Source organism: Marmota monax, unplaced genomic scaffold (genome assembly GCF_021218885.2).
Source record: "Marmota monax isolate L192 unplaced genomic scaffold, Marmota_monax_Labrador192_F-V1.1 WCK01_AAM20220418_F8-fsc00013, whole genome shotgun sequence".
Taxonomy (NCBI): domain Eukaryota; kingdom Metazoa; phylum Chordata; class Mammalia; order Rodentia; family Sciuridae; genus Marmota; species Marmota monax.
The window spans coordinates 27,267,910-27,412,088 of record NW_026692202.1 but is presented as its reverse complement, the minus strand read 5'-3'; the positions used below and the strand labels follow the sequence as shown (position 1 = coordinate 27,412,088).

Genomic DNA, 144,179 nt, shown 5'->3' with positions numbered 1-144,179 from the left:
TGGCCACAGCAATATTTTTAAAAGTTAAACCAATAATGGCAATCTCTGGTTCTTTTTATTTTTTATTTTAAGACAGGATCTCACTAAGTTGCTGAGGCTTGCCTCAAAAAATTTTGATCTTCTTGCCTTAGACTCCCAATTTGCTAGGATCACCATGTGATCAATCACCATGTCAAGCTGCAGAATATTGTATTGTTACGTTTTTGCTCGAAATTTAATCTTTTTATCTGGAAGATCTCTTAATTTTCCCCCACATGAACATGTATTATTGGTACACTGAAAGCTGAGAGTATTACTTAGATGGAGTGGCTTCTTTAAGCATAAGAAGATTTAACATTTACAAATCAAAGGATGACACATGTGATTTATCACACATCAAAATTCTGAATATACTGTGCAGTCAGGCTTGTCATTTTATTAATTTTTCCATATAGGACTTTTCAAATCTTTAAGCACTGAAGTATGTTTGCATGTACTGTGACCTTCTGCTCAAAAGAGAGAATATAATCTCATAGGCAGAAAGCACTAGAAACTCTGAAGAACCCATTTCCATTGATATCACTTTGCAACATGAGCATCAACATACTCAGGTGAACAAATGGACTAAGGACAATGGTGGCAACAGGTGTGTGGCAGTGCTCACCTCCACTGGGCCAGTTACATGCACAGCATGCCTCAGTCATTTTGTGTGAGCTAAATTAGGAGAACAGCGCCTCTTAGGGAACACAGGAGCAAAGGCAGGCCTGAACTCACCAGCAGGTAGTCCACTCCTAGGAGAGGGCAGCAGAGAATTCACTCTGATGGCAACAATATGCAACTAGGATAGAAGATACTGAATGAAGCAAAGTCCAGTTAAAACATATAGTGGGGCTTTGCTGCAGATTCAAGACCCTGGTAGGCAGAATCCCAGCTTTGACCTGGCTGCAGCACATCCAACCTTGTTGGCTTGTCCCCATTTATTAGGTAAAATGTCAGCAACAGCCTCTAAGACTGTTGCCATCACAAAAGCACATGTAGATGGAGGTTTTTCAATTATTTATGCTAATTTGTGAGAGGGATAGGGAAAATATCGAATATTTGGCCCCTACTTTGTGTTCCTTTACTTAAATATTTTCTTTGTCCTCTTCATACCCAGTTAACTTACCAGACTGTCTAGCAAATTTTAACCTTGAAGATGTCCCTAAGTGTGCCTTTCTGGGCCTCTGACTTCCTGATGCTTTCTTGCATTACAGTGTTTGCTGCAGAAATTGCAAGCATCCATGAAGTTTTCAAAAATATTGTACTAAAGGGACTTGCATATCTTTCTCTGGGGGTCTCCAGAACACTGAATTCATAATGGGACCTCTCTTCTGAACCAAAACATCTGGCTTCACCTGGAAATATTACACACACACACACACACACACATACAGCTTTTTATTGCTTCACTTGGCTTCTAGTCAATTGTGTTCTTTCTCCCTTCACCCCAGGTTCATCCCAGAAAATTAGGGTAGCTATAAATGTGATGATCATTAGGAGTGTAGGTGTACATGTGTGTGTAAATTTAGAAACATTGACACTTTCCTCCACACTTATTTATTCCTTCTTAAATCAGGAGAAGGAAAATGGCTAATTTCTTGGTTGAAATCGTTTTTGTCATCTTACTATGTACTTGACACTGCTGCAAGTAAATATGTAGGTTTTTACTCAACTGCATCAATTTTTATAGCTAAAGATTTCAGAAAGCTGCACCAAATCTCAGGCTTCTAAAGAAATTGTCAGTGAGATCAATGCTGCTATATCTGGCTCCAGCGTCATACCCCAGGAGCCTGAGTGCATTTTGAGAAAGACACAATTTAATAGAAGACAAAAAAATGTCTCCCCTTCTGCAGAGCAGGCACTCCACCAATTAACTGCATATCAAATGCTTTTTGCCAGAATTATCTTATAATTTAAAAACAGTTGCTTATCAACTGCTCTTTGTTTTTATTTTCTATTCCTATATCACACGTGGGGCAGGGTTGCAAGATGGTCTGCAACTCAGCCTCATTGTGCTACATGGACCCATTCTTTTCTATATCTCCAGAGAAAAACTAGGAAGCTTTCTGGTTCTTTCTCCATTGCCTCCAAGGTACATTTGGGCAGTGAGAGGTACTCCCAGGAGCTGTACAAGGTGGTACAGAAGGAAAGGCCATTTTTCTTTGCTGCAGTTCCAGACAGTGCCTCAAAGCCTCTGCTTCTTTGAGTCCTCTGGGAAACACCCACTGTGAGCAGCTTGATCATATCAGCAGCCTCATCTTCCCTAGAGACCTTTTAGGACATCTCCCAGATGTCCTAACAACAACCTTCTGGCCTTTATTTACCCAACCCTTCTAATGGTTGGGTAAACTTCACTTCCTCTATCAACTCTCTCTAAGGAAAAAAAAAAAGAATCTAGAAAGACTTCTGTTTTCTGATTAAATCCTGAGTGATGGAGGGGGGGGGGAGATTGTTTTCTTGTGTCTCTCTAATAAAAAAATAGGGATATTAGCTAATAACAAGGCACTTATTGAATGCACATAACTTACCACAGAATCATTGCAGTATGTTAGATATGAGAACACAGAGGAAGTCACTTCCTTCAAATAGTTCCCAATGAAGTAGAAATTTAATAATGATCATGCATACATTAAATGTATAAATAAATGCAATGACTAAAAGTGTTTGCCAAGGGAAGAATGGATCAGGGAATTTTTGGAGAAAAGAAATTCACACATTTCCTTTATTTCAAAATCTTCCTCCAGCCAAATAAATGCTCAGTAGGTGGGCATCCTGGGCATGTGCTGTTGTCCATGACTTCACCCTGAGCTGTTCTGACATGCTGTCCTGCTAGGGAAGCACCATCATGTATGCCTGGGGCACCAGAGTAGGGAGGCCTGTGAACAAAGAAATGTAGTGTTTAGCTTTCTGCTGCTTCCTGCACATTCACAGAGTACATCCAGGAAGAATTCGAGAGTGAAAATAATGGCCATGAATAGTTGCATTAAAAGGGGCCTCTGCTAGTTGGAAATTTGGGCCTCAAGACACAAAAATACTGAATCGACTGGCTTAAACTATGTGAAATGAATGCACAGTCAGAGGTTCAGTGGTGCCATCGACCCAGGGTTCTCCTGTCCTCTCCTCTGCTGTCCTCAGCATCAGTTCTATTTTGAAACCATGCTCTTTGTAGAAGTAGGATGGTTGTCACTTTCCCAAGTGAGACATCCAGAAACAAAATTAATGTTGAGTGACCAAAAGGGAGCATGACTTCTGGGTTTGATGTTTTCAGAAGTAAGGAAAAATTTCCTCTCAACCCCCTGCAACCTTCTACGCCTCTTGTATGGCCTGTTAGTCAGAAGTAGCTCTTAAGCCCATCCCTGCACATATCATTGGAAAGAATAGGACTATGCAAATCAGCCAGGATTTAACCTTGAACTTGGGATAAAACCAGTTTTTTGTCCATGGTGATATGGGACGGGTGTCTGATGCTATGTTTATGGCAATAAGAAATAAGGAGAGGATTGCTACCCCCATCCAACTCAGGCAACTGTACCAAAGTCACTTGTGTGAATTTGGGGTGACACAAAAAGACCACAGGACACCAAATACCTTTTTCTATGAGCTTCAGGACAGCTTCCCTAGCTCCCAGTCTCAGGCTCCCACAAGGAGGACAAGAGAAAGTCACAAAAGGCTGACAAGAGAGAGGTAGCACAAGTTCTGAGGTTGGCTTTTATTGGGGGATGCTGTTTCTTAGAACATTCTATCCAAAAAAGGGGGAGCAAGGGATAGGATTACAAAGGAACAGGTGAGTGTAAATCAACCCCACCAGGTAACGTCTACACCTGGAGCCACACCTCATTATCCCAGCGGAGGTAAAGCCTAAGTTATTGCAGGTGCAATAATTGTTCAGTATCTCTTGCTCAGGACTCAATGACATGTATTTCCAGAGTGGCTCTCCACAAAGATACATGTAGTTTTCTCTAAAACTGATCCAAAAGGGCAGATATTTATTGTAATAAGAAGCTGGGCCAGCGTGGTGTCATATGCCTATAATCCCAGTGGCTCAGGAGTTCAAAGCCAGCCTCAGCATAAGTGAGAGCTAAGCCTAAGCAACTCAGTGAGACCCTGTCTCTAAGTAAAATACAAAATAGGGCTGGGGATGTAGCTCAGTGGTCGAGTGTCCCTGAGTTCAATTCCTAGTAATCCCTGTACCACGCCCCCCCCCCCAAAGAAAAAAAGAATCTGAGCGGGACTCTAGGACTTGCTGGCACCATGTTGTTAATGAGAATTACAGGTCTTTGGGGAATTTCTGTAGAACTCCCCATCTTATTTTGCACTGCAGCACTCAACTATGTTTGAATTCAATTGTATTATACTATGTAAGTCAGCTTTCTGTCACTGTGACAACATGCCCCAGACAAACAACGATAAAGGCAAAAAGGTTTATTTTGGTTCATGATTTGGGGGGGGTTTAGTCCATACTCTGTAGGCTTTGTTGTTTGGGGAGCTGTGGCGAGTCAGAACATCCTGATGGGTAGCATGTGGTACAGCAAAGTCGCTTACCTCATGGTATCTGGGAAGCAAAAAGAAAGAGATTCTCTTTCAAATGCATGCCCTGACTAATCTTTCCACCAGGCCTCCCCTCCTAAAAGTTTCATCACCTTCCAATGGCCAGAGGCTCGGAGCATCTGAGCCTTTGAGAGACATTTAAGATCCAAACCATAACACTCTATGGAAATTATGTTCAACTGTTTCCAGAAATCTACTTTCAATCCTGATCTTAATGAGAGTACTACTTCTTTATACCCCAATGTTAGGATCAGAAAAATAGCTCATCACTGTACTTAGGGCACAGAAATAGAATTCCATTGTTGCACTGAGCTCCCTGGGCTTCAATATTGATGGGCAACAAGAAAGTATTCTTGCCACCAATGATATGCCTATAAACACTTTTCTATAGGATGACACAATGCCAGACCTGGGACACCTGGAGACGATCTGCCCCATTGTTTTCTAGATGTTATTAGGTTTTCTGCAAAAAATACAGTGGCTCTTCTGTTGACTATGTTAGAGAAATGCTGGATAAAACAAGTTAAACAGGCCGATTTGGTTCAGGACCTCACTGAGCTTTTTGAAATGGTGTCATAAATTGTTCAAAAAGGCACATTATATTCACAGCTACTTGAACTTATTTGATCACAGACTACAAAGTAGAATATGGCAAGATTAATGTGCATAAACCACTTCGGGTAATGCTGCCTATGTGTTTCATTTTATACCTAAATAAATTCCTCACTTTACCCCAGGATCCCTTAGGAAACAGGTGAAATTTTGAAAAAAAAATTAAAATAGAAAACAAAGTGGCTAGACGTAGTAGTGCATGCCTATAATCCCAGCTGTTTGGGAGAATGCGGTAGGAGCCTCAGCAACTTATCGAGGCCCTAAGCAAATTAATGATACTCTATCTCAAAATAAAAAAATGAAAATAAAAATGTCTAATGTCTGTCAATGAATTTTTAGACTGTAGTTTTGAATTTTCTAAGCTCTGAGAACTGTTGGGAAAAAAAAAGCTGGTAGGATTTTTAAGAGTGTTCTATCAATGGGGTGAAGTATTAAAGGTGTGTTCAAGAAATAAACTAGAGGATTACTTAAGAGTGATACAAAATTTCCCTCTGTAAAAATGGATTAAGCCACTGTTTGTGCTCATGGTGCAGAAGCAATTTCTCTCAGGGATGCTGACCCATCAAGAAGACAAAGGTCACCATCTGGGTGGGGAAGGACCACTCCAAGTTCTGTACAAGACTGTGTCCAGAAAAGTTGAGGATGAAAATAATGAGGGCGAAGAGGATAACCCTCTAAAATGGTCACAATCCTAAATTTCAATAACGATTTGCTAAAAGCATGTTACTGACCAGGGCCATATATATGAAATATAGGATTGGCCCCCAGATGGTAAGAGAAGAAGACAAAGTTCAGGAGCAGGTACTGCCAAATTAGGGCCCTCTTGCGAAAAAGGCTTAGGGCCTCAGAGACAGACTTCACCTATTTTAAGTGTTTCCCACAGTGGTCGCTGATTTTTGTCTGAATAGTTTATGTCAAAAATGGATATTTTCCTAACAATCCTCAAGAAATAAGAAAGACAAAATTCAGTCTTAAACTTTGATTATATCCTGTAATTTAAATCCCTCTGCATACATTGTGTATGTGAGTTGCTGGAGTGGAGCATTGCTTAGAGATAATCAAGCAAATCAACAAGTACTTATAAGTACCTTATACTAACAAGGATATTTATTAACAACCTCAGTTATAAGATGGAACTAAACCATGGTAACAGTTTTAAAATCTGTAATAAATTCAATTAAGGTCAATAGTCAATCAGAATCTGAATGAATAGATATATTATCAGAATATCTTGAAAAAGAATTTATATTAATTGATTGGCTGTTTTAATATTAATAAAATATATAAAATTCAGTATTGATCAGGGAGAACATGGTACAAATTTTAAAAGAAATCTGATTGAATGGTTGTTTTCTTACGCTTTTATAAAAGCATTGAGGATAATTTGTTAATCTGTTTCTCTGAGTCCTACATAATAGTTTCATTTGCCTCCAAAACTTCTAGAAGCTACTCCTAGTTACTTTAATGAGTTTTTCTCTTCCTCTATTTAAATTTGTTTTTTTCCCAACAGCAGCCACAGGGCTAAACGTAGGTGAGTTGGTTATATTAAGGGAGCTACAGTAATTAAATTATTGTACTACTGCCACCCCTCAAGCTGTAATTAGAAAGGATGAAAGCTTAATTTTTCTATCAACAAAGTCAATTTCATCCAAGCTGTTGTTCAGATTGCCACATACATTTAAAAAGTGCGTGTCTAAACTAATAGGGAACAAATGAAATTTAAACCCCTCATCACAATAACATGGGTGGATTGTAAATTTATGGCGCATATTCTCTATAGAAAAACAAGTCTATTCAAAACATATGTAGAAGTCCTCAGGCAAGCACAGCAGTGTGGATATAAGGTATCCACTGTGTGAGCTTGTGGCAGAAAGGTCTCTAATAAATTAGAGTAAACAGCAGCCGAACTGTCCTCACCTTGGTTTCTCTGTTCAACCTAGCAAGGAAAGAAAGTTAGCATTAATTGGTACGCTCAAAGGAACAGGCACTTAGAGTAATTAAGTCAGATGCAGAAAAACAGCTCTGCAATGAAAGGCTGACAGCAGGACTCAGGCACAATATTCATAATGAGTGGCTGAGGATTTTAATGGATGGAGGCTTAGAGACTAATGGACAATTAATGTAAAACAGATGACTTCCCTTGGCGATGACAGTCTTTTAAAAGTCGCTTCACCTGCTGCTCAAACAAATGTGGCTAAAGTGAAATGAAAAGAGAAATGAGGTCTTACTGAACGGGGCCACAGCTAGTATTCGTGTCTCTGCTTTTTCCTCTCATATTTTCAAAAACTAGGTCAGGAATTTAACAGTTCCCTGCAGTGGGCACCAGCCCCCTCTTTTGGCCTCCTGCCATCCAGGGTGGACTGAGATCACTGGCTGTGTCTCTTAAACCTTCTAAGGAGCTGCCCTAAGGGCTCGCCTTGTTTTATGGGGGAAAAGGAGACAGGGCACCTTATAATGCAACAGGATATCTTTGAAAATGACACCAAACCTCCCCTACATAAGAACTGCAGTAAATACATAACAGAACATCTCTTTTTAGAAATGATTTCTTCTCAAGCTGGGCTTTTCATTGTGCTTACTAAGGTAAGACAGAGTCCTCCACATTTGAGCTTTAAAACCAGAGGCAGGCTCTTCTGATAAGTGGATAGATACGAAAAATACATGCTGAAATCAAATCAGTTGTTTGAAAAGAGAAATCTATTTCCTATAAGAACAATGCTGCAGTGACATCAAATTGCCATATGATCCTGCAAAGCCTGTTGAACCCAGACTGGGACTTAATGCTGGTCAATCAGAGCCCTGAATCCTAGGCACAAGAGGTGCTGCCAATACAGGAGAGTAGAAGAGGGAGAAGAAAGTACGTACCTTTTCCTCTTAGTGGAAAGTAGGACTGGACTGAATTATAATTTTTGAGATGCAAACTAATCCTTGACAATTTTCTGTTCTCCAACATCCTTGCACAGGACCCTCAGGAAATCAGTGCCTTGATATCATTTGGTTTCTTGGTATCTCAAACCTGCCGCCACTCCCTATCACTCCAAGTGTCCCTACCTTAATAATTCTTTACTCATTCTCCTCTTGTTTCTCTTCCATTTGTTCAAAATAGTATATCTCAGCTAGAAATTAGAGGAAAGCAACTTGCACCAGCTAATTAACACCCTTGGGTGATGGCCTGAACACTCCTAGAAGTCTTTGCATATTTAAAAAACAAAATGCATATCTAACTGACAGAATTTTTGTGAGAAGAAAATCAAGTGAAAAATGTCAGATATCTCAAATGTATCTACACATAGAGGAGAAATGTACGAGAATATTAGTTATGGCAGAGAAAAGTAGAAGCCACATGAAAGTCAAGAGGAAAGTGTCTGAATAAAATATAGCATGCTCCTACTGTGTGATCTTATGCAGGAGTTACCTGTAACCATTAGAAAAATCATAGAAAGTCACCCTTTCCTCACAGCCTGGCTGGGTTCCAGCCCCAGTGTGCCCACTCAGCAGGACACTTCCAGGTCACACAGTTTATAAGCCCTGCCTACCCTCACAGAGAACAAAGAGAACACAAAGCTGTGGCAGAGGCAGAACTGGGTTTGAGTTCACAAATATAAATATAAGTGGATTGTGTGTGATAAGCCAGAAAGTTGTGTCGTAGGTATGGCATTGACTCTTAAGTTGGATAGGCAAGAAAAATCTAATTACTTTCTTCAAATTAAATCTGACTGCCATCCCTAATGCCACTGAATTGGCAAGAAATTCGATCTTAGTTATTTGTCTCCCTTCCTTATCCCTGGGCATACATAAAAATTTGGAAAGCTTAGTTGGTGCCCAGAAAGAAGCAAGCCTTTTAATGTACCGTGGGTGTGTGTATCCTTACTGTCCTAGGCTTAATCTGAGGAGGTTGGCTCACCTGATTCTGACCAAGCCGCTTCTCTTCAAGCCCACTGGAAGATTGAAGCAGGCTCAGTAAAGCCTGGAGCATTCTAAGGAAAGGGCACTGATTCTCAGCCTTTGGGTAGATGCAACTTTCTTCCATTTCAACATCTTGCCTGCTCCTTGGACAAATACATTCAGCTATCCCCTACCCACACACAGAGACACCCTCCAGCACAACCCTAGCATTGAGCTCAGATCTCAAGCTCCAGAGAGACCAGGAGGTTTCCAGGTTGCCAGGAAGATCCCTTACCTGAAAGCAGTAGTTCTCAGTGGGTGGGTCCTAGCCTGCAGTATCAGCATTCAAGGGAGACTTAGGGTTAGAAATTCCAGTTCTGGACTCCATCCCAGACTTGCTGAATCAGAAACTCTGGGGCAGGCTGTGTCTTAAGTCCTTCAGGTTCCTCAAAGAAACTTGATTTTTTTTTTCTCAGACACCTCAACATTCTACTCAGAGGGCTGGGGATGTTAGCTCAGTGTTAGGGTTCTTGCCTAGTATACACGGGGTCCTGGGTTCAATCCCCATGACCATCACCACCACTAAAAAAAAAAAATAGTGCCAGTTGGAGGCAAAGGAGCTTTTGGTCCTGCCTACCCCCTTTAAATTAGAAATTAGATAAAAACAAAACCATTCTCATTCTTTCACATTCCTCTCTGGGGTGGGGGAGGGACTAAAGAAACAATTAAATACCCTAATTAACTATCTCTTTTTTCCCCCTTTATAAGCATATGTAAAGCACAGTCTGGATTTATAAAATATAAAGAAAACCTGAGAACTTACCTGATCCACATCTCACCAGCAAATTCTCACCTCCACCTTCCAGGTTTAAGAATTCAGAAGGCTTTGTCCTGGGGAAAAAAAAAAGAGCATGCTGAGAAATAAAGGTCAAGTATTCAGACTAGGCTGTTCCACATCTCCATGGAATGAAGAAAAGTGTGAACACCCGTGGAATTTCAATTGGATCTCCTTGTGCAAGGAGTTTTATACGGAGTGAGACAGGACCAGCACGTAACTTCCTTGCACTGAAGAATTTCATAATAAGAAAATACCATCATATTACACTAGGTAAATGCCAATTTTTATCATATCATCTAATTTCAACTTTGATATAGAGGTTTCATTTATGTGAAAGTGGAGAGTCATCATTTTCATTCTTAAGCCCTATTAAATGTCACCCGTTTCCTGATGCATCCTCCTGCTGCTCCAGATACTTCTAACACATTTCAGACCTAAAATTTTCAGAGCTGCTTCTTCTTTTCTAAGTCATTTTAAGAACCTGGCATTAAAACATAATTACATGACTGAGAAATACTTTTAAAGCCTGCTCAGTATGACTTTTTTTAATAGTGAGGTTTCTGAATTGCATGCCTCAAAGGATGATTTTCTGAGCTGTGTATAACTGGAGAGCTTCTCTCTGGGCCCATTAGTCACCTTACAAAATTACATGAACTCTTTTAGGCCTCCTAGGATAGCTACAATTTAAGAATAAATGAATGGATTATGTTTCATGTGACCATATTTTAAAACAATGTATATTAACAACCAAGACTGTTGGACAGTTTTTGGCTCCTGAGATTATAGTCACAATTGCTATAAAATAGAAAATTCTCTTTTTATAGAATAAAAAAGAACATTTTAAAGCCAAATTGAGAATCAGACTCCAGTTTTACTTGAGGAAATCCAGGCCACAGATCAATCCAGACCTTGCTCAAGGTCACACAGTCTGGTTTCAGTGCAGCAGGAATTGGACTCTGTCCCCTATGCATTCCTGCAACTGCCAATTGTCGGATCAGCCAATTCTTATTTTCCAGTGGCCAAAAAGCCTGTCCATTACCTTCCATCACACGATTGCCACCTAGTGCTATCAGTGGACATTGCTGCTTATGTAATGACTGGATTCAGGCCAAAATACAAACAGAATAATAATCAATTCATCTTTAAAACTTATTGAGATTCTATTGCTATGTTAGGTCCTTTATTTATGTTGTCTTATTTAATCCTCACACTATGAACTGAACATTTTTATCCACAAAGTAATGAGGCTCAGAGAGATGAAGAAACTGGTCCAAATTCACAGAGTTTTGCCCCCAGGTGCAGTAGCTGAATCGTGTCCTTCCCTGGGGCTGAGTCCCTGTCCTGTAACTTTGGTCTACATAAGGCTGGGTTCTAGTTCTTTTTGGACCTCTCTGATCTGTGATGTTCTTCAGGCTTCAATGACTGGCTCAGGGATAGTCAATAAGACCCCCTGACACTTTTGCTAGGACAGGTGAGGAGGAGGTACTTGCTATTTCCATTCACAGAGTATGTGGTAAAAATAGTTGAGCCAGGCCCTGTGAAGTAGAGCTGAGAATCAAGTCATCAAAATACCAGAAAAGCTAAAGGATGGAAAAAACTGAACACGGTTACACGCCTTGTGCCCTCAATTCCAACTGTGTTTGAAGCCAGTTCCTGGGTGTTTCAGTTCTGAGTCAGTAAAGGCCTTTTTAAGGATTAAGCCAGTTTGAAATGGGTTTTTCGTGTCTTGAGCTGAAAAGTCCTAATACTGAGGATTTGCCCTTTCTGGGTTCCTTTTCTTTCTTTACTTTCAACTGTCAACAAATCAATATTGGTATCATGCCTATGCTTACAAAACATGAATCTGTTTTCCAGAACTTATCATTCTATTCTTATAGCTACAGTACTTAAGAAATCATTTGAAAATATGTAATTATAATTTTAACACGAAGCTATACATAAACTACAATACCAAAAAAAATACCTTGAAAATCTTTTGTTTCTCATCCTAAATATGAGCTTCTCAAGAGCAACCAGGAAGTTTACAATCTAAAGTGATTATTCTTTCATTAAGGCAAAAATTGAATAGAGCTTTGGGGCTTGTAAGAGAGTTTAGCCATCTGTCCAGGATTCATGTGTCATTATGGCTTGGAGGAGTACCATGGGTTTTGTCAAATGAGACATATTCCTTTGAGAATATCATGCATTTATTCAAGGCAAGATCAAGATATATGCATACTTGGGGAAAGGTGGCCTTGAAAATCATTTTTTTTAAGTTCATTATTTTTGGATGATGGAAGAAATTAATTTCCTTTCTTAAAATTATTCATTCCTTTTTTTTCAATATTTCAAATAAGAAACTTGTTACATGCAATTTTCTAAACCAGACTACTTCCTGGGAGTTAAATTGTTTATATTTCAATACTAACATAAATAACTCAATCCCAGAAAACAGCACCATGCTAATAATTTGTTTTTCCAATGTTAGTGACTACCAGCTTTTGGAGAGTGTTTGCTAGTTAGGTTGAAGGTTGGTGACAGCCTCAAGTGCCTATCACAAAAGTATCCAACAAAGATGATTTGGCTGCAGCAAAGGGAATTTTGTTTGTTTGTTTAGGAGGAAGAGGTTTTTCAAAGAATGTACACAGCCATGAATAGACATTGGAGTTAAGTGCTACAGTTTTTACTGATTTATTTCAGCAATTTAAAAACAACGATTTTAAAGACTATTGACCAAGGAAGCTGCAGTTTGCTGACTTGTCCCCTCTCCCCACCACTCCTGGTTTCCAAGAAGCCTCAGGAGCAGCAGGACGAAAGAGAGCTAAGTGGGCGTGACCTCACCACCCCAGCTCTTCCCATTCAACCATTGCAGCTTTGCTCTGAGCTCCTTTTTTTATTTTTAAAATTTTTTTAAATAAATAAATTGTTTTAAAATTTTTTATTCCAATTTGTTATATATAACAGTAGCTCCTTTTTCAAGTGTTGAGCTTCCTTAAAAGATTTTCTTTCACTCATTCAAGCAGCTGTTTTCCCAGCAATGTGCTAAGGCTCTGTGGCCCTCCCCTGAACAAGAAAGTCAACCACCCCCCATTTATGTTCTAGCACAGGAACAGATAATACCCAAATCAACAAAAGAATTTTTAAAAACAATACAAATAGAAATTAGTAATGATAAAGAGAATGAAGTGGTAGAGTGAGAAACAGTGACTTAAGGGGACAGGCATCAGTAGAAAAAACAGTGAGGAAATACCTCACTGAGAAAGTGGTAGCTGAGGAATGTACTGGAGTCATTTGAAAGCTGTAAACACAGGTGTAATATGATGAAAATTTAAAAAAATAATAACTTTTGTATGTTTGGTAGAAGGAGGCAAGAGAGAATGAAAGCAGATGAGCTGGGCTAGGCTCAACTGGGATCACCCCAGGGAGAAATCCTGATGGCTAGGATCAAGGTAGTAGCAGTGGAGATGGAGAGAAATGGGTACTTTGGGGCACATTTTGGAGACTGATGGAATTTTGTGATGGTGATGGTTTGATGGATGAAGTAAAAAAAGAAATTAAGAATTACTGCTAGTTTTTTTGTTGTTTGTTTTGGTTTTGAGCAGTTGGGTGAATGGTGATGTTTTTAACTAAGGTAGCAGAAATAGGAAGAGAGATATGCAGAAAGTTTGATTTTGGATAGCTTTGGTTTCAAATCCCTCCTAATTATTCAAACTGAGATGCAGAGTATTTGGTTCTGTATGGAGACAGGAACTGAGAAAAGAGATCAGGCCCTAGAGACCTAGTTATGAGAAAATCATAGATCTAAAACATCGGAGTGAAAGGGATCACCAAGAAGGAGACCCAAGACCATGTACCAGACATTCAAAAAAATTATAGTATCAGTAGAGAAAGAAAAGAAAGGATAGAATGAAAATCTGATAAAGATAATAGATTCTGCAACCAGATAATTCTCACTATCCAAAGAAGAAAAGAAATCTGCAACAATTGCCATGGATATTCCCAGAAATAAGATGCAGGCATCAAAAACTCAGTCAAAACTCTTGGTTGGTAGAAGTAGAAAATTGTGGTCAGTAATTCAAAAGTAAACTAAAAGAATTCAATGAGTTCTCCTACTCTTCAGAAGCCTGCAAAGATCCTAATAGGGAAATCTATCCCATTCCTGAAATGCTATATACTCTGGGGGAAAATTCCCTGATCTTGGATGTCGCAGCTAGGATTCATTTACCTTCACCTGGTCATCCTACAGCATGCCCCAGTACCAGTGTGACTCTATCAGGAGGTACCAGTCTCAACTACTCTCTTCAGAGTTGACTCCTCTTTCTTGTTAAACAAGGATTTTAATGTTCCAAACGTAAATTATCCTATGAAGAACTTTTCCAAATGTCCTGCCAGGCAAGTTCCATTGACATCACTAGCTATTGGTAGGCTAAATCTTAATAACGTTGAAGCACAACAAGGGAAGAATGGACTTCTGTATTTCCTTGTTTTCAACAAGCTCTTTGGACAAAGGAAACTTGCAAATATGCAAAAGTTCTCCAAATACTAGATATGCATCCAAAGGGGTTTTCAGGAATGATGGATTTTGTCAGTCCACAGAGGATTTTATTGTACTCTTTCCTTACATCAGTGGGAACCTTTCCTGATACTGTTAATGTTCATTATTCTCTGATTTTATATTTGTGAATTTTCCTACCGGACAAAATTTATTTGTAAGTCCAAAATCAGTGTCCCTAGAGCTTTCTCAGTTACTCATGGACATCCACAGTGTAGCAAAAATTGGGGGCACCTGTATTCAGTTGAGACTGAACAAGGTGATACCTTCTTGTTTTAGTTCTTTTACTACAAATGAGTGTTTTTTTTGCAGTCTATTTAGTACCATGTTTCTCATTTTTTGTGCCTTTTGTTGACAATTTTGTCCTTTAAAATGTACCCCTACCCAAGCAAGTACTTAAGTGCTGTCCAGTGTTTCTAAGCACAAGAAGGGTGTGCTGCACCTTATGAAGAAAATACGTGTGTTAGATGATAAGCTTCATTTAGGCATAAGTCATACTGCCCTTGCCCCTGAGTTCAACGTTAATGAACCAACAGTATTTATTAAATAAGTTGTATAACACAAAGGTACATACTACATGATCAGAGAATTCCAAGAACCTAATCCTATATTTCTTCTCAGAACAATGGCTTAATTTTTGCATGACTTTAGAGAACATAACTACCACAAATAACAAGAACCAACTGCAATTACATTATCAAAGGAACACCACTCAAGTGGCTTTCCTAAAGTAAGACACACATATCAAGTTGGCCTTAGTCTCCATTTAATGTAGACAGTCTTTAAAAGACAGATCCTCTTCCTTTTAAAATGACTAAAACAAAACAACAGAGAAATCAACTATTTAAAGCATTGCTTAATCAGTGTTGTACCCCCCTCAGGAAGTGGTGTGTGTGTGTGTGTGTGTGTGTGTAAAAGAAAAAACTAAACACCAATTTCACAGTAAAATTGGTATGTATGAAAGTACTTAGTGCAAATCCTAGGATATAATAAAATATTAGTATAATATGCTCAACCAAAGAAATTGCACAGAAGGGAAAGAAGAGGTACTGAGAAAGTACATCAGCCAAATTACACATGTGCATTTATAAATATAGCACATGAATTCCACTTTTATGTATAATTATAATGCACCAATTAAAAAATAAAATAGAAAGGAAACCAGTAAAAGTAGTGGGGGAGATATGAGAGGAGGAAAAGGGGAAGTACTAGGGAATTTATGTGCATGTACAAATACACCACAATGAACCCCACTATTATGTATAATTATATACGTTAATACAAACATAAAAAAGAAATTGCACCAAGAGATAGTATTTTGATGCTAAATATTAGAATTAAACATATCTCAAATATTAATATTATTATCACACTTTTACCCCATATGATTATGTAAAACATTTTCCCAGAATGAGATACATATTCTTTCTTGGAAATATCTGTAGGGGATTGTTAAATAATGGTACAAACACATGATAGATAATTACACGAGTATGACGAGTCATGTTTTAGAAGAATATTTAATATGGTAGGATGTTTGCTATACAATAAAAAACCAAAAGTCTATGCACAATAGGATGATAATTTTTAAGTTTTCTACAAACACTTCTAACATAAAATCCCACAGTATTTGAAATTGTAAACTTCAGCTATCACATTGAAAGTAATTTTTATTTTCTATGTGTTAGTATGAATTTTCTCTATTTCCTATAGGCATATTACATTATAAAGTAAAAAAAAAAAAAAAAACCCTGTCATTGTGATTTTCATAATTTACTACTTTTTATTGTTCAAGCCTAGAAAGTAGCCACACTTGTTTTCATTTTAAAAAGCTACATTTTTGTTATCACTTGACATCTCCGATAATTGGTGAAAGCTGAATGAAACATAAAAAGTCATAGTCAAGTCTGTATTCTTCTAGTAATAAATAGCAATATGAATAATCCTTTGTAGATTATACAAAAACTCTTTTTGGTTTGGAAGTGAGATGCATTTTTCATGCAGAAAACATATCTTTCCAAAGCTAAACATGAAAATGAGCCTGTCTCCCTGGAGTACCTTGCCTCTGGCAAACACAGGAAGGAGGCCACCAGGCTGCTGAGGTATAGGGGGATGCTGGGATCATTTGCAAAGTAGATAACCTTCTTAACATATGTCGTAAATCAGGATATAAATTGAAAAAATAAAAGAATAGGCAAATCTAGGGGAAATGGTCTAGAATCACATGGTATGTAGACAAATATGTGTACCAAGTATACAGTATGTAGGCAGTAAGTGTACCTGGGAGCAAAAAGTCTCATCAGCTATAAGAATGATGTAAATAGACTGAACAATGTTATTCTTAGTAAGATAGGGTGTATATTTTGGTATGTTTGAACCTAGAATTGCACCTCCTATGGAGCAATAAAAAGAATTCTTAGCGAATGATAAGCCCTCATTTTTACATTAGTTATAAATCCATTAATTTGTAAACTTTAGTATAATAATCCTTTAAGCCATATGCTTTAAAAATATTCTGTGTTCATTTTAAGCTTTTTTAAAAAAAAAAACAACAACAAGCATGAACTATTGTTCTCCTAGCTTTAATTTATAAAAAGCTCATCTAAGCACTATAAGCCATCAATTCTTAAACATTGATTTTTATTTCCCTACTATTCTTTGTTTTTATGTGTGCTCTCAGTTTTTGTTGTAGTCTTTCATAGGCACCACAAAATGTGTTTGTTTTCCCCATTTAGAGCTGATTTCGCCCAATGTACATCCCAAAGAAAATTCTGACTCAGGAGGCCTCTTCTATTCCAGCAGACTGGAGAAGATAAGAAACTGGCTACTTAGAGAGCTTTTGAACAACAGGTTTTATGTGCAACTTTGAGGTTCCACTTGGCAGTATCTTGGCGCCATCTTGACATGAGATCATAATAAGGCCAGAGAACACAAGAATAATCATACAACTTCAGACACTCATGAAACCTAACAGGGTGCTCACACTACCCTCTCTTTTTTCCACAGCTCCAGGCTTTATCTACAATGCAAGATCAGGTATAGAAGAATAGAAGAGGAGGTAGTATTGTATTTGATCAGAAATAGAGAGACATCTCCCAACTGGAAGAGTCTGTGCCAACCCTGTGGGATCTCTGGTTGGGTTGAATATTAACAATCGTCATGTGACTTGTACAGTGCTGGTAGAAGAGGAGATATACCCACTCATTTATAGCCTCAGCTCCCCCTATCTCCCAGCCCATCACCACTAACAGTCTGCAAAGAAAGTGAGGGATTTTCCTGGGGAAACTAAGAACAATAGTGCTTGATCAAAAGTTCAATCTGTCAGAAGACATCTGTTCAATAAGATATTATTTGTACTAGATTTTCAACTTTTTGGAGAAAATGCTTATAAATTTTTATAACTGTCTATTCTCACCAAAGTTTTTTTAAAACCTAGCAGATTATTTCTGAAGTATTTTTGTCTTTTTAGCTTCAAATGTTCTGTTTCATTTTTACATTGATATTTTTCTAGGAGTTTTTTTTTAATTACCCTAAAAAGAAAGACTTCAAATACTAGCACAATAATGCCACTTGCTTCATTGAGTCTAGGGTATTTTAACTTCCCAGAAAAACTGGAAAGAACCAACAGATTGGCTGCATGTGCTGTCTGTTGAGAGGATAAACAAAGCCTTTTTATATTTGAAGAATCACAGATCATGTTAGGCCTCGGAAGAGTGATAAAGAGGAAAAACATTCCTGAGTAATGGTTGAAAAGACTGCTCAAGAAAAAAAAATTAAATGTGGAGTTACTGGAAAGTTTTGCTGAATGCCATGATCTTGGAAACTGGAAAACCATTTTTTATTTCTGGGTTACACATGTTCTGGGAACAATTTAGATATTTGTTGAGAAGCTGCCGAAGTTTGATTAACTTTCATTTATCGGACAAAAGATTACCACTTAAAGCTAAATCCTCAGGAGGCTATTCTGTATTGAATGATCCAAGCAGTAATATTTATTCCATTTGAATTCCATTTGAGCATATTGATTCCTTCATCTGAGAAATAAACAATCAGGAAGAAAGAGGAGGCAAGTGTAGAGGCAGCAACCCAGGACTTCCAGCTCTTCACTCTAAAACACAGGAAGGAATGTGGTCTAAATCACTTCCACTCATACTTGCTTCCAGGCTGTTCCTTATAGGAAACATTATTTATCTTCTACTTATCTTTTCTGTTTGTTATTAAACTAAGGAGTAAGCCTAGTGGTAGCAGTAAAGAAAATTGTACTAAACAATCAGAAAACAATTATTTTCCAGAGGACTAGTTAAATGAAAGAATATTAGGTTTTGAAATCAATTAGAACTGAGAGTGATGTTCTTACTACCTGTGAGATTTGGGATGACCAGACAGACCTGGAATTCTGGCTCTTGCTAGGAACTCACAGCTGTAAGGAAGACAGCTGTGATGAATGACACCCCAGCAGCCTAAGTACATGAAACATGAAGTTCACTTGCATTTCTGTTTACAAAACGAAATATATCTAGCAATAAGTAATGCCTTCAGCCTTGATTTTTCCCCAAACTTATCCTATTCATTAATCAAACCAAACCATTATTCTAAATCCCAAGGTTTTAATATGCTAAAAGAGTTGCCAGATACAGTGAAGAAGAATTGATTTGTGATTGTGTTGGTGAAAAGGATGAGCTTTTAATTTCTTTTATTTCTTCCAAAGCTTGCTGTTTAAAACACATCTGAAATTCATAATTTAAAACATCCCATTTCTTGAAGCTAGTGGCAAATGATTGTCATTCAAATAACCGCAGAAATGTAAAAGGCCAAACAGAGAAACTGTAAAGCAAAGCTGGTGTTCCCACTTATGAAGATGCCGATACAGAAGAGGGGCTGGGAGTCCCACTGAGGAGAGAGCAAACCTATCACAAGTCATGGGGAACCCTGCATTGAAAGAACTTTTGAAACTTCAATTGCATTTTCTTGGCTAATCATACATCACTGTGCATAACAACCATGTTACATAGTTTCACATTCTATATTTTAACTTTATTATCCCTTTATCCCAGGAACTGTTCCTAATGTACAAGAAATTTATAATAATCAAATTATAATTGTTCCATCATTTTAAGATCCATTGACTTTGGCACCATGAATAACGACCCTAACATACTTTTTAATCTCTTGATCCAGTAATTTCACTTCTTGTAATCTATCCTAAGAAAATAATCAACTGCAAGGTTAAATAATTTAGTATGCATATTTGTGTGTATATCAAGATGCCTATTAAAACATTACATAAAAAAGAAAAAAGTAAAATATAATGATAGGGAATTTTCTTAATTTTCAAGTCAATATTTAAATGACATTTAAAACAATCATGATATAATGTTAAACTCACTAAAAATGATGTTTTAGATGATAATTAGAAACAGTTTTGTTTTTATTTTAACTGGAAAAATCCAGAATATAAAATAGTATGCCACAAAATTAACTTTATATTAAATGTAATGCATTTGTAATATATGTGAAAATGCTATATATTTTTAACAATCAAAGGAAAGACACTAAAATCTTAAACTTAGTTATCTGAGAGTGGTTGGAGTCTGAAGACTTAAAACTTTCTTCTTTTCACTACTTTGTAAATTTTCCTTTTTTGTTCATTAATGATCAGAAAAAGATATAAAATAAATTAAGTCAGTAAATACAGTAAGGGCTGGGGATATAGTTTAATGGTAAAGCACTTTCTTAGCTTCCAAGAAGTCTTAGGCTCAATACCAGTACCACAAAATAAATAAATACAATTATGAGATATGAATACATTTTAATTGTCACATGCAGTCTAATACTTACACAACTATACGTAATGTTATTTTGTTTTTGTGATTTTACAAAGAAGAAAACTAAACTGTTTCTTGGCTTTCAATTTCTCCAGTACAGTTTCAAGTTGCTCACTTGAGAGGGTCTTTAAGGGTAATACAGATTTGAGCAGACTATAAAAGACGCATGTAATTGGGGCTGAATTTAAAACTAAGGCACATTAAAAGTTTATTAGATCACAAATCCAATATGGTTGTATACACCTATAGTCCCAGATACTCAAGGAGGCTGGGGCAGGAGAATCATTACAATCCAGGAGTTAAAGATCAGCCTGGACAACATAGTAAGATTGTGTTTAAAAAACAAACAAAAAGAATAATTACATATCAGCAAATGAAGAATGTGATAAAACTTCTTCAACTTAATAAGGGACATCTTTCAAAAAAATCTATGTCTGATATCATAATGGTATAAAGTAGAAGCTTTCTCACTAAGATCAGGAGCAAGACAATCATGTCCTCTCTCACCACTTTTTTTTCAACATCATACAGGATATTCCAGCCAATGCAGTAAAACAAGAAAAGGAAAAAAAAGATATATGGATTGAAAAGGAATAAATGAAACTGTCTTTGTTCACAGATGATATGATTGTCTATGTAACAAAACTGAAAGAATCAACAAAAAATCATCAGAAACTAATAAGTGATTATAGCAAAGGGTTAAAAAAAGTGAATCACCTTCCTGTTTAACAGCAATGAACAAATGAAATTTGAAGATAAAAAACACAATACCATTTCTATTCACACCCCAAAACTGAAATACTTAGGTAAAAGTTAAACAAAATGCATACAAGAATTATATGAGCAAAAAGAAAAACAGCTCTGATGAAAGAAATCAAAAAACTAAATAAATGGAGAGACAGTTTGTTGTGTTTTTTGTCAAGCTATCTATTCCCATATTGATCTGTAGATTCAGCACAATCTTCAGTAAAAATCCCAGCAAGTTATTTTTTTTAATTTATTTGTTCTAATCAGTTATACATGACAGCAGAATGCTCTTTGGTCCATTGTACACAAATAGAGCGCAATTTAACTTCTCTGGTTGTATACAAAGTAGGGTCACACCATTAGTGCAATCATACCTGTACCTAGGGTAGTGATGTATGTCTCATTCCACTGTCTTTCCTCTTCCCAAATCCAGTTCCCTCTCCTTCCTCTCCTTTGCCCCATCCAAAGTTCCTCCACTCATCTCATGCCCTCACCCCATTATAGATTAGCATCCACTTATCAGAGAAAACAATCAGCCTTTGGTTATTTGGGATTGGCTTACTTCACTTAGCATAAACAAGTTATTTTGAGGCTGTAAACCAACTATTTCACTAACTATTTCAGAGTTGACAGAGAAAGGCCAAATATCCAGAATAGCCAACATATCATCAAAAGAGAAAAACAAAGTTGAAGAACTAGTACTGCATGATTTCAAGATTTATTACAAAGCAGTAATAAAGTGTGGTACTGGAAAAAGAAGAGGCAAATATATCAATGAAATGGAAAAAGAGACAAGAAATAGAACCACAAAAATATAGTAAATTGATCTCTGGCAAAGAAAGAATCAAGGACAATACAACAAAGAAGAAATAGTCTTTTCAACAAATAGGGCTGGAATAACTGGTCATTCACATGCAAAACATTGAATATAGACATAGACTTTATACCCTTCACAAAAATTAACTTATGGATCATAGATCTCAGTGTAAAACACAAAGTATAACCTCCTAGAAGATAGAGACATAGGAAAAAATCTAAATGAATTTAAATTTGGTGATGACTTTTTAGATACCAAAAAGGGGTATCTAAAATAATCTATGAAAGAAAGAAAATTGATAAGCTGGACTTCATTAAAATAAAAAACTTTTACCCTACAAGAGATAGTCAAAGGAAAGAGAAGACAAGCCACAGACTGGGAGAGGTTATTTGCAAAAATGTGTCTGATTGATTAGGAAATGTTTCCAAAATATACAAAGTACATTTAAAACTCAACAATAAAAAAAATGAATAACTTCATTTAAAAGTGGATAAAAGATCTTAAAAGACACCTCACTAAAGATGATGTACAGATGGAAAGTAAACTTATGAAAAGATGATCCACATCATATCTCATCAGGGAAATGCAAGTTAAAACAATGGCATACCATTAGATACCTATTGTAATGGCTAAATTCTTGAACACTGACAATACCAAATGCTGGCATGGATGTGGACTACCAGGTACTCTCACTTGTTTATGGTTGAAATGCAAAAGAGCATAGCCACTGTGGAGGTCAGTTTAACAGTAAGCAATACTCTAATCATAAGATCCAGCTATCATTCTTCATGGTTTTTACTTAAAGGAGTTGAAAACTTATGTCCACACAAAAAACTGAACACAGATATTTACAGCTGTTTTATTCATAAATACCAATACCTTGGAAGCAACCAAGATGACCTTCAGTTGGCCCATGGCTAAATAAACTGTGGTACATCTAGACAATGGGATATTATCCAACACTAAAAAGAAATGAACTATCAAACCATAAAAAAATGGAGAAAAGTTAAATGAATTAACTAAGTGAAATAAGCCAATCTGAAAAGACTAAACACTGCATGATTCTAACTGTATGACATTTTGTAAAAAGAGAAGTAGGAAGACATAAAAAAAATCAGTGCTTGCTAGAAGCCTAAAGAAGAAGGAATAAATAGGCAGAGCACAGAGTATTCTTAAGACAATGAGGTACTCTGTATGGTACTATATGGTGATACATGTTTTCTAGTAAACCCTAATGTAAACTATGGAATTTGGGTAATAATAATATATCAACACTGATTCCTAAGTTTTAATATTTATAGCACTCTGGTAGTGGAAGTTATGCATGTGTGGAGGCAGAAGGTAAATGGGAAATCTTTGTCATAATTCTGCTGTTGACCTAACACTGCTCTAAAAAATAAAGTCTATTTAAAAAGAAGTTATAAAATACCAAGGTAATTAATAATTTTCTGGTCCTGAGAGGCAGCTTCTAATTTGATTAAATGAAGGGAAGGAGCAAAACATGTTTACGTATTTTTAAAGAGGTCAGATCTTAGTCCTTATCTCTCACAACTCCTGTTGTCACACAACTTAAGGCAAATGCTTTCTGATAGTCACTTACATTGCCAACGATGTACTTCGTTAGGTGAAGAAACTCACATATAGATGCTTTACATTTTTTAATTACTCATATAAGATTTTTCTTGGTAACAGTTGTGCCCCACTATGAGTAATAAGATTGTGTCACATCCCATATAGAATCTATATTATTAGCAAGGTGGCATATGATGTCACATCCTGGTGGAATCTACAATAGTGGGGTATATACAAGGTGTACTTTACCACTTCATTTTGCACATTTGCCCATTATTTCTATGTTTTTGGAAAGCATTTGGACAGATAAGTCATACTGTTTTTTCATTTTCACATTTTTCCAACTTGTTGTATAATAGATTATATTCAATAATTAGGTAATTCCTGTAAAATTTTTTGTTACTTAAAAACCTTAATTTTCATCATGACTCTGAAAATATAAAACAATTTCACTTGAAACTGAACAACTATAAATATCTTTCAACACTCATAAGATAATACTAAATTGACTGTTCTTTCAGACAGGGACTATCTGTATTTTATTTGATTTGTGTATCATACAAATAAGTCCAGGTTCCTGTGCTCTGTGTGGTCTTCATAATTGCTAAGAATTCCCAGTGTTATTATTCAGCCTAAGCATCAGGCTTATGGAAGTGTGTCTCTCGTTGCAAAAAGTTTGCAAACAATGCAACCTTTAGTGTTGGTCTATGATCGTCAGAATTTCAAAATAATCTTACCACTCATAACTTTTTTCTTTCAAAATATCTGTTTCTGACTCATCTTTTCATTTATTTTGCATTCTATTTTATTCTCTGTACATATGATCAGGATCACAATTTAGAAAAAAGCTCTCATTAGTTATGGCCTTTTGTAACTGAACATAATGAAATAAAATGTGGTACTTAATACAGTCAACTTATTCACCAAAATGGAGCTGCTCTTGACCATCTGGAGTGTCTGCTGAACTTCAATTTCTCTCTTCTCATTTTCCTTTCTCTTCATTCTCTCTGTGCTCTAATTCTTGTAAAAACCCCTCTTCAGCTGGCAAATTTGGTTGCTCTTTTTGTTTTGTTTATTTTGATCCTTTTTCTTATCTTCATGACTTTGACTATGTATGGGAGATTTCAGTTTCCTGTGAAATAGAGAAATATGAAGACACTACAAGTCCTCTTTGTTCTAAAATAGATTTCCATTTTCAGTAGGATACATTTTTTCCATTTTATTTAAATTTTGACAATTCTGATAATTTAGGGGAAATATACAAAATTAATCTGGAATGAGGGTACACAAAAGTATAATTCAAATGCACTTTAAAAATTGCTCCTGCATTGCACAGTGCTACATAAATTAGCAATCAAATTACTCCTATAAAACATACATTGAATTTTTATCACAGGAGCACTTCCTCAGTTCATTTTAGTGCATTCGAGGCAAATTGTGTGTAGTTTTGCTAAATCTATTGTTTCTGCTTTATCAGTGTCAACATTGCTATTTCATCTGAAGCAACATTTAGGACAAGATGTACCAGACTGGTCAATGTATGATCCCAGGCATTGGAATGCAGAAAACATGCAACTTCACACACAGACATTCCAGATTTATTTGGTACTGCCACAATTTTGCTCCATCACCCCATGAATTTTTAGGTTCTATCCCCAAGGTATCTCATTATGAACATGCAAATATTCCAAAATTCAAAAAAATCTGAAATCTGAAACATTTTTAGATAAAGGATACACTGTTTGCATATTGTAACTATTCATAATAAATTAATATCAATAGCTCACACATATATAACACTTATTATATAGCAGGCATTTTGCCAGGGTTGTTAACCTTCAAATCAACACATGAGGTAGGTATACTATTATTGTCCTGATTTTAGAGATAAGGAAATAGAGGCACCGAGAGGACAAGTGATTTGCTCAATGTCACGCAGTCTTCAGTAGAGGATCTAAAACAATGGCATATGGATTTCTAAGACAGGCACCCTAAGTTCCAGGCAGGTAGGATAAATGGGTAAAGCCACTATGTATAGCTATACCAGGCATTCATCGTAGGACTGGGGAGAATGTGTTGAGTTGATTAGAGAACTCAAGTTCGATTTAAAGGGCACTATTCAGATCCAGTGGATCCAGACTTTCTGATTTTTCAAGAGAATATAGAAATATAGATTTTTATATTTTAAATATCCTTATTTAAAATAGTAATTTTAAAAGAAAAACAATTGATGGGCCATGCAGAAGAACAATAATTCTGGTTCTTGGCCCCTGCTCTAAGCCACAATCAATCTTTTTGCAAAATCTCAAAGCACAATTTGTAAGTCTACCCTGTTTTGCATTTCCATGCAAAGGTTTTTGTTTGTGTTTTAGTTACCAACACATTACCTAGCGTTGTGCTTGTCCCAGGAAAGGTATTTAGTAAATAATCATTATGGACTAAATTTAGGTGATGCAATTTATCTTTAAATATACATTCTTTTTTCCCTCCACTTGATCCTTCTTAGTCAAGAGTCAGATCAACCTAGGAGTAAAACATAGAGAAGGGCAAAAAAGGCTGATCAAAATTTGTGATTCACCCTTATAAACATTCCAAGCTTTCAGTAAAGCCATCCTATTTTCATCTCAGCTGTATGAAATATGTAATTACTTTCTAAAAGCAATTCAAAATCATCCCCAACCTTTCCCAATCATCTGCAGCCCAGAAATCAGCATTGTTAGCAGTAAGCCTCTGAAATGTGGCACTAGTACTCACAATAAATACAGGCAAAGTTACCCCTAGGTCCTGTAAATTTATTGATTTGAAGGTTTCCATTATCTTCATTTTATCCATTTTTGTTTTTCTTTTAATTTTTGTTTATGTATTTCTTACTTCCAATGACCAAAAGACACATACTTATGTGTCAAATGACCAAAATTGTTGTTTGCAGAAATTCCAGAAACATGGAATTACTAACATCTGCCTGTTCTGATTTTTGAGCTCACTGGGTTTGCACACATCGCTGGAGTTCATAAATACTACGCCTGAGGCCAGCCTTTCATATATAGAGGAAGGAGGGAGGCTTGTCACCTCTTCATCCCCTCTCTGCCCTCCATCCTGTGGCCTTGGACTCCGCTCCCATCTTGTGCATCTGAGCCTGTCCTATTTCTTCTGTGTAAATGTATGGTTTGGCAGTTCTGGAGCTTTGCCAGACAACTCAGGAGTTTCTGCCTCCCAGCATCTTATCCCCTAAGGCTGCAAACTCAATCTATTTAGAGAGCTGTTAATTAAGTGAACTATTTGGCCAGGTACTTATGAACAGAGAAAATAGCAATGGAAATGTTATGCATGCCCTTACAAAAAGACTGAGTAAGCTATATGTAAATTAAAAAAAAAAAGGCAGCAACTAAAAGGATCTCTCTGAAAGGGATTTGCCTCTACTCTATTCTGGTTTAGTTTTTCTCTTTAACCAAATTTGAGAGAAAGCACTTGCTCTATAGTGATATCAGGCTTATCCCAAATGTGCTTGTAAACTTGGGCAAAATGCAGAGAAGAACTGAGAGGAATGCAAATATTGTATGTTCTCTCTACAGAGCTGTTTGAGGAAATGCTGTTTACTTAGAAACCAAGTTGTAGAAAGCATGTCTACCATCTGTAGCACAGACGATGATGACTGTGGTGATGAATTAAACAGTTAGAAGTAAAATCTAATGGTTGTTTCTGTTTCCAAGGAAAAGACAACCGAAATACTCTTTCATTACTCCTAATGCACAAAACAGCTGGAATTTGTTTATGTGCCATTATTTATGACTTTGAAGATACATAAGAAAAGACAAGATGATTGCAGATTTTTGAGTGTTTGGGCACAGTTTCTGTAGCAGCTATCAGATGTGAGCCCTGTGCCAAGACACAGGGACAATGCCAGAAGTTTGAATACTACACCACCACCACCACCACCATCATCATCATCATCATCACTCTGTAAGGAGGAGTGATGCTCTAGGAGAGTGTGACCATTCCATGTGTTGCCTTCACAGGTCTGATTCTACACATACCAATCAATTCCTAATGAACTAATTACCATTCCTCACCATTCCTAAATTATGACACAACATGTATTCAGCTTGGCATGATTACTGACTAAGATGCAAAGAAAACTAAATGGGTATGATTCCTGAGCACTCTTCAAAAAAAGTAGGCAATCTAAAATGGACATATAAAAGACAGTGAAAATATTCAATACAGACTTAAGATATCTGCTAAATCAAGGCCCCATGGAAGTATTTTAATACAGTTGTTTAAAAAAGAAGGGCGAATTTGGTGTGCCACATGGGGGTAGGAGCCGTAGAGTACTAATATAGTATCATCACCTTTCACCCACAAATCAATTGATAATTTTGGTATGAAGTGGAATTTCAAAGGTTTGTGCAATTGAGAAGGTTAAGAAGGGGACATATAAGACAGAAAATAGAGTGGATAGAAAATGAATGACAGGACTCAAGCTGGACTTTGGAGGTAGTGAGGCAGAGATATGGCCTCTGCTCCCAAATACAAAACGTTCAAGGTCTAAGAAAAAGGCTCTGGTTAAAGATTTAAAGAATGCTCTGACCTTTCTGATCCCTCATCTTTTGATCAAAACAACCAGCTGCTTCAACTAAACAGCAAGGAAGGGATGGCAGTGGTCCTGCCTGAAGTGCAGGCTGGATGGGGAAGGTTTGGGTAATGGAGATGGTTGAGAGGACAACTAGTGGTGTACTGGAGCCAGCTCCTCCAGCACAAGAGAAAAATAAAAAATCGGCAAATCCTTGGGAATTTAGCAAGCCAGTGTTTAAACACAGGTGTTAAAATATGTTAAACTTACAATTAAACAAAATTATATTAAAAACAAAAGTACTTCTAATTGCTTTTTTTGGTTAGATTTTCATATTATCTATTATTGAGATAATTTTCTTACATTAAAATGGAAATACTACAAAATGGTTTACTACTGGGGCTGGGATTGTGGCTCAGTGGTAGAGCACTCACCATGTGTTGGATCCTCCCTGGGTGTTATCCTCAGCACCACATAAAAATATATAAATAAAATAGAGGTATTGTATCCAACTACAACTAAAAAATTAATATTTTTTTTAAAATGGTTTACTATTAACATCTCTTCCCTACACTTGGTGACAACATGTTGGTATCTTGAAGTCAGCCATGTCAATCAACATTCACCAGCAATAACTTGTCCTGTATCCTCCTTAAGAGTGGGCCTGTTCTTTACATCAGAGCTGATATTTAAGGCCAAATAAAATCCCATTAGAAAGAAGGTACACAAAATCTATGCAGACAGGAATGTTGTACCCAAACTAACATTTCTCTGACCTTGGTACCTGTAATTTTTCAAGAACTCTTTCAATGGATTTCATGGAACACATTATACTGTCATGCTAGGCTCTCTGGATACAATGAATATAAAGTGGAGGGCCTGCCCTCCAGGAGCCTATAGCCTAATACACCACCTAAGTGCATGGATGAGATTGGACTAGCAGGAAAGCACAAGGAACATGAAAGCACAAAGAAGGGAAAGCTGAGTGTGAGCAGAAGCAGGACTAACACCACAAGCAACACAGCATTTGGTGCCAGCTAACGTAGGAAGAAAGCATTAAAGTGCATACAGTCCTTTCACTTTTAACATATCTTAAACAAGTATGGATCATATTCTGGGAGAGGAGCCCTGTATCCCCACTGGTGGAGGGAGCTTTTTGGAAGTTGAAGGGTACCAATGTCACCTACCAATGGCATAACAGTGGGTATTAGAAGGTTAGGGAATGACCTTCCTAGTAAGAAGAGCATCTTGCTTGTTCAAGTTTGCACATTCCAGTTGGAGACCTTGCAGTGCTTTCTGCCTAGAGTTCAATGCTAGGGTGTCAGAACATCTGTTTCTTCCCATTAACCCAGACCAAGGATGTGTTTTAGTCAGTTTTGTTGTTGTTGTTGTTTGTTTGTTTTTCTGCTGTGATTAAAATTTAGAGGAAGAAACAAGAACAATTTAGAGGAAGAAAAGTTTACTTGGGGCTCATGGTTTCAGAGGTCTCAGTCCACAGACAGTCAGCTCCATTACTCAGGGCTCAAGGTATGTCAGAATATTATGGCAGAGGAGAGTGGTGGAGAGAAATGACTCACAAGATGATCATAAAGCAGAGAGAGACAGACTCCACTTTCCAGATACAAAACATATACCCTTCAGGCACCCCACCAGGGACCCACCTCCTCTAGCTTCACCACACTTGCCTACAGTTATCACCCAGTTAGTCCTGATTAGGGATTAATACACTGAATAGGTTATGGCTCTTATAACCCAATCATTTCACCTCTAAATTCTTATGCGTTGTCTCACACACTAGCTTTTTGGGGACACCTAATATCTAAACTATAACAGGGTGCTTGGGGGAGGAGTGAAGGAGTTTGAAGAAAAAGGAGGCCTAACCTGACTCTTGAAGGGAGCACAAATGGAAGAAGGAACAAGACAAAAGGTACCCCCAGGTGACAGTATCCCTGCCACCAAAGTTAATTCTCATCCAAAAAGCTATTTCTGGGATGTTTAGGAATCAACTAGGAAGGAAAGAAGACAAAGGAAATAAGAAAGTGTAGAAAAGGGATCAAAAGCACTGACACTGGTTCTGGTAAGATTTTCAGATGGCTCCTGAGATTGGGCCTGGTGCACTGAAAGGATTAAATTCTCATCGAATTCTTGGGCAAACACTTCTAGTTATCAGGCAACTGAGAAGTAAATTGAAATGACATTATTAGAAGTAAGTGACTCTGTATAATAATTTGCATTCTCACTGCCTGAAAGAAGAGAGTTCGTCATCTATATTCATTGCTTTTGAAACTGCTAAACTGAATCCTGTATTTCTTCATGTTGCATTGAAATGTATAGTTATCAAAATGCTGACAAGTTGAGTTATTGGCTATTTTCAGTGCAAAGACTTTCCCATTAATACAACTCACTGTGTACATTGATAGAAGAGAATTATTTAGATCTATAAAATGTATTATTACAATGTGTCCTGTATGCCCTGAATAAGACTTTTTTGACTTACAGAAAGGGAAAAATATTTACAGGGTGTTGACAAATGACAAAATCCCATTGCTAATAACAGAGGGGGAAAGGTAGCAATGCAATTCTGCAATGATTCAATTAAAATCTTCCTCCTCCACCCCACTATTTCTCAACAGGTGTATATTACTTACCTCACATAAAATAGAAACACTATGAAAGTAGAATTCAGATGAATACATTTGTTTTAAATGCTGGTTGATCATTTGGACTTAAAAATATGGCAAGAATGGGGCTGGGGATGTGGCTCAAGCGGTAGCGCGATCGCCTGGCGTGCATGCGGCCTGGGTTCGATCCTCAGCACCACATACAGACAAAGATGTTGTGTTCGCCAAATACTAAAAAATAAATATTAAAAAAATTCTCTCTCTCTCCCTCTTTCTCACTCTCTCTCACTCTTTCTTTAAAAAAAATATGGCAAGAAAATAATTTGACAATTTCCTTTACTTTATACTAAAATATTATAAATTATTCACTTGAGGATGCAAGTGAATAATTTCAGTCGTGCCTGAAGAAAAATGTTTTTAAATGTTCTGATTTTAAATATAAAGGCAATGGCTCAGAGGTAAATATGGGGTTACTACCATGGGGTGTGGGAAGTTTTATTTGGCAAATAAGAACCTCAAACTTCCTTTTTATTGTGTAATTGCCTACGTAAGTAGTTTTCAAAACTTTTCAATCCATGAACTACTTTAATAGGTCCCTTTTTACTTTGGATAAATCCCTTCCCATGTGATGTCATACAGATATAGCTATAATCCATACTCCCATGACACACAAACACGCATGCACAATCCAGGAATGAGTGGGCAATGATGCCACCAGACTCCACTCACCCATGCAGTTCACCCGCATTGCACAATTCCCGTGTGCCGTGTACAGTGTTAGACACTGGGTCAGTTCCTACCCTCAGAAAGGTAGTTTCTAATAGAGAAAGACATTTAAAAAGACAAACTACAATATGATAATGTAAGTAATTTTATTAAAAAAGTGTGAAGGATAATGCTGCAAAATTCCAGAATGGAGGGATTCACTCTGCCCAGCATCAGAGAAAACCTAACAGACACGCTGGTATTTTAACAGGATAGGACCGCACCAGACAAGGAAGGGAAAAAGTTTTGGTATTAATAAATTCAAAGTCATTCTAGAAAATAAACCGTATATTAACTTAATCAAAATTGTTCCTGAATCCAGTGCACAGACCACATGAAAGACCTTGTGAACCATGAGCCAAGCCAGAGTCATACTTGAAAATTTCTGCAACATATTTTCTGTTGTTCCTGATTCATTGGCAGAGACATTCTGAGTTATATTAATTCCATCATATTCCTTCAAGTTAAAGCTCTAGGAGTTTTAGACTCTTGATTTCTTGTATTTATCCTTTCAATGGGATATAGTAACATTTTCTTATAACTTTGAAAAGAAACATTTCAAATTCTGTTTCTTCTCTCTAGAGTCCTTGTAGGAACACATTTTATACTCACTATATTTTATATTTCACTCTTTTTCTTGATGTCTTTTAGGGCATATTATTTGAGAAGTAACTGAACTACCTGTTGGGTCAGGAGTTCCCATTGACCTATATTCTTTAAGTATGAAAGTAGCAAGGTATTCTTTTTTTTTTTAATTTTTTATTGTTGGCTGTTCAAAACATTACATAGTTCTTGATATATCATATTTCACAATTTGATTCAAGTGGGTTATGAGCTCCCATTTTTACCCCATATACAGATTGCAGAATCACATCAGTTACACATCCATTGATTTACATATTGCCATACTAGTGTCTGTTGTATTCTGCTGCCTTTCCTATCCTCTACTATCCCCCCTCCCCTCCCCTCCCCTCCCCTCCCCTCTTCTCTCTCTGCCCCCTCTACTGACATTCGTTTGTCCCCCTTATATTATTTTTCCCCTTCCCCTCATTTCCTCTTGTATGTACTTTTGTATAACTCTGAGGGTCTCCTTCCATTTCCATGCATTTTCCCTTCTCTCTCCCTTTCCCTCCCACCTCTCATCCCTGTTTAATGTTAATCTTCTTCTCATGCTCTTCGACCGTACTCTGTTCTTAGTTACTCTCCTTATATTCTTGTATTCTTGTCTGACATAATATTCAAGGAATTCTTTTAAGAGCTTGATGGTGAGAGTCTGAGAAGTAATGAGGCAGATTGGTACAACTCCTTCTAGGCTGGGCTGCATTTTTCACTTGGATGCAATCTCAGATTCATAACTAAGAACTTGGGAAATGGCAAAGGGCTCAAGAGCCTGCCATGTGTTCACTAAGGCACTTCCTCCTGGGCTCATTTCCCAGGCTTCTGAGGAGCGGAAGGTTTTTGAGCTGAAAGGTTGAGTCCTGCCTGGAGGAGTCTTAGTGGAGTGATGTTGGCCACAGCATCCCCCACAGCTCTCCAGCTTCCCTTTCCTTGCCATGCCCACCCTAGAGGCCACCAGATAGTGTATCTGAGTAACACTAAGTGCTACCCATGTAGATCAGTCATCATATAAATGAAAAATGAACATTTGTATTGACTGCTTTTGAGGTATTGGAGTGTTTGGTGTCTTAGCAGAGCCAATTTTATCCTTTCTGGAACAATTTTGTGAAGTTCTCTTTGGAGTCAGAGGGTCAGATCATGGTTCGTGAAGATGGGGATGGAATGTTCTCAATAGGAACAGATTCCCCTAGAATCAATCATCTTGAGAAATTATCAGGCCTGGAATAAGAAATAAGAATTATGTAAGCAACTTGGAAGAGAGAAAATTTTCCTCCTCTTTGGAGTCAGAGGTCCAAGTCAGGGAAATTCCAGGAGGATTTCTGATACTGGAATGGAGAGACAGAGAGAGCCAAAAGACACTGAACATTCTTGTGCCCATTCAACATTGTAAATATTTCTCAGTGCTTTGTTTTCCTTCCATTTTCCTCAACTCTTCAATAAAATCTGTTCCAAGCTATAGCATAGATTCAACTGTGCTGCAAGCAATTAGGGCAAGACTTACCCTTTTTTCCAACACCTGTACAGGAAAGAGCAGTGTTCCTGTCCCCAAAGTTCACTAGTAAATATCCCCCAGGCCCAGCTGAGTAATTGATTTACTGTCATAGTTTCCTGTCTGAAACATAAGAGAAACTAAGATGCTAAGCACCAGAAATAGTCTCTGTTTCTGGCTCACCTTCCTGATCTCAGCAAGTTGAAACTGCAATTTCATTTTACAATTAAAAATTTTCTACAAAGGCTACTCAATAAGACACATACGATTTTGTCTGTCTTGTTACCATGAGTTGCAGTGTCACAGTGAGGATGAGATATGTTGCAATAACAACTGGCCTGAGAATCTCAGGCTACAACAAGAGTAGGGTACAAGTAGAATGGCTTCTTTCTTATTGATACTACATGCCTAATGCAAATCTAGTGTGGTCTGTACTCAAAGTCTCTTTTTCTTGAACACAGGTTAAGGGGACAGCCACCATCTGAAATGTGGCCAGTTACTGTGGGGGAGAGAGACACACACACACACAGCAAACTATGCCTTGACTTTTAAAGCTTTCACTTCCCAGGAGACATACGTGTGACTTCCACTCACCAAAAACAAGTTCCACATCTGGGGAAAGGCAAGGCAGAGAGCACACGTGTGCGTACAGTCTGTTGCTTCCCACAAACAGCACACGTTTTCCATGAAATCCCTTGAGTCTCTTGCTGAAGAGTATGTTGTTTTAAAAGGATAAATTACCATCAAATTTAAAATTTACAAACAAGCTATTGCTTTCCTGAAAATGATACTCTTAAGGAAAGCTTGGGCAGAAGTAGGGAAATGAAGAAAGAGAGAAAAAAGAAGAATGAGTGGAGAAGAGATGAGGGGTGAATACAAGGACAGAAGAGAGAAAGAAGAGACACAGAGGAGGAGAATCCTCAGCAAGACTGGGCCATCCTTGCCGTGAACGGTGCGGAGTTTTCTACTCCTCTGATACTCCGTTGTTGATCATTTCACAAGATCTACACAGTTCATTCAATGAAGATGGACTCATAGGGAAGAGGCAGCAAAAGAGAAGCACAGAAATAAAGGGTCTAATCAGACACATGAGTCTGGGCTCTCAGAGAAGGGTGGCTGGAGAAAAAGAAAAAGGAACCTATGTTAGTCAGTTTTGCATCGTTGTGACCAAAAGACCTGACAAGAACAACATAAAAAGGGAAAGATTATTTTGGCTCTTGGTTTCAGAGGTTCAGTCCATGGTCGGCTGACTTCACAGCTCTGGGTCTGAGGGGAAACAGAACATCATGATGGAAGGGCATGGCAGAGGAAAGCAGCTCAGGACGTGGCAACAGGAAACGGAGAGCTCTGCTCACCAGGGGCAAAATAGAAACCCCAAAGGCACACCTCACCTGCCTAAGGTTACCTACCACCCAGTTAATCCATATCAGTGGCTCAATCTATTGATTAATCTATGGATTAGGTGAAAGAGCTCATAATAATCATTTCACTTCAGCATTCTTGCATTGTCTCATACATGAGATTTTGAGAGACACCTCATATCTAAACCAAAACATCACCCTTGGGAAAGTCTAAAACTGGATGACTTTGTAAACTTGGGAAGATACTGCAGCCTTGTGAAACTGATAGTTTGTTGTTCTGGCCTTTGAAATATCCATTTTTTCCCTTGCTGCACTCTGCCTGATGAGGTGTACAAAAACCACTCTTGAGATTTGCATGTATGACCCAGGAAAGAAGATTTGGGAGCTGGCTATCCCAAAAAAGACCCAGGGGCATTTACATCAAGGTGTGAGCATTGGCCTGCACTGCAGTGGGCCCAGCTGGTCAAGCCTGAGCCAGCCTCTTTCCACCCATCTTTAGACAGGCTCATTTAGCCTTCAGCTCTGGAGAAGATGGTGAGCCTTCTGGATAGAGGTAATATAACTGTTCTGGAAAAACCTTACTCTTCCCCATGAATAATTTGTTTAAAAAGAAAAAGGAAGAAAAATCTTTACAACCCCACCAGTCAGGTGCTTAAAAACATCATTTTAATCTAGCAAGAGCTGCTTTCAGTAGCACTTTGCAAGTGGAAACTAACAGGCATCTCTACTAAATGTCAGGCTGTCTTTTCACCTAAAAGCCATGAAATTGTCTAATTGAAATCCATTGTGAGAGAGATTCTGAATTTTCCACAGGGATGACGTACAGCTAGAAAAGCAGCAAGCTACTTTCCAAGTTATCATTAATACTCTGAGTCAACAGCAGCTTTGCTCACACTAAGGCGTCTAGGTCATTTGTTCATGATTCAATTGTGAAACTGTCCTAAAAATTGTATATGAAATAGAAATCATTTTCTAAGGAGAATGTAATCAATTTTACTAAGTAAGAAAACTTAAAGAGTACAACCAATGGCTTAAATACCCTCTCAGGGTCCTGTTGAGTCATAAACAAAAGTGCAGCAGTACTGCCATGGACCATGGCAGGCAGTGCTTCCTGATGTGGCTCCACTTTGCATAAATCAACCCCTTGACCAAGTCTAGCAGAAAGGGGATAACTGCAACCCAGGCACAGAAAGATCTGTTGGTTTAAGTGGTTCAAAGCCAACAATTCCCCATATCTAGCATGACCTTATGCAACTCTAGATCTCACTTTCCTCATCTATAAAATGAGAACTTTTATAGTCTCTGTTTCAATGGTTTGTTGAGCAGATTAAGTGAAACAAAAAGTGTAGATATTTAGAACAGTGCCTGGCACCTAGGGTTTAATAAATTTTAGGTCTAATTATTATTAGTTTATTATTTCCAGTGTCAGGAGGATGCTTGACATTGAATAGACATTAATAAGTGTTGCAATGGATTTAAGAGTCCCACTTTGCCCTAATCCAATAATTAACATTCTGTGAACTCAGGTAAGTCATTTTATTCTTTTTGAACCTTGGTTTTTCATTTTTAAGTGAGAATAATATTTTTGACAGGCAGTTAAAAGATAAGATGAGATATTGTGTAAGAACTAATTTCCAGAACTCTGCCAAAAGATAAAAGATTAGGAATATACATCTAAGTTTGCTTCTTTTCAAAGATGCCAAGATATATTTTAGTTTTTAATTGACAGATAAAAACTGTACATATTTATGGGATACCATGTGATATTTCAATACGTGTATAAATTGTGTAATGGTTAACTCAGGGTAAGCATATCTATCCAAATCTTATCATTTCTTTGTGGTTAAAAACATTCAGAATCAATATTTTATCTCATCCCAGTTAGAAATGCTATTATCAAAAAGATAGAAGATAAATTCTGGTGAGGATGTAGAGAAAGGGAACTCTTACACACTGTTGATGGTAATGTAAATTTGTGTAGTCATTATGGAGAACAATATGGAGATTCCTTAAAAAACAAAAACAGAACTACCATATGATACAGCTATCCCACTTCTGGGCATAAATCCAAAGGAAATGAAATCAGTTATTTCAAAGAGATAACTTCACTCCCATATTACTGCAGCACTATTCACAAAAGCCAAGAAGTGGAATGAACCCTAGGTGCTCATCAGTAGGTCAGAGGATAAAGAATTTTGGTATATATACACAGTGGGATATCATTCAGCTCTAAGAAAATGAAATCCTGTCATTTCCAGCAATATGGATGGAACTTGAGGACATTATGTTAAATGAAGTCAGCCAGATTCAGAGAAAAACTACATGTTCTCTCATACATGGAAGCTAAGGAATAATAAAAAGATGAAATGCTAATTATTCTGATTTGATCAGTACATTCTGTAACATTTGTTGAAATATCACACTGTACACCATAAACATGTATAGTTATCAAAAGTTAATAAATTTGTTTAAAAAATCTGTAGTCTAGTAGCTAAAAAAAAAAAAAAAAAGAAGTGAGAATTTAAAGACTGACATTCTTCTATTGAATGTAACAGGTACTATACATCCTAAAAATAGAGCCCTTTTCCCAACTGGAAACAACAAAACTATTTTTATTTTGATTGGAAAAGAATGTATTCTTTAAACATTTTTTATTAGCCCTAAGGCAAAAATTTTACTTTACCCTGATGAAGACTGAGCATTTTGATTGTACTCCAAGGCCAGCCTATGAAAAAAGCAATTTAAAAATTCCAAACCAAATCTTGTTATGATGTTTAAAATATTAGCCACCAATACAATTAAAGAAGCCTCACATCAAATTATTAGCATGCTAATAATTAATAATAATCAAATGCTAGCATTTGATTCTTGATACTTGGATATTTGGAGATTTTGGATTAATAACTAAAATTGAATCCAATAATCTTCGGGCCATTTCATTGTAAGTAACATGTCCTCCCACCAGAAAACAATTGCTTTTTCCAGCAAGTTTGTAAATATAATTGACATGTTCAACAGAACAAATTCAAGTTAAAGAATAGAAATGTGATACAATCTATGACAACAGGAAAGTTGAACATTGTGCTTTGATATCCTGTTTGTCTTTTAATTTAGAACATCACCATCGGTTCTCTGACACACCCTCTTCCCCTGTTAACCCAAAGATTTGCAAGGCAGGAACCAGAAGGTGGAGGGACTTGGAGAGAGCCCAGGTGTTTGACTGCAATTTTCAAGCCAGATTACACACCTGTGCAGTAGCACTTAGGTGATGTGGTTCCAAGTTTGTAGCAGACACCATTGACTTCCTTCTGGCTCTGTTTTCCTTGCTGGCTAGCTAATAGAACCTCAATTATGCTCTAATCTTAATGTGCCTAACCCCAGGGGTTGGATTGTGTTTGGTATCTGTCAACTCCCTGCTACCAGATGTGGGCAACTGACCCAGCCTGATTAATGTGATGTCAGTGTGGTTTGCTGTGAGCTCAGGGAGTTTCCTTCCAGAAAAAGGAGAAAAGGCCCATGAGCCTACCTCTTTTCCTCCTTTCCCTCTCCATCCTTGATCATTACATTATGTGAGAATGTAATGCTTGGAACTTCAGCAGACCTTTCAGTAGCCATGATGGGAAGACTAGCCAGTCAGAGTGATGGACTTGGTGGCCAGGGGATGTGGAGCTGACCCACTCCAGAAATTACCCACCTCTGCACTTCTTGTTACATATTAAATTAAATGACTTTATTGGCTAAAACACTGTTAAGTATTTTTGTTACTTGTAAGGAAAATCACCCTGACAGAAGGGTCTTCCACAAAGAACTTTATCCCCCTCTTTTCCCTGCTCCTTCCCACTCCCCATAATACCTGGCCAACTATGACGCTGCACAGTAAGCACCACAGAAAATCACTCTGCATCTTCTCCTCACAGATGATAAAGTAAGGAATTCAGGTGTGATTCCCTTGGAGGAGTGGCCCTGGCAAGGTGTGACTGCTGATGGGAAGGGGAAAAGGTGTGTCTGACTGACACAGCGTTTTGACTTTGATGGGAGGGACTCACAAGACCATTTCCTGGGAGTAGGTTTGTCTGGAACAGAGAATCCGAGGCCTTAGGAACCTGGAGTGAAAGTTTAATGCACAGAAAAATGAAGCTCCGTTTTAAGTTCGTTGAATTTTTCTCTAAGGCAAGATTTGAAGCAAATCTTTTTTTTCAGATATTTTGTGAGATGGAGGCTGGCACTTTGCTGATCGCTTTCCAGGAGTGTCTGCTTCTCTCATTGGACATTCACAATAGACATTCTCTCCAGAAGGCCTAAGTGTGCATCCTCATCCTCACCAGACCAGGGCTGCCAGTCCTGGCTCTGAGCCTCAGAGGCACTGGGCATTGATGAGAGGAAGGTCAGGAGGTCCAAATGACCTCATGGAGGAGATTCTTAAAGAAGCAAAGAGCTAAAAAGAATGATTTGGGGGGTATCAGAAGCCATTTTCATAAGCCCCAAGTACTTTTTGATCTTTTAATCCAATTCTTCCATGACTATATAGGCACAACCTGACCTCCTTTCATTTAAATTGCTGATTAGAAGATTATTTTTTAAAATTCTGACAATTTTTCCCCTCAAACTTTTTTTTTAATTATTGATGGACCTTTATTTTATTTATTTTTATGTGGCGCTAATGATCAAACCCAGTGCCTCACACATGCTAGGCAAGCGCTCTATCACTGTGCTTCGTAACCCCAGCCCTCCCCTCGAACTCTTATATCAATAAAGACTATTTTTATTGAGAGAATATATTCTTTAAACATATTTATGAGTAACACAAATAGACAGTCACAGGTATCCTCTATGTTTCATATTTCCTTGCTCTGTTTAGCAAAGTACATGGAAGTTAGATACTCAATAAATATTTGTGGAATGGATGTGTAAAGAAATTCAAGAAACTTAGAAATACAAAAGCACAGAATTTTAAAGAGACTCCCCATTCCACACATTCATTTCTATATAGTCAAATCTTCTTTTACAAATAGGTTTTCTATTTATATTTTTTTTTCTATGGAGGAGAAGCCTATTGTAGGCGCTGTTTCCCAATATTGGCTCTTTGGAACTTTTCAACTATGTTATCCTCCATTATAATGAGGGACAGAGGCACTTAGGCTCCTTACACAGTGTACACAGGCAACAGAAACAAACCTCACTGTTCAAACTACCATGAAAATTCCTCTACTCTGCTATATAGGCAGTCTAAGACATTTGGTAGAAAAAAATGAAGAACTAAGGATAGTTTGTCCTATGTTCCAATTCTCCCAGCTAGTTCTTTATTCAGAGTTAAGCACAACTAAGCATGCACTGGATGCCGAGCATTGTCTGGGTATGGAGAAGCCTGCAGACTATGAAGCAGAGCCCCTGGCCTTGTGAGTCTCAGTTTTCTGGGAAGATAAAATTAACAAATGAACAAAAAATATATGATTCTGGGTAGCAATGCTATGATAAAAAAAAATAAAGCAGGATGATGGGATGGGAGTGGTAGGTTCCAAGGGAACAGAGCATCTCTGAGCAGAGAAATGTGTGAATTGTGAGCACTGCCCTGGGGTTGTCTCAGGGAATGTGTTCCAGGCTAAAGGAATAGCAAGGATGCCTGTGTGAGGAGCAGAGTGAGCTACTCCAGTGTGGGAAATATGGTCAGGGAGACAGTGGGGAGCAAAACCATGCAGGGTTTGGATGCCCTAGGGAAGGTATTGGGCTGGTTCTAAATGCCAGGACATAACTGGAGAGTTATTGGAAGGGAGCGACACAATCTGCTTTGCCTTTTAAAAGTGTCCTTTAGGACTAGAGATGTAGCTCAGTGACAGAGCTATTGTGTAGCCTGTGTGAGGTCCTTGACTTGATTACCAACACTGGGGGGAAAAATACATGTAAAAGGATCTTCTGGCTACGCGTTAGAGACTAGACTATTTGGAAATGGGAGGTGGAGGTGGGAAGGAGGTTCAAAACAGAAATACAAAAGCCAGTTCAGGGTTATTACAAAAAGCCTCCCCAGTATGATCGGTCAGGACCAGAGATAGAATTTCTGGGTGGGCCAATATGAAAGATAACTTGGGTTGAGACTCAATAACTGAATAGTCCTATTTATTAATATGAGAAAGACTGAAGGGCTGGGAATATGGCTCAGTGGTAGAGTGCTTATCTGGCATGCACAAAGTTCAACCCCCAACACTGCCAAAAAGAGAGAGAAAAAAAAAAGAGAGAGAAAAAAAGTAAAGAATATGAGAAAGATTGAAGAAGTAGGTTGGGATAGGCAGGGGCAGACAAGAGATCAATTTCAGACATATTAAATGTGAAATCTTAGTTGGTAGAATCCCTCTTAATGGAATACCCATTTGAAAAAAGTAAGATGATTTCATATGATACAGTAAAATGTTTCTAAAAATAGTTTTGCAATTCTTCAGTCTGTAAGGGCCAGAGAAAAAAAGGTACCTGAACAGTGATTGGTCCAAAGAGCACCTGTGGATCCCATGTTGTATACCAAAAAGCCAATCCCAGCTGCCAACAGCAGATATGACCAGGAAAGATTCCAAGACAAGAAACAAAGGCTTCAAAATCGACACTATGGCACCTACCATCGCAGAACATGGAGATCTCCAACAAAGGGTGCAATTGCCCATACAGAGAGACCTGCAGCATGGCTGGAACTGAGACCAGTTTCCCAAACAAAACATCCCTCAAACAGAAGAAAGGATCTCAAGTACCCATTATCATAGCTTCAGCAGACCAGCTCTTTAATGCCATCCATACTGGGAAAAGTCTTCTATAGGGTATGTAATATGACCCTTTGGATAAAAAGTAGAATCAAAGCTGCCAGTGGCAAAATGAAACTATAATACAGAGAAAAAAAAACAAGAAGAAAGGTCCTATTTGAATAATTGCTAAAATTACAGATTTTCATCTCATGATGAAATCTGTCTAGATTCAAATGTTCAAAATGGAATGGAACAGTATTAAAACTCAGTTATCATAGTTGTCATTTGAATAGATCAGTTTTCTTATGGCTGTGAGAAACATTCATATAGCCACATATCAGAACACAAATTCCACATGAGATTCTGAATTAGTTTCTCCTTTCTTAACTTGTGTTAAGAAATATGGGTACTTCTTTATGGCTGAGTACTTTACATTGTGGATATACACCACATTTTCTTCATCCCTTTGTCTGTTGAAGGGCACCTAGGTTGGTTCCATAGCTTGGCTATTGTGAATTAAGCTGCTCTAAATGTTGATGTGGCTGCAGCACTGTAGTATGCTGATTTTAAGTCCTTTGGGTGTAAGCCAAGGAATGGGATGACTGGGTCAAAATGGTGGTTCCATCCAAATTTTCTGAGGAATTTCCATATTGCTTTCCTGAGTGGTTACCTCAATTTGCAGTCCCACCAGCAATCTGAGTGTACCTTTTCTCCCACATCCTCACCAACATTTATTGTTACTTATATTGCTTGCATTGTTGATAATTGCCATTCTGACTGGAGTGAGGTAGAATCTCAGTGTAGTTTTAATTTGTATTTCTCTGATTGCTAGAGATGTTGAATATTTTATATATATATATATATATTGACCATTTGTATTTCTTCTGTAAACTGCAAGTTCAGTTCCTTTGCCCATTTATTGATTGGGTTATTTGGTTTTAAGGTTTTTTTTTTTTTTTTTAGTTCTTTTTATATCCTGGGGATTAATGCTCTTTTTTTTCCTATTCATATCTGAGGTGCAGGTGGTAAAGATGTTTTCCCATTCTGTAGGCACTCTTTTTCCATCCTTGATTGTTTCCTTTGCTGTGAAGAAGCTTTTCGTTTGATGCCATCCATTTTATTGATTCTTCATTTTACTTCATAAAACTTGCTTTAAGAGTCTTAATGAGGAAGTCTGTTCCTGAACTGACATGATGGAAAGTTGGGCATACATTTTCTTCTAGTAGGCACAAGGTCTCTAGTTTAATTTCTAGGTCCTTGATCCACTTTGAGTTGAGTTTTGTGCAGGCTGAGAGATAGGAGTCTAATTTCACTTTGTTATATATGGATTTCCAGCTTTCCCAGCACCATTTGTTGAATAGGCTATCTTTTCTCCAAAGTATGTTTATGGGAACTTTGTCTAGTATGAGAGAACTGTATTTATGTGGATTTGTCTCTGTGACTTCTATTCTGTACCATTGGTCTTCATGTCTGTTTTGGTGCCAAAAAAAAAAAAAAAAAAAAAAAAACATGCCATTTTTTTTTCTATAGCTCTGTAGTATAATTTAAGTTCTGGTATTGTGATGCCTCCTGCATTACTTTTCTCATTAAAGATTGCTTTGGCTATTTTGAGCCTTTTATTTTTCCCAATTTCATGATTTCTTTTTCTACTTCTATGAAGCATGTCATTGGGATTTTGATAGGAATTGCATTAAATCTGTATAGAGCTTTTGGTAGTATGGCCATTTTTACAATATTAATTCTGACTATCCAAGAGCATGGGAGATCTTTCCATCTTCTAAGGTCTTCTTCAATTTCTTTCTTTAGTGTTCTGTAGTCTTCATTGTAGAGGTACTTCGCCTCTTTTGTTAGATTGATTCCCAAATGTTTTGTTTTCTTTGAGGCTATTGTGAATGGGACAGTTTTCTTAATTTCTCTTTGAGTTGATTCATCACTGAGGTATAGGAATGCAATTGGCTTATGGGTGTTAATTTTATAATTTTGTACTTTGCTGAATTCGTTTATAAGTTCAATGAGTTTTCTGGTACAGTTTCTGGGTCTCCTAAATATAGGATCATGTTGTCTGCAGTTAGGGATAATTTAAGCTCTTCTTTTCCTATTCATATCTGCTTAATTTTTAATTTTTGTCTATTATCTCTGGCTAGGGTTTCAAGTACTATGTTGAATAGGGGTAGTAAAAGAAGGCATCCTTGTCTTGTTCCAGTTTTTAGAAAGAATGCTTTAAATTTATCTCCATTTAGAATGATGTTGGACTTGGGTTTAGCATAGATAGCTTTTATAATGTTAAGGTATGTTCCTACTATCCCTAGTTTTTCTAGAGTTTTGAGCATTAATAGATGCTATATTTTGTCAAATGCTTTTTCTGCATCTATTGAGAAAATCATGTGATTCTTGTCTTCAAATCTATTGGTGTGATGAATTATGTTTATTGATTTCCATATGTTGAACCAACCTTGCATCCCTCAGATGAACAAAACATATGTTTTGTGTGTGATTTGCCAGTATTTTGTTATCATTTTTTGCATTTATGTTCATCAGAGATATTGGTCTGAAGTTTTCTTTCCTTGATGTGTCCTTGTCTGGTTTGGGTACCAAGGTGATACTAGCTTTATAAAATTAGTTTGGAAGGGTTCCCTCCTTTTTTATTTTGTGGAATAATTTGGAGAGGATTGGTGTTGATTCTCCTTTGATGGTCTGATAGAACTTGGCTGAGAACCTGTCTGGTCCTGGGCTTTTCTTTGTTGATAGGCTTTTGATGGTATCTTTAATTTCATTTTCTTAGAGTTTAAATTTTCTATGTCCTCCTATTGAAATTTGGGTAGGTCATAAGTCTGTACAAATTTGTTGACGTCTTCATGATTTTCTATTTTATTGGAACATAGACTTTCAAAGTAGTTTCTGATTATCATTTGTATTTCAATGGTGTTCATGGTGATATTTCCTTTTTCATCACAAATTTTAGTAATTTGAGTTTTTTTTCTTTATCAGCTTGGCTAAGGGTTTAATAATTTATTTATTTTAAAAAAGGAACAACTTTTTGTTTCTTCTATATATTTAACTGTTTTTTGTTTCAATTTTGTTGATTTCAGTTCTGATTTTAATTATTTTTTGTCTTCTGCTTTTAGTGTTGACTTGTTCCTCTTTTTCCAGGGCTTTGAGATGTAATGGTAGGTTATTTATTTGGTGACTTTCTGTTCTTTTAAAGATTGTGCTCAAATAGTAACAAAACCAGCATGGTATTAGCACCAAAATAGACCTGTAGACCAATGGTACAGAATAGAGGACACAGACTAAACCACATTACTACAGTTACTTTATATTAGACAAAGGCGCCAAAAGAAAAGATAGCCTCTTCAACAAATGGTGCTGGGAAACTGGAAATCCACATGTAACAAAATGAAATTAAACCCCTATCTCTCACCACACACACAACTCAAGTCAAAGTGGATCAAGTACCTAGGAATTAAACCAGAGACCTTGCACCTAATGGAAGAAAAGTAGATCCAAATCTCCATCATGTCAGGCCCCAACTTCCTTAATAAGACTTCTATATAGCACAAGAATTAAAACCAAGAATCAACAAATGGAATGGATTCAAACTAAAAAGCTTCTTCTCAGCAAAAGAAACAATCAGTGAGTTGATTACAGAACCTACAGAATAGGAGCAAATCTTTACCACAAGCACATCAGATAGAGCACTAATCTCTAGGATATATAAAGCACTCAAAAACCTTAACACCAGGGCTGGAGTTGTGGCTCAGTGGCAGAGTGCTTGCCTCGCACATGTGAGGCACTGGGTTCGATCCTCGGTACCACATCAAAAAATAAATAAACAAAATAAAGATATTGAGCCCATGTATAACTAAAAAACAATTTTAAAAAAACCTTAACACCAAAAAACCAAATAACCCTATCAATAAATAGGCCAAGGGGCTGGGTTGTAGCTCAGTGGTTGAGTGCTTGCCTCACATGCATGAGGCACTGGGTTTGATTCACAGCACCACATAAAAATAAATAAATAAAATAAAGATATCATGTCCATCTACAACTAAAAAGTAAAAATAAATGGGTCAAGGAACTGAACAGACACTTCTCAGAAGAGGATATACAATCAATCAACAAACATATGAAAAAATGTTCAATATCTCTAGCAATTAAAGAAATGCAAATCAAAACTACTCTAAAATTTCATCTCAATCCAGTCAGAATGGCAACTATCAAGAATACAAAAAACAATAAGCATTGGCGAGGATGTGGGGAAAAAGGCACACTCATGCATTGCTGGTGGGACTACAAATTAGTGCAGCCAATATGGAAAGCAGTATGGAGATTCCTTGGAAAACTTGGAATGGAACCACCATTTGACCCAGCTATCCGTCTCCTCGGTTTATACCCAAAGGACTTAAAAATAGCATACTACAGGGACACAGCCACATCAATGTTTATAGCAGCACAATTCACAATTGCTAAATTATTGAACCAACCCAGATGTCCATCAGTAGATGAATGGATAGGGAAACTTTGGTATATATACACGATGGAACATTATTCAGCATTAAAAGGGAATAGAATCATGGCATTTGCAGGTAAATGTATGGAGTTGGAGAATATAATGCTAAGTGAAGTAAGCCAATCCCAAAAAACCAAAAGCCGAATGTTTTCTCTGATATAAGGATGCTGATTCATAATGGCAATTGGGGTGGGAGGGCTGGAGCATGGGAGGAATGGAGGAACTTTAGATAGGGCAAAGGGGAGGGAGGAGAAGGGAGGGCACAAGTGGGTAGGAATGAAGGTGGAATGAGTTAGACATCATTACCCTAAGTATATGTATGAAGACACAAATGGTGTGAAAATACTTTGTGTACAATCAGTGACTTGAAAAATTGTGTTCTATATGTGTAATATGAAATGAATTGCATTCTGCCATCATGTATAACAAATTAGAATAAATAAGTAATTTAATAAAGAAAAAAAAGAATGTGCTCAATGCAATAAAATTTCCTCTTAGAGCTGTCTTCATAGTGTCCCAGAGATTTTGATAAGTTGTATCAAGATTCTCATTTACATCTAAGTATTTTTTAAATTTCTTCCCTGATTTCTTGTACTATCCATTGGTTATTCAATAGCATATTATTTAGTCTCTAGGTGTAGTAACTTTTCTTTTGTGTTTTATCATTGATTTCTAATTTCATTCCATTATGATCTGATAGAATGCAAGGTATTATCTTTATTTTTGGTATTTGCTAAGCTTTGCTTTATGGCATAGGCTGTGGTCTATTTTAGAGAAAGATCCATGTGCTGCTGAGAAAAAAAGTCCATTCAGTCTTTGGTAGATAAAATATTCTATATATGTCAGTTAAGTCTAAATTAATAATTGTATTTATTAATTCTACAGCTTCTTTATTTAGTTTTTGTCTGGAGGATCTATCTCATGATGAGAGAGGTGTGTTAAAGTCACTCAGTATTATTGTGTTGTGGTCTATTTGATACTTGAAATTGTGAAGGGTTTGTTTGATGTATGTAGGTACTCCATTATTTGAGTCATAAATATACAATTGTTATGTCTTGTTGATGTATAATTCCCTTGAGAAGTATGAAATGGATTTCTTGGTCCCTTCTGATTAATGTTGGCTTGAAGTCCCCTTTATCTAATATGAGGATAGAAACCCCTTCTTGTTGATGAGATACATGTAAATAATATGTTTTTTCTCATTCTTTTACCTTCAGTCTGTGGATGTCTTTGCTTATGAGGTGAATCTCTTGGAGACAGCATATAGTTGGGTCTTGCTTTTTAATTCAATCTGCCACTTTGTGTCCTTTGATTGATGCATTTAGGCCATTTGCACTCAATGTTATGACTGAGATTGTGATTTTTATTCCCTGTTATTTTGTTTGATTTATGGCTTTCAATTTGAATTAGTTTATCCTTTGACTGACTATTCTTCTAAGTAGTTCCTCCCTTTGCTGGTTTTCACTTTTATCTTTCATTTCTTCTTCATGAAATATTTTATTAAGTATGATTTGTAGCACAGGCTTTCTAGTTGTGAATTTTTTTAACTTTTGTTTATCATGGAAGGTTTTTATTTCATCATTGAATCTGAAGCTTAATTTTTCTGGGTGTAGTATTCTTGGTTGGCATCATTTTCTTTCAGAGCATGGTATATATTATTCCAAGACCTCCTAGCTTTGAGGGTCTGGGTTGAAAAATCAGCTGAGATCTGGATTGATTTTCCTCTACATGTTATCTGTTGCTTTCTCTGGGAGCCTTTAAAATTCTATCCTTATTCTATATGTTAGGAATTTTCATACTAATGTGCCTTGGTGTGGTCTGTTGTAATTTTGTATATTTGGGTCCTGTAAACCTTCTATATTTGGTCTTCTGTTTCATTTTTAAGGTTTGAGAAATTTTCTGATATCATTTAATTAAAAAGATGGTACATTCCTTTGGTTTGTATCTCTGAGCCTTCATCTATCCTGGTAAATTTTGGTGAAATGTTAAGAAATTAAGGATTTGTATCCATTGTGGTGGACAAAATAGTCAGTGAGTGTATGTGTTCACTGACTGGACCCACCTGGTTTTCTTTTCATTTCTTTTTGAGGTATGAACCAAGCATGGGTGTATGGGCTGTGGGTTGTCACAACTTTCCTTTTTATTGTTTTTTCCCACTGGGTTGAAAGCTGTGGTGTAAGACTTCCAAACTTCCCTTCTTGGAAGGTTAGTGTGTGGGGGTGGGCCGGGCTGCAGACTTGGAAGCAAAGTGGTGTTCTGGGGAAGCTGCATTGCAGGCAGCCATGTTCAGGGGTGCCCAGCTAGTCTACACCAGGCGAGTCAAGGCAGGGTGCTGGATCCTGCAGGCCAGTGGCAAAGTTATTTCTTTAGAAAATAAATATAGGCTATAAATAGGTGTATATTTAGAGGTCACAGGATCTCTAAGCCATCTTACTTCTGGTTTTTCATTGTTCTATAATTCCTTCTGTTGAAAATCCTGTGTTGTAAATACTAAAAATATTAGTCTCTGAAACTTACAAAACCAAGCAAAGGGATCTTGAATGAATCAAAATGTCAACCTGTATGTATATTGTACCTACTCCTGCTCTTTAATTCTAAAGGAATAATAAAAAACCCAAAACAAGTCATTAGCTATGACTCAGTTGCTCAGCCAAGTCTGTTTCCAAGATTTCTTAACTTATGATAAGTACATTGAATGAATGTGCATTCTTCTCACTGATATCTGACTATGAAATATTTCTAATTGAAGATCTCAATTAGATCTCAATTTAAAAATAGAGTAGGCTACTGGACTCTTATACTGGGAGCTAAAGTATGATTGAGATAGGGACTATATATTAACCCCTCTGCAGTATAATTTTAACTCTCTTATTTCTTCTTGTAAGTTCATGATGGCATTTAGAGCAATATGATCACATGTAAGCTCTTGTCTTAATCAGCTCGGGCTGCATGACAAAAAACTAGAGACTAAGTGGCTTAAACAATAGACATGCATTTTCCACCATTCTAGAGGCTGGAAGTCCAAGATCAAGGTGCCAGGAGATTCAGTTGCCACTGAGAGTTCTCTTCCTGGCTTGCAGATGGTTGCCTTCTCACTATATCCTTTCCTGGCAGGGAGGGGAAGGAAAGAGGAGGAGGAGGAATAGAAGGAGGAAGAAGAACAAGAGGAAGAGGAAGAGGAAAAGGAGAAAGAAAGCTTTCAGGTATCTCTTGTTGTAAGGGCAGTAACCCCATCATGGGCTCTACCCTCATGACTTCATCGAAACCTAATTACCTCCCAAAGTCCCATCTTCAAATACTATCACATTGGGAGTTAGAGTTTCAACATACGATTTTTTTAATTTGAATTACTTTATCCTTCTATTAATAGAAGACTGTTCTTCTAGTGTAGTTCCTCCCTTTGCTGGTTTTCACTTTTATTTTTCATTTCTTCTTCATGAAATATTTTATTAAGTATTCAGAAAATCTCCTACCAGTCTTTATAGACTAGGCTTTTATGAACTGAATGCCCTTTCGATTTTACAAATAATTATTGAACACTCATAAGCCAGGTATGGTACCTGGGATACAATTGAGTTTGTTGCCTTATAAAGCGATTCATTAAACATTCACATTTTTTTTATTCTATCATTGATTTACAAGGTTTTTCTACAAACATGACAAAAATCAACCTAACACCATCCTCTTGAATGAGAATACTTTGAGAAATTTCTTCCACTGTCTCTTCAACTCAATTGAATTTTACCTACATGTAAGTATATAAACTTTTTTTTTGACTAAAATTCTTAAACTTTCATTCCAAGTTATTATTCAACTTTAGGATAGTTTTTAAAGCAGACATATTAACAGAAAACCTGTTTGCAAAATGGATTACAGTTTCACAATTCTTTCTTCCAATTCTGAAGTCTAAAAAGCTGTAAACTACATATAAGAGCTATTTTCTTTTTTTAGTAGTAATATCTGACCTTAATTGACATGAAACTTGTTATAGACTTCATTCGTTGCACACAATGTGAGCAATTTTACATTTTGCTGCAGAAATACTATGACTTTGTCCCCAAGGTTAAGAAGCCCAACTACATCCAACCAAATGGAAAGCACCATAATCATGTGAACTCCTCAGTTCTACATTGAAAATATTTCTCAGGAACAAAAACAAACAAACAAACACAAAACCAAAAAGTACTGAACAGTACAGACTTTTTTCTTGTCATTATTCCCTAAACAGTACAGTATAACAACTATTTATATAGCATTTACGTTTTACTACGTATTACAAGGAATCTAGAGATGATTTACAGAATATGGGAAGATGTAAGTTATACGTGAACGTTATGCCATTTTACATGAGAGACTTGAGCATCTGCAGGTTTTGGTGTTGGCAGGGAGTTCTGGAATCAATCCCCTATGGACACCTAGGGGTAACTGCCTTTAGATCCTATTTCCAGCTGCCTTTCACCTAATTTTCCTCTTGACTCCCTCACCTTTCCAGAAGCCCCTCATCTTCTCTCCACTCCTGTGTGCATGGCCTGATGTAAGCTAGAAGCTCCTTTCACACTGCCTGTTACACAATGCTGATGCTAGCTGAGAATCTCAAAGCATGTTCAAAACACAAGACATTGCTTGCTAATCTTATTGCAGTTTTTGTAATTACATTAGTCCCTCATTATTTGTGGGAAATACTTTCCAAGACTCCAAGATTAGGTCTAGGAACCACAGACAAGGGGGGACTATTATAACTACTGTACCATGACTGCTATTTAGAGCCTGTTAGGATCTCCATTCGCCTGCAGCCTAACGTCTGAATGATCTGTGTCTAATCTCAGAGTATCCAAGTCTTAAATGTCACCCCACTCCACTGCTCTCATATATGCCCTCATTAAGGTTGAGGAGAAGAATTTAAATATCAGGGCTGAGCTCCTGAGCAATCATGCCATTTCTATTGATCATCTAATGAAAATTTATGGCCTTTAATAGAGAAGAGATGAGTTTACGTAGGGATGCCGGCTTCCACTTCGGCGTCATGCCATTTCCGGGAAAGCTTTTCTTTATATCATTCTCATTTTAAGACTCTTAATTGCAGAAAGCACTTTAGGACTGAAGACAGGTTGGGCATGTCAGTCCTGTCATTTCATTACCAACTGATAAAAATAAACTGAGACCATGGTAAGCATCATGAGAACCGCAGAGTTTAAATGTAGAGACCAAAGTAAAGGAAAAAATAAAACCTTTACTTGATCTAGTTGGGTAAATTTCACCTATCATAATTTCCTGGTGTCTTGTAGATGTGATGTTGAATAGCAACAACAACAACAAAAATCCAAATAGTGAGGATAAATATGAGCATAGAATTAGTCACAGAGTGATAAACGATTAACACCTTTTTAAAATGCAGAGAAGTGTATCACATAGCTGAAATGGGTGAAAATTGTGTCACCTACAGAATTTAATTTACAGTCATGAGAGGAAATAAAAACTGCTGAGAAGCCATGACAACTGTTCCCAGAGGGGAGACTGTGGACACAGCTCCTGGCAACTGTGACCTTGCCATAATTTAAGGAGTTTGACATCATTTGCCAAACAAGAAACTTCTGTTGAAGCTAATCATGAGGGTGGGAAGGGGAAAAGGCTTCTCCTTCACCCTCTACAATCCCCTTCTCTATTTTGCAGAGTTTTTTGAGCTCCCAACTCCACGGAGGGCCACGTAGGCATGGCACCTCCTCAGAAAGGCCCTCCCCAACTTTCTGATCTAAAGTGACATGGACTCGCATGAGCCCCCAGTCCCTCACTCTGCTGTCCCACAGAGCTAACTCCTGCCCAAGCCTCTAGGAAAGCACATAAGTGCCCTGACATGCAGCCTGCCTCTGTAACTTGCCAGCATGTGACTTTAAGCAAGGTACTTGATTTTTCTGTGCTTCAGTTTCCTTTTCTGAAAAATAGGAATGTTAACAGTGTTGAGGTAAGGATTAAATGAGTTACTTCTTGAAGGCTCTGGAGCAAATTCTGACATACAGCTATTCCGAGTGTTTGAGAAATAAAATAGATAAGTAAAATGTGTTTGCTTGTTTGTTGTCTCCACTATTGGACAGCCGGGGTTACCAGCAGATTCCTGCTCAGAGGTGCGAGCCACCTGGGAAAATAAAAAAAAAAATCTGAAATAATCAGTAAAGAATAAAAGACAAAGCCAGAAATTAGATTTCAAAGTGGGGTGCCTGATGGGTCTTCCAGTCCTGATAGGGACTGGAACTGAAAACATGAAAAAGGCCCCAATCCTTTATTTGAGGGGAAGTACATCAAAGTGCGGGATGGATCTTGAAGTAGACAGGTTGTTTGGTGCTGGATAGGTTATGACCATCTCCGGGAGGCTGTGTTTGATCCTAAGGCTGTGAGCTAAGGCAGGGCACCAGTATGATTTAGGCTTTCTTGAACAAGGGAATTTCACTCAGGAGTTCCCAGAAAAGCAGATTCCCTGCCTTAACGGCTTAAACAAACCTATAATTTATACACAGCTCTCAACCGTAAGTTCCATGAGGAAGGGGCTTGTTCTACTCTCTGGTACATCCTCAGTGCTGAGTGCAATGCCAAATACACAGTAGGACTTGATAAATATTTGCAGAAGGTATGGATGGTGGAACCAAGAACTTCCTCTCTGCCACTTTACCTCATCTCTCTGTCTTGTTTCTCTCTCTTTCTTATTCAAAGAAGGGAGACTTTCTTGGATGATACGGCTCATTTTAACAACTCACTGAAATATTTTAAGTTGACAAATCCTTTAGGAATATTATCTTGTTGAGACAGGCACTTTTTAAAATTGAGATCTTGCAATTAAGGTCTATAGATCCTCCTGACCCAAATATATGGTCCAGAAACAATACTCAGCACATATTTGAATTATAAGAGAATGAGATGCTGTTTAAAAAAGTGCTCTAGGCTCAGCCCTGGGGAATGCAGGCCAGAGGGAAGCAGGGGTAAGGGGTAAGTTTGGAAGGAGCAGAGCTGGGATCAGGAACCACTCACCCTCAGGCATGTTGTGGCAAGCATGGCCCACATTCCAAATCCCAGAATGAGAGGAGTCCAGCTGTTGGACTCTATCCAAGGGATTCTCTGTTGAACAGAAGCCACACAGAACTCTGTGGATAAGGGAAATCACTGGGGTCAGAGGGGAGTCTTGTTCCAGAGAAATGGAGGGGCAGGAGAACCCATTTGAATTGAAGCAGGTCCCTAGCAACTGAGCCACAGAGACAGGGTCCAACTCTGCAAAAGAAGGGCCCAGCCAAGAATTCACATGTTGCCCAGACCCAGATTTGTGGCCTATGCTTTAGAGCAGAGTCCAGTCCCAGCAGGAAGCTGGAAACATAACCAGGGACCAGTGCAACTCCTGGGGGCACAAAGCCCATCCTCCTGCAGCCTCTGTGAGCCCTTGGTTTTAGTATGTTCTCATTCCTTGGGCTGCTCTCTCATGTGTATCTGAAAACCAAGGATTTCAGTTCTTCAAAATGTCTTTGATGATTTCTTCAGAAATGTCCTCTTTTTCATTTTCTTCCTTCCTTTTCAGAAATCTTTACTATTTAAGTCTACCTCCTAGTTTGAGCCTCTAATTTTCTGTTTTTCTATTTGAAACCTTTAAAGTGGGTTTTGTTTGCTTGTTTTACTTCCTGGTCTATTTCTTTAAATCGATCTCTGAGCACTTCTGCTGGCCGTTTCCATTTCAGCATTCAAATATTAACTTCCAAGAGTCCCCAGCTCTTGTTTCACGGGTATAGTGTATTCTTCTGTCTCTTTCTCATGCTCTGGGGAGTTTAATTATCAGACTCCTCAGCGCAAAGGAGTATGAGCTCTGTATAGTTTCTGAATCCCTGACGTCCTTCTGGTTTTGACTTCTGTGTCTCTGCCTTTCCTTTTAGAGGCTTTCCTCCTGTCTGTCCCTCCTGGGCTTTTCTTATTCATAAACTGAGGCCCTAGAGAGATGAGTGAAGTTTTGTGCACAGGCTGGCCTTTGTTTCCTAGTTAACCTCTGGTTAACCTCACCGAGGAGTTACAGCCAGAGATGGACATTTTTTGGAGTAACCCTCAAATATTGGTGTCTGTAGCTCTGTTCTCCTGCCCAGTCTGCTCATCCTGAGGACAGTCCTCCACTCTCCTACCTGGAGTGCAGAAGGCTGTTTCCAGTGGTGTTGGGAGGGAGTTGAAGCTGGGGCTCAACAGGGGGTTCACTACCAGGTATGGGGACTGTAGCACTGAATCCCCCTGTTTCCAGTCTCATGACTCACCTTCCCCACCTCTCCCACCTAGTGATCTTAATCTGTCCTTTCTTTAGAAACTTTAGAAAATTAATTCAGTCTCTCCAGCAGATTCTAAAGTTCATAAGGAAGAACTTACTTAGTGGGATAATTTTTATTTTTAAAAGATTACAAATCAGACTTCAAGAAAATTTTTCATACAACCTTTTTTTTTTTTTAGGGAAATGATTAAAGGGGGCCAAAGCATTATAAAGAGCTTGGTTATAGAAAAGTAAGGTCATACAGGTTGGCATGTTCACAAGGCACTTTATGGTGAGAGACTGAGACGTAAAGGGGAGCCCTGGGACCTCCATGTGTGCTGTCGTTCTGGGCCCATGGAATTGGTGACTTGGGTATGTTACTTGCAGTATTAAAATTAAGCTCCACTCAAAGACATCTATTTCATTCCACTATAATAAAGCCATCTTAATCTCATCCCTGTCGAAAGCTAGGATGAGTCACATACAGACGTCATAAATTCTGCTTCAGGGTACTAAGGTGATATGACATGAGGACTATAAATCACATATAACAATAACATCTCCTAGCTGGTGTAGTTTGGGATGACAAACAAATAAACAGTGTTGTTACCTGAGCTTTGCTCTTGCAGGTATTTGAGCTTTTCTTTCAGACCTGGAAAAGATAAACAAAGGCTATGAAATGGTTTCTTTTAAGGTTTAAAATTGGAATTTCATATTTCAAAATCTGCCTTATATATTTAAGAAAGTGAGATGAGCCAGTTTGTATGGCTGGAATTAATTTGAATGTGTAATTATACACACCACTTCCAAAGGGCAGCTGCAGAAAGCATGTTGATATAGTGTGCTGGGGTCTGTGAGGCTTATTGCTGATGCTAAGTGCACACACCCACACACACGCACATACACGTTCCTGCACACGTGCGTGTATGCAAGACCTTGGTGCCTGTCCTTGCAGGTGTCTGGACACACACCTCAGCGCTGCCTTTGTATGCAGGAAATGATCATAGTAATCAGTCTCATGGGATACTGGGAAATATTTCAGCAAAAGATGAGAAAATAAATAGAATATATTATTCCTTTGACAAACTTTTGTCCTTCAACAAGCTTAAGTCCCTTCCCCCATGCTACCCTGAGATAGAAATTTCTTCACTAGAAGTGATTTTACCTGTGGCTTGTAAGGGAGCGGCTCTGCCACAGTTCCTGACACCCTAGCAGGTCTCCACACAGGGCACAAAACTGAGGCTTGACCACAGTCTGACTTGTCTTGGTGAACGCTCTGTCATCCTCTCAGGAACTTAGCAAAAGTGGTAATTCTGTGAGGTGCTGTCATAAGACTGCTCCCCTTGCACCTCCCTACATCCTGGGAGGTTGCCAGGGGCAGTTTTACATCTGTTTCCCATGTTCCAGTGAGGCAGGGACTTTCCAACTGCCCTGCTCCTTCAAGAATAGTTGTAGACCAAAAACCTGCTTAGCTAGGGCTTTGAGTCGGCTCCTCAGCAAGAGTGCCCCACTGCTCATGGAGCCCAGCAAATGACCCTTTGGGTTTGGTGTCATCTTGTGGGTCAAGGATGCAGGTAACCAACACAGTGCTGATCTTACTTATGCTGTCTGTACAAGTAATAGATTGTCTAAATCCACTGGGCACAAAGGCTCACACCTGTAATCCCAGTGACTGGGGAACCTGAGGCCGGAGGATCAGAAGTTCAAGGACAGCCTGGGCAACTTGGCAAGACCATGTCTCAAAAACAAGAATTTTAGGGAGGAGGGGAATAGAATATAAGTGGATTATACAAAGGGGAATGAAGGGAAGGGAGGGGGAATAGGAATAGGAAAAATGTAGAATGAATCTGACATGACTTTCCTATGTGCATATCTCAATATGCCATCAGTGAAATTCCACATCATGTACAACCATAAGAATGGGATCCTAATTAGAATAAGCTATACTCCATGTATGTATAATATGTCAAAATACACTCTCCTGCCATGTGTATCTAAAAAAAAAAAGTAAGAATTTTAAAAGTGCTGGGGATATAGCCTAGTGGTAGAGTGCCTCTGGACTCAGTCTTCAGTACCACAAATGATAATATAATAATAATAATGTTTATTATTATTATAATAACACATCCACTTGAGCTTGTGATCTCGTTAACGGGCGAATTTCCAGAAATGTAGTAAGACAAACCAGCAGTGATTGCCATGCTACTGCTTAGTGACTGCCTAACTGCTTCCTAGAAAATTCTAACCAACAATAGCCTAAGAAAATAGGGATTTTTCCTCTGCTTCACATAAGGAGAAATCTGGACACAGGTTCTGTTAAGTAACAATCTGATGTCAGGCTGATGCAACTATAAGCATTCTTTTTCTGCAGTGTTGGGGATGGAATCGCCCAAGGTCTTCCGCTTGTTAGGGACGCACTCAACCACAGAGCTACATCCCCAACCCTGCAAAAATTCTTTAGTTTTCTTGGTCACAAGATGGCTGTGCAGTTATAGGTATCACGTTTGGATTCAGGCAGTATGAAAAATGAAGGCAAGGCATAGTCTACCTGTTTTATTAGGAAAGTAAAATTTCTGCAATAGATTTCCCCTTGCACATCATTGAACCCTGAGCTTCAAAGGAAACCAGACAACCAATTTCTGTAAGAGAGGAACTAGATTAGCATGATTGGCTAAACTAGACCAGACTATACCTCAGAGCTATACCTCAGGGCTGGCCTCCTTGTCACTTGAAACCAAACAGTAGTTTGTTTCATTTTGATGGAACAGAACAGCAAGGTAAGTTGGGCAGACAACAAAGTGTGTCTGCCACTTGAACCAATGTGGCTGGTCCAAGCTTTGCCAGTTCAGTAGGGAAGACCAGTCAATAGCTGACTCTAATACCTCTCCTTGCTCCCGCGGTGATTGCATCTCATACTTGAACTGACCAATAAATGATGGGGTGTTGTAAAGAAAATCTCCAATTCTGTAGAAACTGCAAGACTACAAGTAAAAAACTATTAGAATTGTCACAATCTTTGGCTGGGGTTATGGCTCAGTGGTAGAGTGGTTGCCTAGCATGTGTGAAGCACTGGGTTCGATTCTCAGCACTGCATATAAATAAATGAACAAAATAAAGGTCCATCAACATCTTTTAAAAAATTAAAAAAAAAAAAAAGAGTTGTGAGCTTTCGATGTATCAGCCCCTGAACCTTTTTTTAAAAAAATTCATTTTGGAGGTAGAATAACAGACCTACCATCAAGTGGTTATGAGAGAACAGCACAAGATTGGCACTGTCATCTGAAGCCACTCAAGCTTACTCAGCTTTGCAGAATTTAGCTACAATAACTCCTCTCAGGTAGGAATATTCTTAAGTAAGAAATAGTTGACATTACTACCTGTATTTTGGTAAATTGATACGAGTAACAGTTGATCTGTCTGATGTAGAGAGGAGAGAGGTACTTGAATGCCAAGACTGAACTAATCCCTCAGGAATTGGACCATGAGGACTTAACCTACATTCCTTCTCTTCTACCTGTCAAACTCTCCTCAAAACCCTGCTGAAAAACAACTTTCTTTTATGAAATCTTCTGCAAATTTCTGAAAGAAGTCAAGCCATTTGTAATCTTAATCTCATTCTAATGTCTGTTATAACCCTTACCAATGGCACACTGAAATTATTTATTCATACAACTGTCTCTCACTCACTACATTAAGACATTTTCCAGGGGAGTTTCATAGCCAGAACACAGTAGTAAGTATTCAACACATTTTTGTTGAATAAGATTTAAAATATGAATAATTAATAATATAATATTGAGTTTTATATTTTAATTCAAGCACTTAACAATACAAGATGTATTCACAGTCCAACAAAAAAAAATAAGCAAAGTAAGAAGCAAATACAAACCAAGAAAAATATTTGACTTCCCTATCATATAAATATGGTCTATTGTCTTAATATAAAACTCCTAGAAATTGAGATGAAAAAGACCAACAAATGAAAAGATAAACAAGCAAGGACATGAACAGACAATTCACATTTTTTTTAAAAAAAAATGTTTAAATGGCCCTTAAGCCAATGAAAATATACACAACCCTGACCATGACTTTTAAAATGCCAGTTAAAACTATGCTGAGATTTCATTTTAACTTATCATGTTGGCAAAAAATTTAATAATATACTCCATTAGCAAGATTGGGAAAAGAGGCACTCTAGTGCACCTCTGGGGAAGTACAAATGGTAGTTCATAGAAGGGACCATGTGGCAGTATTTATGCAATGTTACAAATGCTTTCACCCTTCGACCCAATTATTTGTGACTGGGAATTCATCCTACAGAAATGTCCACACAGCTAAAAATGGCATGCACAAGTGATGTATTAGCATATTGTTAATAACATCCTAACATGAGAGGCAACTCATTTCCGTAAACAGAGGACTGATTAAATAAACTGTGGCACGTCCTCCCAATGGAATATGAAGTAGCTGAAAAAAGAATGACGATATCTCTCTGTTTTACTCTGAGAAGGTGTCTAGGATAGATAGTTCTATAAAAAAGCAAAGTTCAGAATAGTGAGCACAATATGAAGTCTATCGTGATAAAGGGGTGGGGATAAGAATATGCATTTGTTTGTGCAACTGCACATACATAAAGTACTAGAAGAGTGCACTACAAATAGAAGAAAGGGAGATGGGAGAACAGGGTAAATAGAGTAGAAGCAAAGTTCTTCATATACCTTTTAATTTAAAAACTGTAAATTACAAATTTTAGCCAGAGCAATTAGGTAAGATTTAAAAAAATTGACAAAGAGAAATTTAAACTATTTCTGTTTGCAGATGACATGATCTTATATATAGAAAAACCCAGACTTCATTTAAAAAGCATTAGAACACAAAAAATTGCAGTATCAGCATATAAAATTCAGTAACATTTCTATATACCAAAAATAAAATTTTCTAGCTGAAAAAGAAATCAATTGCATTTACTTAGCTACACAAAATAAAATAAAATACCTGAGAATAACTCAAACAAGGAGATAAGAACTCTTCAATTAAAACTATAAAACACTGACCGAAGATATTGAAGAGGTCATTCCATATTCCCAGATTGGAAAAATTAATATTGTTAAAACGCCCATACTACCCAAAGCAATCAACAGATTCAGTGAAATCCGTATCAAAATACCAATGGTGTTTTTTACAGAAGTAGAAACCTCTAAAACTTATATGGAGCCAAAACAGAACTTGAATAGCCAAAGTAATCCTGAGAAAAAAAGAACAAAGCTGGAGGCATTGCAGTACCTGACTTCAAAAGACACTACAAAATATAGTTACCTAAATAGTATGATACTGGCTTAAAAACAGACACATAGGTCAAAGGAAGGGAATAGAGAACCAAGAAATAAATCCACATATTTATTTATTTATTCTGCACAACAACGGACAAAACAGAATTAAGAGACAACCCAGAAAACGGGAGAAAATGTTTGCCACCTATTCATCTGACAAGGAATTAATATCCAAGATACACAGCAATTCAAAAACTAAACAGCAAAAATGAACAAATAATTTGATTAAAAATAGGCAAACACTCTGAGTAGACATTTTTCAAAAGGAGATACACAAATGGCTAACAAATCTATGCAAAAAGGTTCAATATCACTAATTAGAAAATTAGGCAACACCACAATGATATATCTTCCCACACTAGTTAGAATAATTATCCAAAAGACAAAAAATAATAAGTGCTAGAGAGGTTGTGGAGAAAGGTGAATTCTCGTACACTGTTAGTGTGGATATAAATTAGTCCAGCCATTTTAGAGATCGGTAAGGAGATTCCTCAAAGAATTATCACATGATCCACCAATTCCACATGTAGGTATACATACAAAGAAAAGGAAATCAGTATTTCAAAGACAGATCTGCACTCTCGTGTTTATTCATGGTAGAAAAGACAGAGAATCAACCAACGGGTCCACTGGTAGATGACAAGATAGAGAAAATATATATACACAAAGAAATATTGATCATCCATAAAAAAGAATAAAATCCTGTAACATGTGACAACAGAGATGAACCGGGAAAGCACTGTGTTGAGAGAAATGTCAGGCATAGATAGACAAGTACCACGTTTTTATTTATGTGGAAGTTAAAGTGTTGATCCCATAGAAGCAGAAAAGTAGAATTCTGGAAAGGGTATGGGAGGGGAGGGACTAGAGAAAGGGTCGTAATGGGTACAGGGCTACAGTTGGATAGGAGAAATAACTTCTAATATTCTATAAGAGAGCGGGGCAACTGTGGTTGTCAAAAATTAAATGTATGTTTCAAAAATAGCCAATAAAAATGATTTTGAATGTACCCATCACAAAGAAATGATAAATGTTTGAGTGATAGATATACCAACTACCTTGATCTGATCATTACACAATATATACATCTGTTGAAACATCACACTGCATCCTATAAATATGTATAATTATGTCAATTGAAAATAAAAGCTTTAAAAAAGTTATTTAAAAAAATAAAAAGTCTCTGAATCATTACTTATTTAAAAAATTAAATCCAATTTGTAAAATGTTATACATTGTTTTCAGAGCTAGATTGTGTGCCTTCGTATCTCTTTTTCACTTAAATCAGTAATTTAGGCTAATATCTGAATCTCACTGTGCCTTGAAGAAATGCAATGAGTTAATAAGTACAAGTAAGTCAAGCCTTAAACAAAAAAATTCTACATGATACTGGGCTATTGTTAATGTTGCATTTAATAATAATAATAATAATTTAAAAGAGCTCTTGGTGACCCTTTAGTGATAGAATTTCCTGAATCATTTTGGTATTCATAATCTATTTTTGTTTTTGAAGATAATACAATGAATGATAAGAGAATAAAGTGATTAAAATAGCTCTGACCAGGACCAAGTAGGAACTGACACTTGGACATTGCAGATCATTTCATGTTACACATAGGACAATGCTGTGAGATGAGGTCATTGATTTCTATTCCTTTTTTAGCAAATCAGAAAGAGTATATAATAAACTGGATTGTGAGGTATTCTGAGTGCACAAACTCTTCCAAGATGCGTAAGACAGCTGTAACACTCAGCCACTGAAAGCATCTGCTACAATCGCTGACTAAATCAATAAATGACATCCTTCTACCTGTCTTTTAGATCTCCAGAAGATAGGCGTTACCATCAGGATGCGACTATGTAGAGAAACTAAATAAATAAGGGTAGAGACTTCTACAGTAGTGCTTGAATTTATTGTCCTAAATACATCCACTCAATGATCGTTCATTTAAAAAAAAATCATTGATGCAGATATGATATAATCAGCAATGCATTGTCAGTAAATTTGCCAGCCCCTTTCAGATGGCTTTTTTCAGGGGAAAATAAATCCGTGCATGACATTCTGATATTTGGATTATCAAATAACACCCATTCAAAACAGCACAAAGAACCAGCTTAGGTGTTTTCCTTTCTAATCAAAAAGCAAAACCTAACATTGTGAAGAAATTGTGCCCCCTGCTGATTTTATTTGATATTAACTTCATCAGTGTTAAAAAAAAAAAAAAAAAAAAAAAAAGCCTCTAGTGCTGCAGGAGAGTGCAGCATCCTCAAGGTCAGTAATTTAAATGTGCTCTCAGATGTATGGCAGCCTATCGCTGCCACCGGAAATTTTTGCATGATATTGACCTTGGGGGAAAAGAGGAAGGAGGAATGCCTCCTATTTTGAGATTTGTGGAAATAATTTTTTTCTAAGAACCTTCTCCGTATTGCATGTACCTTTGGAGACACTGAATAGGAAAATGGAGCAAATACGAAAAGCCTTGAGAGATGAGCCAGTTGTTGGCAAGCACAGGTCCCTCATGATCACTCTCAACTGTACTAAGATCAAAGTATGTTAGAATTCTATTTCAACTACCAGAGGGGGGGAAAAAATCATTCCTTGATACTGAGTTTGTTCACTCTGAGAAAACTATTATGACCAATGAAGACTAATCGTGGCTGGGCATTCCAAGTGCTAGAAGTCATTTTAACTTGATGTGAACCATCTATTCAGATTCTAAATGCACTCTTAGAAAGGGCTCCAGCCCTGCACCATGTTGTTAACTAGGAGACACCACGAAGCTCCCCAGTCTCTTTCTTCTATGACTCTCATTTTTATCTTGATGTGCCCTTCTCTGCTTTGTCTTTTGCCTCTCAATCTATTTTTCATTACTAGCAAGAGGTAACTAAGGCTCCTGGAAAGGTTAACTAACAAGAACATGTGTCCTTTTCTCCTGATATTCACATCTTCAGGAAAAATTCTTAAACACCGATAGGACTTCAGTTGTGCACTTAGTCTTGGGGACGATAATGGAGTGAGTATTTTATGGTGCAGGAAGGACCATTCCTCCTGCTTTCAGACAAAACCACAGACTGCTTAATAGATTCTCAGCCAGCTGTGAAGATAAAGGCTTCTTCCAGTCTACAGGATGCAAAACTTTGATCTAGGTTCAACCAAGAGTGTGATAGTCAAGAATGCACAGCACTCCTACTTCTAATTTCATTTGAATAAGAATTCTGAACCAAAAAAAAAAAAAATGCTTTTTTGGTATTAGTAATTGTTATTTATCTGAAGCTCATATTGAATTAATATCCCGTATTTTATCTGGCAACTTATCTTTGATTTAGCTCTGTTTTCACAAACATTGTAAATCCGAGTGATGGCCCAGCCAGGTTGGGGTGGGGAGACGTGGGCACACAGGTGGCCTCCCTAGCTATGCTGTCTCAGGCACCCGTCTCCCTCTAGCGGCCGCCAGGGACATCGCGTCACCCAGCGAGAAGCCATGCGCGGCAGCGGCGGCCCCGGACCTGGAGGATGAGTCTTAGGCCACACCTGCAGGGTTTTTTGTTGTTGTTGTTTTTCCTGGACCAGGGGATAGGAATGGAGACCTGCTGAGTTCAACGCCGCCTAAACCTAGTTTTATCCCCAGAAGAAGAAAGTAACACTCTTGCTACTAGCAGAAATGAAGTGTCCCTTGTTTTCAGTTAAAAATATACTGGACAAATAAATTCTCCATAGAACAGCTTATGATGACAGTTAATGTCCTACCCTGGGATGTCCTCATCATCACTGAAAACTAGTAGATGTTGTCATCCCTTGCTGAAGAAAAATCGAAGCCCTTCTCCCCTCTGACCCCAAATGGCTTGTCAAGAAGTATTCATTCAGACAAGGAGGCAGTTCAGAAGGGTGGAGATACTTGTCTGTCGTCTATATTGTTCCTGACAACCAATAAAAAATGTTGAAATGAATTGGCACTGAAATACACTAGTGGCTTGGAATTAAAGACAAAGAGGAAACCTATTCCTACTGGCAGAGAATGACCACACCATCTGAAAAGGAGATGGTGGTGGCAGTGATGGTCCTCACCTACAGTGGGGGAACTGGTTCTTGGAATTGTACTTCCACTCTTAGCAATCTGATGGCAGGAGCCTGGTCAGCAGGGCCAGCACTGAGATTGTTTTTTACATTACACTACTATAAGCGTTGAATGACACAGGGTGTTGTCCAGACTCATGAAATGGAACTAGGACATGGGTTCTAGAGTCCAGAAGTGACTCCCAGATCATACCTGAGTTCCTTGAAGGACAATTTCCACAAGGTAGGTGTTTTGTGATTGATTGGCCAATTAATGAATGAATGAACAATGGGATTGTATCTATAACAACCATCTCCACACCAAAGGAATAATGTGTCATGGAGCACACTCATCAGGTTCAGTGGTATCAAAGCAAAGTAAAAACTTCAGAGACAGAACTCTGGTGAGAGGGGCCCCTATCACCAATGGCTGTACTCGGGGTGATTGGGAGTAAAGATGGCTTTTAGTCTCCATCAGTCTCCTTCAAGCTACAAAAGAGCACATAATTTAAGCAAAAGCAATTATTTTGCTTTGTCATTTCAAGGTAAATTCACTAGAAGTTGTCCCTTTTAAACAGACAACTTATCTTTAAGCCTTGCCTCACTGATATACCAAGTGTACACCAAGTAGGGTGGTAGGTGTTTTCACAGGGAGTTGAGACATCAGATACTCACTTTTTAGATTAACTCATAAGGAAGGAAATGATAATTACTGACCATCTAATATATAGCAGGTACTATCTCTTGCTGCCTCATGTGATCTTCACAGTAAGCCTGTGAGGTTATCATTACTGTCTACAGGTGTGGAAATGGCATGTTAAAGAAGTGAAGTAATTTGGCTAAGGACATACAGAGAGAGCCAAGATGCAAATTTATATCTGCTTCATTGTCTCTTTCCAATATTCAGTGCTGGTACTTGAGCACCTAAGGATGCCATTCATATAGTTCAAGACAGAATTAAATAATTAGGAAATGTATGCTACAAATAAAGCGCCAAGGGAAAAGTGCAGGATCAGTCAAGGGGTGGGTGAATTCTATCCTTCTCCCACCCGAGCTCTGAGCTCTGTGGCCAGGGTTTCATCAGCTTGTCCTTTATAGATCCAAGCTTCTTTAGATAGCAAAGTGGAAGACTTTGGAATTGCTTTTGCTTAAATTATGTGCTCTTTTGTAGCTTGAAGGAGACTGATGGAGACTAAAAGCCATCTTTACTCCCAATCACCCCGGAGTACTGCCATTGGTGAAAGGGGCCCTTCTCACCAGAGTTCTGTCTCTGAAGTTTTTACTTTGCTTTGATACCACTGAATATGATGAGTGTGCTCCATGACACATAATTTCATAATCTCAAAGCTTTCAAAATACACTCATTTTCAGGCCTTGCCTCCTGAAGAATTCTGAGGTCATAGTTCTAGGGAGGAGCCCTGGAATCTGCATCTGTAGCAAGCAAGTCAAGAGACTCGATATTATTTAATTAATGTTCAGTACTCTTCTAAATTCTGTAAATAAATGACTTAGGCTGTGTTCTTAAAAGAATTTCCTAGAAAATATTTTTATTCTTTTAAACAGTCATGTTCGAAAAGGAAACATTAAGGCACTCAGTGGAAATGAACCGAATATTCTTATAATGATGTATCAAAATTAAGTTGGTGTTTGTATGGCATTTCACTGGCATTTGGTAGCTTGTAACAGTCCCAATAGAGATGTAAGCTCCTTAAATCCAGTAAATCCACTTGATATTAGATTATGAAAAAGTTGTGTGGGTTAAGAACCTGAAGACCTTCCAGGGAACAGTTAATCTGGTGACTTTGGAACCAAAAATGTAATAATGGTTGTTTATGCTAGATTTCCCTTTGATCATTCAAATCCTTCATTCATTCTTTGAGCAAGCATTTTTAAATGCTTCAGACCATACCTGTAGCTTTGAATAAGAAGTTCTTGGCTTTGTTCACTTCAGTGTGTATCACACTGCCTCAAATCTTGTGGAAAAAAGAGACCTGAGAAAGCTAAAACCAGTGAGCAAAAATGTTTAAAAATTACATTAGTTACCACTATGAAAAGAATCACTATACACACGTTTGAGTCCTGTGGGTTATGAGAAGTCCAAAACACTTCTAGGGCTGTGTTCCCACCCTCAAGTTGAAGTCATATTCCAACCTCATCTTGTTGAATCAACTATTCACCTGATTAGTTGATTAATTAATTAATTAGTTAATTAATGTTCAGTACTCTTTTCTAAATTCTGTAAACAAATGGCTTAGGCTATGTCCTTAAAAGAATTTCCTAGCAAATATTTTTATTATTTTAAACAATCATGTTAGAAAAGGAAAAATTAAGGCACTCAGTGGATGAACTGAGTATAATGATTTACTGAGTATAATGATTTACCAAAATTTGGTTGGTGTTTCCTATGGCATTTCAGGTAAACAGGATTAATATCAGTACCAAAAAAGGGACAAAGACCAAGGATTCTCAGGCCACCCACTTTTCTCTCTCCTTGGCTATTTACACCAACCATTCTTCTAGATAATTACTATTTCTTTCTTTAGGCACACCCACAGACATATATTTCATTTTCTTTATCTTATCTCAATGTAAGAAACTCATCTAAATGCACTTCCCTTTGAAGATAGAACACAACATTCATAATTCGTCTCTCTTATAATTGAACAATTACCTAGAAGATGATTTTACATGTTCTTTTTTATTTCTTTCCTTATAAATTCTCTTTCTACATTGCTGACATGTCACCTGCTGAAGTATCTAAGGTTAAATCTTTACTGGTTGGGCAGGTGAGAAGTTGATATATGACTAACAGGCAATTCTCCTTTAGGAAACCTAGAATTGCGTAAGGATAGCTGATTCATACTGCTGCAACTGAAATATGTAATAACAGAGCAACAACAAAGGGCGAAGATGATGACAGCCCAGCACAGTGACTGGTTCTCTAGCTCCATGGCTGATGGAGAAATTACGACCCTGGTAAAACAAGGTGCTCCCAAAATCATTCCAGTCATTCCAAGGAGTGATGTGATTTTTCTTTACAGGCCCACAGCAAAGACACTATGTTGTTTAATTAATGCCTTTCTTCAAACAGCTCCATTGTTTCCATACTTATAAGGCCTTACAGGGTCATACATGTAAATTTCTGTTCAACATAGAATTTTGAAGCACCACCTACATGCCAAGAGCCGGGAATTCTCATCAGTTTGTCCTTGATAGACCCAAGCTTCTTTAGATAGCAAAGGAGAAGACTGTTACTCCATAATCTGGGAATTGTGGAATCCCAGTTGGGATGTCAGCCACAAAACTCCATCGTGGAGTTGAGTTTTATACTTAACAATATTAACTATTATTGCCAATTTCTGTTCAGACTTTAAATGCATTTTGTAATGAATCTTCTCTTTATGGCTGGGAATACAGCTGGGAGCTGGGAATACAGCTATAAAAATCATCAGCTGATACAGATATGACCCTCTTCTGGTGTATTCTTCTGTTCATTTAATCAAATTCACCTGTTTTAAAACATTTTGAGAATGAGTCAAAAAATAAGAGTTTGAGGCTAAAAGCATGGGTTCTGTCATACAAACTTGGGTATGAGCCTCAGTCTTGTTATAGTTCCCTGTGTAGCCAGGAACTTGCAGATACCATGGAGCCTTTTCCCACTTATAAACTAGAGGTTACATTAGTACCTCCTCCCCAGGATAATTGTGAGGATTAAATGAGGTAATAACTTCTTGCTGCAGTGGCTTGAATTTATCAAGTGCTAAAAAATGAGATCTCTTATTAGTTAATAATATTATTTTTCCCAGGCATGTATATACAGATTTGACTGGTTATGTGCCAGAAGGTGAAGGCTCTCCTTGAGCCATCACCTGGGTTAAGCTTAAGAAAAGCTTTGACAAGAGTTGAAATGATTTGTGACTCAATTCATACCATGCCTGGTGTTAAGTAGTCAACCAGGGAATGTCAAAGGTAAGATTTTCCTGACAAATGGAATGAAGAAATTAAGAACTAATTCCTTTTCTTTTCTTTTGAATGGGATTATCTTAGAGAAAACAATTCCTGAGAGAGGCTATGAAATAATGGTCTCTGGCTAAATACCATTGAAAAGAGCTATGTAATATATTTATATATTTTTATATAGGATCACAGTGTGTATTAGGTAAAAGACTAGTGAATACAAAAGAGATGGAATCAGTTTTAACTTTCTATTATTTCCCAAATTGATTTCTATGTTAAAAATATTTTAATAACACCAATTAGTATCTCCAGGAACACTCTTTGCCAGATTCTGCTAAAAGAAACTAAGAAGAACTTGCTTCACAATTGCAAAGGAGTAAAAGCATCCAAACTTGGGAACCAGGCACATTTTTTTCTGACCGCTGATCCTAACCAGTAGTATGAATTGGGGAAGTCACCTGATTTCAGCATGTATAAATATATGATAATATGCTCTCCATATATAGCCATAAAGAGAAGATTCATTACAAAATGCATTTAAAGTCAGAACAGAAATTGACAATAATAATTAATATTGTTACAGTGTAAATTCTAACTTGTACCAGAGTAAAGTCAAGGATACAGTTCTTCTGAGTAAAGCCTTTTGATATTGGATGTCTGGGAAGAGGTTGGGTGTGTTCAAGATAAAGCTATTGATTAAAGTGTAAAGTATGTGCAGGAAGGAGCAGGAATCAAGACAGGGAAGATGAAGAAATGAAGGAGGATAATCCCATGTGTGGGGCCGAGGCTACCAATAGAAATAATGAGGAAAATATGGGTAGGAGTGGCTGAGGAGTGAAACTAGACTCTTTTTTGATGTGCTGGTTTGAACAAATAACCAACCATCTGGCTGGCAACCTCATCTATCTAGAGCTTAGGAAACAGACTAGAGCTTGAGAAATTAAATGAGGAAATGTTAGCACTTTATTGTGAAATTGTTTTAGAAAAGGGCCATGACAGATTCAACTGTATATCTTCTGTGTTCAGCCTTGTGTCTGGTGCATAGAAGGAATTTCAAAAATGTTGGAAAAATAAATAAATAAATGAGTAAACTACAAATAGTCCCATTTAAAGTATATTTCAAGTCATGTAGTCAGTTCAGGATAAAATACCAACTGAATGAAGGAAATGACAGTTGAAACCATAGAACTGGGAGGATCCACCGTTAAAGATGTGTGGAGAAAAAGAAGACAACCAAAGACAAAACAGAGAGCTACCACTTATTTGGCGGCTGGCAGAAACTAGAGAAAACAGGGAGTCCAAGATACTGAAGGAAAAAAATGAATGTTTTCCAGCATGACAGGAAAGAAAGGAGAAAGTGAATAATAAATGTTATTAGATTCTGGGAGGTCCAGAGAGGTGTGACTTGTCTTCCATAAGTGTCACTTCTTTTGGCCATGCTTTGGGAAGAGCAGCATGACCGTGGTCCAAAGAGGCCTGATGTCTGGGGTGTGGGTAACGCAGGCTGAGTGGAACGAAGGTCTTCCTAACACACATACATGTTTAGAACTTGACCTTAGAATAAGCTCAATAAGAGGAGGAAAATGGAGACCAGTTTGTTGTTGTTGTTGTTGTTGTTGTTCTTAACATAGGCTGGTTCTTTTTAAACTTTTAATTATAAAAAAAAATTAACATAGGCAAAGGTCAAGAGCAGAGGAAGTATGGAGACATGTTCAGACCCTGATAAATTTCTCTAAAGAAGAAATGTCAATGGCTGACAAAGATATGAAGAAGAAAACAAACAAACAAACAAGCAAACAAACTCAGCACCCGTATCACAGTGAGAGTCCGTCCTAACCCAGTTAGAATGGTTATTATATTTTTTTTTATTTTTTTTATTGGTTGTTCAAAACATTACAAAGCTCTTGACATATCATATTTCATACATTAGATTCAAGTTGGTTATGAACTCCCAATTTTACCCCAAATACAGATTGCAGAATCACATCGGTTACACATCCACATTTTTACATAATGCCATATTAGTAACTGTTGTATTCTGCTACCTTTCCTATCATCTACTATCCCCCCTCCCCTCCCCTCCCATATTCTCTCTCTACCCCATCTACTGTAATTCATTTCTCTCCTTGTTTATTTTCCCATTCCCCTCTTATATGTAAGTTTGTATAACAATGAGGGTCTCCCTCCATTACCATGCAATTTCCCTTTTCTCTCCCTTTCCCTCCCACCTCATGTATCTGTTTAATGTTAATCTTTTCTTCCTGCTCTTCCTCCCAGAATGGTTATTATAAAAAAGAAAAGATAACAAGTGCTGGTGAGGTTGTGGAGGAAAGGGACATTTACATACTGTTGGTGGCCTCACATTCATTCTGGAGAACAGTTGGAACTCCTTATAAAACTTGTAAAATATTTGTAAAACTTACAAATATGTTTTATCTGTACTAGGTTACATGTTCTGTCTCTTTCCACTCTGACCTATATTCAGACTACTTTTCTTGAAGACTAGTGATGCAGAAGTTGACATCATTTGGAGAATCTGGCTAAGGAGAAGTTGGGTTACAGTGTGGTCATTGCCAGCCCTGCTTAGCAGGAATGCCTCTTCCAGAAATGCTATACTGCCGCTGGGGTTCTCTGCTATCATGACTGATGCTGTAGAGCAGAAGGTTATATCCAGCTTTGAAATATTTCTTACAGTGCCTGGCACCAAATACATGTGATACCAGTGATAGAGAAATTTTAAGCTAAGGATTTGATTCTCATTAACTACAAGTTAAAATTAAAGTTTACTTCTATTAAGAATATGCTGGAGGCTGGGGGTGTGGCTCAGCGGTAGAGCGATTGCCTTGCTTGTGTGAGGCACTGGGTTCGATCCTCAGTACCACGTATATTGCGTCCATCTACAACTAAAAAAAAAAAGTTTAAAAGAAGAATATGCTGATGAAGAGGGAACACCATATATTATTTCCTTTTTTGATGGAATTCATGATATAAATTTAACAGGATTCTTGTGATTTTAAGGCCTAATCATACAGTGAGTATGGCTGTGTATGGAGTTGCATGTAGTATACATCCCAACTGTCAGTAATAAAAAGCAAATCTGAATCAACAATGTTAGAGAAAAGACTGAATTATCCTTATAGTGGAGATGACACAGGACTATAGAGGCATAAAGAGCTAACTCAATTTCCCCCTTGTGAAAAAACAAAGTGTATCAGATTTAAATGATTGAGACTCCAGAATATTCCACTTACACCATAAGACTCAAGAGTTTAAAGATAGGCAATGAATAAAACAGAAATTCATGTTAGTGGGCTTCTTCCTACCATGAACAGATGAATACAACAAAGTTTTTTTTTATAAAGAAATGCTTTTGACACATGTGCTTATGACAATAATTTTACATATTTCTAGAATTCCCTGTGGTGATCTGATACATGCATATAATGTGCCACGATCAAATCTTGGTAATTAGCATACCTGTTTCTTTAAACATTTATCGTTACTTTGTGATGTAAAACTGCCAACTCTTTTATTATAGTTCTTTATAAAGTGTATAATAAATAATCATGGACTGTAGTCACTCAACTATGCTGTAGAATGATAGAACTTACCCCTCTTAGGTAACTGTATTTTGTTCCCATTATTCAACCTCCTTTTATCCTACTTCACGCTTACCCTTTCTAACTTCTAGTGATCATTATTCTACTCTCTACCTCTATGAAGTCAACTTTTTTAGTTTCTACATATAAGTGAAAACATACAGTATTTGTCTTTCTATGCTTAGTTTATTTAATTTAACATAAGGTCCCCCAGTTCTATTGCTGTTATTGCCAGTGGCAGGATTTCCTTCCTTTTATGGCCAGATAGTATTCCATTGGGTATATACACCAGATTTTCTTTTCTTTTTTCTTTTTTGGAGGAGGGCGGTATTTGTTCTTTTTAGTTATACATGATAGTAGAATGTATTTTGATATACCATACATACATTCATTTTTGTGGTTGTACATGATGTGGTGTTACACTAATTGTGTATTCATATATGAACATAGGAAATTTATGTTACTGTCTTTTCTGTTCTCATTCTCCCTCCCTTCCAACCGTCCCCCCCCCCTGTCCAATCCAGTGAACCTCACCCCCTACCCAGCCACCCCTGCCTATTGAGAGTCAGCATCCACTTATCATAGAGAACATTTGGCCTTTTTTTTGGGGGGGTGGGGGTTGGCTTATTTCACTCAGCATAATAGCCTTCAGTTCCATTGATTTACTGGCAAATGCCACAATTTCATTCTTCTTTATGGCTGAGTAATATTACAAATTGTTTTATGAACCACATTTTCTTTATCCATTCATTAGTTAAAGGGCACCTAGGTTGGTTCCATAGCTTAGCTACTGTGAATTGAGCTGCTCTAAATATTGATGTCTCCTCCTCAGTATTTTATGCTGATTTTCAGTCTTTTGGGTAGATACCCGAGAAGTATGATAATTGGGTCAATGGTGGTTCCATTCCAAGTTTTCTAAGGAATCTCCATACTGCTTTCCTGAGTGGCTGCACCAATTTGCAGTCCCACCAAAAATGTATGAGTGTACCTTTTCCCCCACATCCTCACCAACATTTATTGTTATTTGTATTCTTGATAATTGTTACTCTGGAGTAAGATGAAGTCTCAGCGTAGTTTTAATTTGCATTTCTCTAATTTTAGTTTGATACCATCCCATTTATTGATTCTTGATTTTACTTCTTGTGCTTTAGGAGTCTTGTTGAGAAGCACCTAAGCAATTCACCCTGAGAAGCCTGGCCAATTGAGGCCCAAGGAAACAGCCAAGTGGCCCCACTTACCCTCTTAGAACCCCAGGAAACAGATGGGTGGCCATGCCTACCCACTCTTAGCCCAGAAAAGCAACTTCTCAGGGTAGGCTGCCCTCTTGAGAGCCTATAAAAGCATTATACAGCCTGAAGACACTGAGAGGTACCCTTCCTAGGTCCACCAGTATGGCCTGGCCCCCACGCAGCTCTCAGACGGCACCCTGGCTCCATTATCAAACACACTACACTGACCCTACCAGAATGGTCCTATTTCTGCAGAGCCCTTGCAAACCAATGGATGACCTCTTTATTATTTATTTATTTATTTATTTATTTATTTATTTATTTATTTATTTATTGGTACCAGGGATTGAACCCAGAAGCACTTAACCACTGAGCCACATCCCCAACCCTTTTTAAAATTTTATTTAGAGGCAGAGTCTCACTGAGTTGCTTAGGGCCTCACTAAGTTGATGAGGCTGGCTTTAACTCACAATCCTCCTACCTCAGCCTTCTGAGCCACTGGGCTTCTTTCCTCTTTTGATTCGCATCCTCAGTAGCAATTCTGCACTCCCCAGTAGATACCTGATCCTCTAAATCATGTCTGGATCTTTCTAGAAATCTTGAGAGATAATCATGGAATGATGACAAGGGAAATGATATCAGAGAAATGGCCAAATCTCTGTCAACTACATTAAAATCCTCAGGTCACAGGGGTGACTCTAACAACTATCACTGAAAGTGCAGCTTGCTGACTAGCAGCACTAACCACCACCAGGAAACTTGTCAAAAATGCAAATTTATAGGCTCCACCCAGTCTTTCTGACTCAGAATTTCTGAGGGTGGGGCCCATCATCTGTGTTTAATGTTCTCTCTGGGTGATTCTCATACATGCTAAAGTTTGAGAGCCATTCTCTAATCTGTTTCCCCTTTGCAATCAGCTTTCATGATACCTCACCAGTTTTGTTTTGCATTAACTGGGCTAATGGTCTCTTTAGATAAGCTGTAGGAATGGGGAGTTTGGAAGTTACGAAACCAGGCACAGGGAATGGGAAAGGTAGAAGTCAGAAAAGAAGGATGAAGTTTACACAAGTGTGATTCCACAGTCCTTCTGTGGGATAACATTTCATATTTTCTGCCTCATATGGACTGAGGAGCTAAGCAAGTCTTTTAAACAAAATTTAAATCTAGCATTGGACTGGGAAATCAAGCAAAGGACAGAATCCCAGGTGATTATCTTTGTTTGGTCTAGTCTCCCAGCTCTTTTTCTACTCTGGCACCCAAAGATTACTACCACCAACAACACTCTATAAGTTATGGCTTACATATTCATTCCATAGAGCTACAGTTTTCTTGCTTTAGATACCTAACCCTGAGTAAGAGAGAAGTCGTCCATTACACTGGGTATCCTTTATCTGTGTTCTGTAGAGCGCTATGGCAACTGCATAAACCTATGTTCTCAGAAATTATGCATAGTCATCTCTCAGTATCCATGAAGGATTAGTTCCAGGATGCCTTGTGGATTCCAGAATTTGTGTATGCTCAAGTTCTTTGTACAAAATTGCAATAGTTCTTGCATGTAATCTATACACATCCTCCTATATACTTGAAATAACTAATATAATGCAAATACTATGTAAATAGTTGTTATACTGTATCATCTAGGAAATAATGACAAGGAAAATAGTCTGCATAAAGTCAGTACAGATGAAATCCACCCCCGCCCCCCCACAAATTAAGGCATTTCCGATCTGTAGTTTGTTGACTCCGCAGATGCAGAACACGCAGCATGGAGGGCTGATTGTACTACTGAAATTTCTCTGTGTGTCTGCCATATCACTGCCTAGTAAAATTCCCATATTATGATGCACAGATCTCTCTCTCTCTTTTTTTTTTAATTTTGGAGAGATGAGTCATTCAGCACAGATAGCATAGGTTTCCACACTTCCTTTCAAATGGGTTATGCCCATCCTTTCATGAATGAAGACAAGTGGCTACTAATCTGTGACACGATTCAAGTAGGATTCCTGATGTTTCTTTGAGGAGGAAACACACTTTAGGAAATTTGGCAGTGTGGAGGTGCTATAATAATTTTGCTGGAGGCTTCACATAATTGTTCCAATCAAGTTACTAGAATTTCATTCGCTTTTTGGGTAGAGTCCAACAGAAACAAGCTAAGAACTTTTATGCCAACCAGAAAACACTGTGAGTGATTTCAGCAATGTTATAAACACTTCCAAGGAAGGATGAGATTTTAGGGTTGACCTGGAGAAGATATACAAAACTGTGTTCCCTTAAAAATCATTGCTCATGGCTGAGTGTGGTGGTGCACGCCTGTAATCCCAGTGGCTCGGGGAGGTTAGGCAGGAAGATAGCGAGTTCAAAGCCAGTCTCAGCAACAGCAAGATGCTAAGCAACTCAGTGAGACCTGTCTCTAAATAAAATACAAAATAGGGCTGGGGATGTGGCTCAGTGGTTGAGTGCCCCTGAGTTCAATCCTCATTAACAAAAAGAAAAACAAATTAAAAGTCATTGCTCACAATATAGATGTGAATGTTGTTTATTTTTTATACCATTTCTTTGTGTGCTATGAGATATGCCTATGGAACCAAATTTTTGTTCTCTTCTTCTCAGCATTCAACTTTTATTTCTCATGTAAGACTAATGTCAACAAACTTCCTATTATGCTATTAGATCATAAGTTGTACAATATAAAAGCTAATAATTAGGTCAATGAGTCAGACATAGAAATGAGAAATCGGGTGGAGCAGAGCAAAATTTTCATTTCATAAGAATGGAAAAAACAAGAGAAGCTATTTTATTTAAAAGGAGGTGGACAGATGCTTTTATTTAGGTTCTAAAGTAAGTTGTTATTCTATAGTAGCCATATCACTTTAATGTGAATATTTTTCCCAAAGATACTTATTTGTAAACATCAGTGACTAATTCTTACATCATAGTTTTCCTGTTTTCATCTTTGTTTCTTTGTTAAGCTACTATCTATATACCACAGGCAAAACCAACTAGAATTGAAAAACCTGGTCGTTGACTCGTGAGAGGTAGCCACACCTCACCTTGGGAGCCCAGAAATGCCAGTTTTGCTACTCTCAATCCAAACTATCCACACCTTAGACAAAGATCACCCGAATTTTCTCTTCCTCTCCCTGAGCACTTATTATTTTCCTCTCTCACAAAAGACATGAATTATTTTCCTCTTTCTTCTAGAAGAACCTGTCCTGATTCTACCCTAAGTGTGATGTTCTAGAGATCCCAATTCAAGTGAGGAGTAACCTGGTCTCAGCCCAAGCCCCTAAAGCCTATGTCCAACCCCATTTCTGCCATCCCTTGTCTGAGCTTAGGTGAGAGGGGCAGGCTCCCTGTCCTCACTCTCACCAGGATGAGAGGACTGGCCCAGATTGTGGATCTTTAGGGATTGTGGATCTATGACACTGATTCTTTAGGATTCCCTTCTTTTCTGTCTCCAGGTGAGTTCCTCAATGTGTGCCTTACAGTTTACAAATTCTTTCATACCTTCATGATCAAAAAGAGCCTTTTCACACTCCTGTTCTTGTTCATTCTTTGTATTAGCTCTGAGGAATAGTAAGGTAGATTTTATTATCTTCATTTTAGGGGTGAAGAAACATAAGCTAATAGAATTTATGATTATGATTTATGCTCATTGGCTCACAGATTCCAAAGCGTGAAGCAGGAACCGACAGCCATGCTTTTACTAAGTGTCTCCTCCTCCCTGCTGCTACCAGGTCTTCTAGGACATAACAGATACTCTTCATTTCCAGTGTTTGAAAACACAAACTCTAATCAATTCATTTTTATTTCTAACACTCCTCCCTCATTCTGAAGCATCAGAGCCTTGAATTCTAATTCAAGGGACAGATTCAGAAAATGACAACTGTATATGTGTTTAATAGGATTGTTTTAATCACTGGAAATAAAAGGGCCAAGAATAGGGTGAAGGGAGTAAGATCTTTGCCTCAGGCATAAAATCTAAGCAGACACCAAATAAATAAATAGTAATCAAGATGAATTTGCAATGCAATATTTTAAAATGAAAATTTACATAAAAAATACATTTTAGAAAAAATGAAAATTTTAAATAAAAATAGGATCAATAGATGGGAAAGGGATAAAATTATTTGAAGAATTACATGAATGACATTTTCAACCTGCTAAACATGGCTACTGTGCCGAATCTCTACTCTCTGCTTCCTCACTTCTGATTATGTAGGGGAAATAAATAAACCATTCATTTAAACAACCATTAATTTTTTTCTGTTACTTGCCACCAAATATTCTTTTACCTAAAACAATAATTTTGAATCTCACTGGCTGAACATGGCCCCTAGACTGCATCATATACCAAGGACGTATACAATAAATATTTACTGATCTAAAATAAATTTTCCATGAACTGAAGACACTTAGAAAATAAAATACCTAGAAGTTGTGCAGAAAATTCAAAACTACTTGGATAGAGAGTACAGAGAGTCAGTACTGAGAGGGCCATAACAAGTGTTGGTCAACAGACATGATGATAGTGGTTCGTGCTTTCCAACTATTCATTATGTTTTGGAATGTCGACTTTATTCCTAAGATCTGAAGCTTTTTCAAACGTAGCACATAAATTTGTTTTAGTTCATGGATAGAGTCCAAGCTATCAATTTACTTGTAGGATGAATTATATATTAATGACATTAGCTGCTACTGTGCCATTTACAGCAGCCATTTAAAAACTGTTTTTGCCAAACTCCAAGCCCTCAAACATCAGTCTGAAGACAAATTCGACACTGTATCAGCCTTCAAAGAACTTACCATGTGATGGGAGATCCCAGCAGGGAGTCTATCTCCCCTTGGCCTGTTTCCTCCCAACCTTGCCATCCCTAGTCCTACTTGGTAGACTTCAGGCAGTCAGAGCTGCCAGCAATGGAGATATATATATATATATATATATATATATATATATATATATATATATACTACTCCATCAGTAGTAAATTTCCCTAATACTACTCCCATCATGGTAGGGGCGCCAGCAATGGAACTAACACTGCAACTTAGAACACTGACAGCTTTTTCTTGAAAAAATCTGTTGATTCTACTTGATGGTTAGGTTGCACAGGCCCAGTTGGAAGACCAGAGTTTTAATCTCAATGTCTGACATTGTTTCCTCTGAACGCCAAACAGATGATCAACAAATTTGTGGAACACAATCCAACAATAACTGGGAGACTACCTACATAGATATTAGTTGCATTGTGTAATATCACAATATGGCTGAGGAACATTCCCATAGTACCAATTTAAACTAGTAGCAATGAATCCAAACTTGCTTAGCAGGGCAAAGTCTGTCATCATTCTTTGTGGAGAGCAAACATGTATCTAGTTAGTGGTTATTACATAAATTAATAATTACAACATATCTTGACTTGACTTGGTCTCAATTAGCTCTTATTTTTAATATATTTAAAATTTTCCCTAATGTTCACAGGCATTTGTTACATTCCTCTAGTGACATGTTGGGCATTTGACCATTATATCACAACTACTTTAGTGTGCACTAAAAATTTACTGCATTCTCCAGCACTGTGTCAGCAATTTTACATCTGCAAAATTAACTAAAAACTTGCAACTAATAGTAAAATTCATTGTACTTATTTTAAATGGTTTTTTAAAATTGTGCTATATTCTTATATGAAGTCATAACCTCATTTCAGGTAGGTATGAAACAAGCTGACAAATTACATACTTCTTTGAGCTTATTATTCTGTCTCTTTACAGATGCAATTGGTTTCTAACAGTTAAAGGACACAATACAGATTAAGAACAAGGAAACCTGGGATCTAGAGCAGACTCACTGGCTATAAAAATTTGGCAAAATTATTCCTAGCTTGGGCCCCAATCATTTTTTATATAAATACTCAAAATAAGGTGATTTTTAGCTAAATATATTCCCAGATTTTTTTCACAAACACACATTAATTCTTCAGTCTGTTCACAGAGAAGTAGTATGTTCCATTAACATTACATTAAGTTTCTAATACATGTCATATCTGAGATTGGGTTAAAGATTATAAATATTAAATGTAAATCTAGGCTTGTTTTGGCAGAAAAATATGTATGTCTATTACTGTGAATATATAATGTATTATTTTAATATAATATGAATTAATATATAATTTGTTATAAGTACATCGTCATACAAGACAAATGCAAGGTTTTATGAAGCGTTTTTAAATTCTCTCTCACCTTTTGTCTAGATCTTGATTTTAGTACCTTTTGTAATATAATTATTAGTTTCTTTGCCAATCTTCCCTACGATGCCTTCTTCAAAGGTTTGGGATTGTATATCATTGTCTTCCTGAAGCTAGCACCATAATTGGTACAAGCAAAGAATGCATTAAATATTTGCCAAATGAATATGTTCAACAGTAATCTGAGGATATTAAGTATAATTACCAGAAAAATGATTGGCAAAGCTTCTTTTTTTACATTATTTAGATTCTGGCATAAGTGCACTGCTTCCTGATGAAGAGATGTCTTGTTTCCAAAATTACACTACTGCCCTTAAATGTTTATATAAATTGCAGTTACAATTAGAAAACCTCTGATGTAAAAATCTAAATATGAAAGGATGCATATTGCATAAAGTGTTGTAATTTTAATCACCAGTAAAACTGTTAAAAAATGAATCTTTGAAAAGTGGTTCATTTCAGATGGTAGTGCAATTCTGTAGCCAAGTCTAGGTATTCTAAAAAGCATAATTATGTACATAATGAACTTTTTCAGACCATGATTAAAGCAATATATTAATTTGTATTAAACATTTTTTAGATCTATGATAAAAAGTTTTAAATAATCTGCACATCTGCCTGATTTTTTTTAACTTCTCTTCATGCCACCATGTGTGTTTCCTCTTACTAGAGAACAGTTAATATTCCACACCCACAATAAGGATTCTCATTAGATCAGCATGACCCACTTTCTATAATTCCATGAATAGGAAATTCAGACCTTTGTTCCAGTAGTGCATGATATGTTCATTAATTGTCCCTAAGGCTCCTGCCTAAAACAGGGTCCCAGTCCAGTGAATAATGAACTGAATGGAACTGGCTCTGTCATACTGTGAATGCAAAAGCAGTTAAGTAGTTTCCCATGACTATTGACTAAATGAAAATGGAACAAGTTACCAGTCAAAATAATTACTACACAGTGTTACAATTATGTGACAATAATACTGAGTATTATTATGTGGTTAATAATATTATTAAAACCCTGTGATAATGTTTACTATTTATTGAATAGGCCGTGGGCTAACTGCTTTTCAAGCACTATCTCTTGGAATCTTCATGATGTCCTCAGAACTGAGGCCCAGGTAAGTGACATTGCCCCAGTTTGCATTGCCCATAGGTGTCAGAGCCAGGATTTACACCTCAGTCAGCTGATCAGCTGATCCCAGCACCACACTCCTTAATCACTTAGCACAGATAACAGGGAGGTGTTCATTAAATACTGACACCTGCTATGAGGACCCTACAGCTGTACTGTTAGTAACTCAGCAGTCAATCTGTGAAAATGTTCAAGTAGTTTCTGTTTACTGTTGACTTATGCCTCTTCTTCCAACCAAGAGAACACTTGATCACAGACAGCAGGTGCCAGTCACTGAGTGGGTGGAACGGGAAAGGGTGGCATATTCCAACATGGCCACCATTGTCTGGGAATGTTCCACACTGGATCACTATTTCTCCTTAACAAACCAAACATCTTCACATGATCAGTCCTCTTGCAAATACCAATCACGGAGGTGAGAAGAAACAAAATGCAAACTTCACTTATACAAGAGCAAATCCAAGTGCCATCAGCTACATGTGTGGGCTCTGTATGGCCTGGGTACTAAAGGCTATACTCATTATTGACATCATTTCCATTAAATTTTGAATATAATTTTATTCAAGTTGATTGGCAGTGGTTGCTTTGTACACTTCAATCATTGCACGTTAATCTGTATCTTCATGAGAAAGAAATTTTACAATCTTTGCCAAAAAGACACTCCAGCATGTAAGACCCTTTGCTTTCTTTAATCAGATGTGAATCCTCATGTTGTCTTCTACAGGATTCTTATTTTTACCTAAATAATTGAGAAGGTTGTCAGCTCTGTTATTCAAAAACATGTTATAACACTGGTCATTGAGTTTAAGGAAGTGCATGTTTTCATTTTTACTCTGTGTGTACACTTCATCTCTGTTATCTCCAATGTTACTTGACTTTTGCAACTTTTTATTAGTCAGAATAAGCCAACTCTTATTAATAATCAATCTCAACTTTTAGCAAATATCACAATAAAAGCTTATTTCTTGCTCTAATCAGTTTAGTTCAGAAAAGCAGGCAGCTTTGTTCCAAAAGATGATGACAGAGTCCATCCCTGTAAACATGCCAAACTCTTTTTTTTTTTTTTTTTTGGAGGAGGAGGGCTTCTGGAGTTTGAACCCAGTAGCTACATCCCCAATCTTTTCATTTTTTGAGACATGGTCTCACCAAGTTACCATGATGGCCTCAAAATAGTGATCCTTCTGCCTCAGCCTCCCAAATAACTGGGATTACAGGTATGTGCCACTGTGCTTGGCTAACTTGCCAATATCTGTAACATGTTTATCTAGAAGGGAAATAAAGTAGAGATTCATATAGAAGATTTTCATGAATCAAGTTGTTTCATGAACCAAGGTCTGTTGCTTCAATTACACTAAAGAGCAGCCCTCAGTCTCTGTAAGGGAGCTGGGAAACATGTGGCCAATAAAAAGAAGGGGAAATGGATATTGGTTAACATTAGCAAGCTTTGCCATGTTGGCCTCGAGTAGATAAGGATTTTCTTAGTGCAGGGCTCTGCTATTTCATAATTAAATATTTTAAAGTAAAAACTAAAGAAGGTGCTAGTTAAAATATTTTGCCATGTATAATGAACTATTCCACATCTAGTAAAAGCTAGTTAGATGAATACTCATAAAACGATAACTTTGACCTCTCAGCACTCAATTATCTTAGAGAAGTGAGCGAACTGATGTGAATTTCAAACACACACACACACACACACACACACACAATGAAACACATGAGATAAGCTACCTCAATTTCTCATTAAAAAAAAAAAAATACCTCCTTCTTTTGCCCCTGCCCAGTCTACAACATACTCATAACATAAAAGATACTGATTAATTCAACAATGTATAAATGAAAAAAGTAAGAAACATAAGGAAAAGAATAAGATCATGGCATTTGCAGGGAAATGGATGGCACTAGAGAAGATTATGTTAAGTGAAGTTAGCCAATCCCCCAAAAAAACAAATGCCAAATGTCTTCTCTAATATAAGGGGGGTGACTCAAAGTGGGGTTGGGAGGGACAGCAAGGGAGGAAGATTACCTCTAGATAGGAAATAGGGGTGGGAGGGAAAGGGAGGAAGAAGGGGAATACAATGAATGGTGAAAGGAGACCCTCATCATTATACAAAATACATGTATGAAGATGTGAATTTGGTGTCAACATACCTTATATACAATCAGAGATATGATAAATTGTGGTATAAAGATGTATTAAGAATTGTAATGCAAAAAATAAATTAAAAAAGAAACATAAGTGACTAATTCTAAATGTCTCTGATTATTTAAAAAGCTATTGTCTTAAAAACAGTACAACATTGCTATGACTTAATATATTTATAAGATGACAATTAACCTTTTACAAACAAGAACGCTATAATTTTAGAATATATTTTGTCAATCAAAAAACACCAGGGGGCTGGAGTTGTGGCTCAGTGGTAGAGCACTCGCCTAGCATGTGCGAGGTCCTGGGTTCGATCCTCAGCACCACGTAAAAACAAATAAATAAAATAAAGGTTGGTGTCCAACTACAACTAAAAAATAAATATTAAAAAAAAAAAACACCAGGGGCTGGGGCTGGGGCTGGGGCTCAGCAGTAGTGCACTTGCCTGGCATGTGTGAGGCACTGGGTTCATTTTTCAGCACCATATATAAATAAATAAAATAAAGATCTATCTACAACCCCCCAAAATAAATGAATAAATAAACCCAAATAATGCAATTAATAAATGGACAAAGGAACTCAACAAGTACTTTACAGAAGAAGAAATATAAATGATCAAAAAATATATGAAAAAAAATGTTCAATATCTCTAGCAATTAGAGGAAAGCAAATTAAAACAACACCGAGATTCCATCTCACTCCAGTCAAAATGGCAAATATCAAGAAAGCAAGCACCAATAAATGCTGGCAAAGATGTGGGGGTAAAGTACATACATTGCTGATGGGACTGCAAATTGGTACAACCACTCTGAAAAGCACTATGGAGATTCCCCAGAAAACTTGGAATGGAACCACCATTTGACCCAGTTATCTCACTCTTTGGTTTATATCCAAAGGACTTAAAATGAGCATACTACAGTGACACAGCCACATCAATGTTTATAGCAACTCAATTCACAATAGCCAAGCTATGGAACCAATCTAGGTACCTTTCAACAGATGAATGGAAAAGAAAATGTGGTATATATCCACAATGAAATATAATTCAGTCATAAAAAAGAATGATTTTATGACTTTTACCAGTAAATTGATGGATCTGGAAACTATCATGCTAAGTGAAATAAGCCAATCCCAAAAAACCAGAGATCTAATATTCCCTCTGATACCCAGATGTTAACATACAACAAGAGAGGGAGGAGGGAAAGAACATAAGTTCAGTGGATTAGAGAAGGGGAATGAAGGAAAGAGAGGAGGATGGGAATAGGAAAAACAATGGAATGAACTGGACATAACTTTCCTATGTTTATATATGAATACACCACCTGTGTAACTCCACATCATATATAACCACAAGAATGGAATTCTAATTGGAATAAGTTATAGTCAATGTATGTATAACATGTCAAAATACACTCTGTTGTCATTTATATTTAAAAAGAACAAATTTTTTAAAAGATATATTTGATTCAGTTTGTGTATTCTAAAGAAAGATTAAATAATTAATAATATGACTTATCAAGAGAATGAGAAAACAAGTCAAACTGGGAGGAAACATTTGTAAAAGATATGCCTGATTAAGCCCTATTATCCAAAATTCATAAAGAACTCTTAAAATTCAACAATAAGAAAAATGAACAACACAACTGAAAAATGGGCAAAATACCCAAGTGCATACATCACTAGAGAAGAGATGCAGATGGCGCATAAGCAAAAGAAAAGATGCTTCACAACATATGTCATCAGGAAAATGCAAATTAAAACAAAAATGAAATAACACTATATGCCTATTAAACTGACAAATAAAACACTTACAACATTAAATGATGCTAAGAATTCAGAGCGACAGGGACTCTCCTTCATTACTGGTAGAAATGCAAAATGGTATATTCACCATGGAAGTTGGTTTGGCGGTTTCTTACAAATCTAAATAATACTCTTACCAACAGTGGTACTTCCTGATACTTACACAAAGGAGTCGAAAATTTATGTCCATGCAAAAACCTCAACACAGATGTTTACAGCATCTTAATTCATAATGATCAATACTTGGAATCAAGGAAAAAGTCTTTGAGTAGGTGAATGACTTGGTACATCTAAACAATGGAATATTATTCAGTGATAAAGAGGAATGAGTTATCAAGCCATGAAAAGATATGGAAGAATCATAATTGCATATTACTAGGTGAAAGAATCTAATCTGAAAAGGCTACACACTGTATGATTCCAACTATATGATACTCTGGAAAAGGTGTAACTATGAAAGTAGCAAAAAGATCAGTGGTGGCCAGAGTTTGAGGGGTGAGAGAGATGAAGAGGCAGACCACAAAGGATATTTAGAGCAGTGAAAACCATTCTGTAGGATACAATAATGGCAGATACATGTCATTATAAATTTATCAAAATCTATGGCATATATACCACGCCAAGAGTGAATGATAATGCAAACCCTGAGTTTTGAGTGATTATTGATTTATTAAAATCAGTGGAAGTGGAGTGAGAATATGAAAACCTCTATATTTTCTGTTCATTTTGATGTGAAACTAAATTGCTCTAAAAATAGTCTATTTTAAAAAAATATGATTTATAGTGAAATTTTAAAATGTGACTTCAAAGACAGTACATCAGCAACAGCAACAATAACACAATGATTTTTAACTTTGCTTAAATGATTGATAAATATTTTTTGAGGCAGGGTTTCACTGTGTTGCCCAAGTTGGCCTGAACTCCTGGGCTCAAGTGATCCTCCTGCCTCAGCCTCCTGAGTAGCAAGGACTATAGGTCTGTGCCGCCATGTCCAGCAAATACATATTTTTAAGCATTTGTATTCAAATTGTAGGAGATTTGGAGATGGTATTAGTAAATGTTACTTAAGCCAGGGATCCATGGCAGGCCCCTCTGGATTTAAAGTCATTAATTTCTATTATTGTCACAATGCCTGACCAAGAGCCCTTAATCTGATTCTCTCTCCTGCTAGTCTAACCAAACCTATTCCACCTCTGTCTTTTATCAAGTACAAACTAACTCCTAATATAAAGCTAATCATAAGAGTTAATAGAGTTTTAAAACTTTTAAAAATTTGTTTTGCTATTAAACTTTGGAGTACTTTAGAAGTTGATTAAGAAATCGTGTTGTTTTCCCCAGCTGTTTTCTTTGCCTGAATTCAAATTATCATCTATTAATCCACAATCAACAATATCAGGACAGCAAAGATACAATTAATGTCCTAATTATTTCCTAATTGAAAAGTTCCACTTTGCAGAAAAGACTTTATTATTTGCATCTCATTGTGAATGTTTTCCAAAGGGGCTCCAAATTCATAACATCACTGTAACGAATTGGTGATGTTATAATATGCTAGCTATGCTACATGAATAACAATACATGGAATCTTTTACAAAGTACATAATATGAACAATGTATTATGTTTCCTTAAAAATGCTCAGTACAATCAATTCACAAGAAAGGTTGTACAATAAGATAGCAAAGCTCTTAGAATTATCCTTTAAGCTATGAATAGAAAACAAGAAAAATTATGATACGGACTTAAGTAATGAATAATTTGTTTCTTGCTGGGTGAGAGGATGTAACCCCCAGGTTGTGGGTCTCTTATAATCATAAGTAATCAAAAATAGCCTAGAGCAGTAATTTTCTTTCTTTTCATGATTGTGGAAAGAATATTCACTCAGCAAACTAGCTAAAACTCTCTATTGCTGCCACATTTTTACCAGATCTGAGGATAAGTAGACTTTTAAGAAGCTGCCAAGAAAAATTCAAGCAATTCACATTTGCTAAACAATTCTTTGAGTTAGACTGTACAAAACTGTGAGCAATGAAGGTAAGTGTAAGAATGACAGCTGTACTAAAGGTCTAGTGAATAACACACTTTTCATACTCAAGATGGAAAATATCTAGAAATGAAGAGATTTCATAGGTTTTATACTATATACAGGACATTAGAAAATAAAAAAAATTAGAGAAAACAAGCAATCCAAAACTCTAAAACAACAAAAATTAAGCAAGGATAAAAATGTGTAATCATGGTAGCGTACTTTGCTCTAAAGATTACAGAATTTGCACAGTCTAAATAATAAAAATGCCTTTTACTAATTTTTAAACTTTTAGAATAATCTTGATACAAAACATGGAAGTTATATTAATAGTGTTGATTATAATAGCAAAATAGAATGTAAATATCATATTGATGATGTAAAATTAAAAAAGGAGCTGGAGTTGTAGCTCAGTGGAAGAGCACTTGCATGTGTGAGGCATGGGGTTCAATTCTCAGCACCACATATAAACAAATAAAACAAGGCCCATCAACAACTAAAAAAAAATATTTTTAAAAAATAAAATCATAGCATAGAAATTGGAAGGGGGAAGAAAAAGTAAAGAAAACATACAACCATTTATATTTACATCTTACAGAGTATGAGACCAAAAGATATGTCTATAGCTCGTGGGGGTGGGAAACACAGGTTTAAATATGTCATTTATACCTAAGGAAGGTAGGTGAGCATAACTGATCTTAATCCTTATCCATATTGATGACAGGATCTCTTATATTGACTCAAGTTGGCTAATCATGGAATAACATGGAACACACATTTATCATTTAGAAATATAAATAATAGACTACCAAGGAATTAAGTATATTTGGAATATAAATTAGAGACAATCATAAGAAGTACAAGTGGAAACAGAAATGGTTGCTTCTGAGAAATAACTGAGGATGGAGAGGAATGGAGTGACAGACTGTTGGTGTCTATCACAAGATTCTGTAACCCTTTTTTTGTGTGTATGTGTGTACATTTGTATCCTGGAAGTCTTTAAGGTACTGAATCCTATAAGTCTATTCCTGGTGACAAAGAAGTCAAGTCTTCTAAAAATTTTCTAAGTCATCTGCTATAATACCACCTGGATGACTCCTAAGAAACTGTACAACATGAATTTTGTGTATAGAGAATATTCTAAACAACTGTCTATACTAGAGATTACCCTACAAACCAGAGAGTAAGAGTAATCTTTTTAAAAAATGAGAAATGGGGGGAATGTTCTTAAGAGTCAAATCAGGTGTAGAAGAAGTGTGAGGCATGGGGTTCAGAACCACATGCCCTCGGCCTCTTATTTCAGTACCATGATGGATAGCTACGCCACCAATGACAACGTCTCATCTGAAGGTAATTTTAGCTACTTCTCTGTGTTTGCTGCCTCGCATCTGCTTAGACTGAGAATTGGAACATTCATTTCAAAAGCCAGAGCCCTAGGGTAGGTGATGAAATACAGAAGCCTGTAATCTATGCCCAGCCTCTCATACTCCAGATACAAGATTCTAAAAGGATTCCTTTGTTTTTGTTTTTGGTACTGGGGATTGAACTCAGGGCCTTGTGCATGCGAGTAAGCACTCTACCAACTAAGCTATAACCCAGCCCCTCTAAAAGGATTTCTTTATGGCCCCTCCAAGAATCCCTAGTAGATTTGTATTTGAGTAGTTCCTGCTGGTAACCAACCTAAAAGATTCCCCTTCATTAGCTTTCCCTCTTTCCCTATTTATTTTCTTCATAAATTTACTACAGATTGCTAGAATCAACAAACTATCTGCATCCAAAACCTTGTCTTAGGCTCTTATAGAAATGCCCAAATAACGCATTAGAGGTCTAGGAATCAGGGCTAATGCTAAGACACGCGGGTGCCTGAGTAAGACCCATTATTTGACACTCCTTCAACTACTGAGAAACATTTCTCGTCAGCATTTTAGAAAAATTCTGGGGCACTGAGAGGGGAAAATTTATAACAAAAGTAAGAATGTCCATTTTAGAATCCTAGAGCCATGCAATATTTCATTGTGATTACATTCTTAGAATGGCATGTTTTATATTATAATGTACTTAATTTAAGTGCCTATGAGGTTTTTATTATTCTTATGAAATATTCAGAATTCAGTGCAGGAAAGAAGGAAACTAATGTTTTCAATCAGAGAGGGTTTAGTAGAGGAAATTGTGTGCTTACATAATACTGTTAAGTTGGAAGAAGAGAAGTCAAGGGACTGCCACTACATGTTGGAATCCATGGTACCACTATTTTGACTGAAGCCAGAGTCAAGAAACTGTTGTTACCATCACTACCACCACCAATGATATACTAGCTGCTCCATGTTAATGAGGATGATGATAAATGATAGGCATGGGATCCAGGTACTATCAATGTTAAGTCTGAGCTGTTTTGGCTCTTTTCCCTCTGAAAAACTCACTCAAGTGCATTTCACTGGTAGAAGACCCAGAAGTACTGAAGATCCAGGACTCTATCCTCAAGAAAGCCAGAAATTGTGGTTTTTAGCACACTAACTCTTGCAATAGATCATATGAAGGAAGAAGGTATAAGCAATGGAAATGGATGCCAGGTGCAATAGATAATATTGAACACAGTCTGATGAGCAGCTACCCAGCATCCATAATCTGTTGCCCATGTTTAAGTGCCAAAAAAAAAAAAAAAAAAAACCCAAAAATCCCAGCCAGGCATGTTGTGGCACATGACAGTAATCCCAGTAACTCAGGAGGCTGAGGCAGGAGGATCATGAGTTCAAAGCCAGACTCAGATGATTAGCAAAGCAGTTAGCAACTTAGGGAGACCCTGTCTCTAAATAAAAGAAAAGGTTGGGGATGTGGTTCAATAGTTCAATCCCAGTACCTCCATTCAACCTCACATAATACAATAGGTTCTCACATAAATAAAAACAAGCTTTCTCTCTCCTTAAAAAAAAAAAAAGTATACTCAGAGGTTCAAAGTCTGTTTATTGTATCATCTAGTGATACTCATTTCACTTCTAATTGAGTTAAATCCTACATTAATATTTTATACTAAAGACTACATTACAGATTTTACTATCATTAATATGCCTTTTATCAAATGAGAAAAGAGAGAAGGAGGTAACAACTTGTGGCTGACATATATAAATATGAATATAAAACAGGGGAAATATGCAAAACTATCCCAGACCCTATCACAGTAGTTATCCTAACATGAGTAATACACATGAAGACAACTAAATGCAATAGGTCTGAGCCTATTGCATTATTTCTTCTATTATAAAATAATTTTTGGTATATGAAACAATGTTCTGTGAAATACTATCACTAACCAAACCATTCAGTGAGTTCACAAATGGATGATGTTGCCAAAAAATCCATTCCAGAATGAGCATTCTAGTAAGAATGAATCTGATGCACTCTCCTATGCTGGAAGCCACCAAGTGGCTGTTATTTCAAGTGTGGGTCTTATATCACAAGGTCAGCACTTGACTCTGCAGCGGGCAGGAGAGGTGCTAGTCAGATCAGCCTTGCTAAGAAATCCATTCTGTTTGAGACCATATATAGCTTCCCTCCTTGTATATATTGTTTTTCTGTGGCTGCTGTAAAAAATCACTACAAACCTGGTGACTTAAAACAAGAAAAATTTGTTCTCTCACAGTCCTGGAGTCCGTAAGTCTGAAATAAGAAGTATTGGTCTGGATGCTTTCTGGATGCTCTAGCAGAGAACTCCTTCGTCCCTCCTCTCCCAGCTTCTGATGGCTGCCAACATTCCTGAGCTGCACCACTGCATTGCTGCCTGTCTTTTCACCACCTCCTCCTCCTCTCAGCATGTGTAGCATCTTGCTTTTATAAAAACACTTGGAATGGTATGCAGGGCTAGTCCAGACAATTCAGAGTTGTCACATTTCAGGACCCTTCACTTAATACATCTGTAAGACCCTCCTTTCAAATAGGGTGATGTTCACAGGTTTTAGAAATAAGGCCCTGATCTCTTTGGAGCCACCATCCAGTCCACTGCACTGTACCTTGCCTTTTTTTTTTAATGAACCATTAATCAATCATGGTACATTCAGGGAAAGAGACTAATTTCCATAGAATGGATCATCCTGGTCTTTTCAGCAGGGGTGTCTTTGGTGGGAATTTACATAAACACAACAAATGTCACTCAGAACTTTTCAGAATTCTTTGTCGCCACTCTTTAATATTATTCCAAGTCTTTGATCATTTGGCCAAATCATTTCCAAATCCATAACTTTGTCAGTTTTCCTTCTAGGAAAAGTCAGCCATCAGATGTACTGCCTAAAGTCCTCTCATAGGGACTATTTTCTTTCCACACATCTTTTGGGGCCACTCTTAAGTGAAGCTGTAATGCTGCCCCAGTAACTTCCAGCTGGTGTCTGCATATTATATGGAAAAAGTTATAAACCAAGTTAAATTGTTTCCTTTTTCAATTTCTCATGAGAGGCCCAGCATACATTAGAAGTTGTCCAAAACTTTAAAGACGCTTTGATGGAGGGACTGAAAACAAAGTGCAGACAGTGATCAATACAAACAAGGGGTGGTGAAGAAACTGGCAAGAGTATGCTGCTGTCATCATCCTTAGGGTCAAGGAACCAGGAAAGAAAACTCTTTGTGAGCTCAATGACAATTAGAACCATGAAGTGGCTTCCCAGCTGAGGCTGTGGTTGTTGAGGGAGCGAGCTAGATTTGGCAACGCAACACCAAGGTTGGGAAAGAGCATGGAAACATCCTAACCATTCTGGAAGCTTTTGATCTCTTGTTGGTATCTCTTAATGGTTAGACCAACTACAAGCCAGTTAAAGGGAGCTGGTTTAGTCCACTTTCTGTTGCTACAACTAAATAGTACTAGCTGGTATTTTATAAAGAAAAGATTCTGGAAGTCCAAGAGCATGGGATCAGCATCTACTTGGCATCTGGTGAGGTCAAGATATGGCAGAGTGCATTACAGAGTGAGACAGAGTAATAAGCCAGGTGGAGAGCTCCTTTGTATAATGAAGCCACTCTTGAGATAATTCACTAATTCACAGATAGATGAATTCGTTCATTAGGGATGCCCCCCATACAATTCACCTCTTAAGGTCCCACCTACAAACACAATTAACACATGACTTTGGGGATTAAGTTTCCAACACATGAATTTTGGGAACACATTCAAACTATAGAAGGAGCCAGGACAATTTTGTCCATATGGTTCAGCATTTCAGGTCAAAAAACAAGGCAAAATAGGTCAGAGGTGTGCAAACAGTCACCAACATACAACATTCATGAAGTTAAATATGTGAGCTGAGAGTAAAGTGGCAATGCACCAAGAGCAGATGTGACGGTCATCCGAAAGCTGCTCTTGCCATTTACCTGTGTCTTCATAACTCCACCTGATGAGGGATCACTGTTGTTTATGCCCTAGTTTGTCACACAGGGTCAGATAACACCTAGTCCATGATGGCCAGCTCAGTTTACAAGATCATTTTTTATTCTGAGGTCAGATATACAATCTCTAGCATGGCTCACAGACAATCTGGCCCACAGGATCTGTTTCTTAATGGCTATTTGGGGACAATGTCATGACTTTTCTCTAAAACCCTAAAGGATTTCACTGTACTTCTAAATAAAACGTTGTCAGATGCTGCCTACAGAATTGCTTTGTGCCAAACACTTCAAGAACCATTCCACCTGATGGATTTTATATCTCAAATAGCAGAGTAGCTTGCATTGTGATTCACAGTAGTCACAAATAATTCTCTTACTCTGGACCTAATTCTAAACCAGTAGTCTGATGGGTTACTTGATAAATGAGTCAAAGCAACACCCTCAAATGTGCATGTTGTTTCGAAAGTCAACAAGATGGTAGCAATCACTGAGTCTGTTTAATAATGCTAGGTGGTAAACTCTTAACAATTTTCTTTTACTAAGGAGGAAATATGTCAACCTGCTATAGACCACTGGACTGCCATAAATTTTATTGATGTCATGGCCCTTGAATTACACCATTTATTTTCCTTAACACCTCTTGCACATAAGTTCCTTTACCAGGAATTCATTATACTTGCTACCTTCTACTCCCATCAAATCACTTTGATGTTATCCGTATAGATGTCCAAAGTAATGTCTTAGGGCACTAAGACAAATGAGAATCCCACGAACTAGATTCTTACAGAAAACTGTGTGATTGACATGGTTCTAAGGTTAGATGGCAAAAGTAATAAGGATTACACTGAGCATTGAAAACAACTGACTTATCTCTACTTAAAAGGAGGAAAAAAAAAACATTTAATGATTTTAGCTAAATATCCAGTTCCAAAATTTTGTTAATTTGCTTCAATTAGCTGACTACATGTGGAACAATAATAAATGTCATACTCCAAGTCTCTCCAATTTCTGTTCAGGCTAAATGGGAGAGTTACATGGAAGTATAACAAAATATCATCCCTGAATCTTTTAGACCGTGAAAGGTGGCATTCACTCAGAAATGTGGCATTACCTTTGGTCATTGGTTTAATGAGGAAGAGACATTTTAGGAGCTTTAACTTTGTCCTTGATATCATAATAGCCCTCATTTCATGAGACAGGGGGGCAATGTCAGCCAGAGGATGTCTGGATTTACCTATAATTACAGGAACTGGGAAGTGTATATTTGGGGATTCACTGTGTCATTGTAAACCCCCATTTTGACTGATGACCAAAGTAGTAATTTTGGTGCCTGATAATCATCAGCAGCTGAATCAGTGTCTTAGTAATGACCCCCACACTGTTTCTCTTCTCTTTTGGTGAAAGATAGGAAGATTTATATTTATATTTCTTGTAACATTGTTGCAGGGAACTTCCTTAAATGAAATTTCCTTAAGGGAACCTGATGTTTCCTTTACCTAAGCAGCTCTGGGTCTATACACTGGATCTCATATGGGAATTTGTTAGGAGCTGTGTCTTTCCATTGTGACAAATCAAGTCAAGCCTGTGTTCACCAGATTCAGAGTTATTTACTTATTACGTAGGACTTTCCTAGGTTGCCCATCTATTTCAGACTTAGGTATAATCATAATATGATGCCATCTACCATAGATATCCACAGGCTAAACCATTCTAATAATCACTGTGGCTCTGCTAAGCATGACGAAAATCATGGCCACATTGTCTCTGACATTTAATTACTGCAGTTTAGCTTCTCTAATCTGTGACGCTACCATTTCTGCTGAAGTTAGGTACTATTTCAGAGACAACCTCCTTCCTTTCTCTGTTAGGAAACAGTCATTACAAAATTTCTCAAAGATGTTGGTCCTTACCAATATATTTCTCAGACACAGTAAGGGAATAGTCAAGTGGATAATACACAATAAGTCTCCAGTATTGCTAGCTCCATAAACCTTTGATTCCTTCCACTTCTGAATCTTTTTTTTTTTTCCAATTCTGAATTTCTAACATACATCTCATTTTCATGTAGGCTATCCTTGAGAGTCCAGGTTTTAATTAAATAACTGACAAACCATTAAAACCATTCTTCACTGTTGAGCTCTGGCCCCAAATTAAGAATTTTTAGTAAGTGCGCCTATGTCAATAATTTTGGTGCACTCCAAAGATATGTTTCTTCCTGCTTTTTTTTTCTTTTTTCTTTTTTTTTTTTTTTTAGTACTCTGAGAATCTATTCCTATGCATTTCTGCAGATGAGAATTAGCCAAATCCTATCATTCTAAAATCTCCTTCCAGGATAGAGTTATGTATTTGTCCATCTCTGGGGCAGGTTATGAGATATTTCTCCTTATAGAAACTGACTGCAATGGCATGTACCTGTAGTCCCAGCTACTCTGGTGGCTAAGACAGGACAGTCATTTGAACCCAGGAGTTTGGGTCCAGTCTGGGCATCGTAGTGAAAACTGGTCCCCAAATAAATAATTAAAAACAGAAATAATTCTCCATATGGATCCTATGACATTCAAAGAGGAGAAAGCAGGTTTAGGGAAGACCAGAAATTCCTTGGAAGGGAACTGCCTTGGTTGAGGTCATTACAGGATTTTAAGCAACACAGGACTAATATCACCTGAAATCGGGGATGTTCAAAGGGATCCATATTCTCAGAGTCATCGGAATCTACCTGAATATCCCTATTCCAACTCTTTGGATCCCAATCCTTCCATAGTCAATGCCACCACATTCTCAGCAAACAACTGGACTGAGGCTGAAAGTTTCAGTTTTGAAACCCACAGGTCAAGCTTTAGATCTTGTTTTAAGACATTTTAGGTCTGCAGCTATGAGATACATGGGGTTTCATAGGGTAGTCACAGAAGCTCCCTTCTCTTAGGGAAGGCCTCTTACAGTCAGTCATAGAAGGACACAAACACCTCCTTGCTCTGAGTCAAGAATTTAAAACACGAACTAATTTTCTTTCTGTAGGCTCTGCAGTGCAATCAGAAGTAGCCTTGCTATTCCAGTCTTTACATTCCTCATTTGCATCATAATAGTGTCACTTGTCTGCCAAAGGCTTGCCTTTCACAGCCATCCCATTCCAGGTGACTATAGGTGACAATTTAGCTATTTGCTTCATAGAAAACAGAATTCCATTTTCCACTGAACATGAAGTTGTCATTGTCCATAAACTCAATTAAGTCAGACAGCCAATCCCATATTATTTTAGGAATCTGTTTCATCAAACTTCAGTGCTAAATGCTGCATTAAGCAAGGTTTAAGGAATGGAATAGTTTGCCACTCAAGGTATTTCAAGCAGTAAAACTTCTAATTCTCAGGATTAGATGCTTATAAAATTATTGGTCATTTGAAAAAATAAAAGTCAAAAAGTACACTTAGACTTCAAATGCTATTCCCACATATGGCACAACTGGTATCACAATTATCACTGAATGCATTCACAAAATTGGTGAAATGACAGTAGTACATGCAGTCCAGCTGTTGCCAACATTTTTACCTGTAGGAACATATTTATTGATTGTACTACTACAGAAGATGACAACCTCCTATTCTGCCTTCTTCAAATTTTATTTATGATTACCTCATGTTGACAAAAACTAGATTTGCAAGAGAATCACAAGCATGCAAGGAAATCTGAGAAATGTAATTTTTAGTTCTCCAGACTCTAATACTGAAAGAAAAATGAGAGAGAACATACTAGAAGAATGGTAAGTTAATTCACACCTATAAACTTCTAGCACATTAGCCTGAAGATGGTGCTGGATTTTTTAAGTAGTAAACATTCAGGGTAGACCTCTAGAATGTATACTTCAAATCTCAACTATAATCATGTATTAAAAATGTGTTCCCCAAATTCATCTGACTGCTCTTTTGCCCACAGGTTCATACACTACTTTGCTTTGTGGAAGACATATTAGATACCACTTTTTCTAGGGCTGACCATAATAATTCTTTTTTTTTTTTTTTTTTTTTTTTTAGTTTTAAGCATTTTTAATCTGCTATGTGTTATATATGTATAAGTTTATTTTTTTTTTTTTTAATTTTTTTTATTGGTTGTTCAAAACATTATAAAGCTCTTCACATATCTGACCATAATAATTCTAACAAAACGAAAACACTTAAATGTTATTGACTAAACATAGCTTTGAAGAGCAGTCATTTGTTCTTTTGTAACCATGTAATATCTTTATTAAACTTTTCTGACAAGAATTGAAATTTGAATACATTTGAAATTCAACTATATGTAAAGAGCTGGCACTCTATCATATTCTTATAAAAATGCAAATGTTGCATAGGATTCCCAGGTTAAGGAGATTAGAACATAAGCTGTGCTCAAAAGTGAGGCAAGACTGTTGGTAACAAAATATTACCTAGACTCATAATCTACCCACACGCTCATTGCTACACAGCTTGGTAGTCATTATTCTTGAAAGACTGGTTCTTAAGTTATCCTCACAGGGAGGAGAAACTCAGTTTAAATATAATGAGTGATAAGGAATTTCAACTGGATACTTTTCTTTTCCCAAAATTAAAAAAAAAAATGTTTTTTGTAAACTTAGAAAAGAAGCATCCCCCTGACTTGGCTAACATTGCCAACAACAACAACGACAACAACAACAAAATGGATTCAAGGATACCTGAGACTGACAAAGTATCTGAAATATGCTTATGGACTAATGATACACTTATTGTTTATGAGTCATAGCATTGTATTTAAATTGAAAAATAATAATGTTGAGATCCTACCTTTTCAGAAATGGCTTTATTATTTAAACCTTCCAGGATTTTTTAAATTTAGGATGCCTTTTAATTTGGATACATTCTCTGTGTAGATGTTTAGATATAATGGTACCTTCTGATAGTTGTACTACATAGTGTGCATTTAATCTCAACGGAGATACTAGTTTAAGACACACTCCCAGGGAAAACCTTGCACCTGAGAATGGGGGAAAAAAAATCAATAACTCCAAAGTGAGTTTCTATTTAAGATCAAATAGGACTCCAAGGAATAAAGGTAAGAAGGAAAATTTATTCATGTGTGGATGTGTTACCATGCCTTTACGTGGTAAAATGAAAAAGACAATAAACAAACCCCCTAAAGTCTACTATTTAAACAGAAAAAAACTTTCTCAAAGGACACAATAAAATCTGTATCTGGAAGTTGGAAAGAACACCAAGGGTAACTCAATCGCCTCTTGCCCACCTAAAAATTCTGTCACTTCAGCATTTGAAGTCAGCTATGGGCCACCTTCTTCAGTCACAAGGTTCTTCTGGTGATATATTCTAGAATCTGAATGATCATCAAATGGAAGTGGTTCTATATATTAATTAATTTTAATTTTTTTAATCTCCTTCAGGATTCAAAACATGCTATCAAATACAAAGTTTTTAAAACATGTGCCTTTCTTTTCACAGCTGTGCCTTCCCTCTGCCAACTGATATTCAGAAAGCCAACTTCTAACACTTATATGATTCGTAATGTTTTGAAACAAGAAATCTGTTTCTTCGGGGACTGGGGATGTGGCTCAAGCGGTAGCGTGCTCGCCTGGCATGCGTGCGGCCTGGGTTCGATCCTCAGCACCACATACAAACAAAGATGTTGTGTCCGCCAAAAACTAAAAAATAAATATTAAAAAAAAAAAAAAAAAAAAAAAGAAATCTGTTTCTTCTGCTTTTCTTTTCCACAATGATTCTTGCCATTCAGAAGTTATCTGCCTAGAATACCAAAGAGAAAGCATGGATTCTACAATGTAGTGCTTAAACAATTGCTTTCCAAGTTCAACTGCCAAAATTACTTACATGATGAGTAGCAGGTGACAGATGTCCTTCAGATGGTCTATGGTTGTTGCTCAGGTATAGACAGCTCAGCCTCGTGGTGCCTCTCAACTCTGCAACTCCATTTACCACCCTGTGGGATGCTTTAATCTAGCTCACCCAGGTCTAAGCTGAGCATGCCAGCTTATATCTGGTTATCTGTTGTCATCTTTTCCTCAATATGGATAGTGTTGTGAATACAGCTGGCTGGGATTATGGCTATAACAAGGAAAGAGTTGAGACAGTGTGAACAACTCAGTCTGGTGTTGCATCCTAATGAGGGTGAGATTCAAAAATTCTGCCCCAGTAGTCACTACACAGTGCCTAAATTGTTGTATTAACAGATAACACACTGAAAAAACACTTCTACCTCAGGATCTGTTTCTCATACACAGGGCAACTGAGTTGAATATATGAAACAAACCTGTACATTAAGATATTCCTAATAAACTAAACACTACTTGACATCATATTCTAACATGAACATCATAATGCATACTAAAATATATGAATGCCTAGAGTGTAGAATGAAGAAAAAAGAATAAACTAATAATGTTAAAATCGAAACCAGTCATCAGTCAGTATCCATCAGCAAAACAGAGTCAAGATAACACAGAGAAGAGAAAGAAGAGCTGTAGTCACTGATATTATTAGGAAACTTGCTGTTCCAGATCACAGCTATTTCTAGCCTAAATGTACATATGCAAATATTTAATAAATTCCTGATTTCTGTTTAATAAAGTGTTTAGTTAGTAACCGAGTTTTATTGCAAAGGAAATGCAATCTTTATCACTGAATCTTAGATACAAGTCCTAGATACAAGTCTTAGAGATATTATGAAAGGTATTGAAAAAGGCTGTACTTATCGCATTTTAATATCAACTTTGATAAAGAAATTTAAGAGTAAGGACTGAATGATGTAGCAGAAGAACACAAGAGCTCTCTATGTAAAAATAATTTAGAAGAAAATACTATGTTTATGTCTGAATTCAAGGCTACTAATATTAAGTAAAAATATGCTGCCATTTTTACTAGAAACTACAATCAAGTTCTAGTTTTATTTCCTATGTAAGACATTAGTAGCAGAAAAGAATTAAGAATATTAACCAATATTAATCAATATTAGTAATATAAATAAACATCTAACAGATAATTTAATTATAATAAACTAACAAAAAATCACTTTTCCCATAGCAGTAGTATATTTATTGTGCTGAAATCAGGAGGCAGGGAATGGATAGCTCTGGGGAACCAGTACAGAATGTTCACAAAGATTTACAAATCTCTAGTCATTACACACTGAGGAGCAAAAACAAAGGTGTTGATTCCTCGAAGACCAAACTATGTGTGCTGCATATTTTCTGTAATTCTCATAACTGCATGCCTTTGGGGGAAGGTATATAATTTTAATGCACAATAAATATTTTATAGTTTACAAAATATTCTGAAATCGTTTGTACAAACAGCATACATCCTACACATGCAGTTTTGACATGTTGAAATACTTAGAAATATTCATGCTATATTTGTCACATTTTCTCTTTTCTATAACGATCCCTCTGTGACATCCTCTAACAATTTAACCTATGTAATGAAACATGGTACAAGTTTTCTTTTCCACTTTATTTCTAGTTTTTTTTTCATTTCTACTGTATGAAATACTTCATTTGTAAATAGCAAATTTAACTCGATAGCTCTGACAACTCTCACTGTTACTCATTTTGTGTTTTAACAATTAATACTTTATAACATCACGCACTGAATTTAACGATCTTTAGCACCAAGGAGTCAAGGATATTGCACCAAAATGGGTTTACACTTCATATTTTTGTTAATAAATAAGATTCTGCAACTTAGTCACAAGGGAGATATCACTCCAAAATTAAACACATTGAGAGAGAAGGAGAGTTTCACAGAAATGTCGGTGTATGCTATTTGTTAAAAAACAAACAATACTAGTGGATTCAAAAGTTAAAATTAAAATTTACATTAGAGGACTCCTTGATTTGTTAATTAAAATTTATTTAAGTGTTCTTTCCAACAGAAGAGGTAGGTATATTTCCACATATGAAAAATCAGTAACAGCTACAAATCAAAACAAGGAAAGCCTGATAAAAATCAATATACTCTCAGCTAACAGCACACAAATGAACTATCTTGTGATGTTACTAAGGACACGAGTTGCTTCATGTTTCAATCATACAATAATATTAGTTTTCATAATATGCTTCTGCTAGTAATAGGAGTACTCAAAGGCTGCCTTTTCATTACAAAAATTGTTTCCCACAGTGATTTGTGCTGAGAGTCATGGAGACTTTTGGGTCACAAGACAGGATTTTACTGTAATTCTTTCTTATTTTCACCAACACCATCATCATCAAGCCTCTAAGATTCTACAGAGATCAGCAGATTTTTTTTTTTTTTAATTTAATTACAACCAAAAAGGTATATTCTGACTAGAGGTGGAGAGATTTGACCATTCTGGTCAACCAATGAATTCAAATGCACAAATTTAAATGTATCCAGATTTCCAGCTTTGGACAAGAAAATGTAAGGTAACTGATTTTAATCAATAGGTAACTGGTAATTGAGCCAAATAAAAATTTTATAAAAACTCTGTGATTGTCTAAAATTCAGACTGAAGGACGAATGAATGTCGGATACAAGAAAATTTCCCTCATTAGACAAGTGGATATGAACAGAGGGAGAGTGTCCAAAGTCACATTAGGACTGCTTTGGTCTGGACAACATCAAGGCTAATAAAAAAGAAGGTTTAAAATAAAAACTTCATAAATAAAACATCCAGGTATTGTATTTAACACTTTACTCAGTCTAAAGATTACTAGTACATAAAGTACATTTGCCTTTTCTCCCCACCCCCGACTCTCCTTTGCTTCTGTTTTCCCTGAAATTTTATATGACATTAGATTTTCCTCACTGTCAACAACAGTTAAGGCCCAGTTCAATTTACTCTCCTTTTGCTTTTCCATTTTTCTGATTTTTTCCATTTTCTATCACTAGCTGCTTTTCTGATTTGTTCACACCATTTGCTGAAATACCATTCATGGTTGTTTTTCCAGCTTTTTGTTTCTTAGGTTCATTGTATGTCCGAACGTAGAAGTTGAGAAAGAGAAATATGAAGCTGATTGCATAGGCAATTAGAGCCCAGTGCATCCATTTGGGGAAGGGGCAGTCGGTGTAAAGAGACAGAGCTGTGTGCCCAATGGTCACATGGAACTGAACCTGAAAAGCAAAAACAGTGAGTGATGTACTTAATCTGAATGGTAAACAACTTTTAACAACAATATCAGAATTTTCTATGTAGCTACACACTGCTCAAAATGTTTAATATTTCTGTAGTTTCATCTCATTCAGATTATAGCTCAAATACCATCTCTTCAGCCTGGGGTCCCTAAATCCTGTTACCCACAGTGTGTGTGTGTGTGTGTGTGTGTGTGTGTGTGTGTGTTTAGAGAAGAATGATAACCATCTGAAGCTGTCTTCTGTATCTGCTGATTTCTTTACTGTCTACCTTTCCATCAGAATATAATTCCAGAAGGTGGGACTCTGTCTTGCTCAAGATGATTCCTGAGTTCTTGCCAAAGACTTCAGTGTTTGGACTATTTGAATATTGGTTGAATAATGTTATCTTATAAGAGGAAATCAATGGCCTAAAAGAGTAAAGCTGTAGTATCGGAGGCTCTTTGTTGCCCCCACACACACATTTCAGACTGACTTTTGTCTGCCAAAGCATCAATAAGCAGGAATGTCTACTTGAAAATGAACTTATCAAATGGCTCATCATTTAACTCTTACAGAGTAGAAAGAAAAAATTTCTATCTGTATGAACACTATTCTTTAAAATCGAATGTTCTGATAAAATTTAGTATTACCTGAAGTAAACACGAAAATAATTAACTTCATTTTAATAGTTCTTCAAAAGAGAAAAGTCAAAACTTAGATCCTTAAAATAAAATAATTTTAAATTCTGGTATATTAATAGGTGAGTGGTTTGTGATGTAAGAGTTAGAAATTCTATGGTATTAACTTTTTATAAGATTAACTTAATTAACTGTTATGAGAACTTCTGGCTTGGAAATACAAATTGAACATTCTAGTTGGAATGGGCTACTATGGCTTCTTTTTTAAGAAACAGCATGACCAGTACTGTTATGTTAAATATCATTAAAATAATTTATTCCACATAAGCCAGAAATTTGTATCAATTAAACAACCTTTTCTAGTTTCCCATGGCAAAAATCCAAATTTTACAAACTTTTGGTTTCATAATGATTCTTAGAACCTGCACTACAGAAAAAGGGTGTGTAAAAGGGTGTGAATTGAGTCTGGCATTACTCAAGGAGAGCAGGACCAGGCTCCAGACAAATAGATAAAATACTTCATATGATTTTGGTCATCTCTTCATTTTCTCAAGACAATTTATAAATTGCTGAGAAAAATGAATTATACAAACTGTATAAACAGGTTACACAAAAACTGGAGGAAGTTTCCTGTAGCATTTTGGTTACACATGAATTCTTTACACCCAGCATTCCCCAAAGGTTGTGCTTCCTGTTTGGTTAGGTAGCTGTTTAGCAACTTAAAGCAGAGATGGTAATGTTTCCAAAATGTGATTCCACTGATAAAATTGTGTACACTCTATGATTAAAGCAAATTATAATAAATTCTAAAGCTTGGAGATTAACTACCACTTTGGTTTGGGTTCTTAGTTTGATTATAGGCCAGTGCATAACTCTGGATGATGCTCTATGCGTGTACTTAGATACTATAGGAAGTCCTATTGGGAAAGTGCTGAAAACTCTTCTGAAGACTAGCATTTGAAATGCCTGTCTCTGTTCTCTAAAGACAGGATTTTAAGAGAATTAAGAGGTGTTCCCTGGTTCTTATCCCATTCCTTGGCTCTGTGTCTTCTTTACAATTTTACGTTCAAAGTATGTGGGATCTGTTAACAAGAACTAAAAAGTGGTATAAAAATAAGAAAATTGGGGGCTGGGGTTGTAGCTCAGTGGAAGAGCTCTTGCCTAGCACGTGTGAGGTACTGGGTTCAATCCCCAACACCACGTAGAACTAAAACAAAATAAAGGTATTGTGTCATCTACAACACACACACACTCTCTCTCTCTCTCTCTCTCTCTCTCTCTCTCTCTCTATATATATATATATATATATATATATATGAAAATTTAAGCAGGACAAGATGAAGAGAGATAATAAATTTTTAAATTAAAAAGTCACTCAAGGACTGGGATTGTGGTTTAGTGGTACAACGCACGTGCAAGGCACTGAATTCGATCTTCAGTACCACATAAAAATAAATAAATAAAATAAAGGTATTGTGTCCAACCAGAACTAAAAAAATAAAAATAAAAAAATAAAAAGTCACTTAAGAGCAAGGTGTGGTGGTGCATGTCTATAATCCCAGCGGCTTGGGAGGCTGAGGCAGGAAGTTTGCAAGTTTAAAGCCAACCTCAAGAAACTTAGATCCTGTCTCTACATAAAATATAAAAAAGGATGGGGATGTGGCTCAGTGGTTAGGTGCCTGGGTTCAATCTTCCAAACCAAAAAATAAAAATAAAAATTACTCAAGAAAAAAAAATACTATAACTTTTCTAGTCATACATGAATTTATGTACATTGTGGTATACTAATATCTTTAACCATCCATTTCACAGGTATTTTTAAAGAATGCTTCTCTTAGAGGATAAGTGCTAGATGGAGCCTTTAAGGACTCTATAAAATAGACAAGTAGTAGCCATGGCCAATAAACCTATGAATAGGTAGGTTAGAACCAAGCAGTCTCAATACTACAGCTAGAGGATGAAGTTAATTTTACAATAGAAAATTGCCTAAGATGACTTAGCATTTTACAATGAATAATATTCAAACACAGTTAAGTATTTTATCAGAAGAAACTGTCAAAGTATGTAACTCACCAGCTGCAACATGGTTAGGTATCGTTTCCACCAAAGATACTTCTGAATCCATGGGCCAAAGGCGGTTAACCCATAGTATGAGTACATAATCACATGGATGAAGGAATTCATCTGGGCTCCGAAAAATGCTATAGGAAAATAAAAGGTAATTCCAAGATACAGAAAATGTTACTAGACAATAAACCATTGAGATAAAAAAATAAATGATTCCACGTTATTTTCTAACATTTAATTTTGGGGGACAGCCAAGGATTAAAAGACAAAGTAATACTAACAAAAAGTCCTTATCTCAAATTAAGGTAGACATTTTTAAAGTTTAGATTTGAGTTTTTATCATATAAAGGAAAATATGTGCTGCTCGCAAAGGACTTTTAAAGAGGTACTCCAGTGAAAACTTACCTCTTTGAAAGTCCTGACATAACACTATTGCCTTTAGTCCTTTTAATTCTAATATTCTCAGGTTAAATAAAAGGTTATGGTACATATAAAAGTTTATGTGGACTTATAACTGTTCCATTTTGTTGTCTTTAGAGGTGCCAATTTACATCTCAACAACAAAATAGTATGTCTTAGGTTTCTATATAATTTTAAACATGACAGCACTACACACATTGAATAAACTGTTTAGTTACATTTAACTCTACAAAGACATTCCAGTTGGTCTAAATCAATGGCATTCTTTCTTTTCAAAATATTAACTAAATCAGTGATTTATGGGCTCAGTGCAGTTACTAATTTTCTTTTTAAATAACAAAGCTGGACTTAAACTATATTATTTATTAAATAATAAAAATAATATCATTTTATTAAATGGTAAATAAATTATAAGTGTGAACTTCTAAGTTGCCAATCTCCATGTGGTCATGGAAAGAAAGCTGCAAGGTGAACTGTACTACAGTGACTTGTGCCATGGTCCTCATCAGAGAAATGCTCTCTTTACAGTTTAAAGATGTGAATTATCCTTACATTCCAGGCATTTTCAAAGACTGGAAACAGATCTCCACCAAACTAAATTCATATCCTCATTAGCATTAAGGAGGCCATATTAAAATTTCACTTAAATAATAACCAACAAGGTCATTTAAGGCCTACATTAGAGCAAGAATGAATGATGGGCTTGGATTGCAGATGAAATCATCAGACTAAGAATTCTGTTTTCGAGTCTTTAGGATCAGAAGTACTAGAACTGTTCCACATCAAAATATTATTTTCTGAATTCAGGCTTGTTTTAGGCTCATCCCTGGGATAAATCTTTAGGTGTCAAATAGTCACAGATAAGAAACTATAGCTTTACTTTCTTCCATTTAAAAAAAAAAAAAAAATGAACACAGAGATGACTTAACCATTCAAGGTAGTGAAATGATATGCCAGATAAAATCACCAGTTCTTGGTACTTTCCACCCAACACATTTATACATCACTTAACACATGCAGATCTATTCCTGAAAATGCTCACCTTGTCCCCCTGCGACCCATTTAATTCCAATCCACCACAAGGTAAACATGGTACAGTGGTGATACACATGAAGGAAAGAAACCTGATTGTTTTTCTTCCTTAGGATAAAAAACACTGTGTCCAAATACTCAACTCCTTTAGATACAAAGTACCACCACAAAGCAGCAGCTATCTGTAAAAAGAAAGGAAAAGCATGTTGTAAATAACAAATGATACTATTGTGTGGGTTTCAATTCAATGCAAATAAACTTCAAATACATTACACCAAATGTACAAGGCATGAAATAATTTATACAACTAGGTATCATCACACAGTGTTAAACTGCTGAATATAGAGCTGTAAACATATTCACACTGCTATGCTTTTCAACTTGGTAGAGAAACTGAGACGTTTACTTTGTAAAGACTTAGGTTTTTTACATAGCCTCTGCTACACTCCCAATAAACCTACAGTAAGTTTATGCACCAACTGGTCTCTATCAGTGTCTGGCTCTCTCATTTTAATATGTACAACAAAGAAAGTATCCAATCATGGTGGCTTCTTATAAGGTAGTAAAATCTTAAAAATGATAAACTGAAGTGAAAAACCAAAAACAAATATTTCATAGGTTATAAATATAATCCTGCTTACATGAATAAGTCTTGTGTTTTCCTAGGGTCTAATTAAGACACCAGATGGTGTGGAAAGATTACATTATGGGCTGAGATTAAGGATCCAGTAAGAGGTGACCTCTGAATACAAGTTTTAAAACATTTTAGAAAAATTCTATAATGATAACCACAATGACCTTTTTTGTAGAACATAACTAAAATTGATAAACTTTTGTGTTAGAAGCTTGACAGATTGATTCATAAATAGGCTTAGAAATTTTAGAATTGTATCTAGTGGATGTCATGGTGTTTGTTGTTTGTTTTGTTTTTTTGCTTTTGTATGTGTATATGTGTGGGTTCTGTTTTTGTTTTTTCCTTTTTCTGGTGCTAGGGATCAAACCTAGGGCCTGGCACATACAAGCACGCTGCTTTACCACTGAATTATAACCATGGCCCCAAAATAACAACTTTAAAATGTAGGGAAAGAGAAAAGAGAAAGGTCCATTAAAAAATATCTTGTGATTATAGATTGAGAATTTATTGAATTGGCTTGAACATATTGTGGAAAATGATAAAATTGGTTAAAATAGGCTTGACATGCTCTGCTCATAGCAATGCTACATTTACTATTCATGATCATGGTAGTACTTTAACTATAATCATTATGACATAGTGAACTTCAGGAGGAAATAATGTCTTATTTTTCCTCGATATGGGTCTCTAAATTTGCCACAAAATAATAAATAATTATTTTCCTTAGTTTATAAACTGCATTAGGTATCACCATAGATTACACCAAAGTGAAAAGTAATATTTCTTGGCTACATAACAAGGTATATAAAAATGAGTAAAATATTCATTATACTGCACCCAAACACTAGAGGAGAGCCGTAGGGGAAAGATTCACAATGCAATCTGTGCAAATCTCAGGTTCTTTCTCCCATATTACAATTCTCACAATGGCCATTTTTTTTTTTTTTTAAGAACTAAAGTTAATGCATGTCAGGAGGGCAGGTTCACAATTAAGAGTGGTAATTTTGAAACTCTATCCTAAAAATATTTATAAGTCGTGACACTTAAAGGGTTTTGCCAAGTGTACTTCCAGGTAAAAGCCAGACATTGCCACCTCAATGGTAGCTGTCTACTGAGGACAGCATCTGGTAATGTGGTTATCAGAAGGAATTTTTTTTCCTGGCCAGCAAATTCTCAGCTACATCACAAGTCTTCTTTTCCTCTTAACCACTTATTTACATGCTGACTGTCAGCTTCCCTACCCTCACTAGACTGCCAGCTCCACTAAGGGAGAGACCTCACCTGTCTCCACATGTGGTCCCAGTGCCCCCCGCAGTATCTGCATACAGGGGATGCTTAGCATGTATTTTCTGAATGAGTAAAAACACATGACAATCAAAGGGGTGATTTTTTATCAATCCATAAGCCTTTTACTAAGGAAATGAATATATGGACTAAAATGGTAATATATGAACATAAATTGCACATTAAAGCAATTTGGTCTTGAGTCTTGGTGAATATTAAGGTTTATGTTGTCCAAACTCCCATGTCAGAAAGCTGCTTTTCTTAAAGGAAGCTACTATAGGTTATATACCATTTCTATATATATTACATATAAGGTAAAACAGAAAACAGATTCTGTATACATTTTATGTTATATGTAATTTTTCATATAAGCCACAGTATATAAAATGGTTCATTAAATACTTAATAATTTGTTGTTTCTCCCACTTAAGTTAAATGGTAATTTGATTAATGTAGATGATTGAAAAATAAAATATAACATATGACTAGTGGTTTATTTTTCTACAGATGCAATAAAAACTGAATTCATATCTGTATAAATTGTGTTGTACTTGTTTTCCTAAATATTATATAGTTCATAAAACATTTTCTTTTCCTCAGACTCTCTTTATGAGTTTCTATTCTTGATCAAAAATAACTAAAATCTAAAATAATATCTTTACATAAAATGGTAACTTTTTTCTTTTTTTTAATACTACAGTCTAGGAATCCAATTCTTATTCACTCTCACACAACCAAATTAAAAAAAAAAAACATACTAGAGGTATGAAAACCAATTTTCAATTATGTGCTTGTAAGTAAAAGCATAGCATTATTGACTTAGCACCCAGTCTAATTTCACTACCAAGCCATAGTACATTTCTCACTGATGGGGGCCTATGAAACTAAGCCACTTATATTAATTTTAAGTATTTTAATGTACTTACCCTGACTTCATTAACGTTATTAGAATAATCCACAGTCTGGCAAATATAGCTATATCCTGCATTATATGATCCCATGAATAACTGGAAAAAATGAAATAATATTTGAAGGAAATTTTTAGTAGATTCAGCAACAAAAATAAAAAATTTGAGGAATAGACGAACTCTAGGTAGGGCAAAATGGTTGGAGGGGAAGGGAGAGGGCATGGGGTTATTAATGATGGTGGAATGTGATGATCTTTATAGTACAGGTATGAAGTACATTATAGTACAGGTATGAAGACACAAATTGGTGTGAATATACTGTGTATATAACCAGAGATATGAACAAGTGTGCTCTATATGTGTAATAATAAGAATTGTAATACATTCTGCTGTCATATATAAATAAAAAATAAATTTAAAAAAATACTAAAAAATGTAACTACAAATAAAAAAATTAAAAATCTGATATGTAACATATCAAATTAATTTAAAAGCAACATTTTCTTTAAAAATTTAAATTATTTTAAATACTGCAGTCTAAATTAAAAAAACAAATGTAACCTCTGGACTGAAACATCAACTCTATTTACTTTGTAATATTAAGAAGTTTTAAAACCAACACTTGGATCCAAGAGTGGTCCTGTCTTAATGGGTTTCTATCATGGATCTGTTTGTTTGCAACTAACAAATTAGGTAAAAGTATCCAAGTAAAGCAAATGAAAGTGTTTATAAAGCTGAGACTCTGTAGGCTAAACTGACAATGAAGAAAGATTCTTTTTTGTAGAAGAATTACTGTTTGTTGTTGTAGCATTACTAGTCAGTTCTCTGGGATAACAGAGTTTCATGAGTCTCTTAGGAAACAAATTCCTTACACTCTTGCAACTTAAAAAAAAAAAATAGATGTGTCAATCAGCTTTCAGGATTTCCTTTCAAAAGTTCATGGAGAATTTGCTGATGCCCAGAAATGTACAAAATGATTAGTAGGAACAGTTGTATTCCAGGTAACTCATTTCAGTTCTAGCCCAAAATACATTATATGATAGGACTGAACTTCAAGTTGGTACTTATATCTATTTTGATCAGTTAAAAAACCTGAAACTAATGAATAATAATTTAATCAAATATTTACTGAGTACCTAACATGTATCAAACACTATGAAAAGGTTATCTCACTTAACTCTGATACTAACCCCAAAAGGGAGGTATTTCGTTCATGTTAGAAATAGAGGAGCCAAAAGAAGGGGGTTAAACAACTTCCAGTTTCAGAACTGTTAATAACAAACAGAAAGCTTAGAATTAACTCTCTGGTTCAAAGTTCCATTTTAAACCACTGTCCTGTACTTCATGTTTAATATTTTATTGTCCAACATTTTTCTAAGTGTAAAAAAATTTACTTGTAGAGTAGCGACCTTGAAGTACAAGATTGCAATATGGCTTTATGCAGTCTCATTTCTTAATTCTCTGTAATTCTGAAGAATTATTATAGAATGATCTTAATAAACCTACCTCTCTGAAGATGAAAAGGTTAAGCAAAACCATTCCAAAATTATAGAGAATGAGCACTAAGCGCATCTGAAATGGCTCCCGGTCCTTCATCCACTTTGGACCCAACCACACGAACAGGAGATAAAGAGTGCTTATGCTTAGTGTAGGCCATGGGGACTGCATCAGAGGCCAGTCTTCCACGCGTTTATCTAGAGAGAACACATAACAAAATCCACTAAACCATGCGTGCTTTACAAAATAAAACTTTTAGGAATTAAAATGTTTCACCTTAATTTCCTAGTTGGACCAAAAAACATGTCCCTGTCTTTTGAGTCCCAGTGAAAATACATGGTATAAAAACCCAAGAAACAAGACTGATTTCTGCAGTAGCTTTTGAAAATCATTGATTGCTTTATGTTATACATTAAGTTTTATAGAGAACTTGAATAACAAAGTTCATTAAAATACAGGAGAAGAGCCTGAGCTGAAAAGATGATGAAAGACAAAGTTCACGAGGGAGTCTACTACCCAGGGAGTCTTGGCTGTATCACTCACATCAAACCCACTCCAGAGTTCAAAATGGACTGAAGTCTCTGAAAGACAGGAGAGAGAACACACCTCACAAGGAGGAAATGACTTAAAAGGTGGCGTGGCTGGCTTCTGTCAAAAGGCCACTATGACCTTTCAGTGATTATTCACTTTTAAAATACTATTTTATCCTTCTATGCTAATTATCCTTCTATGGCCATATGTTCCCATGCCTAAGGTCCCCCATAAAACACAGACTGTCTATCTGCATAGGTCTCTGTTGAATTAGACAAACTCATAATGTCTAAATGCCCTGGTTTTGGTCCCTGGAGCAGGAACTGCTGTGGTGTCCTTTCCACAAACACTAAGGCAAATACTGCTTTCAAACAGACTGATGCGAACAGCAAAAGTACTACTAATGGTATAATGTGTGTAACAAAGGAAGGGAGATAAATTAATCTGTAAGGAGATATTAATTTCTAACATCATGGATTATTTCTCATCTTTACTAAACAGAGGAGTCCTATTGTCAAAGAAAGTTCTGAGCAGCAAGTAGGAAAAAATTTAGAGAAACAGGTTTAAAATTTTTCCAGAAATTAAGGGTAGATAAAAATATTCTACCTTTTTGATATTGGTGCCACACACTGTATCATCCTCTCATTCATCAGAGAAATGGAGAGAGAATTTCCAAAGAGAAGGATAGAACATGAGTGAGAAGCTGAAGATCTTACAATAAGAAATGCTAAGGGAGGCCAACAGAAAAGTAGAAAGGTGGGACAGGGCAGGCGGGAATAGACAGGAAAAGGCACTACCAGTGGGCAGACTGGCTGGGTTCTAACGCTGGCCCTGCTACTGAGTGTAGGACCTTAGAGATGCAATCGCTCTTCCTCTCCTTCATCTACAAACACTGAAGGGGAGCAAGGGGTTAGACTGGTGCTTCTCTAGCTTAAATGAGACAAAGAATCATCTACAAAGAATAACTGAAATGCAGGTTCTGATACAGTAGGTCTGGGAGGCAGCACATTTGTAGCAGAGTATACTTGCTGGGAAGCTCCAACTGAGGCTATGCCACTATCCATGGACCACAAGTTAAGCAGTAACAAACTAGGTGTTCCCTTCAGTTCCAGTTAACTTTTAAAAACAGTAAGTAGGAGGAAGAATGACTTTAAGGTGAGGAAAATTATAGAAAGGAAATTTTCGTTAGTCAGGGACCCATTCTACACTGAAAGAGAACCCACACGTGCTTCTGTTCCATTATGGCACTCATCACTCACCACTCACCCTCCTTCAAGCTGTAACCTCTCTGAAGGCAGGGGCTGGGGCCTTTATTCTTTATTGCAAGGCCTATCAAGTAGCCTAAACATTTACTGGATTTAAAAAAATAAAGAATGGATAATTTTTTCACAGTAGTCCTTTAGGTTCCATCCCTCCTGTCAAATCCAGCAGTATACACTGAATTCTTACAGTTTCTTCAGTGTCCAGCAACCCTTTCCTGCAACTCCTCTCTGATCCTCTTCTGTGGCAGCACAACTTGAACCTCAAACACTGCATTCCAGTATTTGGTGAGTATGTCACGCTATACGGCTCAGTGCCCTTTACACCATTGCTCACTCCAGAGAGGAAAAGCAATGCCTTGACTGCTTTCCTCATCAATGCAAGCCATTTATTCATTTAGCAACTGCTTAACAAATCCGTTTTCAGCCTATAAAATGCTACATATAACACCATACCCTTCTCCAAGTAGCCCTTCCAGTTCACAAGGGTCAGAGCACTCTCAAAAATTCCACCTCCAATTACTATGGACGTGGGAGTAATTCTCAGCACCAAATCACAGATGTAATAATGCCCATCCAAATATTTGCATGAATTTTCCTCAAGTCTTTACATATTATTATACAAGTCATACGTGTTTTTCTGTACTTACTTGAATATTTCCTTTAGAGTTTCTGATGAGATTCACATGTCCTACATGACTGCTATGTTTTTTTCTATTAAAAAGGCAATGCCTGGGCTGGGGTTGTGGCTCAATGGTAGAGTGCATGCCTAGAATGTGTGGGACATCAGGTTTGATTCCCAGCACCACATGTAAATAAATAAATAAGTATATAAATAAAATAAAGATCCATCAATAATAAAAATATTTTTTTAAAAAGCAAAAAATAAAACAACAGTGACAGGTCCCCTAAGCCTTGAAACAAACAAAAATTATAATCTACTTTCAGAGGACAGAACTGGTACCAGTGAGAATCATACAGTAATAAATTTCACCTAAATTTCTAATCACTGGATCTTTCCTTTCACATGTAGAAGGAATTGTCTCCTTTGGTAATAGGTCCCCCCCCCAATTGTAAATTAAATTTAAGTAAACAAAAGCCAAATATTACAACCTGTCAATTTCCATAATAAAAGACTTTATTATAATAATGGGAATTACTAAGAAATATTGTCTTTTACTCTTCCAGATCCTTAAGGGTTAACTCTCTCTCAGGAAATAGTTTCCACTGAGAATAATTTGACTGTTTCATAAAGCTTATGACAAGTTAAACTGATCTGTTTACAAACATTCATTTGGTCAGCAATCATAATTTTATCTCTATTAAAGGTCACATAATAGTTACACAACTGTATTTGTCAGAACTGGCAAAGTGTCTCCTAAAAGGAGTTAATTTACTCTATGAATATTATAATTTTTATAAAAGATGTGGACAAAATGGTCCATCTGAAATGGGACTTTCCTTCAATACTCTCCACCAACACATTTCTATTTCTAATCTGATTTGTATCTTAAGATCACACATAAGTGAAGTCAGACAGCTCTATTCCTTCAGAGCTAAGTGGTTTGGGGCAAGTTATTTTGTTCTTGGCCTTTCAAAGTTCATTATCCATGATAGGAAGAGACAGATGTGATAACTCAAACAGCGATGCAACAGAATGAGTATCTGAGGAATGTTTTAAGTACATGGTAGCGCAGGAAAGAAGACAAGACAGGCTTCAAGAGCAGACATTTGAACTTTTTCTCAAGAGACATTTGCCACCAGATAGGAAGAAAAGTCTTTTTTTCAGTGGGCAAAATTAGAAAAAATTATACAAGGTTCCATCAGTAGAATGACAAGGGATACTCAAATGAGAATATCTGAATACCACAGAGAACAGAATGTATAAAAGCAGCCCAGAAACAAAAAATAAAACATTTATTTTGGAACAGAAGGTATCCACAGGGAAGTAGCATAAGGGATCCTTTTGAAGGTCTCACAACCTACAGGTTGTAAGAATTCCAGGAGGCTGGATTTCATCACATGGATCATGGAGAGATATGTGCTTTGTTCTGGCTTTTAAAAGATCATGTAGAGGCAGTGAGAGACTGGAGGGGAAGGGGATGTGTCAAGAGGCAGGGAGACCAATCAGATGTATGGTTCCCAAATGCTTGTCTTTGCTAGACTGCACACATAAAATGTGCATGCTTGTTAAAATATAGGTTCCCAGGCCCCACCCTAGATTAAATGAATCAATATCTCTGCAGGCGGGGCCCAACACCATGATCTACTATGGTGATTGCAATAGGCAGGGAAGATACAGAGACCACTATTATGCAGGAGATGACACAGGGACTGCAGTGGTGATGGATAGGGCAGGCAGGTATGGATATTACAAGGGTCAAATCTAGAGACTCACTATTACAGGTGTGACAGGTGAAAGTAAAAGTTTAGGATTACTCTCAGATTTCCGACCTAGAACAGATGGGGAAGTCATGATCCAGGACAAGACTACAACAGAAGAGAAGCAGATCTTGGAGGAAATGACCAGGTGAATGTCACACACGTCTTGTTTAAGGCACTCCTGGGACACCTAGGTGGAGGTGGTATCATCAGGCTCTGTTGCTGCAAAGGAACTGCCAGGGCAGCAGACCCACAAAGGAGTTATTGGCCACAAAACTGTACCAGAGTTTGAGGTCACAGGTAAAGAGCACACAGAGGGAAAGAATAAAAATGGAAAGGATTAAACCTGGGGACCCTTGATGGGGAGAGTGGGTGAAAACGGCCGCAAATCAGCCAGAGAGGCAGGAAGAGGGGAAAGGATGTTTCAGAGACCAGGACAGCAAGAAGCTTCCAAAAGGACAGGGCAGGCAATGGGATCTACAGGGAGGGAATCAACTGTTCTCTACTTTTTCCATTTTAACGAGGGTTGATATGTGAAGATTAAATGAACTAAAGTATGTAGAGTTCCCAGCCCATCATGGACACCACTCACTCCCCCTCCCTCCTCCTGCACCTTACCTTTTCCCTCCCTCACACTGGGTGCTCAAGTCAGGAATAATGTGAACCCCCGCCCCTTCAAGGGCACACCCCCTGTATCTCCTCATCACTTCTTCCTGATCTATAGACTTCTCTAGGTCTTTGAACTTGAACTCTCAAATTGGACTACCAGCATTAGAATCTTTACCTATCAGCTGAATAAACCCCAGGAGCGAGTCAATGTGAAGAGCTAAACCAAATTAAACAACTAAATCAGTATTTGAACTTTGAAGAGTTTACACTTAGAAGACAGAACACTTCATAATTTATACACTAAAATGACAAAAATTTTACGACTTGGTCTTTATTTGGGAAATCAAACACAAAAATTCCCACAAATTGAATTTTTAATTATGTACAATGGCTGTTTTTGATACTTCTCTTTAAAAGATAATATAAAATGTTATATTTTAATAAAGAATCAAATACTTGTAATCAAATGGTTTTTAAGTAGTCCTAGTAACTTCTACTTATATACAAGCAACTGTAATTCATACAATAAATTACCTTTGTATATTAAAGCAACTTCCTTAAAAGTGACAAATAGGCCTACTTTTTGGGGAAAAACGGGTATCTTTTCAAGCTTTTGGTAATCTAGGATTTTCACTGTCAAAATGCGCTTTCCTCTCAAAGTAGTCTAATCTAGTAAAATTGACTATCATGGCCCAAAAGAAAAATTCACTAATTTAATTTTAATAAATTTTTAAAAATTAGAATATACAAGAAGAGTTATAATATAGAATTAAAATACTAGAAAAATTAAAAAGAAGGAACACATGTTGCAGTAGGAAATAATCTTACATGATAGCTCAGGAAGTCACTAGGAGCAAAAGCAGGTTGGTACAAGGGCAAGGGACAAGAATTGAATTAAGAACTAGATTCCAGCTCTGCCGTCTAGTCCTATGGCTATGAACCTGAACTCTCTGGGCCACCATTTTGTCTTATGTAAATGGGGGTGACCACAGGTTTATCCAAATCACTGCCCTTCTGATTCAGATAAAATGATCCACAGTTACTGATCAATATAACATGGTTCTAGCCATTATACAAAGTCCCTGCTATGTACAATTAAATATTCAATAAAAATACATCACATCATTTGTTTTTTAAATTAACAACTTCAGCACATTTATTCTTTTTTCCTAATAGCACATAAAACTAGATGGCAAAAGAAACTAAGAACACTCCATTCTCTTGCTATTGAAAGTGTAGTTCTTGTACCAGTAGTTAATTTATCACTTGGAAGCTTCAAAGAAATACAGAATTCCAGGCCTCATCCCAGAACTACTCAGCCAGAATCCTTATTTTAATCAGACTGCAAGATAATTTACATATCAAAATCTAAGAAGAACTGCTCTAGCTGATTCAAGAATATGAGCCTACATTATATATCATGTAATCATATTCTACCTGAATAAATCAGCCACCTGTTTTTCCTAACAGCATTTATATCTGTTTAATCTACCAGTAACAAAAGAAAAAAACAAGTCTAATACTCACTAGGTACTAAACAGCTTCAGAAGTATATTCGGGCATCAAGAAGTATGTACAATATAGTACTCTCCAAAACTCTCCATTCTTCTTTAATAAGTTAAAGCCAATAGTTATGAATCAACTCCTTTTTTTAAAAAAAATATTTTTTATTCTAATTTGTTATATATGACAGCAGAATGCATTATAATTCATATTACACATATAGAACACAACTTTTCATATCTCTGGTTGTATACAAAGTAGAGTCACACCATTCGTGTCTTCATACATATACTTAGGGTAATGATGTCAACTTCATTCCACCATATCTTTTACCCCCATGCCCCCTCCCTTTCTCTCTAAATCAACTCCTTTTAAAGGGGTATTATTAAAAGTTCATTTGATTTTACTGATTACACAAAAATAAAGTTTACCCATTAGTAGTAAAATGTCACATTGTATATCAAAGGTACCTCATAGGTAAGCTGTCTATTTCTTAAGGAACCAGTCAATCCCTTCCTCTATACATTACAAATGTTATGATGGTCAAGGCCACAGCCTTCATTCTCTGTTGTATCTTTATAACAATGCCTGGTATATAAGAGTACTCCTCCTTTTTGTCAAAAAATAAATAAATAAATAATTAAGAAGAAGAATTTAATGAAAAATACAGACAACTGTTGTAAACAAGAGTCTGAGAAAGATCTTATTTCTATGACAGGGAGTAAACTATACACCACCTAAGACTTCTTCTGGGTTTTAATCTAAAATGTGATGCTAGACATATTCCTCAAGCCAAGGAAGAACATGTATACCAGTGAGTTGAAAAAGACAGAACTAATGAAGAAGCATTTTCAAATACTGGACAAAATAGGACCAGTAACAAGCTGAGATATACTTTAGAAATAAAGCACTGATTCTGAGTATGGTAGGTCAAGGACAGTCTGACAGCCTTTCTACTTAGTAGGGGAAATTTCTGTTTTAACCTCTACATCTCTGGAAAGAGGATGGAAAAGCACGTGGGTGGATTAGTTAAGGAAAGAGTAGCTTTTGTGGAATGCAGAAGTGGATGAGGCAGAAGGTAGGCTAAAAACTGACAAGAGGTCAGAGTGGGATGGTCAGAAGGGAGGGAGGGAAACTTTGATAAGCAAGGGAGAGTCAAGTAGATGCCTGAGGTAGGAGGGAACTCACAGCCTGAGAAGAGTTCAATGTTACAATTCGCTCAACAGAACAAGACTGCAAAGATGTTAGCTGTGTAATAGTCACCCAAGAATAAAAGAATGGAGAAAAGGGTTAAAAGCAGAGGAAATAAGAATTCTGGTTGCAGGAAGGACTGGGGATATAGCTCAGTTGGAAGAGTGCTTGCCTCACATGCACAACGCCCTGCACTCAATCCCCAGCACCACAAAAAAAAAAAAAAAAAAAGAATTCTGGTTGCAAGCTTGCTTGAACAGAGATCATAAAAAGGCAAAAACAGAGAAAAAAATATAAAATTTCCAATAGAAAGTAAAATGGAATTGAAAGATAGTAACAAAGAGGAGAATGAATCTGCGCATGATTCAACCTGAAGGTTGCTTACTATGAGTTTTAACTTGGGAAAGTTAAGTTATTAAGATGGATAAGATCCATTTTTCAGTCTACTCACCTGGAAAATGGGGCTAATAACAGTACCAACCTCAGAGTATATGATGATTAAACATGATAATAAATATAAAGCATGGCATAATGTGCCTAGCACCTAGTAAGCACCAAAACACTGAATATTCATGCTGAGTAAATAGGTGGGCTGTGCTGCATTATAAACAGGTTAATTGTTTTAGGAAGGAGAAAGATCGTGGTTCTATCCTAGCTCTGTGACTTTCTAGCGGTCTATTTCTTCATCTATGGATGGTTAAATAATACCTAACTTGAAGGGATGCTAGGAAGACTAAATATAAGATGTACAAAATGTATTACTACAGTGTCACATAGTCTATAATAGGCCTATCAAAGAAGTTTCACAGATGGCAGTGAGCTTCACCTAGTGCAGACAGTATCTGAATCATGATTAAAAGGGGGCAGGGGCATTCGTTAAAGCCAACTCACAGTGGAAAGGGAAACATGAGAACAGGAGAAATACATATCTAGAAAGAAATTTGAAGAATCATGTCTCATATTCTAAAAGCCAAGATCAGAATAGCAGGTAAGCAGTTTCCCTTCCCTGTTTCCACATTTTTGAGGCTTCTCCTGGTAATAATATGGAAGTTCCAAGTCCAAACATGAACTCAGTGCTGTCACCTATCTCAAAGCTTTAAGAAAATTGAAATGCTGTTTCCCTTTATTTAAATAAAAGACTTACGATACCAATTGTGTATGTGTGTGTGAAGTGGACAGGAAGAGAGAGTGGGAGCTTTAGTTAAAATCTCGTCTTTAGCAGTTCCATAAGTTAAATATTTATTGGGTGAAATATTGTCAGTCCTGAATTTATTGTCCTTTCACTAATTAATCATATTTTCTAGGTCTTGTTTCATGCTATGGGAAAATACTTTCAAAATTCACTTTGAATATTCTCCCTCCACCCCAGTACTGGGGGTTGAACCAAGGGGTGCTCTACCACTGTGCGATACCCCTAGCCCTTTTTATTTTTATGTTTTTATTTTGAGACAGGGTTTTGCTAAGTTGCTGAGGCTTGCCTTGAATTTGCAATTCTTTGGTATCAGCCTCCCAAGTAGCTGGGATTATAAGCGTACACCAGACTTGAATACAATTTTTTATGATCCTACTACTTTATCACATGGAAGTGAATTTCATCTTCTCAAGCTAAATATCACTTCTTATATTTTATAATGTATATTCATATACATAGTATAAATTAATATAAACATCAGTTTTTACCTTTATCTGACACCCAGCCATCCTGCACTTCTGAGCATTTTAGATGTCCTTTTATCTGTTGGTATAACTTTGTTCATATTTAGTATTCTAAAAGGACTATGTAAATAAGGTAGCAACATAAGAAAAAATATACTAAGGTAGCTGCACAGGTCAGAGGCCTAGCTGCTTCCTGTTTGGCTAGTATGAAGGAAAGACAAGAGTACTGGGCTAGAAACCACGCGATCATTTTCAAATATTTAACGTCTATCAATCTCAGGGACACCTAAACATAGGAAACTAACAATATTTCAGGCCTGTCTTCCAGGGCTGTTGTAAAACTGTTATGCAAAATACAATGCCAAAGCTGTCTTCCTTGTTGTTTGCTATTTTCTAGACATGTGGGTTTTTTGTTTTTTTTTAAGTCAACACCTTGGATTCTCTTTAAAGAGCCATTTTAAGATGAAAACAAAAAAAAAAAAAAAAAAAGGAAAAAAAATCAACTATCTTGCCCCTGACCATGAAGAAAGATCATTTATAGAAGTTCTATTATATTAATTGTACAATATGTGGAATTCTTTTTTAATTGTGGTAAATAGCAAAATTTACCATCTTAATCATTTCCTAAGTATACATTCTAGTAGTATTAAATATATTTAAATGTTGTGCAATCTCAAGAGTTTTTTTGTCTTACAAAATTGAAACTTCATATCCATTAAACAATTCCCCAGTTCAGTTCTCTGTCTCTTCAGCCCTGGCAACCACTATTTTATTCTCTGGTTTCTATGAATTTAACTATCTAAGAAAGCCCATATAAGTAAAATAACACATTATTTATCTTCTTGTGACCAATTGATTTCACTCAGCGTAATGTCCACAAAATTTATGTACATTGTGGCATATGTCAAAATTTCTTTCCTTTTTTTATATTTCAATAAAGTTTAATTGTTTTTTTCAATTTGCAGATGATGAAAGTAAGTGAGCATCTATCTATATGGATGGTTGGGACAAAATGATTTATCAGATTGAAAAAATCAGTTTCTAGCAATTCTGTATCAGGTAACGTTTTTATCCCTTTTTATTTGTTCTAATTAGTTATACATGACAGTAAAATGCATTTTGTTACATCATACATAAATGGAATATAGTTTGTATATATATACCACATTGTTTTACTCTTCATTCATCAAAGGACATTTCAATTTTTCCTACCTCTTGAATACTGTGAAATGCTGCTACAAACATGAGTATAAAAATATGAAATTCTTCAATATACATCTCTGCCCAAATTTTAATTTGATGAATAAAAATGAAAAGAGAAAAACTTATTCCTTCAAATGCTCCATTTCAAAATCACAAAGGCTTTTATGTGATTACATCCAACAGTGAGTCACAGATTCCTTCAGGAGATTAATATATTTGTATTGCAATTGCAAGACTTACATTCTAATAAATCTGTAATCATAAAGTGCCATACTAAGATGTTTTAAGAATGAAAATAATCCATGAAAAAAATGACAGTGGATTTAAGAAATTGATATATTGATTAATTAAGGAACATACTTATATAAAAATAATTTTTTCTGTTTTCTCCTTACTGTAAAAAACATATATTTTTAGCAACTTTACAAAAATTTTAAGCCACATTTTCAAACTTAAATTAGAAATAATAAAATATAAAGTGCCTGTAGTTGAAAACTTTTGGTAATGATGCATAATAAAATTTAACATTTTGGGGAGGCTGGAGTTGTGGCTCAGCAGTAGAGCACTCCCTAATACATGCAAGGCCCTGGGTTCGATCCTCAGTACCACATAAAAATAAAATAAAGGTATTATGTCCAACTACAACTAAAACATTTTAAAAAATTTACATTTTTATAAAAAAAATAAAGTTAAGATTTAGTTTACATTGACAACGTTTGTTTTAGGAAGTATGAAAATTCGATAGAGTGGCTTTAAGGATTATCAGTTCAAATCTCTTATGGTACAGGTAGGAGACCCAAAGAAACATTAGTAACTTGCCCAAGACCACATAATAAGCCAACCTCAGAAGTTGTCTGTCAAATAATAAATGTTGCATGTTAATTGAGACAACTTTATACTTTCCTGTTATTGTTCCTGGTTTTGACAGAATAGTTAACTCTTGGTAATTCAAGCAATATTGAGATGACAGGTATAGTGATGTAGCAACAAGTGCTGTTTCAAAGCAGGTGCAACAATAAGAGAAAGCAAAAATAACTAAATAAAAATCTGTTATTCTTACTATTTTGGGAGTCTGATAACAGACTGTTGTTGAAAATTATTTCAATTACTTTACAGAATGAAGCTTTTGAATTTCTGATGAAAGCGTTCACCTGAAATCGCTTTGCCTATTTAAAGAACAAAGAAATGACATATATATCCAGAACTTTAGAGCCAGGCAGGACCTTAGAGATTATCTATTCAACCCTGTTAATTTACAGATGAAAAAGTTGAAGATTGGAGAAGCAAAGGGACTTGTCCAAACTTTTACAGCTAATTAGCAGCAGCCCCACCACTAAAGCTTGGGCCATCTAAACCTCAGTCCAGAGTGCTTTCCATTGACTACACCATGCTGCCGTCCTCACTTCCACACAAATCACAATGCTTCTGCATAGAAAATGAAGAGAAAGGAATAATTATATCTGATTTTATATGCTTTGTGGTACTAAATGACTTAATGGTTCAACCATTCATTAGATTGAGTCAACATCAATTGAATTTATGACTGACAGCTGATAGACATCATTAAAAAAAACTTGTTCTTACAGGGGTCTAAAGTTTTATTAGCATTTAGCAACCACAAAATATCACCATGCAATATTATGCTAGATTAAGAGGTATATGTTGGGAAGAAAAATATATAGAAGTGAAGGAGTAAATCATAATGAAGGTGTGTAAAGAGTTCAGAACTAGAGCCACAGGAGGAATGGCACAAGCAAATGAACAAGTTACTGCTAAAATCAATGCGTTCAACAAATAAACAATAATGAACGGGCAAATTAACTAAACACACATGTCTAAACAAGAACTACAAATGGCCAACAGACACATAAAAAAATGCTCAACACCCTTAGCAATCAGGAAAAAGCAAATCAAAAGTACACTGAGATTTCATCTCCAGTCAGAATGGCCACCATCAAGAATACAAATAATAAATGCTAGCAAGGATGTGGGGGAAAAGATAAACTTAGTACATTGTTCTTGGGGCTTCAAATTAGCACAACCACTATGAAAAGCACTACAGAGATTTCTTAAAAGACTAAGAATGAATTCATCCTAGGACCCAGCTTTCCCATTCCTTGATAGTTATCAGAACTAAAATCAGCATACTACAGTGATACATGCATACCAATGTTTATAGCAGGATAACCCACAATAGCCAAGTTATGGAACCAGCCTAAGTGTCCATCAACAGATGAACTGATAAAGAAAATGTGGTATAATACTCAATGACATTTTATTCATCTACAAAGAAGAATGAATCATGTCATTCAGTGGAAAATGAATGGAACTGTAGAACATCATGGTAAGTGAAATAAGCCAAACTCAGAAAGTCAAGGTCAAATGTTTTCTCTCAATTGCAGAAGCAACAGAGAAATAGAGGATTGAAAAGGAGATGCGGGTGGGGGGCTCTCATGAAAACAGAAGGGAAATCAACAGAGTTAAAAAAGGGGGATTGAAAGAGGAAAGGAAAGGAGGGCACGGGTAGTACATGTCCATATATGAACATATCACAATGAATCCCAGTTTTTTTATTTTTTACATAATGCATTTATTAATATAGAGATATATATGTATATATACTTAAGCGCAGTAATTGAAATAATAAGAGTAGTAGGCAAATCAGAAGACTAGAGCAAATAGATGGGGGAGAGAGGTAGGAAGGGAAAAGAAAGGTACTGGGGAATAAGATTGACCAGATTTTGTTATTTAAGAACAAATATGGCTCAATGAATAGCACTCTTATGTCTAATTATAATGTGCTAACAACAATAAATAAAGACAATGTACTCATTCAAGGGAACCAACTATTTCAGGCAATCATGATCAGAGAAATGGTTTTATGAGGCAGGGATGAAGGGTATCTGGAGAGAGGTAAATGGAGGCAAAAATCAGTAAAGGCGAGGGCCATGGTGTAATGAGACACATAAAGGTAGACATGGACACATTTTGCTGAAGGGCCAGTGAATTACCCAAGCTGGTAAGAGCAGCAGAACTATGGGCAGGGGAATGCCAAATGACCCAGTTAAGAAAGTTCATTTGAAAACTGGTTCTGAAAGCCAGGTATTTCTTCCCTTCCATCTTCTAAAAGCCCAAACCCACATGGTTGTTAAATAATATACTCTAATACATTCTTATTCTGAGGGAAAATAAAACTATAGCACCTTGATTTGTTACAGGCATAATGTCCTCATAATGAGATGGAAGAAAGAGGCATGCAGGATGAGAAAAAACATACTACACAACTCTTCTCTGTGTGCTGACATATACCTGATTCAGAATAAAAGTGGCTCAATCAATGAGGGATAACACTTATGTTAACAGTGTTAAATCATTCACAGATGACATTATCATGTGACCTGAGGGAAAATAAAACAAACTGACCAAGCATTTTGTGGCTCATCAGATCACAAAAAGCACTGTCTGAAGTATGCAACACTTCTGAAAATTCTGCCTTCTGAACCCAAAGATTTTAACAGCATAAACTGTCCTGGCACCAGTTAGAATCTTCATTGTTTACCCTCCTAGAATTCCACTGGCAATAGTATATTTTGCTATCTATGCTACTGTTGAAGAGTAGATAAGCACATTAGTCGTTCAAGTCCAGGAGTCTGCAATCTCAATTCAGACTGTGGTGAAGGAAGAAAACCAAAGCCACCACCAAAAAACTAAATTGGTATTGTGGCTGGTTATGAGATAAGACCTCACTGAAATCACTGACCAAGGGAGATACCATCTTAGAAGTGGGTAATGTTCCACAAATTTGTTTTTAATAAGCTGTTTAGAACTTACCTCTCTTTATCAAAGAAGCATTAAAAATGGTAACTGGGTTCCCGGGCATAGTCAAACACAGCTTATTAAAATAATACTGTGACAAATAAAGCTAATACAATAAACATGCTACACAATATTTAAAACACGTGCTTCTCAAGGCCTAGTGATCTGGAGGATAAATCTGTTTTTATTCCATCTTATTAGAGTTGAACGTCCCCTCCTACATCAAACCTGGAAGATTCAGTGAGCCTTACACACAATCCCAGGTTCTCCAGTTTTAGTCACTGTTCCCCTTGTTTTTGATACCCTCTGCCCTAGTTTACACATGCAAACTTCTGATTGTTCCTTTCAATCGAACAGGGGTAAGGAATCTGTGGGATAACTGATAAACTGATAAACATTCTAAAAACAGGGCTGTCTATTGTTTCCACAACTCAAGACTGAGGTGGTGGTGAATAAGCAGAGATGAGAGGGGTAGAGTAGGACAATATTGACCTTCTTCAGGCCCAGCTAGGCCTTACTCTGTCAGATCACATGGCTGTCAGACAATGATATCTAGGAAAGGTGAACCAGACAGTGACCCAGAATGACTGTATGCTGCGACATACAATGACAAGTGTTCCCCACCTCTCTCCAGAATCTAGAACTGTGCCTGCACATAGCAAGCACCTATGGAAAGAATGAATGATAATATAAACCTGGGTTCCAAGTTTTGTCATCATCTTATGAGAGTCCTCTCTCCTTCTGTACCACTCACCCTTCTCCCTTCTAATCCTTCCAAAGTGAATTCAAGAACCAGCCACTCTGGCCTTTTATAGTCCAACTTCAACCACCAAGTAGATAAACATTTTCTGTAGGGTGTTGTAAGTCACTACTCCTGAACAGAGGAGTAGTGACAACAACCCCCAACACACACGTGCACCTGTACCCTATGCACAAATGATTCCTCTCTATAACCATGTGGTCAGAAAGAAATGTAGTGGCTCAGGAGACATGTGGTTTTACTGAAAGCATCTACTAACTTTTGTGTGTGTGTGTGTGGTGCTGGGGATCAAGCACAGGGCCTTATGCATACAAGACAAGCACTCTACCAACTGAGCTATATCCCAAGCACCCTACTAACTTTTTAAGATATTCATATGCTAAATGTTGGGTACACATAAAATTATTAATAAGCATTTATTAAAAGAATGTAGTAACAACTTATTTAATGAACAGTAATGAATAATATGAAAATTTTGAGTATTTGTATAATGGGAAATATTTAAATTCCTCACTTATTAAAATTTATGTATAACTTTCCTTAGTTAGATATACCCTTTGAGCCTAGGATACCAGTCCTATCATTTTAATGAACTCATAAAAGTAAAGGAATAGAAGAAAAAAACAAACAAAATGTCATGAGAATACATTCTCCAATACCATCAATTGATACAAAGTCCCATACCAGTCTACACTTTTTTTCTAATGTAAACCAACATTAACTTCCTTATCCTAGTATCTAAACATATAATATAGGAAATTAAAAATTATTTTTATTGTTTTCTAAAATAGTTCTTTCAAAGTTTCAACTCACAATGTATAAAATGTTAATGCTATACTAAAAGTAACATTTTCAGTGTTAACATGTTAACAACCACATGTATTGCTAAATATATGCCTTTGAAACGCCCAGTTTCTATATGTTGCTTTTGATATGCTTTATTAAATAGCAATATTTGATATAAAAGCTGAAAATGAGATTTTTCCAGAAACTGCCCTAGGGCAAAAATCTCTTGGACCATCAAATGTACTCCATAAATCTGTAACTATTCCTGTTATGATAATGCAAAGTAGATAAGTTTATTTGAGCTTTGGTAGAAACCTCAATGGAGAGACATTTAATGAGGTAATAAAAGGGAAAGAAGCACATAATCACGGTCAGGAAGGAGGCGCTCCAGGGCAGGGGCCTGCTCATTTCTTGCTCCTCCTGAATAACGTGCATCCTTTCATCACACTCATCACTATTTCTCAAGACCATCTTTCTCGCCCATTTTTATTTCCCTCTTTCCAAACATCTGACTCACCAACTTTTCTTCAACCTCATCTAAGAAGCCTCCTTTTCTATTTCGAAGCCCCCTTACCCATATTTTCATGAAATTTTGCCAAAAAGAAATGCCCTTCGTATCAAAACACTGATGGGGTCCCACAAAAGGCACACCAAGAGCAGAGAAAGGAGGGGAGTGGGAGATCAGGGGCTCCAAGGACTTGACATATGTTCTGCCTAAACCTGAAAAAATGCTCCTTGATACACAGCAGCAAGGTAGAACAGACTGTAGCCACTAAGCCTCTCTGTTGGTTAAAAAATACCTATGCCTACACAAGGTAGCTCATTACAGAAGGCCAGGAAGCAGTCTCAGGTTTCGTAAGTAGATAGTCAAGAGCACTGACAAATATCTTCCCTTTGACCTCCCACTGTGTTCCAGTGGCTACCACTTCTCACTTTTGGTGCACCATATTATATTATTCTACATGCCCTCCAAAGCCCAGTGGCAAGCTTTCAGCAGGTGAGTACACTAAACTTCCTGTTCCACTCATGGTCTCTTTCTTTCCATGAGTACAGAAAGGAATTAACCATCACAGAAAGCTGTATCCTATCTTTGTTCCCAATTTTTATTTCTGAGACTCAGGAGATGAGAAAGCTCCAGGATAGGAAGGGAATGAGAACTCTTAAGTGTGGTCTGGCTGTAAGGACATCGGAGAAACTCGACAATGTCTAACTCCAAATATGCAAAGCACAATTACCTGCCAAGAGCTTGTCTGATATTCAACTGTGTAATGGGAAGCCTTGATGCCATGTTAAAAGAAGCTAAATCACATAGATGAAGAAAAGGGTCTGCCTCCCCAGTTTTTGCAGGTACAACATAAGGTCAATGTGATAATACATTGAAGAAAGACTTCAAGAAGAAACGCTCCATTAAAACCTGCCTTTTAACCATTTATAGTTGCAATAGCTTACCAAATGGCTCACTTTTCCAGTGAGATCTGAAAAAAACACTTTTCTAAAGAAGTCAATGCTCTAATACCAAAAGCAACAAAGCAAATGAAGAAACAGTGAAATGGAAAAATGCCTAATATCACAGTTGCTTCTGCTAGGAAAGCAGAAATTAACCAAATGACACTTCTGTCAAATAAGCTAACCAGCTAAAGGAAGTTTGCTAAGAAAACCGTGTGTATGTAGGTGTCTGGGACAACCTCTAGGTGCTGCCGTGGAGACCCCTTTCCTAAAGACTCATTTCCTTCCCGGTGTTTCGGCCTCCCCCTCCCCCTGACAACACTGCAGTGCGCAAAGCCATTCTAGACAATCATTTCAGATAGATTTGCTATTGAAAAAGCCTCAGAAACACTCTTCAAAGAGTCCAATAATGCTATTTTACTTTTAAGTCTAAATTATACTATAAATGGATGAGCTGGATAGAAGAGAATATCTGCAAGGGGTTGTCAAAGCAACCAGGAGGGCTGAAGTACAGAAGAGCTACAGTTGGAGCCCTCCTTCCTCTCCAGCCCTCTCTCCACACGAATATTACTAAAGGTCAAAACAATGCTGTGTATAGGGCAGAACTGTGAGATGAGCTTGAGAGATTTGGGAGTGTAGGGTGGGGCGGTTCCTGCGAGGAGCTCTTGGACGCACAGGCTCCATCTAATGTCAGCTCCCGCATCCGAGGAGCTGATGAGAGATGGTGGAAGCTCTGAAGAAAATCCAGCGAGCGTCTGGGAGGGTTAGGGGGGTGGGGGAGGCCTTAACGTTCGGATCAGATTAACCAATGCACAACCATAGTGCCCGCGCCCCTGCACCTGCGCTGATCTGGGGCACCCCTAACAGCCACAGGGTAGTGGGGGTTACAGGAACAGGGACCCGGCTCTGAGATCTGGGCTGGCGGCTCAGAGGGAGGAGCCAAGACAGGCAGCGGCCCGCAAGACCAAGGGAAGATGGAGAAGTCAGTGCTTTTACCTGCGATGGACCAGGTCCAGCGGTAGAACTCCACGGTGTCGTTGAGCGCCGTGGACACCACGTTCAGGACACTACCTGGCTCCGAGTCCAGAAGCCCCATCGAGGCGATAAGAGGGAGCTGGAGACGGCAAGAGAAAAGCGGAGACCCCGCTAAAGGATTGACCTCGGAGGCTAAGGCCGAGGGGGCGAGCGGCGCTGGGGACCCTTCTAACGGCGGGGCCCAGCTGCGTCTCTCCTCCTCCTCCCGGCGCCGCTGCGGTAGGGACCGGCGACAGCGGAGTCAATGAGCTGGGCACAGCAGAAGGTGTCGTCAAGGTTCCCAAGAGGAGGAGGAGGAGGAGGAGGAGGTCCCGCCGCGAGCGCTGGTGCTGCACCACTCTGCTGCCTCGCGTCGCCGCAGCTCCAATCTCCTCCGCTGGCGTCACGTGGCCGCGCGCGGGGGCGGGGGGCTGGAGCGCCCCTCCTCCCGCCCGCGCTCTGGGAGTCAATTGCGCAGGGGTGCTGCGGTCGGCGGGTGGCGAGTGTCACGCTCGCGCAGGCGCGCGCAGTCCTTCTGCCTCGCCCCCCTCCTTTTCCCTTGCCCTCCAGAGCGAGACACCTGGGTCCTGCTTTCTGTTGCACCCCCCCCACCCCCCAGTGTCTCCATCCTCCTCCCCCGCCTACCTCGAGGGCATCAGGCTCCTGCGGAGGAGTATGTCGCCTTTCCACGGGTGACCTCGTATCCTTCCCGGATGCGTCCTGGCAAAGAGGACGGAAAAAAATGGGTGTTTTGTGAGCAAGATGAGGTAGGCGAGGTACCTGTCGCTCACCTCGATTTCACTTGTGTTATTGTTTCCTTCTCCTTCCCCAGCACATGTTCGTCACCCTGACAAGGGAAATGCATGAATTTTCCCTCTAAATACGTGAAGGGATATTTGTTTTTCATGCTACAGCGATGGACTTTATGGTCTACTTATTTGCAAATGAACAAACAATTGAATGAATGCTTGCGTGTGCTCCGTAGACTTTTTTATTGTACCTGAAATGATCAAAGTAATACGTTCGTGCTAAATTAGGCCACTAGCAGTTCACAGAAGAGGGAGAAGTGAGAAGAGACTAAGGTTAGAGAAGTTTTCTGGGATCTGGTGGAACTGAAGTGAATCTTAAGGAAAATGCTTAGGAGACGGGGTAATCTATTCAACGGAGGAAAACAAATTATTATTTTTTTAAACTTGTTAAGAAAGTAGGAGTCAATAAAAAAGGCTACCTCTGAAACATAGCAAAAATACACTACATTACAATTTGTAATTTGATAGTAACTGACATAAAAACATCTTTGAGAATCATGCAACAACCAACTCATCTGCTTGATATTTAAATGTGTCACCTACATTTTGTTTAACCTTTTCTCTGCTTGTTGATTTAGGATGTGTCAGTTTAAAGGACACTGAGTCAACTGTGATTTCTTCAGCCTTCTGACATTGTTAAAATAATGTGAATAGTAGCTTTTATCACATTTATTTTATTTATTTCCCAGTTGACCCGGTTATATATTTTTCATCTTTATTTCATATTAGAAGCATCCTAAAGGATAACAGTTCTTTTTGGTTACCTGATGAGCCCCTAATCCTGTGCTTTAAGTATCAAAATATCGATAACGACATATTATAACTTACACTTCTTTCAGAGCATAATGGGGATTAAGTGGCAGGAACTTTAGGGAGATAAGGTAATTAAAAGTAATTGATTTATTGTATAACTCAAGCAACCATAGTCTTCTTTAAATGTTTTATTCTTGAAATTCACCAAATCATCCAAGATGTAATTTATTAATTGGTCAAATATATATAGTTTTGTGACTGATTAGTTAAGTTATGTGACTGATTCTAGTAGCTATAGAAAAATTCTAGTCAAGTTTCTCCATTTATAGAGTAAAGATTGACTCATTTAATTTGATGATTTAACAAAGTACAGGATAGTTTGAACTTTCTATATTGTAGAATACTGCATGTTTTTTAGGGAGAACAGATTCCTACCCTCATGGCCATTCACACAAACAAAACCTCTTCATCTTATTTAATGCGATGTAAAATTGTTAAACCAGTTTTACTTGGCCTCTCTTCTACAGTAGGGACCAGTCTAAATTCCTTATTCACTAGGGGGCGCCAGTCACATACAACAAAATCATAGACAAGAGATGGTAAATATAGAGAATGGCAGTTCTACCTGTATCTCCTTGTGCACACTCTACCTGAAAGCATAGTACTGTTATTTACATTTATGAGCTGTCCAAACATACACCAAGAACTAGGGCCACAAAATTTACCCACTCTGGGGGTTTTATTCAGAAATAAAGAAGAACGAAATTATGTCCTTTGCAGGAAAATAGATAGAACTGGAAACCATAATTTTGAGCAAATTAAATTAGATTCAGAGAGAAAAATATTTTATATTTATCCTCTTAGGTGTAAGCTAGAGGGGGAAAATGGGGGGAGGAGGTGCCATGAAATTAGAAGGGTGGCCAGTATCATAGAGGAAGGAGAAAAGGGGGAAGGAGAATGGAAAGGGGGAGGTTGCGTTTGGGAATAAAATTGATTAAATTGTGTTGTTTATATATGTGCAAATATGCCACAATGAAACCACATATTATGTATAATTGAAGTACACCAAAAATTAAAAAAAAATTTAAAAAGGAAAAAGAGCCCAGCAACTCTAGAGTTCTATTACCTGGCATGAAGTCTACAATCTGGTATTCAATTCACAAGTGGTTTACAAAAACTAATGACAGTCCAGAACCAACACCTGCTGGGTTTTAATGTGCCCCCCAAAGTTCATGTGTTGGAAACTTAATCCCCAGTGCAACAGGTTGGAAGTTGGGGTCTAATGGGAGTTTTTTAGGTCACAAGGGCTCCACCCTCATGAATAGATTAATGCCAATTATAAAAGAACATGAAGCTGTGAGTTTGACTTCTCATGGGTGTACACTCTTTTACCTATCCACTTTTTACCAGAGGATGATGCAGCAAGAAAGTCCTCACTAGATGTAGCTCCTTGATTCTGGAATTCCTAACCTTCAGAGCTGTAAGAAATAAATCTGTTCTTTATAAATCATCCAATCTTGGGCATTCCTAAGATGCCTAAGCACAAAACAGACTAAGGGAAGAAAATGGGTATTGAGAAGTGGGGCTGTTGCTATAACAAATATTTGAAAATGTGGAAGTAGCTTTAGAACTGGGTAATAAGTAGAGACTTAATGCGTCTCAGAACATAGACTAGAAAAAGCCTAGATTGCCCTGAATTAATTGGTAAAGGCAGGAGTGATGAAGGCTCAGAAGAAAATTGAGTTGGAGGGTGGGAGGATCCAAATCTTCTTAAGGAGTGCTTAAGTCGTCACAACCAGAATGTTATTAGAAATATGGACAGTGAAGTCCATTCTGATTGTGCCTCTGGTAGAAATGAGGAACAGAGTATTGGCAACTGGGGTAAAGACCACTTTTTATTACAAGGTGGCAAAGAACTTGACTGAATTGTGTCCATGTCCAAGGGCTTCATGAAAGGCAGAATTAAAGAGCAAGGAACTAGGATATCTGATAGAAGAAATTTCTAAGCCAAATAGTGAAAGGGCCAAATACTTTTAAATGCATACAGTAAGATGCAAGGGGAGATATTTGAAAACTTTGCTCTGACTTAAATACTTGTGTCCATACCCATGGCTCTTTCTTCCATTTTGGAACCTGTGGTTGCTTGCTAGAAGTAGGACTTCTAAAAGGCAAATGTTTCTGGAAGGCTGTAGTACAAGGTCATTTTTACTGGTGATAAACAAGGTCTCTGGAACCAAAAGAAGCACACAACTCTTCTTAAAATTGAAGGTGTTTATTCCCAAGATGAAACTGCATTCTTATTTGAGTAGGAGATGTGGTTATGTATACAATGAATGAAACAGTGGCACAGTGCCTCCTGGAAGCAAACCATACAAAACTAGAGTAATCTGGAGAAAGGTTAGCTTGTATCCATGAAAAGAGTGGCATGATTTGTGCCAAATCACAAAGCAACCTTTGTGCTAAGATCACTGGACACAAAATCTGTGTGATAACTGCACTCTCCAGGATTTAAATTAATGAAAAATAAATAAAAATGAATTTATCTTCTTGGATTTCTTTTAACTGCACATGGATATTTATAGCATCTTAATTCATAGTCACCCAAAACTGGAAGCAACCAAGATGTCCTGCAGCAGGTGAATGGATGACTATATTGTTGCATATTGTATAATGGAAAATTATTCTGAAATTTAAAAATTGAACTATCAAGCCATGAAAAGACTTGGATGACATTTAAAAGCATAAATTCAGAATTCTGGGTTGGGGTTTTGGCTCAGTGGTAGAGATTTTGCCTAGAATATATGAGGCACTGGGTTCAATGCTCAGCACCACACAAGGAAGGAAGAAGGGAAGGAAGGAAGGAAGGAAGGAAGGAAGGAAGGAAGGAAGGAAGGAAGGGAGGGAGGGAGGGAGGAAGGGAGGGAGGGAGGGTTACTTATTGTGTCCATCTACAACTAAAAATATTTCAAAAACAAAATAAATACATATTTCTAAGTGAAAGAAACCAATCTGAAAACGCCACGTACTATATGGTTCTAATTATTTGACATTTCTGGAAAGGCAAAACTATAAAGATAGTAAAAATATCTATGGCTGTCAGGTTCTCCGAGGGAAAGCAGGTTGAACATGTGAAGTAAAGATGGTTTTTTAGAATACTGAAACTATTTCATATGATACTGTAATAGTGGATAAATGACACTTGTGCATTCTTCACAATGCATAAAACTTTACAAGCAAAGAGTAAACACTGACATATGTAAATTTTTAAAAATCACTCAGGATGGAGATCCCAAGATAGAATACAGACTGTCACTAAAGAATCTAACTGTATTTCAAAAACATACAAAACCTCACGGAAGGGGGTTGAGGTAAAATTTGCTGACCTAAATGCATTTGAAAATGAGTAATCTCTAAGATTAAGGAATCACGAACTACACATAGGCAATGTACTGTAGTCCACAGGATTATTTCCCTCGGTGGAATGAATCAACAGTTCTGATACTGCTATGTGTGTGCGCTGAAATTGAACATTAAGTAAACAGATGGCAGATGGTAGAAGCCAGTTTCTTACTGTTGGAAGTGTAAGTTCGTAGGTAGGAAAAGAGGAGAGGCTAGAATGGTCCATGTGGTGACAGGGTTGGATATATCAGCACGAACTTATTTTTGGCTTAATGTTGATACTAATGGTTACGTATAGATGTATTTTTAAATATGTATGTATTCACAGGTTAGTATACTCACATTATTTCCTGCTCTGTGGGTTGAGAGGGCTTAGAAACAGTGGCACTCTTCTAGCAGCAAGCACACCTAGTGCCCAGATCTGGGTTTCTAAGGCCATTTTCCAAAGTAACCAAAGATCCTTTAAAAAAAAATATTGGTTCTAGAACAGGGATCGAATATGTGTATGATGAGCCTGTAGCAAGAAAATCCTTGTATGGGCATGGCAGAGGGACACAAGAGCCAACTGAAAGAGATCCAGTGCCTAAAGCTGTAACATTTTTCAGTAACATGTTAGATAAATACTACTGTATTATAACCAAAGCATAGCCAGTTACAGTGACATACACCTATAGTCCCAGCACCATGGGAGGCTAAGGCTGGAGGATTGCAACTTCAAGGCCATCCTCAGCCACTTAGTGAGGCCTGAAACAACTTTAGTGAGACCCTGTCTCAAGATTAAAAAAAAAAAAATTTAAAAGGCTTGAATGTAGTTTAGTGGTAAATCATCCCTGGGTTTAATTCTCAGTACCAATAACAACAACAAAATACATACATAAATATGTGTGTGTGTGTGTGTGTATACACACATATGTATATATACATATATATTTATCACCAAATTACAAAATAAATAACCATGAGTCTGTACTAAAGTAAATAAATAAATAATCTTTGAAGACAAATCCCAAATATTTTATGTAAATCTCTGCCTTTAAAGAGGAAAAGCATAACACCCAATTCATTAAATGTGAGCTACACACAGTGACTTCTTTCCAAAAAAGTGCATAATAGAAAGAGGAAAAGAAGAATAGCTTCACAATGGATAAACCTCACAAACACTTCCTCAACCAGGTTACCAAGATCAACATTGATGGTGACAAGAAATGTTGATAATATATATCTTTGTTCTAATGCAATGAAAATGACAGTTTACCTCTATGGTCTTGCTCCCCCAAACTCTACATGTGTTTACCTCTATGGTCTTGCTCCCCCAAACTCTACCTGTGAAAAATATCAGACAGGTTCCAATCAAGTGACATTCTATAAAATATCTAACTGGTACTCCTCAAAAGTGTCAAGGTCATCAAAAACAAGGAAAGTCTGACAAACTGTCATAGCTTCAAGAAAAACCTAAAAGACATGAAAACTAAAAGAATGTGGTATCCTGGATGGGATGCTGGAACAAAAAAGGAACATTAGGTAAAAATTAAGGAAATCTGCATAAAGTACAGACTCCATACTGGTTCTGTCACTGTGACAAATGTACCATACTAATGGGAAAGATGTTAGTAAGGGAACTGAATGTGGGATATGGGAACTCTGTATTATCTTTGCCAATTCTATGTATATCTTAAACTGTTCTAAAAGATGAAGATTTTTAAAATCATAAATAATAATTTTAAAGTAAAAAAATTATAAGCTCTGAAGTAATTTCAATTTTAGGAATTGAAGATATAAAGTAAGTTTGATAATAGCACCTACAGTTTAGTTTGTTTTAAATTAAGTTTGATGATAATACCTATGGTATTAGCATATTATGCTGCTTAAATGAGGTCATTCATAGTAGTATGAGTATTCAATAATTGTCAGTAACTACTGTTCTTTTAATGATTCAAAACTGAATTAGGCACAATCCTCAAAGAACTGACAATCTAGTAGACATAAGTAAAAAGGTGAGCATAATAGAATGTAGTGATTGATGATAAGCAGCTCTTTATTTAATGTGTGACCTTGCATAATGAGTTAAGCCCGCTGCATCAGCCTCCAGCTAATGTAGCAATAATGATGATATTGATGATATTAACCTCAACAGCACTGATGACAAGATGAAGACAGAAGCATGAAGAGGTATGATGATATGAAATGAAAGAGTCTCCCAACTTTGGGGCTGTCTATGATGTATTAGAAAAGGTATTTGCTAAAGTGTATGTCATGAAAAAATCTTAACTAATGAATCTGTCCATTCAACAAAGATTCATTGAGTTTCTGTGTATGTTACACACTGTCTTTGTCTTGAAGATTTCCACAGTTTAGGGGGAAAGATAGATATAACAATAGTACAATAACTTCAACACAATGGAATAAGTGCAATGATTAGCTAAGAGCTTAGACATTACTCTCCACAGTCTAGCCAGTGTATGGAGGAGGAACCATGGAGGTCTTCCCCAAAGAGATGATTGATGTGTACCAACTCAGGACAGATTGGTAGTTCACATGGTGGACAGGTTAAGAGCAAATCTTGCAGATGAGAAATAGCACGATGTATGTACAGAATAAGAAGTAACTGAATGATGTTCAAGTATTGAGTTCAAGACAGGGAGTTTCAGATGAAGGAATTCAAGGACAAAGGCCTTGGGACATCATGTTAAGGAGCTTGGAGTTTTCCTATATGCAATCAGTATAAAGAGTTATAAACATGAATAACCAGATTATATTTTAGATAATTTTCTTGATTTGATGTTTGAAAGATGAATTTTAGGGGTCAAAACTCTTCACAAATAAACCAGTTTTGCAGTAGTGTAAGAAAAAAAATGATGAGTTTGGGAAGAGTGCAGCAGATGTTGAAATGGAGAAGAGACAGATTTTGTAAGGAAGAGGCAGAATTTGAAGAAGGAGGAAGGAGGAGGACTCAACAGGCAGCTCAAACGTGTGTCCAAAATGTCCCTGTTGATTATTCTCCATATATGTTCAGACAAATGTTTAAATAGGTCTGGGGATGGAAGGGATGGAAGCTCTTATATATATCATTTGCCAACTTCCATGATGCAAATACTCTCTCCATGACTGATTAAGCCTAGTGATCTTTCATCACTGATTGCAGAGTTGGAAGGAGATGCTCACAATCAATCCATATGAGTTAGTGAGAGTATGTTACAGCACAGCACTGATATGACCCCATCCAGTATATTACTCAGTTCTACCAATTACACCTTCAATATACGTCACATCTCTTGCACTTCTGTAACAAGAATCATCAACTCCTGCCCGGATGAGTCTTTCTGTTCAATCTTGCTTCCCTTCACCAGGGCAATCAGATCAATCCAATGCCATACTTATATGCTGCAGATGACTTCCCAACATTTTTAGGATAAAATCCTCTCTGTTATTACCAGCTGTACTGTGCATGCATATATTGGGTCTTGCCTATTAACACAAAGTCTCTCCCTAGGATATTCTTCAAACACACTTAGCTTTTCCCTCCTTGGGGTCTTTAATTCATCATCCCCTCTTCCTGAAATGTCCTGCTCCAAGCTCTTCTGGTTTCAGCTCATGTGTCTACTCATAAAGGCCTATTAATGGTGAACTCTGTCATCACTCAGTTTATTTCCTCCACAGTACTTATCATTAGCTAAAAATTATCTAACTGGAATGGAAATCTCCTTGTCTGTAACTCCTCCAGTTCTCCTGTGCCTAGTATACCATCCAAGACATCATTGGAGCTCAGCAAACATTTAAAGGATGAAAGAATAAATCACATTTATGGGTAGTAACTTGGATGATGGATAGAGAGAGATATAACCAACTGAAGCAGAGAATGGAAGAAGACAACTGAGTTTAGAGCTTGCAAAGATTTCATTCTCTTAGGACTATTCAGGTAAAGAGTCTATCATACTAAATTTGTATTTATATCAATTTTCATATACTATATCATATATACTAACATTTTGTCTCTCGGGGATATTTTAATTGAGAATATCATGATTTTTATGATAGCCAAATATAGTTTTGAGCCGAGAACAAAAGGAGGAAGAGATGGAACTGATAAGTACTGTTATCCTTCAGATTTGACTATTTAATTATATAATTGGATTTTTTTTTCATTTTTCCACTGTAAAATTAGTAAGTAGATTTTATATTGTACTGAAAACTTATATCCTTAATAATTTTGAAACCTGTCTTACTAGCTACTTGTGTAAAAACCGTATTTTAACAATTATGGAAACTTTTGATTATGTCCAAGGAACATTAAATTTATTCAAAAGTTAAAATATAAAATTTCAATGAAAGGATTTGCTTTATTCTCTATATGTTGCTATCTATATTACTATATTCAAGGAAATTAAAAGGAAGAAAATGATCTAAATGTCTTGTAACCTAATCATAGATCTAATAGTGATTTTTTTTCACTAGAAATTGTTAGAGTCTATAAACAAGTCAAAATAACACCTGGCATTTTGCCAGGGGAATGTTAGAGTTCTTAAACAAGTCTGGATGGTGCCTGGCAAAATGCCAGAGGGAGTGGTTTGAGAAGTAACAAAAGCGAGCCATTAAGTGTGGAGATTCCTTATTGGTTGACTGATGTATCTAGTTTATGCTAATTAGATAAGCTGTGTGGAATGTATAAATACCGCTCCTGTCCTGCAATAAACGGCTTCCACTCCTGCTGTATCAACGTACACAAGTTCTTCGTCACCCCCCTGATTATTCTGCTGCAGCCGGACTGCGGCAAGAAATACCTTAGTATATATACTGTCTAAGTCAGGTCTCTTTTCTACTTGCATGTATAGTTCCCAGATACAACCCCTACTCCTATCATTACCTATTTCCTACAACTCCAACATTTTCTGAAAATTAGTCAAGAGTGATTTCTCTACCACATAGCTGTCTTTTTATTTTTACAAATAAAATCTTACTTATACAACTTTTACTTTTTGTTTGATATAAGTGACATCAGTCAATTTCATATCTGAGGTCAGTGAGTATTCTTTGGAGGAAAGAAATTGTTTATAGATTGGAAAGTGTTGTCCTGGCCAGGGGACACATAGAATTAAATTCCATTGGGTTGACAATGAAATTGTTCCTAAATGATCATGAAATTTTTCTTAGTTATGAAACCAAAGTAGAAAACAAAAGAAATATTATGCCCTTATTTCTTACTGAGAATACTATCTGAATGAGAAATGTAATCAATTCTGTAAGTAATGAGATCCCAGTCACACATTTTTACTACCAAGGATGAATTAGATTCAGCAATATTCTTTTATTATAAGTAAGATTTTGGTCCAGAATAATTAAAAAGATTTCTATATAAGGAATGACATATGAGTTAATGTTTGGCACAAAATTGTGTAAGAATTGATCTCTTAGTAAATTTTGGTGGTGGTGTGCATTTATTTATTCCTTTTTATTTGAATAAGTAAAAGTAAGCCTAAAGGAAGATGTTGTATTTTGGATGTTAATGTGCCCCCAAAGCTCATGCCTTGAAGGCTTGGTCCCCAGCTGATGGTGCTATTGGGAGGTGGTAGGAAATTTGGGAGTTTGGGTTTTGTTGGAGGAAGTAGGTCACTGGAGTTGTGTTCTTGAAGGGTATGATGGGACCTGGCCCTTCTTCTTTAATTACAATGTGAGCAGCTTTGCTCCACCATACACTTCACAACATGATATTCAACTTTGCCAGAGACCCAAAACAATGGTGCCAGCACCTATGGGCTGAATCCTCTGAACTGTGAGCCAAAATAAATCTTTCATCCTTTGAAGTTGTTTTTCTTAGATGTTTCACCACAGCAACAGAAAGCTTATAAAAAAACAACATATTTTGAGCACATTTTATAAGACCCTACTTAGTAGGCTGCTTAGTTTACACATAGGATTTTCCTTTAGCATTTTATCTGCAGCAGATCATAGATTTTTATGAAGAGAAACTAGGAAAGTACTGTATTATAATAGAAAGCATCTTGGGCCAGGAATCAGGAGGGACCTCAGTTTTGTTTTTATCTCTGGCCCTAATGTATGTAGACATGGGCAAGTTACTAGTCTCAATCACCTTATCTGATAAATGAAGATGATGCATTCCCTGTCTACTTCATGAAGTTGTTGTATGGGTCAATGAGATAATGGATAGTTAATGCATGGTATTTTTATTACTGAAATAGTTCACTACCAATAAATCCTTAAAAGATATGATTTCTCTTTGTTTCAATTCAATTAAATAACAATATACTATTTTAAATTTACTTAGCACAAAAGGGAAATAGCTATTCGATAACTATTTCTTTTCATGGGGAAAAACAGTCATCTAGGTATTTTACAATACATTCTCATTTTTTAAAAACTTCCCCCAATACCAAGATAATATAAAGGTATTGTATACATTTGGCCACCACAAATCTAACTTAGATATCTAATTTAGAATTGTCTGTTGTTTTTATGGTTCTTCAAAAAAACAAGTTGAGCTCTATTACTAATCTTTGATTAGATATTGGCTTAACATTTTTTCCCTTACATAGAGTTATCAAGGAGTACACTGGGAAAGGAGAATATAACTTTGGCTTAGAAATTTAGTCAGTCCCTTAACAACAAATGCTTCTCCCTCTTGTTCCTATATCATGTTTTCTATTCAGACATTTTGGAGCAGGTGAGGAAAATGTATAGTTCCTCCAAGTAGTCTTTTTTAATTTTTTATTTGTTCTTTTTAATTATACATGACAGTAAAATATATTTGGACACATCATACATACATGGAATATAACTTACCATTTTTTGTGGTTGAATATGATGTGGAGTTATACTGGTCATGTATTCATATAAGAACGTAGGAAATTATGTCTGATTCATTCTATTATCTTTCCGATTCCCATCCCCTGCCCTTCCGTTCACTCCCCTTTGTCTCATCCAGTGAATTTATATTCTTCCCTCCCCCAAATCCCTGTTTATTTTGAGATAGCATCGACATATCAGAGAGAACATTCAGCCCTTGGTTTTTTGGAATTGGCATATTTCATTTGGCATGATAGTCTCCAGTTCTATCTATTTACTGGCAAATGCCATGATTTCATTTTTCTTTAAGGCTGAGTAATATTCCATGTGTATATGTACCACATTTTCTTTATCCATTCTTCTGTCAAAGGGCACCTAGGTTGGTCCACAGCTTAGCTTTGTGAATTGACCTGCTATAAACATTAAAGTGGCTGTTATCCACTATACTATTTTGATTTTAAGTCCTTTGGGTATAGACTGAGGAGTGGTATAAGTGGGTCAAATGGTAGTACCATTACAAGTTTTCTGAGGAATCTCTATACTGCTTTCCAGAGTGGTTGCACCAATTTGCAGTCCCACCAGCAATGTATGTGTCTATCTTTTTCCCCATAGCTTTGCTAACATTTATCATTACTTGTATTCTTGATAATTGCCATTCTGACTGGAGTGAGGTAGAATCTCAGTGTAGTTTTAATTTGCATTTCTCTTGTTGCTAAAGATGTTGAACATTTTTTTTCATATATTTGTTGACCAATCATATTCTTTCTTCAGTGAAGTGTCTGTTTGGTTCCTTTGCCCATTTAATAATTGGGTTATTAGTTTTGGGGGGTTAAGGTTTTTGAGTTCTTTACATATCCTGTAGATTAATGTTCTATCTAAAGTGCAGGTGGTAAAGATTTTCTCCCATTCTGTGGGCTCTCGCTTCACATTATTGATTGTTTTCTTTGCTGTAAAGAAGCTTTTTAGTTTGATACCATCATTTATTGATTCTTGATTTTACTTCTTGCACTATAGGAGTCTTGTTGAGGAACACCATCCCTAAGCTAACATGATGGAGAATTGGGCCTACTTTTTCTTCTAGTAGGTGCAGGGTCTCTGGTCTAAAGCCTAGGTCCTTGATCCACATTGAATTGAGTATTGTGCATGTAAAAGCTAGGAGTCTAATTTCATTTTGCTACATATGTATTTCCAGTTTTACCAGCACCATTTGTTGAATAGGCTCTCTTTTCTCCTGTGTATGTTTTGGGTGCCTTTGTCTAGTATGAGAAAACTGTATTTATGTGGGTTTGTCTCTGTGTCTTCTATTCTGTACCATTGGTCTTCATGTCTGTTTTGGTGCCAATACCATGCCGGGTTTTTGTCCTAGAACTCTGTAATATAATTTAAGTTCTGGTATATTGAAATTCTGGCTTCACTTTTCTCACTAAGGATTACTTTGGCTATTCTGGGCCTCTTATTTTTCCAAATGAATTTCATGACTGCTTTTTATATTTATATGAAGAAGGCCATTGGAATTTTTATAGGAATTGCATTAAATCTGAATAGCACTTTTAGTCATATTGTCATTTTGACAATATCCGAGAACATGGGAGATCTTTCTGTCTTCTAAGGTCTTCTTCAATTTCTGTCTTTAGTGTTCTGTGGTTTTCATTGTAGAGGTACTTCACCTCTTTTGTTAGATTGATTCCCAAATATTTTTTTGAGGCTATTGTGAATGAGATAGTTTTCTTTAATTTCTCTTTGAGTTGATTCATCACTGATGTAGGAATGCAATTTGACTTATGGGTATTAATTTTTGCTGAATTCAATTATGAGTTCTAGAAGGTTTCTGGTATACTTTTATGGGGCCTTCTAGATATCAAATCATGTCTGTGGCAAATAGGGCTAGTTTGAGTTCTTCTTTTCCTATTTGTATCCCTTTAATTTTCTTCTAACTGTTCTGGCTAGAGTTTTAAGTACTATATTAAATAGAAGTGGTGAGAGGGCATCCTTGTCTTGTTAAAATTTTTAGGGGAATGCTTTCAATTTTTCTCCATTTAAAATGATGTTGGCTTTAGATTTAGCATATATAGCTTTTACAATATTGAGATATGTTCCTACTATCCCTAGTTTTTGAGCATGAATGGATGCTGTATTTGAATCCTTTTTCTGCATCTGTTGAGATAACCATGTGATTCTTGTCTCTTAAGTCTATTGATGTGATGAATTATGGTTATTGATTTCCATCTATTGAACCAACCTTGCATCCCTGGGTGAACCCCACTTGCACTATCTTTTTAATATGTTTTTGTATGTGATTTGCCAGTATTTTGTTATGGATTTTTGCATCCATGTTCATTAGGGATATTGGTCTGAAGTTTTCTTTGCTTGATGTGTCTTTGGTTTTGGCATCAGATTGATACTAGCTTCACAGAATGAGTTTGGAAGGGTTTCCTCCTTTTGTATTCCATGGGAAAATTTGAGGAGGATTGGTGTTAGTTCTTCTTTGAAAGTCTGGTATAACTCTGTTGAGAATCCATTTGGTCCTGGGCTTTTCTTTGTTGGTAGGCTTTTGATGGTGTCTTCAATTTCATTGCTTGAATTTGATGTGTTTAAATTTCCTATGTCAGGGGCTGGGGCTGTGGCTCAGTGGTAGAGCGCTCACCTAGCATGCACGAGGCACGATCCTCAGCACCACATAAATATAAAATAAGGATATTGTGTCCATCTAAAACTTCTTAAGAATAAATATTTTAAATAAATAAATTTTCTATGTCCTCCTGATTCAATTTGAGTAGGTCATATGTTTCTAGAAATTTGTCAATGTCTTCTAGATTTCCTATTTTATTAGAGTATAAGTTTTCAAAGTATTTTCTGATTATTGTCTGTATTCCAGTAGTGTCAGTTGGGATATTTCCTTTTGCATCACAAATTTTAGTAATTTGAGTTTTCTCTCCCTCTTTCTCTTTGTTACCTTGGCTAAGTGTTTATTGACTTTATTTATTTTTTCAAAGAATGACAAGAAGTAGTCTTAAAAGGAAAGCTCAAGAGGGCACAACAATTTTCAGCTCCCAGAAAAATTTGACATGGACAACACCTCCACAAAGGATCCGTCTGCACCATCATTAAGAATGACAACACAAACAGGTATTCACATTTTGGAGGAAATTACTAGGTAAGGAAGGAAAATTGGACTTAGAGGAGAATCAGTTCCTATGCAGTAGTAAGAGTTGTTGAAGGGTAGGGATTGTATCCTATTCCTCTTTATATCTGTGGTCCTAAGAACAGTGCCTGCTAATGGTAATGTTCAATATAGAAGACAGATGTTGAATGAATGGGTAGATGGGTGAACACGAGGACACAATAGACTTATGTAGAATCAGAGTTATCTCTGAAAGAATTTTTATCTTATAACTGGATATTTTAACTACTTTGAAAATATTAGGAGATTAGTATGCACTTTCCAAGTCATCAGTGTTTGTTAACTGTGCTGTTATATACTCATGGTCTTAGACCTAGCCTATCCATTTATTTCATTCTTTGTATGTTATTATTCCTCCTGAAGATTCACAGTCCAGCCCATCTATACTTATCCAGCATAATCCTGAGAGGCCTGCCCATCTTGATCCCTTCCTGTTCTAATGAGCTTCTAGAAAATCAGTCTAGACTTGGGTCTGCCCTTGGACCTCCCTCATACCTGGGAAAGTGCAGCCCCTTTTATAGGCCCTGATTAACAGAAACATACTGACAAATAAATTGCAAACATATCGGCAGTTCTATTACTCATTATCTGGTGCTCAGTACTGCACCATAGTGGGGCCGAAAATTCTTAAATATACTCTATCATGGCTAACTCCATTCAGGCTCCATTGAAATACTTTTCCAAACATCTTTGTGTCCTTTGAAACAAAAACCACCTGCATCTGTGAAGGCTTATGAACTGTACCACTGCTAAATCTAGAGATGGATAGTGCGTCAGAAGATTAGAGTGTCAAGAGTACCAAGGTAAAAGAAAAGACAAATTAACAGGTCTAGCTCTTCCTCTCACTGTCATTCCCAGTAGTATGGAATGTTCATTTTCTTGTTTCTCTTCGTGTGTTAATTTATGGGTCTGAAGATCCTCACCAGTTAATGTGGTGTTTACATCAGTTGCACATGACAACTGAGGAATACTTGCCGTATTAAATAATTCACATTGCTGTACAATATATTAACCTTAGCCACATGTGGTAATTGGGTATCTCAGTCCAACTGAGAGGTGTGATGGTGTAAAATACTCTTTTGTGTATTTATTAATTTTGAAGATAGTATAAAATATTATAAAAGCCGTTATTAATTGTTTGCATGTTGAATACATGTTGAAATAATATTTTAGTCATATTGGAATAAAACAAAAGATTAAAATTAACTTTACCAATATTTGAAATGTTTACTTTATAATTTTTCTAATAGGACTAAACATAAAAATTAAAAGTTATACATGTGGCTTTCACTATATTTGTATTGAACATCACTGATTTAGACATAACAATATATGATGCTGATTTTTATATTGATAGCTAATGGACATTCATTGCTAGAATTATGACAAGTTTTATTTTTATGAATAAACCTAATGATTTATTTAAATTTTTAAAAAATTAATTTAAAAGTTTATTTCAATAATTTTTCATTTTCATTAGAGTTTGTATTTTGATTTTTAATTTTAATAGATAATTTTTAATATTTTAAAAGAAAAAATCACTCAGGAAACATGCATGTAAAACTATTTTGTTTTAATTTTTGCTAAAAATGTGTTCAAATTTTGTGCTCTTTGTATATAATTGGAATTGATTTTTTTTGATTTATTCATTACTGCCAAGAGAGTGTAAATTGTGTTAAAATCTTAGAGCAACAAGTGATCTTTTTCTAATGAAAATGAGAACAAATTTATAGAATAAATCAATTTATAAATAACTTATAATTTATGTACTTTCATGTTTTTATTCATGCAAACATCACTGACTCATTAACAAAACCCAGAAGTGTAAAATAATAATTAATAATGTCTTTTATATTTCACCATATATCAGTAATATAAAACCATAGCTTTAAACATGTATTTTAATTTTGTTATTTTGGATGCACTCTTGTTTCAGTAAGAGAGGAGAACATATTTTATTTTATCTTACAGCTTGTTAGTCTGACATTTAAACATTGAAACAAATGGTATGTGGGTCTCTATTTATAATCTCACCCTGGATCTCCACAAATATTAGCTCCTGATCATAAAGGAGACCCAGGATAACCAGAAAGTTCTAAGCTAAATAAGAAATTCTTCATGGAGTTGCATTACATTTGAAGCTTCCATGGCTTCTGGGGATACTTCAGAGCTGACAATGTTTGCATGGCCTTTCAAGGTCTATGCAAACCAAACCAGAGTCTCTAGCCTGGATCATCTGCATATTTACTCCTGGGCCTCAGTATAAAGGCATGAATCTAGGAAATAAGTAGGCAAGAGAA

At 36.8% G+C, this 144,179-nt stretch overlaps 1 protein-coding gene, 3 long non-coding RNA genes and 1 pseudogene across 6 annotated transcripts; 3 read left to right on the top strand and 2 right to left on the bottom strand.

Moving 5' to 3' along the window:
- Positions 1-2,604: 2,604 nt before the first annotated feature.
- LOC124084812 (uncharacterized) lies at positions 2,605-10,901 on the bottom strand. Of its 3 annotated transcripts, none has more exons than XR_006849269.1 (4): positions 10,810-10,901; positions 9,887-9,954; positions 4,480-4,570; positions 2,605-2,894 (listed from the first exon to the last, which is right to left on the bottom strand). It is a non-coding gene; the product is annotated as an uncharacterized LOC124084812 (long non-coding RNA). The 3 variants fall into 3 exon arrangements; XR_006849268.2 differs by lacking the exon at positions 10,810-10,901 and adding an exon at positions 7,096-7,114 and having other exon boundaries at positions 9,887-10,427; XR_006849265.2 differs by lacking the exon at positions 10,810-10,901 and having other exon boundaries at positions 9,887-10,132.
- Positions 9,459-50,630, top strand: LOC131423839 (uncharacterized). Its single transcript, XR_009225921.1, has 3 exons — positions 9,459-10,171; positions 49,164-49,252; positions 49,692-50,630. It is a non-coding gene; the product is annotated as an uncharacterized LOC131423839 (long non-coding RNA).
- A 29,117-nt stretch (positions 50,631-79,747) lies between these two features.
- On the top strand, positions 79,748-96,905 carry LOC131423836 (uncharacterized). Its single transcript, XR_009225914.1, has 2 exons — positions 79,748-79,844; positions 96,662-96,905. It is a non-coding gene; the product is annotated as an uncharacterized LOC131423836 (long non-coding RNA).
- Positions 96,906-98,239: 1,334 nt separating this feature from the next.
- Elovl4 (ELOVL fatty acid elongase 4) lies at positions 98,240-127,311 on the bottom strand. The gene is made up of 6 exons (XM_046432524.2): positions 126,922-127,311; positions 108,793-108,980; positions 107,305-107,385; positions 104,471-104,642; positions 103,015-103,142; positions 98,240-100,303 (listed from the first exon to the last, which is right to left on the bottom strand). The coding sequence occupies exons 1-6, from the start codon at positions 127,019-127,021 to the stop codon at positions 100,028-100,030; spliced, it is 945 nt and encodes a 314-aa protein (XP_046288480.1). The 5' UTR covers positions 127,022-127,311; the 3' UTR covers positions 98,240-100,027.
- A 1,629-nt stretch (positions 127,312-128,940) lies between these two features.
- LOC124083336 (large ribosomal subunit protein eL33-like) lies at positions 128,941-131,013 on the top strand (annotated as a pseudogene).
- The last annotated feature ends 13,166 nt before the right edge of the window (positions 131,014-144,179 follow it).

Excerpts from the sequence above, each read along its gene's own strand:
- Elovl4 (XM_046432524.2), bottom strand. The coding sequence starts at position 127,021 with ATGGGGCTTCTGGACTCGGAGCCAGGTAGTGTCCTGAACGTGGTGTCC. Across the intron at positions 107,386-108,792 it reads ACCTTTTCATCTTCAGAGAG|TTATTCATGGGATCATATAA; the intron begins GTAGGTTTATTA and ends CATTTTTTCCAG. Across the intron at positions 103,143-104,470 it reads ATGGGTCGCAGGGGGACAAG|CATTTTTCGGAGCCCAGATG; the intron begins GTGAGCATTTTC and ends ATTTTCCTATAG.